Source organism: Plectropomus leopardus, chromosome 3 (assembly GCF_008729295.1).
Source record: "Plectropomus leopardus isolate mb chromosome 3, YSFRI_Pleo_2.0, whole genome shotgun sequence".
NCBI lineage: Eukaryota > Metazoa > Chordata > Actinopteri > Perciformes > Serranidae > Plectropomus > Plectropomus leopardus.
Window position 1 is genome coordinate 124,910 of NC_056465.1, and position 144,179 is coordinate 269,088.

The 144,179-nt window shown below is 40.8% G+C and overlaps 4 protein-coding genes across 4 annotated transcripts in view; 2 read left to right on the forward strand and 2 right to left on the reverse strand.

Annotated features, from left to right (window-relative positions):
- szt2 (SZT2 subunit of KICSTOR complex) overlaps window positions 1-22,276 on the reverse strand; it is a 118,001-nt gene extending 95,725 nt beyond the window's left edge. Inside the window, 9 exon segments of the mRNA XM_042512659.1 lie at window positions 550-720; window positions 986-1,196; window positions 1,861-1,967; window positions 11,002-11,164; window positions 11,960-12,082; window positions 13,318-13,488; window positions 19,127-19,300; window positions 20,102-20,227; window positions 22,116-22,276. Of these exon segments, the coding sequence (XP_042368593.1) occupies window positions 550-720; window positions 986-1,196; window positions 1,861-1,967; window positions 11,002-11,164; window positions 11,960-12,082; window positions 13,318-13,488; window positions 19,127-19,300; window positions 20,102-20,227; window positions 22,116-22,139 (1,270 nt within the window). The 5' untranslated portion in view covers window positions 22,140-22,276.
- A 3,765-nt stretch (window positions 22,277-26,041) lies between these two features.
- On the forward strand, window positions 26,042-32,406 carry ddx10 (DEAD (Asp-Glu-Ala-Asp) box polypeptide 10). Its single transcript, XM_042483726.1, has 2 exons — window positions 26,042-27,462; window positions 30,728-32,406. Exons 1-2 carry the CDS (start codon window positions 26,116-26,118, stop codon window positions 31,916-31,918), a joined length of 2,538 nt encoding a protein of 845 aa, XP_042339660.1. The 5' UTR covers window positions 26,042-26,115; the 3' UTR covers window positions 31,919-32,406.
- Window positions 32,407-36,279: 3,873 nt separating this feature from the next.
- taf4b (TAF4B RNA polymerase II, TATA box binding protein (TBP)-associated factor) lies at window positions 36,280-80,179 on the forward strand. Its single transcript, XM_042484211.1, has 17 exons — window positions 36,280-36,332; window positions 38,768-39,247; window positions 39,703-39,824; window positions 39,930-40,043; window positions 40,231-40,359; window positions 41,967-42,089; window positions 43,927-44,016; window positions 51,628-51,777; window positions 52,782-52,784; window positions 53,280-53,412; window positions 56,158-56,242; window positions 56,358-56,518; window positions 57,300-57,430; window positions 66,635-66,760; window positions 67,027-67,083; window positions 75,456-75,563; window positions 80,054-80,179. The coding sequence occupies exons 2-17, from the start codon at window positions 38,776-38,778 to the stop codon at window positions 80,177-80,179; spliced, it is 2,130 nt and encodes a 709-aa protein (XP_042340145.1). The 5' UTR covers window positions 36,280-36,332; window positions 38,768-38,775.
- Window positions 80,180-86,483: 6,304 nt separating this feature from the next.
- LOC121962431 lies at window positions 86,484-106,341 on the reverse strand. The gene is given in 6 exon segments (XM_042512690.1): window positions 86,484-86,590; window positions 86,593-86,641; window positions 95,535-95,840; window positions 97,794-97,938; window positions 102,155-102,321; window positions 104,740-106,341. Coding segments are annotated over 6 exon segments (2,376 nt in total).
- Window positions 106,342-144,179: the final 37,838 nt, after the last annotated feature.

The following is a 144,179-nucleotide window of genomic DNA, read 5'->3' on the forward strand; positions in this document are numbered from 1 at the left end:
TTTTGCCTTTGTTAGGTAAGTGCTGCAACATGAGATGCACTAGCTTAGATGAACGCATGTTTTTTTTATGTTAATTTGTTCTCTTAATAACTTTATTGTGTATCACATGTAATGTAACTGAATAAAGAGGTATCGATAAGACTTAATTTTAAAGAAAAATTGTGAATGTAGCAGTTTAGAGTAATTACACACACACAGACATTGTTGTAAACTTCCTGCCTTCCGATATTAAGTATTCTCACCAACCTCATTCTCTGTCCGGTATTGCTCCAGAGTTGGCCCACCTAAACCAGTGTCCCCCTGAGGTACCAATCCTCACAAAGGTTTTTAGCCCTTAACATCACCTGCTCTGTCTGTTAGAAACCTCCTCAACAAGAAATTCTAACCAGGAGAAGTTTTAGCGGATTGCAAACTGCAATTCACTGCTTGATGGCTCCAAATCCTATAAATCTGACACACTTCACCTTTGAGAAACCAAGACTAAAGTCTTAAACTGCACTATCTTGCTGAGCTATTTGCACTTACACTTTTGTGGAGACAGATGTGTACCTTTGGTGAGGCTGATCTCTCTGATGGTGTAGCCCTCTCTCAGTCGCACAGACACCACGCTGATTAAATGAGCATGGACTTCCTTCTCTGCATGCTTCTTCCTCCTCATGACCAGGGCAGGGTTACCACTGGACGACACCAGGTGCTCGTTGAACAGTTTGTGCTGGGAAACTACAAAACGGTGAGGTAGTTAATATGTGGGCCTGTTTTATTTTCATCATCAAAACAATCAGAATCATCATCATCATCATCATCGATACAATAGCCCTCTGTTGCATGGCATTTTAGCTGGAAATCATGTCAACAGAGCTCACCAGAAATTGAATGAAAATGCCAAAAAATGTAAATCCAAGAGGAACAGAATGGGAAACTTTGATTTTACATAACACTTTTCTTTAATGTATACAGGACCTAGTAGCATGCATAGTTGTCTCACCGCAAAAGTACTCAGAGTTGAGAGACTCGGGGATGTTCAGGAAGGAGTAGGTTAAGAAGGCCTTTTGGTAGGTATTCATCTCCTGGCTGTTGAGGTCCACGTCCGGACAGCTTGGCAGGTATGATCCAAAGGTGGCTAATGAGATGAACTTCATCAGCTCCACATTGGGGATGTAACCAAAGCTGCAGTCATAGGAGTACGCACCGCCAACCTGGAGGAAGACCAAAACAATTCAAAGAGGAGCAGTAAGACACAGTAGCATGTCTCCTCCATTCTGGAGCAGAGTCCCTCTCGTGTAGCAATTCTCTGAGTCACAGTTATTGGGTCTCATCCATAAAAGGTGAACGGAACGAATTTGTGTATTAAGTACAGAAGGAAATTTACCCATGTTCTGGCATTCATCAATATGTGAGTAGCTCCGATCTGTTCGTAGGTGCTAACAAAATCTACAACACAAGGGAAAAAAGAGCACACTCCCAAGTGCTACTGAAAAACTCCTCCAGGTGCATGACACAAAAAGCAATATACGACAAATCTGACCATCAGCGCACAATATTGTCCTTTTTAGATGCTTTTAATTCTGGGCCTGCGGCAGCCACACGACAAATGCATTTCAACCATCGTCGTGACAACACTGATGAAGATTGTTGGTTGAAACACGTTCGTCGTGTTGCTGCCACAGACACAGAATTAAAAGGTGATGGTCAGATTTGACTGACAAAATCTACACCTGCCTCTGACCGTTAGCACGACACATTCATCATATACTGTATACCCTGCTAAAATTCCAGGAAGGTATGAAGGTATGAAAAAAAATGTATGTCACCCCAGACTAGCTGCAAACATAGAGATGTTGTGCTTGTTGTTGTGTTTACCTGCACAAAAGAGCAGGCGATGGTTCCACTCCTGAGCTGGTTCAGGAGGGTCTCACACACAGCCACATCAGGAACACTTGTCACTCCATCTGTGATTATAATGATACCTGGAATACACAAGTCAAATGACTTAATCACAATCTTCTTATTGTGAAGTGAGTGATAAAGTCACATGATGTAACTTGTTTGTTTACTTCGCCATGCTGACAGGAAAGGTGTGAATGAAAATTACTGGCGCCAGTGTCAACTTCAAGCCAAACAATTTCAGCGAAATGAAATCTATTAGTAACACCATAACACCCATTTCTTTCTGACACCTGATGGATGTGTTCCCTGCAGCTGCTGTGGTTCAGCTGTCACAGAAACAAAGGGTCAATTTTGTAATTGAGGCAGCAAACTCTGTTGCAGACTTTTGATAAGGATGAGCCAGGAAACACCAGACTGAAGCAGGCTCATGCATACTGCTACACAGTACAAATGGCCCTTGGCTTGTTTTTGCTATATCATACGGTATGGGGATCTGCTAAATCTATGCAAAAATTGTGCAAATGTATGCTTTTATGTCTATTTCACAATTATTCGCTGCATGTTGCCGTTTTTTTTTCTGTTAATCATCATGCTAGCCAACATACAGGAAATTGATAATAAACTGGAGGATCTCCGTGCCCACCTCAGTTTCCAGAGGGATATCATATTAATTTTACCAACACATGGTTTAATCCTGTGAAACTGGACAGCGCCTCTTTTGTAGATACTGGTCTGACAGAACCAAGGACTTACATAAACTAGAATTACCACCATGCAGTTGTATGCCTCTACACCCCAGTCAAGCTGCACTAAGAGTTTACACCCATGATCCATGTCTGTGAAAACATGGATGTCTCTCACTCACTCACTCACTCACTCACTCACTCACACACTCACACACTCACACACACACTACTTGATAGTAAATACTGACACTGAGACTGACAGACTGTTTAAGATCGGTGTCACCAATTCACTGTCTGACCAAATGTCTCCCTTTCTGTTCCTGAGACATGGGGTCCTTTCCAATACGTTAATTTATGCGTACTCCCTTCCTACCTCCTCCGGTGACCCAGAAATCGTTTCCCCTCTGCCATGTTGAAGGGTCCTACAACTGCACAAATGCACCTGGAGGAGAGAGGAGGCTTCTGGAGGAGCCCAGAGGGAGGATACACCTGTGTATCCTACACTGAAGTTTTTATCGAGTGGCAAGACAACGGAGCTCCCCGAGGGTCACTGAGATTCTTCATTTGTGTTGTGTCATATATTTGCCACACCTTCTCATGCTTCTTATTTATTCACACAGTTTATTCTCACAGTGCTCATTCTGCAGAGTCACTAAAGAGATCTATAATATCATAGAACATCCTCACATGATGAAATGTAGGCCTGATTTAATGCGCAGTCTAATTGTGTGTGATAAAACTAACTAACACATATAATTTAAATTATAAGTGTTGGCATCACACAAATCAGCAGCTTATTTCACTGAGGCCTTTTTTGTTTTTGTTTTTTTAAATTGACATTTCAATCAATGATGCGCAGGTCAGGCCGTCCTTTTTTAGAAGTAATCCACCGGCTGACCCATTAATGTGCATTAATCAATGACCTGAACCCGAACCGCACACATTGAAACTGTGTGTTTCTGCATAGTACATTGGTACAAAGACAACAAGTTCTCACTCATCTTTTATGTGATTACATCTCCAGTATGATCTCGTGCACACTGCTAATATCCTACAGAGGTTTATTTATGTGATGATAGTGTATATTAAATATAACCTATTCAGTGCTGACACAGAGACGCTTCTTTGATATTAAAACACACTGTTAGACCTTTGTATGTGCAGAGGGAAATATTTTTACTGCACATTACGACCGGAGAAATTAATCTAAATATGTAGGACTTGACCAGATGTTTCTGCTCAGATGCAGAATAATGCAGTGATCACCAACACACACTCTTACACAGACAGGCTGTGGGGTGTATAACTGTGCAAATGAATAACACAAGGAAATGAATGGCCTAAATAATTATAACTCCGATCTCTATATGAATTAGATTTTAAAGGATTCTTCTCTCCCTGTCAGTCTGACAGCTGATCAGCTGTGCAGCACCTCATCTGTTACCGACGTCGCTTCGCACTGATGGTGTGGGACCGAGGATTTCCCAATTCACAGCTTCCCCTGCTCTCTCCTTGACTCCTCCGCCCGCATCCTCTGTGGGAAGGGAATACGACGCGAGGAAAGGAGGCGAGTGGAGGATGCCTGGAGTTGGGTTAACGTATTGGAAAGGACCCATGATTTTGAGTAATGGCCAGAAAAGTTTCACATTATGATGTCATAGTTGACCTTTCACCTCTTGGAAATAAAATGTCAGCATTTCATTATTATATCCTATTAGACATTTGTGTGAAATGATACTGTATAAATTCTTGAGTTATGAACAAAAACATGAGGTCATGAGGTTTCATGAGGTCACCGTGACCTCTGACCATCAACCAAATTTGGATCAGTTCATTCTTCAGTACAAGTGACTGTTTGTGTCAGATTTGAAGAAATCCCATCAGGATGTTCTTGAGATATCACATTCAGGAGAATGAGAACAGCATAAAAAGCTGGTTCTTGCTGCAGAGTCAGAGAGTGAGCAGAGCATGGAGCCACTGATATAGGCCCCACCTACAGCCTCACACAGCTGCTCTCAATCAACTGTCAATCACTTTGCTCTGTTGTAGGTGTAGCTCACAGAGACACACATACACACATAAGTGAAGCATGACAGGACAAAGAATGACACACATAATGACATGAATGACATGACACACCCCCTCCCTTAAGATGACAGCCATCCTGTCATTCTAAGGAGCAGGTGAGGGCATCAGCCACAGCATTGTCACACCCTTGCTGTGATTTCATGTGAGCAGTCCGCCTCTGTGCTGTGTGCTCTGTGTAACTGTTGTTTGCTGTGGGTTGTGTTGGTCAACTCGATTGTTGTACATGTTGACTGATAGGAAGCACTCGAGTTGTAAAGGAGCTGGGCTATGGAGTAGGTTTTTTTGTTTCTTTCTTTTGTTAACAGTAGCCTACATACTTCGCTGTTGCACCACACGGTAGACAAACCTCTATCTAGCACGCTAGGTCTTGTGGGTGGCTGCATCTCTGTGTTTTGTGATAGAGTTAAAGAACAGAGTAGACAGGTAAGCTATTTCCATTTTAGATCAAAAACTGTAGGTTGGATCTGGTAGATACAGCTGTCTTTTGGTTGTTTTATTGTTTGCTGTCACCCTTCGCCCTCTCCTTTTGTTCACCGGCTTTCTAGCCTGTTTACCACCCCAGCACTTTGTTACCTCCCTTTGTCCCTAGGCATAACATCTGAGGGTCGTAACACAATGGGGGCTTGTCCAGATCATAACAGCAGCAAAAAAGCTGCTCTGCAGTAGGAGCTTCACCAAACCCCAGCACATCAAACTCCATAATCGGTTAGTCAAAGTAGCTACGAACCAGCGCAAAGTACCACAACCACAGAAACCAAGCAAAACACTGTTCACACGCTACAAACAGCCCAGCATAATACAACACAACAAAAGACAACACTTCCACACAGAACAAGTGTTTTCAAGCAAAGATGCAGGCAGCACCACCACAAGCCGACCAGAAGCCAAAAGTAAGCTAACACAACTTACTAAAACACTAGGCTGATAACCCATCATTTCACAACTATTTCAGGGCACGGTATAGAAATAGTATTGGAAATACTGCCACCCCCACATAAAACAGTGCAACTCAAGCACTACCACCACTTATCTTACCCCAGTGAGACGACAATAGTTTAGAATCATGGTTACAAATGTTCCAGAAGGACACAGCTACAGCCTAGTATTGAATAAACACAGGGCACAACAAAACAAAATTGCCCCAACTCCCTTAAATCGGGAAACACAGCGTGTGTGAAGAAAGTTCAGCAAATGCTACCAGATGCTATCATTGGGTCAGATGCTGCTGACATTTCCAACTAACCTACTCTAGAACCAACCTGTGGGTTCCTCTCTATCTAAAACTAGAGAGCTATCTTATTAAACCTCAACTAGTCATGGTCGGCATTCTCAGGCACGCTAAGGGCCATCCCAAGGGGCCATCCGAGAGTTAGCACTCAAAATAAAAAAGTGGTGGTCACACCAACAGCCACAGGCCAACTTAACCAGGTGAGCCCCAAAAAAGGATCTATCCCATGTGGCAACATCAGCATTAACCTACCAACTCACAGAAACAAAATAGAAAACCAAGTGCTATGGACATAAACATGCAAACTCACCAACTCCAAACTGAGTTTTGGACGAGCCCCCAGTATGTCATGGCTGACTCTAAAGGTACAAGGTAACTTGTCATTTTTCTTAAACGTAATATAAGAAGAAATTAAATTTTAAGCTGCTACACCTTTTGGCGTCGAAGGAGGAGTTGAGGAGTATCACAGCCTAAGGAAAGAAGCTGCTCTGTAGTCTGGTGGTTCTGTAGCGGATACTTCTGTATCTTTTCCCAGTTGGCAGCAGGGTGAACAGACTGTGGCTGGGGTGGCTGCTGTCTTTCAGTATTCTTTGAGCTCTGTGCAGACACCTCACTTCACTGAGGTCACTGATGTTCTGTAGATGGGAACCAGTGATGATCTGGGCAATTTTAATCACCCACTGTAGAGCCGTCCTGTCCTGGGCCGTGCATGAACCATGCCAGTTGGTGAATTTTCCAGTCAGTATGCTTTCTATTGCTCCTCTGTAGAAGTTAACCAGGATCTTGCTCTGGAATTTAGCCTTCCTAAGCTTCTGTAGGAAGCAGAGCCTTTTCTGTGCTTTTTTAACCTGGGAGGTGATGTGTGATGACCAAGATACATTCTCAGTGATAGTGATTCCAAGTAACCTATAACCATTCACTTGCTCAACCTCAGCTCCTCAGACAGGAGTGTGTATCTTTGCCTCCTTCTTTCTAAAATCAACAATCAGCATCATCAATCAGGATCATCATCCTTGGTTTTACTGATGTTGAGCAGTAGGTTGTTCTCTGTGCACCACTCAGCAAGATTGTCGATTTTCTCCCGGTATGAACTCTCATCGTTGTTTGTAATATGGCCAATGATGGTGGTGTCGTCCACATACCTCACAATAGAGTTCTCCTGATGTCTGGGAGTGCAGTCATGGGTGTACAGTGTGAACAGGAGGGGGCTGAGCACACAGCCCTGGGGGGCTCCGGAGGTGCGCACTAATGTAGAGGAGGTGAGACTGCCAATCCTAACTCTCTGGGATCTGCATGTAAGGAAGTCCAGTATCCAATTGCAGAGTGTTGTACTAAAGCCCAGAGTGTTACGTTTTCCAACCAGCTTCATGGGAGAGATTTTGTTGAATGCTGAGCCAAAGTCAACAAACAGCATCCTGATGTAGCTGTTGTTATTCTCCAAGTGAGTGAAGACTGAGTGAAGAGCAGTAGATATGGCATCCTCTGTGGATCTGTTGGTTCTGAAAGCATACTGGTGAGGATCAAGGCTGGCAGGGATGTTGTCTTTGATGTGCTGGAGAACCAATTTCTCAAGCACTTCATCAGGATGGGGGTAGGAGCCAAGGGCGGTAGTCATTAAGACTAGACACAGCAGCCTTTTTGGGTACAGAAACGATGATGACTGTCTTATGGCAGGAGGGAACTGTCTCTTGTGTGAGTGAGATGTTAAAAAAGTCAGTTATAACATTAACAACCTAATCAGCAAGTTTTTAGTACACGTGCAGGAATGCTGCCAGGGCTGGCAGACTTGTTTATATTCACTCTCAGCAGGTGTTTTCTCACATCTGTTGTGGTCACTGAGAGTGGCCAGTCCTCTGGAGGCAGAGTAGACTTCACAGCTGAGTCCTTATTGAGGAGGTCAAAGCGAGTGTAAAATGTGTTCAGCTCGTCCAGCAGTGTGGCCTCACATATGATGGGGGCACTCCTGCTTTTGTAACCTGTGACACTTATTAATCGCCTGCCACATATCTTTAGTGCTGCTGCTGAGGTCTCTCTCCAGTCTCATAGCCTCCTTGATGCCAGCTCACAATTGTGCTCTGGCAATGATGTATGCCTCCTTGTCCCTTCACTGAAAGGCAGCTTTTTTAGCTCTTTTAGCATCCAGGCTTTCTGGTTAGGGATTGATCCCACCGTCTTTGTGATCACCACCTCATCAGCACATTTGCTGATATATGATGTCACAGAAGATGCATATTCTTCAAGATCGATCTTGTTACCTTGAGTGGCAGCACCTTTGAATATTTGCCAATCTGTGCGCTCAAAACATTCCTGTAGAGCTGCTGTAGCTTCATCTGTCCACACTTTAACAGTTTTAACTGTTGGTTTGGCTCTTTTTTCAGCTGACAAGTTGAAGTTGATGTTGGCAGAAGGAGCAGAGACAAATGATCTAACAGGCCAAAGTGAGGGCATGGAAGGGCTTTGTAGCTGTCAGGAATATTTGTATACACATGGGCTGTGTTCGAAATCACCCCCTATCACGGATGTAGTGCACTATATAGTGTGTTCGCCATTTTGTAGTGTTGTTCGAATTCTCCGCGATTAATTTCATCCACTATGTAGTGGACGAGAAAACACCCACAATGCACCGCAAAATTGAGTGAACAAGCAATGTACACTACTTTGTGCTCCGTATCCCACAATGCAATGCGGTCGTGTTTTGGAAGATGAGAAGAAGGAGACGATGGCCGCCGCACCAACCGCCGCTTTTGTATATAAATTTAAGTAACATTACAATATACACATTTGATGCGTGTAATACTTCAGTGGCGTGGTTTTATGCCTTTTAAGGGTTGTGAATTGTCATAACGAGCAGATTTGTTGGTGGAGAAGCATCTGCTGAGCTAACGCTAACGCTAAGGCTAAGGCTAATGCTAGGGCTTGCCGGTAGTTGCAGCTCTAGCTAGGAGCAGACACCCGCACACCCGCTCACATCTGATCATAGCGTTTTGTTCTCTTTTCCCAATTGGCGGTGTGTTAGAAAAATAAATGCTTTTCTGTTTCTTGTTCCAAGGGACTGATGAAGATGTTGAGAAGCTTATTAAGCTTCGTGTTAAGCACAACCAGCTGTTCTCCGGCCGCAGAAATGCGGCTCTGCATGGATGGGATATATTCTAGTGGTGCATATTCATCAATAAAAGAAATTTCAGAATTCATATTTGTCATTCCTGATTGGACATTACATTTGTATTTTTTAGTATGATGGTATTTATAGTTGAATAACCATGGCGCATCTACTGACGCAACCACGTTCAGGAAATTACCGTGTAGTGTCCGAATTCTCCTCCCATCGTCGTTCCCTACATCGTGTATATGATGTAGTTCACTACATCATATACACGATGTAGTGGATAGGGAGTGAGTGAATGAGTGGATGATTTCGAACACAGCCATAGTCCAGGATATTTCTTCCTTAGGTGGGGATATGGACATGCTGGTGGAATTTAGGTAAGACAGGTTTGAGGTCTGTTTGATTAAAATCACCAGCCTCTATGAAGATTCCATCCGGTTGCTTGGTGATGTTGCTGCTGATGGCATCATACAATTCCTGCAGCGCATTTTTTGAATTTGCATCTGGGGGAATGTATACAGCAAAAATATAAACACTGGTGAATTCTCTGGTCAGATAATATGGATGACATCATAGCACCAAGAACTCAACATCTGGTGAGCACTGTCCATCCACTTTAACTGCGTTTGAGCACCAAGCATCATTTATATAAACACTATATACTTAAACTCCTCCACTTGGGGCAGGATCTCATCCCCGATCTGGAGAGGGCACTCCACCCTTTTCCGGCTGAGAACAATGGCCTCGGATTTAGAGGTGCTGATTCTCATTCCGGCCGCTTCACATTCGGCTGCGAACCAATCCAGTGAGAGCTGGAGGTCACGGCCTGATGAAGCCAACAGGACCACATCATCTGCAAAAAATAGGGACCCAATCCTGAGGTCACCAAACCAGACCCCCTCAACATCCTGGTTGTGCCTAGAAATTCTGTCCATAAAAGTTATGAACAGAATCGATGACAAAGGGCAGCCCTGGCGGAGTCCAACCCTCACCAGAAATGAGTTCGACTTACTGCCGGCAATGCGGACCAAGCTCTGGGTCATACAGGGAACGGACAGCCCGTATCAGGGGGTCCAATACCCCATATTCCCAGAGAACCCCCCACAATACTCCCTGAGGAACACGGTCGAATGACATGACACATAAAATACTGACTTCACCACAAGAAAAATTAACCCCCTGGATCACTGCTCTACACTGCTCAGAGGCAGCCACAGAGCATAACTGCTCCTCCTTTTCAGGATGAGAAACCTTGCAGCCATCTTGTTGAGGTCAAGTACTGTATGTAAACAAATTACATCACATGCCCCAAGTGAAACCAGAGGTCAGGAAATGGTCAGGCCACGTGTTGATGCATCTATGGCAAGTGAGCTCAATAACTTTCATGCTTGCTTTGAGGCCATCAGTAGTCAACAAGTTAAAGCACTTGAAGCAGAGGTTAATGGGTGGGTGAGCATGATGTCAGGAGGGTTTTCCAATGTGTAAACACCAAGAAAAGAGCAGGTCCACACACTACCAATGGGCAGGTTCCCAAACTATTTGCAACTAAACAGCGTTAGTGTTCACAGTGATGTGCAATTGGTCACTGGCTCACTCACAAAAAGCTGCATCAATCATATCTTGCAGACAGTCTAAACATTGTATATCATGTTCTAGTATGCTGTATAAGATTTATTTAAATACAGAGGAGCTGTGTGATGGAATTCAAACTTACATATTTTCTATCATTCACTGTCTTTATTTTTTAAAAACATTTGTATGAGTGTCTTTGTGTACCTATATATTTTAGAATAATTTTATATTTTTATGTGCCCACAAATTTAAAAAGATAAATAAAGATGCAGTAGCTACGCAGTCAAAGTCCTGATTGTTAGAGAGGCTTGGACTCCTTCAAAGTGGTTCTAGGAAACAAATCCATACCTCAGCAAGGGAGGATCTCCGAACCCTGGAGACAAACCTGTGACTGAGAAACTAAAGACCACTTTCAGTAAGTAAGACAAACCTACCAGCACTGGAGTTGGGAGGCAGCAGCTGAAGGGCCAGGATGCCCTGGCGGACCATGCTGACCAGACACATATCAGCTGACACCATGGAGACGCCTTGCTTCCTGTGGGACTGCTCATCCAGGATGCTGCTATGGAGGCCTGAGCTTTGGACAGAATCCACAGACTAAAGGCACAGGAAAAAAGAGAAAAACATTGCAGGCAGAGTGGCATGATTTGACCTGCTGGATTTTGCTATCTCAGTTTTTTATTTTAATTTGGGTAGGATAACTGGTAGTTATGGGATTAGATTTGACTGGTTAGTTTCATTTTGGGTGTCTAGGGGAATGAGTTGGTTGAGACAGCCCACTGGGTGGCTGGCCCGGTGATTTCTCCATCTTTTGTTCCTTTCAGCTGGGATCTTCAGCCCCTTTTGTTTCCCTGAAGCCTCCACTAGATGAGCCGTTTCCTTGCTGTTCTTTCTCTAGCAGGATCCAGGTCAGGGCAGAGAGGATCGTCATTATGCTCCTGACATTAAAGGGCATCAACCTGAAATAGACTCACTACCCTCGCTTTTGGTCGGTGTATGGACATTTTCATACACCTATACATGCATACCATACATGACTGATAACTGACGTACATGTTTATTCAGTTCTTCATGGTCATTTTTATACATGTATACGCTTTAAACTTTTGTAAACTTGTCTGGTTTCCTAGCTTTGTTGCAGCCTCTGAATCAGGTTGTAACACACACACACAACTACTACTACTACTACTACTACTACTACTACTACTACTACTTGATAGTAAATACTGACACTAAGGGCTGACACTCCCAATATTGTTATTGAAAAAAAGTTAGGATTTATGTTAAACTGTTTTATTTAACTGAGATCTGTTCTCATCTTCACATAATATTTTGTGACACTGTAAATATTGATAAGCATTGATAACTATTGAGCTATTGATAAGCACTTGCCTGTTCATGCTGCTGATGTAGCACTTCTGCGATGTTACTCTCCACTGCTCGGAGCTGCTGATAGATGTGATGTAGGAACTCTACAAGGTCTGTTCTATCAAGCTGACAGCCCTGGACCAAAACCTGCAGGGACAATTGATCAGAGGGCTGCAACAACATCTGCAGCAGCTTTATACATCACAAACACACAAATCAGAGCTCTAAAAAAGAAATGCTGCATGGGAGATGTTGTTAATTCTGTTGAGTCAAGGAGAGATCACTCCCAGAAACTAAGAAGAAGTGGTTTGATATTAAGCTCAGGGCAAAAAACACTTGTCACAGCGTACACCCACAGAGCTGTTCTGCACAGTTAAAGGGTCTGTCGTTCCTCCAGGCCACTAGGCAACAACCTTCAAAAGCGACAAATCTGCATCACAAATGATCTGAACGTTGATTGAATGAAACCCCTTTCTGTTGACATAATAGAATTCATTGTTTGATGGTGTTTTTATTGTAGGGTGGGTACAGTCTACGGCTTTAATTATGTTTGAAAATCCGGTAATGGGCGTTGAATCCCTTTTTGATTTTGACTTGTTGTGGATTTCTATAAGGGATGTAGGTCAGGGCCAGGGAAGTTATAGCATCATACTCTGATCCTGCTTAATGACGGCTGTGAAATCCCTGTAATGTCTCCAACCTCGTGCTGGAGGAAAACATCCCTAGGTGGACAGGAGTTGGATGTGCACAGAGATGGCTTTCATGTGTTCTGTTCCTCACTGCAACATAGGTCCTTAATCACAACATAAATCCAGAAGTATGTGTTTTGGGAAACAACACTTTTGTTTTGGGAAACTGGAGCATCTGTTGATAAGATTGCTTAATGTATGCAGTGACACACGAAATGCTTTCTACTTGTAGTTTCACTGTTCAATCTACTAGATTCTGTGCATAAGCATGGTCAGAGCTGTGCTTCTATTTACGCACAAGTACAAGTACAAGTTGATAAATCTCACACTTCACATGGGAATGCTCTTAAACACTGATTTCAAATGAATTCCAATAAGAGCGTTCTCACAGGGGTCGCATGGCCTGTGATCGGATACTAATAAGATTTAGGTCTACATATGAAAGTGGCTCAGATCTGATTGGAAAAAAAATAGATATCTGTGTCCACACTTCTCTGAAAATATCAGATCTGTGTCACATGAGAGCAAAAAATGGGTTTGGGCCACAATAGCCTGTAATGTGAATGTAGTCGCAGACAGTCATTTTAGGTTTTTAATTCCAAGGCCTTTGAACCTTTTTAGGAAATCTGGATACATAAATATGGACATAAAACACCATTAAACAAAAACAGGACATGTGAGCTATGTACTGACCTGATGGGAAGTGAGGCCAATAATTGATGAATACGCCAGGATGGTGATGAAGATCTTAGGCTTCAAAAGTTGATCAGTTCCGGGAACTTTGAATGGTTGAGCGAGACCGGCCAGACACCTCGACAGAGCATGAAACACCTCATCAAAGATCATCTCTCCTGTGCTGTCATCCTGCACAACAGAAAATACACAATTTGTTTCTGTACTCAGCAACTTCTTAAGCATCTCATGTCAGAGTTTAGTCAGACAGAGGACATTACTCTCTTGAGTTAAGGTCCATGCTGATCCACAGAGCAGCTGTGAAACAGGAGTATCAGCAGAGAATTCCACACTGCTGGAGTGTTGTCACTTATGATTGCAGGATGTACATGTTAAGACAGAGCTAATGATAGGCTGATACACAGTTGACGGCCCACCCACCAGTGACACATTACACTCTGATCAGTACTACATTATCCAGGCACATACCAATATCAGAAAGGTAGAAATATATCTGATACCATGATATGGGCATACAGAGGTTTTCACAAAAACACCCAACAAACATTTTTTGCCAGCTGAGAGCAGAAATCCACAATAAGCTGAACATCACACCCATGTTTGAAATATTATGGCTTGAAAACTAGACTTGTCTGTTTATAGAACTGTCTGGTGGACAAACTACAGAACTGCAACATCATCTCAATTACCACCTCTTATACAAAAAATAAATTAAATAAAATCAGTTTAATGCACAATAAAAAACAGTGAGAGAGACACTTCTCTATCTTTCAATCATGGAGCAGATGATGTTAAAAACCCTCACACAACCACAGCACTAACCTGAACAAAATTCTCTCAGTATTTTTATCCATACCAGCAGCAGAGTAGGGATGCACAATAATATCTGCACATCATTAACATCCGCCAATATTGGCTTTAAAATGAAATGTACCTATCAGCCGACATGCTGATTTCTGTTGATGTGGCAATCCAATATTTTTAGTTATCTATTTAATTATTTGTTTGACAAAATGAACACTTTAAACATCAATCCTACATTAAGGTGTTTCTCTTCTTTTGCAAAATGAATGAATATTAAAACAATAAAAAGCATTGTATTTGATATCTCCATCTGCTGGTCGGCCATCACAATATAGTGTAGAGTATGCAGAATATTTTGTCAATATCGATATCGATATCAGTATCAGTTATCTGCAAAATGAGTTGTTATATTGTTAAACAATATACCGACTTGGTATCCTGAGCATTTGACAAGTTGAAGTTATGTCCTGATGATGGAGCTAGATGAGATTTCAGGGGATCGCTAAGGCATAACATGTCACCCTGTTGAGATGATGAGTGTCTGAGGAAATCCATGAATGAATGAGGAAATCCATCCAATTGCTGTCCAGACACTTCTGTATGGATCAAAATGGTGGACCAACCAACTGATAAAACTGTCATCCCTTGAGCCATGCTGCTAGCTTGGTGAAAAACCAATCAAGGATGAACTGTGGGTTGAAGACCGAGCCCTAAATTAGCTTTACCAATGCAGTGTGCAATCTCAGAACACAAACTAGAGCGAGGCAATTAGTGATTAGCATCTGCTGTCCATTGATGTTTTACTACATTTTGAATACGCAGGTACTAAGACTGACTAAGATCACTGGGTCTCATTTGTGAAATTTTATTAAAGGTGTGAGCAGATTTGCACACAAAACCCTACACCGGACTCATGAACGCCACGAGAAACCCAGATTTGATCGCAGGCACATGACTAAGTTCATAAATACTTTTCAATCGTAAATTGACGGCGTGCCTCCACTAGTAAGCAATTAGTATACATTCCCATCCCATGAAGAGCCAGTGAGCACCATATAAGGAGTTGATCATTAGTACGGTTAGGTGCATCCTGTCCACCTGCCAACACGTAGCAAACAAAGAAAGAGAGAGAAAGAGAGAGAAAGAGAGAGAGAGAGAGAGAGAGAGAAAAACTTTCTGACACAGAGATTTAAGTTATTTTGGGTAATGTGGAGCTGAGAAAAAATATTTTATTTTCTTCTTTTAGTGGTGGTTTGACAGGGACAGTTGAATCAACGACCTAGGGGGAAGTAACAGATGCCATTAATTGTGTGTCTTCTGTTGTAGGAACCATCCCAGAAGTTAACCAAAAATGGTTCAATATAATACTTGATGCAAAAAGTACACGGAAAAAAAACCCTCAACAGCTTCAGGAGGAGGCTCTTCCCAGTCACAGCTGTCTGCTACAGACAAGCACATTGCTTGGATCGTCAGAGAGACCTCCCAGTCAGGAATTATTCCTGACAGAGACAGCGACGTGACTGTTATTATAATCATTCAACATGTTGAACAAATATGTTTTAAGTCGATTTAAATAACCCAGTCAAATTTTTTTTTAAACCTAATTTGAATCTTAAATCTGCTGTCAACCAATTTATCTAAATGTATTATTTTTAAAATCTTTTGCTGTGTTTCAAGTCAATTCAAGTCAAGTCAATTTTATTTATAATGCCCATTATCACAAAATACAGTTTGCCTCAGAGTGCTTTACAGCATACGACATCCCTCTGCCCTTAGACCGTCACATCGCCTAAGGAAAAACTCCCATAAAAGAACCCCTGAAACAGAGGGAAAAAAATAGAAGAAACCTCAGGAAGAGTGGCAGAGGATGATGAGGGATCCCTCTTCCAAGATGGACAGACGTGCAATAGATGTCGTAAATAACAATTGAATTACAATAATGACCAAAAGGAGGACTTCCAGTGGTACGAGGGTGAAGATGGCCGCATGAAAATTTAGCACTCGACCAAAACTCAATTGGCTTCCCGATACCTGCGAGACCCGGGGGAACACCGAGAGAAACAGCGCGGCCGCGCTCCTGTTGGGAAAAGGTAAAGGGCACCAGGCGCAGAGACAGAGGAGAATACCAGCAAAGGGTCTGGGAATTTCAACTATCAACCAAAATGTAGGCAGAGGATTGGTAATTTATCTCATCTCAACAAAATATTAGTATTCCCCTGCGCATTATCATGTCTGCATCTTTATCATTTGAACCAAGACAGTGATGGTAGGCTGCCTCTCTCAAAACTGAATCTTCTTTATTCTATTCTTTCTCCCCACTCATATTACGAGGCAGGCTTAAAGCCTCTAAGTTATTAGCCTGGAGGCTGTGAAAACGACAGTCTACAGTTTATAAAATTAGGGAGCCTATTTTCAAAAAGATTACATATGACCTAGGAGGAATACAAAAAGCATTTGGGAAATTCTATCAGGCCCTGTGCACTCAGTTTGCACCATTTGATGCCTCCAAGGTTGAAGAATTTTTGAACCGGTTGGACATGCCATCCTTAAGGAAACTGCATAATGACAAACTAACGAAAGAAATTTCGGTTGAAGAAACTGATAGAGCGATCTCCTCCTTGAGATCCTGTAAGTCTCCAGGAACAGATGGATTTCCTGGAGAATGGTATATATCAATGAGGGAACAATTAATACCAATATTACATAAAAGCATCAATTACACTTTGAGGGAGGGAGTCCTTCCCCCATCTTGGAGGGACGCCACCATTTCAGTAATTCCGAAGGAAGGTTAAAAACTTAAAAGAATGTTAGGCATATAGACCCATTAGCGTCCTGAATCAGGACTATAAAATATATGCAGCTATACTAACCAAAAGAATGGAGGAAGTGATGCCTTTCCTGATTAATGAAGATCAGTCTGGTTTTATTCAATGTAGGCAGACTCAGGACAACATAAGGAGGACCCTCCATACCATTGAATATATAAAAAGGGAAAAACTCAGGGCTATCCTACTAAGTATGGATGCAGAAAAAGCTTTCCATTCGGTGGAGTGGGGGTTTCTCTATAAAGTTATGGAAAAATTTGGTTTTCAAGAGAGGTTCATTAAGAGTATTAAGACATTATACACATCCCCTATGCTAGAATCAAGGTCAACAGAGGTTTATCTAGAACCATTCACCTGCAACATGACTGTTGTCAGGGCTGCCCCGCCAGTCCAGGACTATTTAATTTATTTATCAAACTGCTTGCTCAAACAATTAGACAAGATTCAGGTCTAGAGGGCATTATAATATTTTACCCAGACTACTCTACTTGTTTCAGTCTTTACCCATTTATATCTCTGATAATCAATACAGAAAATGGCATAAGGTGATATCCTGTTTCATTTGGAATGGCCAAGCCCCTAGGGTGAGATACAAAACTCTACAGCTGCCAAAGCATAGCAGAGGGAGGGGCCTATCAAACATTAAAGACTATTATCTAACAGGACAGATAAGACCACTGATGCTCTGTTGTAATCAAGATTATTTTGCAAAATGGAAACCGATGGAGCTGTCGTTGATAGACAGGCCTTTACAGAGTTTGTTAGGATGCCCACTGACTGCCAAACAATATGACATCCAGAGTCAGTATGTTGGGTTTTTTATAGATATTTGGTCTGGCTTAGTGAAACAACTCAACTTTCAGAAAGAAATTCAGATTTTAACATGGCCAATCCATGACTGACATTTTAAACCAGGTGTGAATGACAGTCTTCGGTCCTTGGAAGAGACGAGGACTTACAGCACTGTGTTTGTTGGTTGATAATTAGAAATTTATAGATTTTAAAACCAAGTCAGAAAGATATGGCCTTACTCATATCATGGATATCTCCAACTGCGACACTATTTTGATAAGAACACTTAAGGATTTATACCAAAAAATTTATCAGGTATCACGCAAATGTTTATTAGGGCCTATAATTTAAAAAAAAATGTCCAGAAAGATAACTGGTGAATTATACAGAGTTACACACAGTTATACACAGTTGAACTAAGAAGCCACTCAACAAATTACATAAAGGTAAAATTAAAATAAAATAAAAAGTAAAATAAAAAAAGAATTGGGAATTGTTATTACCCCTGAGGAATGGACAAATATAATCAGCACAAAAAAATCACTACCACAGCCTCACAACTGTGGAGGGATTTTTCTTGGAAAAACTGTGTTAGATATAAACATTTTGCTGTGTATATTCGGTTTCCATAAAATCTTGAAAAATAAAGTTTAAAAAAAATAAAATAAAATAATGACAAAAAGAAAAGAGAAAGAGAGAGGGGAAGAGAGGGGGAGAGATGCATAGCAATAATGGTAACAAACGCATTTCATATTACAATAATGATAGGTGTAAAATTACTAAATGCACTCTATGATAGCATGTTATGTTATGTGCAAATATTGTGGGTGTTGATATAAGTCTCATGCGTATATTGATAGTGGAGGCATGACTCATAATAATAAAGTAGAAGGTTGCATCAAGCACGATCACGGCATCGGAGCAACCAGGACCCGCAACACAGGCATAGCTTTCAAAGGCATCTGCTTAATGTGGGCCATTACAGAGCACAATATGAATTAAAATTGTCATTTCTAATAATAAAAAGCAGCATTGATGTGCAATTCTTATTTTCACTTCAGGTGTCGATTTCGTTAGTACTTACAAAAAGACTGAAGCTACTAATATACTGATGAATGCCGAAATACTCATAAAGTTCCTTCTGCCAACAGTCTATACACTAATTCATTCTGCTCACCTTTCATGAATGAAACCCAATGTTTTGTGCCTAGATTAATCAAATCTATATGCTGACATGCCAGCACATCTTGTTAACATTGGTAAAATACCACAACTGAATCAAAATTGATGAAGATACTTGTTGCTGGTGAAACTACACTCCAACCACCTTTTTATCTCATTGTGCCAAGAAACAACTTAGCAACCATGAAACTATGCTGAAGTCTTACCACGATCCCTGTGGAGGGGCTAAGGTCCAGCTCGATGATGAAGCGGTACCTCCTGGCCAGGAAGGTGGCTCGAGTGGACGGCATCAACTTGTATGGGTGCATGGTGGGGGAGAAATCTGCCTGCCATCCTTTAGGTAAGATACTCAGCAAGTCCAATTCATTCTCTGAGTTCAGCTGTAAACGAAGTGAGCCAAACATGACACCAGTGACTCATTATTCACAACATGCATGTGGTCCAGGAATGTCTCACCTAATTGTTCCTCAGTTGTTAGAATGACTGTGGAGGTCAGAGGCCACCGGAGATTGAAAAGTGGCTAACGGTTAACTTATGTAGCGTCACTCATGTTCCACTGCAGGTACCACTCCTCAGCAGAATATATCATGTATGCCACTTTTGTTTAAGGGTCATATGCAAGTTCTTTGTCGTATGACACTATGTAAGCCATATTGTGTATGGCATTGTTCATTTACTGTGTTGTTTTACTGTGTCACAACCGCTAACGTATGTGCCAGTGCATATGCCGATTCTTACTGTCATATGCCATAATGCTTAACAAGAGCACAAAATACTGTCACACATGTTGATGTCATGGCTTTATACTGGAAGATAACTTGAGTAGCACGGTCAGAATTTGCACGGTATCATCCAGTGGAGGTTTAAGTTTAGTTTATTTGAGAAGGGACAGTGCAAATTAATAAAAACACAAGGTAAACAAATGCCAGAATTAGCCAGGATGCTGTTTTTCATTTGTAGTCCCTTGAACAATGTGTTAAAAAAGGCCTCCTATACAATAAAGTAAAAGAACAAAGAAACAGGGCATGCAGTTTAAAATACTTCTTTAAACAAAAGTAGCAGGGTCGTAATTGTCAACAGCGACCAACCAATCAGAACCAACCTCCTCAAACAAGAAAGGCACACCATTAGCCACTTTCCAATCATGGTGTTGTCAGGCTCAATGAGGACAGGACACTCACCAGTTCAGGCTTTGATGCTGGCCAGATGATTTGGTTAAGTTTACCAAGGAACCATGCCAGACGCACATTCCTAGAGATCCGATACTCCTCCTTCATCAGCAGGTAGATTTGGTCAGCCTCCTCCACCTTCCCATCAGAGACATGTTACGTTCATACATGTTCAGAGTTTTAGGCAGTATTGTACTTTTGACTTGAAGATCAGAATTTGTCTTTCTTTATGATAGCTACAATACACAGCACTTGATTTAGCATCTACATGTTTTAAACTTCCTTTTGCAGTTTTAAGTCCACATTTCCCCAGGCCATTCTATTTCTGAAGTCCTTAAATACCACCGCTTTTGCAGTGCTTTCAGCTTTAGATCCTGATGCCATAAGCCACCTTTTGCATCCACATGATACGCCGTTGGATGGCGTAAGGTGAGAACACGGCTGGACAGACCTGGTCACAGAGTTATTACACCAACAGACAGCCGGGTGGCACCTGCTGTCGCTGTACAGCAACAGGTTGAAACACTGCTGGCAATGACATAATATAATGAGCAAGAGGGTCCTAATGGGGCAGGCGGGAGGGGCCTTAGATGAATCCAAGAGACTGTGGATTTTCATATGGGATTGTTTGCTTTCTGACTACATGTGATGGGTTTTTTTCTGCAACTTACTATTGGCCTCCTTCCCCTTATCATAACCATCTGTGGCAGCATGTGCCTGTTCTGGTGTCCTGGCATTGGTTTCAATGTGCTTTTGATGTCTAACCATAACCACGTGCAGCGTCATCCCACCATGTGTAATATTGACATAACAGTAGCAACATCCCAGAACGTCAACAGCAGACGCAGGATACCTACAGCATCTTATGAAGATGCAGAAGTCCACTACAAAGTGGAAATATGACAACTTGGAATGAGAAGGTATTGAGGTTTCACCTCTGTTAAAGTTAAAATTCTGCAAAGTTATGATTTTGGATATTGTGAAAAGTCAGAAATCCAAGTCTTATTTAATATTAAACAGGTGTAGGTGCTATCTAAATCCTGTTTTAAGTGGCAAAACACTTAATCCACAGAGAAATGCACACAGCCTGAATTCAGAATTTGTCAGGATTTCAGTGAAGTTCTGAAGTCACTACAATCGGCAAGTACACAACAAGTAGTTTGTAACTTACACATAAACCGTTTAAATGGGTCTCCTCTTATTACCTGTTGGAATGTTTGCAAGTGTATGTGAAAACTGAGTGTTTCAGAATGAATGTGAATACAGGTATATTCAGACACACCGTATGAGAAAAATACTGTGTTTTTTCAAGATTGAAGCATGTAGACGTCCGACTAACAATCTGCAATCATGTTCCCTCTTTTCCTGACAGTCTTTCATTAGCTAACGTTACTCCCTGAAAGCGCCATGTCAGCTCTGACATGAAGTGTGGACCATTTAAAGTTAAGATTTGACTCTAACACAATGCACTTCTATGTGTTACTTGTATGCCGAATTCAGCAAAAGATCTAATTAATTTACAAAACTTCAAATGTAATAAAATAATTAAAGTGCAAGTTTACAAATGAAAAAAGCAGCACTAAATTTCTATATTGATTCATCCAATTTGGTGCTGGATGAAAACTTTATGTACCAGAGCACCGCAGGCTCAAGATAACATTACACAGCCAATGGCCTGTCGTTCATCTGCATTCAGTTAAGCATTGTTCTGATGGAGCAGAGACAAAGGAGAGTCTCTAAACTTTAGTGCAGCTTTGGACCAAACATGGCTCGTGTTGATTTGCAGCTTGGCTGTTAATGCTAACAGTTGAGCTAACAGACGGCTAACCGCTAAGTTTCTATCCCTCCGGAAATATTAGCGAAGTTCTATCTGCTGCCCGGAAACTGTTTTTAGTTGTGCTCCACTTCACAACCGACTCTGTTGAGTTTTGACTTATAGGACAAACAACCGAATGGAAAATGTGCGTTTATTTTAATGACCAATGCAGCCCGTTTGCTTTTAAATGCAGTGTAAAGGTAGTATTACCTCATTGTCCTGTCTCTCTGCCATGCCGGGTGTCTCATAGGGACAGCAGGGACGTTAGCGAGCCTCCGCTGACAAATATTCACTTTGCTTGCAGAAAAACAAGCTGTCCCAATACTTGTATGTCATTAGTCTTGTCTATTTATCAGGCGTTCGTAGAGCAGTGTCACTTCAGACAGGATGACGGCGCATTGAATTTCCGGTTGTATATTTCAAAAATAAAACCCGTTAGATAAATATGAATGCATTGAGTATTTCAGATGCGAGACTGTCAGACGGTGATACTCAGCTTACTCACAATAAAAAATAAAGTGATTCACCCTTCGAATTGTTTTTGTACTTTTAGTATTCAAAAGGTGCAAAGGTGCATGAACCAGCATCAAAATAGAGCTCCTTTTTCAAAAAAAGTGCCAGAGGAGGATCCTCACAGAGGTCCTAGCCAAGACACTTGTCCTAAAATCCTGGAAACGTCCTTACATCCTAGAAATGAGCTAAAATCTTAGAAACAGCATGAAGTCCTAAAAATGTCCTAAAGTCCTACAAATACCCTTAACTCAAAAAATGTTCATAAATCCTACAAACATCTTAAAATTCCAAAATTTTCCCCAAATCCTACAATCCTAGAATACCTAAAATCATAGAAACATGTATGGAGCTGCTGCAATTGGTCCCTGACCTCCTGTTATCTTACAAAAGTGGCCTCCAAGCAAAGCAAGTTTAGTTTCACTGCTAATAGCTATGCCCTACAAAATGTTATTTATATAGCATATACCTACATGGTGAACTGACAAGACATTTCATTACTAACAGTCACCAATATATTCTTAAGTGTTATACTTTTAAAGACAATATCCATTTGACATTATCTCATATCTTTAAAATTGATTTGATTAGACATTTCCTTCTCACAGAAGATATGTCACCAGGGATAAAGAACAGGTGTGAACAATAAAATGACCAAAGTCGGAATTCCATTTAGCTGCTTCATTTTCACGGTCCTGGTATTGTGAACGCTGGATCACTATCACACTGTCACTGTCATGATAACTGGAACATTTGAATAGATTCACTGTTAATGTTACACCTGTGCTTACTGTACCAGGTGGAAATGTCTGCTGGGAAAAACACCTAGGCTTATGATTCATAAAATGCGGGAAGCTTGTCTTGAATTTCTGTGGAATTTAGCCAGTTCTACTCTGCTGAAGGAACATGACAGAGAGGAGAGGTCTTCATAAAACCTACTGTGGAATGTGAACTTATTACTGAGTCATTTGTTTTATGGATAAACATTCTTTTCAGCTAGCCTATCAAAATGGCACAGTGAAGCTACCCACAGAAATGCTATCATAAAATGGGTAGCCTAGTAGTTTGGATATTGTTATAGTAGTTATATAACTCTATAACGTCTAAAGCTATTTTTAGTATATTTTACTACAAGCCATGTTATTTCTTTATTCCCGCGTTCCGTCTCGAAGATCTATTTGAATCTAAACATTAATAAGAACATGGTTTGTGGACTTTGACACCAGTTTATTAGCTTTTGTTTTGAAAGAACTTCCGTGGATGTTGTTGTAGGGCGGCACGTGATCAGCGCTTCTCTTTTTTTCTCCTTTTCGGTTTCTACCTACTCTCATGGGCAAAGGGATTTCAATGCCCCGAGTTTAGCCTGCCAGGTAGCGTCAAATCCTCTCTCCAAGTGTTTATTACTTGTAAAAGGTAGATATAAAGTAGATATTTGGACATCCTCGCTCCCTGTTTCATCTCTGTGGACTAATTTAATATACTTATAGGCATTGTATAAATTACGTACAAAATAATGAACAGATAGCAAATAGATCTGGGTTAAATACATACTGTGAGCCTCCAAATGACATTATTTACTTCATCAGCTGTGGCATATCAAAATGTTGATTAAGCAACATGATAACTACAGAAACCAGTCAATGGCACACCTGTGTAGTAATGATGCTGATAAATCAGCATGTTGATATGCCACACCTGTCAGGTTACTGGAAAAGCAGAAATACTCACTAACATAGATTTTAATCCAATAAAAATAAGTATTTTGATAATAATAATAATGATGATGATGATGACTTTATGAAGGACACAGAAAAAGGTCCACAGCATAATACAGAAACACACACAGAAAACAATACATACAATAAATATTATTAAACAAAAAGAAATCACACACACTACATTATACGAGTTCATAAAAAAACAAGCAAAAAAAAACCCATTTGGTCTAAATTCAAGGGACTGCACCCACAAAAACTGGAACACGAGTGGCGCTGCAGTCTCGGATGAAAACCTGAATGAAAAAACTTTCCTTTTTGTCATTATTGTATTTTAATTAATTTTTACAACATCAGTTGCACGTCTGTCTGTCCTGGAAGAGGGAACTCCTCAGTTTTTTTGGGGAGGGGGTTTTCCTTGAACAATGTAAGGGTCTGAGGACACAGGGATGTCGTATGCTGGAAAGCCCTCTGATGCAAACTGTGTTTTGTGATAATGTGCTTTATAAATAAAATTGACTTGACTTCTCGTTCAAATAGGGCATATTTGCTTTCTGTGGTGCCTAGGCACAAATGCAATAGGGTGTTCCTCACTGCTAGGCATGATGTGCGAAACAACTGCCCCCACCCCATAAGGAGAAGCATCACAGGCACCCTGAGTCCATATTTTTCCAGGCGGTGCAGTGTGGCATCCAGATTCTTCAGATGCTCCTCTTCCGTCTTTCCTGTGACAAGGATGTCATCCAGAAAACACTGAACTCCAGACAGTCCACTCAGTATCTAGTCCATTGCACGCTGGAAGAGAGCAGGAGCAGATGCTGGATGGTTTTAACCGCATCAGACACTAGGGAGACTGCTGAACCTGTGTTGATTTCCATGCACACCGGTTTTCCATCCAGCAGTGGCGAGACCCACTATCCCTCTACCCCTCCAGTCACTGACAGCACATACACTGTTGTCTCATCTGATGACCTGCTGCCTGTACATTATGCACAGAATGTCTTTTTGAACTTTTGCTTTGGCTTTGTGTTGTATTGTTTTGTGTTCTTGTCAGTTCCTTTACTTTTGCATGTTCGTTCAATGTGCCCCTTTTTTCCATTTTTTTTTGCAATTCAGGTCCTTACTCCAACACGCCGCTGCAAAATGTCCTGCTTTGTCACATGGATAACATTTGTGCTGAGCTCCCTGTCCTTCATTGGAGACCTTGTGCAGTTGTCTGTTCATGCTGAGCTGATGAGCCTCCTTGGTGGCTAACTCCATGGACACACTAATTTTAATAACTTTGTCCAGCGTATGTGCACTTTCAGTTAGCAGGCGTTTCTGAGCTGCTTCGCTCAGTATAGGGCCATAAATCACAATATATGACACTTTGCCCTTATTGTATTGTATTGTATTGTATTGTTTCAAACACAAATAGTGCAGTATTTCTACACTTCCTATTTTGATTCTAAAAGTCTAACTAAGGATAGGGGCTGCAAATTAACCTTTTCTATAAAGTTGTGTGCATCTCATCTGTTTGGTATTTTATATATGAAGTGATGTTTAATGCATTTTTCCTTGTGGAATTAATAAGTTAATTGTTTTTTTTAATTGTGTGATGTAAACTCAAAGTATTTAAATACCAGAAGCAAGAAGCAGACTTTTTGCATAAAAAAGCCTTCAAAAATATTAAACAGCTATCAAAATAGGTCCCAATTCATTATAAATAATAATCATAATCACAATCATCATCATCATCATCATCAAAGAAAAAAACATAGTCGATAGCAGAACAATCCAAGTGCTCTGTTTTGTGGTAGTTTTGATTCAGGTGATCTAAACAGTCGCCTAACAGATCAATCTCAGGGCTAAAACATTAAATGGATCGCATAATGATAACGTCATACTACACGCGACGTTGTCTTCTCCACGCTGTTTAGCAGACGGTGTAGTGTGTGTTTGTGTGTGTGTTAATCTGGCCTGTCTCGCTCTGTTTCTGTCAAATTATGGAGAAAAAAGGCACAAACTCATTTGGCAAAAAGCGTAAAACGGTTAAGAAGAAAGATGGCGCCGATCCCGTTAAAAACTTCGAGAAATGGAAGAAAAAGTACAACAAGACGAAAGCCGCGGTGAAGCGGGACAGGGCGCCGAAGAAGCCGGAGTGGCAGGTGGAGCGGGAGGACATCCAGCGGCTGGTCAGCAGGTATAGCGACATCAACTCCATGGAGGTGGTTAAGTTCTCCGACTTCCCGATTTCAAAGAAGACCCTGCTGGGTTTGCAGGAGGCCCAGTGCCGACAGCCCACGGAGATCCAGAGACAGACCATCGGCCTCGCACTGCTCGGTAAGGATGTCCTCGGCGCAGCGAAGACCGGCTCTGGGAAGACTTTGGCCTTCCTCATTCCGGTGTTGGAGTGCCTTTACCGGCAGCAGTGGAGCTCCATGGATGGCCTCGGTGCCCTCATCATATCCCCCACCAGAGAGCTGGCCTACCAAACCTTCGAGGTCCTCCGCAAGGTGGGCAAGAACCACGAGTTCTCCGCGGGGCTCGTCATCGGCGGCAAGGAGCTGAAGGGCGAGTCAGAGAGGATCCACCGGACCAACATCGTCATCTGCACCCCGGGCCGACTGCTCCAGCACATGGACGAGACCGCCACCTTCCACGCCTCCAACCTGCACATGCTGGTCCTGGACGAGGCGGACCGCATCCTAGACATGGGCTTTGCGGATACACTCAACGCCATTGTGGAGAACCTCCCCAAGTCCCGGCAGACGCTGCTGTTCTCCGCAACGCAGACCAAGTCAGTCAAAGACCTGGCCCGGCTCAGCCTCAAAGACCCAGAGTACGTGTGGGTCCATGAGAAAGCCAAGTTCAGCACACCGGCCACGCTGGAGCAGAGCTACGTGGTGTGTGAGCTCCAGCACAAAGTCAACATGCTCTACTCCTTCATCAGGAGCCACCTCAACAAGAAGATCATCGTCTTCTTCGCTTGCTGCAAGGAGGTGCAGTACCTATTCCGGGTCTTCTGCCGCCTCAGACCCGGCATGCCGGTCCTGGCTCTGCACGGCAAGCAGCAGCAGATGAAGAGGGTGGAGGTCTACAACGACTTCCTCAGAAAGAACAGCGCTGTGCTCTTTGCCACAGACATTGCTGCCAGAGGCCTGGACTTCCCAGCTGTCCACTGGGTCTTGCAGTTTGACTGTCCGGAGGACGCAGACACCTACATCCACAGGGTGGGCCGCACCGCCAGATACAAGGAGGGGGGGGAGGCCCTGCTGCTGCTGCTCCCCTCAGAAGAGAAGGGCATGGTCAGCCAGCTGCAGGAGAAGAAGGTTCCCATCAATAAGATCCAGGTGAGATGGCATGCATCCATGGCAGCGCTGTTCACAGAGAGCAGCGTACAATGTATTCAAGCACAGGACAGGAGAGGACAGAACAGGAGGACAGGAGAGGACAGAACATGAGGACAGGAGAGGACAGAACAGGAGGACAGGACAGGACACATTGCAACACTCAGACATCCCGGGCTCCAGTTATAAGGTGCATACGGAGATAAATACTGTAAGATTACACAGCATGCATTAGGAAATAGGAAAAAAGAAGATTTGCTTTTTAAATGTAAATTTTTAGTGCTTGCAGTACAAACAAATTGACAAAAAAACAGACAGAGGTCAGTGAGATATAATTTTATTTAGGAATGTGTCAGGGATTTCCCAGTCAAGTTTTTTTCCCCTTGATCCTGATCCGAGTCATTTGATATTGAGTATCTGCTGATACCATGTCCTGATCTGATACCTGTGTCAACCTGGATAATCACACTGCACAATGCACACTTCAGCTATTTTAAAGTTATTAAATTCAATCCAGTGAATATGCTTGACAATTTAATAGCTCTGCAATGGGATACAAGAAGAAATGTCTGCATGCTTAAGGGTTCTTTTTTTCTTATTTTTACAAAATGTCAAAGTAAACAAACAAAAATGTGTCTTCAGAATTTCCTCTCAAATCCACTTAGTGCGGCATCATTGAAGCATAGAACTCAATAAATGAGTAAGATAATCACAATTCCACTTCAAAGTCGTGTTATAGCTACACTATAACATTACCAGTTATGACAAATAAAAAATATTCACAATTCAGCATATTACAGCATTATAGTATAACTAGTTCACTAAAAATGAACAACAGAAATTTCAGTTCCAAAAAAGCAGTTTCTGTTTATTGGAGTAGCAGCATTCCAATAATAATTCTATATTTGATTTTTGGCACGCTTTTCAAGAAACTCGTAGATCCTTAATAAAGCCTGAATATCTGCCATAAACCATGCCCTCAGTTCACCACCCCTGTGTGATGGTGGAAGCACATAAAGGGCCGGACGGTGTGTGCTCAAAATAACCGATCCCAATGAATGAATGAATGTATTGATTGGGTCTGATACTGATCCTTCAGACCCAACTGGAGCATCTCTGACATTTTCTATAAACTTTTCATTTGTGTTGAATTGTGGAGAATTGTGGATAATTATATAGCACTTATCAAAACCAAAGTTACAAAGGGCTTTACACTTAAAATCACTAAAATACAAATGCAGGAACATTTTTTAAAACACAAACAAAAGAAAAATATAAGAACAGCACACAAGAAAAAATCTAAATGTAAAAAATAAATAAAAAATACAACACAAAAGAAAAAAAAGGTTAAAAACAACAAAAAACAAAAACATTCACAATTCAATTGATTTCTGATCAGTCGACCTGTATGGAGTAAAGCAGACTTACAAAGGGTTGTTCGTGAGAGTTAGAGTCAGAGCAACTGCTTTATTATCTCTGCATGTAAATGGACATGCACTCAAGGCGTGTTTACCCTACGAGTCACAACCACCCATTCTCATGCACATTCACCCAGTACATGGTTCAGTTTTTAACCATTCACACATACTGATGGAACAGCAGTTTGGGGTTCAGTTAAATATGTTGACTGGAGGAGCCGGGGATCGAACCACTGATGTTTCGACTAGAGGACAACCCACTCTTCCTCTGAGAAACAGCTGCTCCAGTGTAGAAACAGAGTAGATAAAAGAAGAGCTAATGTTATTCTTCCAGGATGTTTCGCCTCTGTAATGGATGGTCTGGTCTTGGTGTAGAAGTGGCACTCATGTAGAGGCGTGCGCGTGTTGCTGCTGTTTCCATCCTTAGTTGAAACTCATTTTACAGCCATTTCAGCAGCACTGTTGTCATGTTTCTTTGTAAACAAAGCCACACTTTGGACTGTTTGTTTCACTCCTTGTTGTTGATTTCATAGTTTTGCAATGAGCAACTGTCAGAGAAACATGCGTGCACTGATTAAAGGAGGCGTACATTTCTAATGAACTGGTCAGTTTGTAACCAGGTCTCCATTCCCATCCCTACATGCGACCGCTGTGAGAACGGTCATATAGGAATTCACATTTGTTTTTCCCCATCCATCCATGGGTCATACTCTCACAGTGCTGGCTCAGATCATTCACTCTTTAGTGTTAGAGCACCTGTAGAGGGCCGCAACCACAGCGCTGCTGACGGCGACTGCGTGTGCACATGTCATGACACAGACAGAGATGTTGGTGTGTAGTTCTGGGCATTGGAGGGTTCACAGAAACTGTTCCTCTGTGAAATACTCCACATCACCACTCCACCACTCCTGACTCCTCTCCTGCTCCCACACCTCTCTCTCCTCACAACCAGCAGCAGCAGCTGCTAGCACAGCTGGTGGACCAAAAGACTGTGTGTACACCGTGTATACCCTATATATTTACTCAAGTACTCTACTTAAGTACAAATTGCAGGTACTTGTACTTTACTTGAGTATTTTCTTTTCATGTCATTTTATACTTTTACACCACTTCAATGCAGAGGGAAATATTGTACTTTTTACCTCACTACATGTATCTAAAAGCTTTAGTTACTTTACAAATTAAGATTTTTGCATCAAAAAAAGAATTATAAAATGTAATGTTTTATAATGAATTAAATTACCAAACAATTTATACAAGTACACTTGCAACAAAATCTCAGTTGACAGAAAAACATAAAAGTTTTTTTTTTTCAATTAAAAAAAACAACCCTTGTATCATTTTGATCTTTTGTTGTTGTTTTTCTCCCTCCCTTTTTTAAAACAAATAATTCAGAGTTTTATGGGTGTTTCTTTCTTTTTCATATAATTTTGAGGGGCTTGGGTGTGTTTCTCTTTTGAAAAAATACTTTAGAGCTCTTTACGTGGTTTTTTTATATGTGTAATTTTAGGGGTTTGGATGGTTTTTCTTTTTTTTGTTAAATAATTTTTGGTGTTTTATTTTCTATTTTCTTTATAAATTAAAGATTAAAAGTTTTTTTTCTGCATTAGGTATTTGTACTTTACTACTCCAAGTATATTTTCCTGATTGTACCTACCTACTTTTACATAAGTAACATTTTCAGTGCAGGACTTAATTTTGTATCAGAGTATTTTCACAGGGTGGTATTAGTACTAAATAACTAGTGCTAAATTTAATGGTCTGCATCTTTCTTTCACTTCTGCTTACAAAAACAGAAGAGCTGTAGACAGCATTTGTATTCATTCATTTTGTTTGGGGATTCCTTCCAGGTGAACCCAGACAAAGTGCAGCATGTGGAGCAGAAGCTGGAGGCCTTCCTGGCCCAGGAGAAGGAGCAGAAGGAGCGAGCTCAGAGGTGTTTTGTTTCCTATCTGCGCTCCATCTACCTGATGAAGAACAAAGAGGTGTTTGATGTTTTTAAACTGCAGATTCAGGAGTACGCTGTCTCTCTGGGCCTGGCAGTTGCTCCCAGAGTGCGCTTCTTAAGCAAAGCTCAGGCCCAGAGAGCGGAGAGAAGAGCGCAGAGAGAGGAGGAGCACTCTGAAGAAGAGAAGGAGCAGAGGAGCTTTAAGGCCCAGCTAAAAGGAAACATTCATCATGAGGAAAGTCAGAGGTCAGACTCAGAAGATTCAGGCGATGATGAGGACGGTGGTGATGAAGGAGAGATGGGACAGGCCAAGACCCGACTGCTGGCTGCAGAAGACGAGGATGATGATGATGATGATGATCTCAGAGACTTGGAGCTGCTGACAGTCAAAAGAAAGGATGTCTTCAATCTGACGGGGGATGATGAGGGCCCCGAGGTCCCTGCCAAAAAGAAACTGGAAAAACAGAGTTCAAAGTTCAAAGAAGCCAAAAAGGCCCTCAAAAGAAACTTCCAGGTCAACACCAAAGTGGTTTTCAGTGAGGAGGGAGAGACTGTGCAGCTGTGGCCTCCAGTCCAGCGGGCAGTGACCACTGGACTGGAGGAAGAGGAGGAGGTCTCAGGTATCAATGTGGAGAAGGCCAGGGAGAGGCTGAAACGTGAGGACCAGGAGTTTGACAAACAGGAGTACAGCCGCAAAGTGAAAGCCAAACACCGAGAGAAGAGGCTGAAGGCCAAGGCAGCCCGCAGGGAGGCCAGCAAGACTGTGGGATACAAATCTGACCAGGACGAGGAGGACGAGGTGGTGGCCTACCTGGCCAATCACAGTGACGACGAGTTTGACCCCAGCACCTTGCCAGATCCTGACAAAGTGCGCTCTGAGGAGGAGGGGGAGGGGGAGGGGGAGGAGGATCAGATAATGTCAGCCAAACGGCAGCACAGCAGTGAAAGCAGTAGTGAGGAAGAGGAAGAGCTCCCCACAGGGAGTAGGAAGAGAGCGAGGCATCAGGATGAGGAGCACACAGCCCTGGACACGGGGCTGTCTCTGGCTGAGGACGAGGAGCTGGTCCTCCATCTGCTGGGAGGGCGGAGCTAGAGCAAACACGGAGAAAGGAACACTTAAGTAACAGCAAAGTCAGTCATTAAATGAGAACATGTACAAGTCCACTAGACTTTGGCTCTGAATGTGCTCTCATAAGAGCGTTAAAGGGGCACTCCAATGTTTTAGTTTTTCACATCCATAAAGTTGGAGCACTGCCAAGGGACAGATAGATAAAAGAATGATGGACACTGAAGCATCAGAGGCGGAGAAATCCTGACTCTCAGTATGAGTCATTACCCTTCAACTCATCTATTGCAGCCTGCACCATCTCCTCATCAAAGCCTCTAAAAACTTGACTTTAAAGGGATAATGCTGATTTTTTGAAGGGGTCACATGAGGCAGTTATGGATAGTGTATGACGGCCAGTAGATGGCAGTTGGCAAACTCCCTGTTTGGAGGCTGGAGTCAGACATGGAAGCTAAGCAATCTACTGCTGTGGAGTCAGCAGCAAAATGTTTTTTAGCCACCAAATAAAGTCCCACCTAAAATAATCAATATCAATTTGAGTGTGCACTTTATTTAGAGTATTTTTATCACTTTACTTTTCTGTCAGACAGTCCATTTCGACAGGGCAGCTGCTTATGGCTTCAGGTCCACATCTTGCTCCTGTGAAAGCCACCAGACTCCATTGGCAAAGTCATTTTAGCTCTCTGAACATGGGAGCTGCTGATCTATTGCTGGTCTGCTGCTGCTTCGATCAGTTACTGGTTTGTGTTATTGTGTGACATTGGTGAACCTGAATGAACCCTTTCAAATGCCAGAGTTACATAATAACACAACTTGACTAATGGACTGAGGCAGGGGTTAACCAGCAGCCCCTGTGTTCAGTCATGTGAAATGTTTCACTGTTTTTCTCAGTGCAGTCTGGCTTTGAAGAGAGCGCTATAACAACTCCATTTACTTGTTGGAAATCACTGTCTGACATCAAGGTAAAGTGGTGAAAATATTCTAAATGTAGTGAGCACTTAAAACAATATAGATTTGTTTAAGGTGTGATTTTTTTTTAGGTGGCTGAAATAGGTTTTGTTGCTGACCCATCCACAGCCTTAGATTTCTTAGCAGCCATGTCTGACTCCAGCCTCCTTCTCCACACTGGGGCTGTGCAGACAGTCATAAACTGTGTGTGAAAAAATGTCAACTATCTCTTTAAATTCTATTTGTCTATTACATAAATATATGTTTCTACACAAATATCAATCAATAAGCAACAATCAGAGTTTGGTAACATCTTTAAGTTGTGCTGCTGCATCAGGACTGCACAGTGACTGAATAGCCAAAGATGCCACTAGCTTCAAATTCTGTTGTCACTCAGTTTGCAGTGCAGGCTCTCTGATATCAGTGATATGGAAACATGTGTAGCTGAAATAATCTTGCTGATGTCATCAGAGTTCTTTACTCATACTGGACAGAGCTCCTCGAGAGGCACAGAGGACATTATCCCTCTGTTTTTACAGGTTGATTGAGTGAAGTGCCTCTTTCATTTCTACATGTGATGCTGAAACATCATTAAGTCAAGTCAGGAGTAATGTTTTGTAATTACAGTGTGAATTTGACAAAAGCATTGCACTGTCTTTACTGAATCTTACCCAGTGCATGTTGGTAAATGTGTAAACCATAATGAGCAGCATTATGGCCAGCTGTACATCAGTGGGTTAGTGTGGTACCACTGACCAGAGTGTGTGTGTTCATCCTTTTACACACGACAAATAAAAAACATGACCAAGCGCACATAGGTTGCCTTTTTTTAAGAAAACTGCCCTGATCCCAGTTTCCACTTTCATATTAGGCTTCAATAAATAGGTAAGTTAACGCTCTGAAACCTGAGCAATTTGGCTAATGTCTTCCAAAAACATGGAAAGGGGGCACAGAGCAACTTAAGAAGAAATGGACAAAAAATTAGAAAGAGTTTTTTTTAATTAAAAGAAAATTACTTATTTTTAAATTTTAAATTACCTTACTGATTTCTTGGGGTTTCCGTGACATTTCTTGCCAAGTTGCAGATTGTTTTTTCCAATGTTTTTAAAAGATATCAAACCAATTAATTAGGTTTTAGAGGTTTAGATGATAATGAAAAGCAACTGAAAACAGCACAGGAAAACTGATGTTGACCCAGATATTAATGGGTTAGACAGTACCAACAGTTCATGTTTTTTTGGCACACAAGTTGAGCTTTCATGTAGCTGAGTGTTTTCTGCTGTTTGGATGTGTAGTCCTCCTCTTTTTCTCTCTCCTCTCCTTTCACAATTCCTGTGTCTCTCATGCTAACCTGCTTCATGAGAGGGACTTGTACTGAAAACTGAACATTATCTAAATGTCTTTTTGTTTGTTTAGCATCAGAGAACACTCACCATTTTGGGATCAACTTTGATATTGAGTTCTTCTACTAAAGAATTATTTCTCATGTCAGTGCTCAGTTGAATGGTTTGAAATTGAGTTTGACCCTGAATGTTCCAGTCAATAAAAAACATAAGTCCATCCTCAGTGCTTAAAAAAATTACTTGGCATGCCTCCTCCTTTTTGCACCACCTCCTGAGCTCAGGAAATGATTATTTGAATCTCCAAGCTTTCTTTTTCTGACATACTAAGTAGTGTGTTAGTGTGGGTATGTGAACACACAGACAGTATGTGAACTCACCAGTCAGATCATTGTTCAGATTGTGTGATAAATGTAGAAAATATCCATGGTTTATACACAGTAGTGTGAACACCTGTACTTTTTCTATAAAGTACATTAAATGTGATTTAGGAGGAGCAGCATGTGATTTTCAGTTCACATAGCAAAGGTCCTCGTACTTGTCAATTCAACTTTGTTAACTAAATATAACTGTGAAGTGTACATAAACTGAGCAATGTGGCTGCAGGGGCCCATGTCAGCAATTTACAAAAATGAGTCCAATATATGAGCAAGAGCAGATGTAGACACAAACTGGTACAACTAATGACAAAAAATAAGTAAAAATCAATAATGGGCAGATTATTACATCCTTACCACGTGACTCAAGGTCAGTGGTTCCCAAATTGGTCCATCCACAGGGTCCACATTTCTCTTTTGTCATTAGTTCAAGGTCCACACATTAGATAAATGACAACATATTCAATGTCTTTCTTCACCACATGTAAACACTACACACAAAGAAATAGAACATATTAAGAATAAACAGAAATGGCACTACACAATAAAAGCTCTGTGCCAGAAATTCACTGTTACTTCAAAATATGTGTTCAAAATCAAAATGTAGGTGGCCCCTTTTCCCTCACCTTTATTGTAAATCATTCTTGGCTTTATGAAATCTGCATGTTTAGATAAAATGGAAGTAAAAGGAAAGAAGGAAGAAAAGAAAATCCAATATGCTTGTTCCTTATAACCATTTATTTTCTTCATCATAAACTTTCTTGAAGTTTTACCTGCTGTTCAAGGAGTGGCATCAAATGATTTTATGATCTATTCTTCCCAGCCTTTATCCACTGTGTGCAGTTTTGACTGAGTTTATAAACATGCAACAGCCCTGACTGATTCCTTATGATGGCAAGTCAATTGCCAGAGGGGTTTTCAAACTAAAAATCGCTCACTGTGTGAAGAGGTTTGGTGCTTTGTCCTCTGACTTGCAGGCAGAAATGGAATATGGCAGAAATGGAATATAATGTAATAATTAATGTTTTCTTTAGTGTGTAATCAGCTTAAAGTAAGAACATTTGTGCTTTTGTTACCTTGGAATGAGCTGTTTATATTTCCATAGGGAGTGGGTCCACCATGCTGCTCATGGTGTTTCTAAAGTAACTCAGAAAGGGCAATCACAGGCTCTAAATTGGCACATTTGTGTTTTTGCATCAGCCACTATAGTTAACAACCCCTCTGCTATGAGAGCTACAGAAAAATACTTATACTGTAACGTGAAACTGCTTTTTTTCAGGGCTTTTTTTTTGTTGTTGCCAGTTTTAATCAGCGGGTGGGTTTGTTTTGGAGAGGAAGGGGAAAACTTGCAGCAGCTTTTGGAGATGGTCACTGCAGAAATGAGTACATTAAAAATGTGGTTAGAAACAAACAAATTGTCATTACATTTGACCAAAACCACAGTTGTGACCGACAATGTTATTATAGAAAGAGTAAGTGAAAATATATTACTGTGTGTGATACTAGTCCACAGAATCTGCCAGAAACTGCGTATAAAATATTTGCGAGCAAAGTTGGCTATGCACCTTTTAAAAAAAGGTGACGTCAGCGTTATCCTTTTTCAGTTCACATCCATCGTGCCACGTCTTACGGATATTATAATTTAATTTTTTAAAAAGTTTTTCAGAGTTTTTCAGCCCTGTCTGATTAGCCTACGGTGCGCCATCTTTCCGGTGGCCCCAAACGCAGCACCAGCCCCGGATGAGTTTAGGCTGCTCGCTGCCTCTGAAACCACAGGTGAGCTCCGAACTTTGCACTTTCACTTAAAGATTACTCGCCTAAAGTGTGTTAGCCTGCCTTAGATGAAATGACGCCAAACTTCAGTCAGAATGTAGCATCGAAATGAATCACGCAATGTTAGCTAAAGTTAGGTAATGTTTATTTTGGGTGCGTTGGTTAATCCAACGCGCTGTTGCCAGAAGAAATAGAGCGTTCTTTTTGTAATTAAATGAACTATTAAATCACTCATTCACTCCCAGAGTTTGGTGTTCAGAGTAACCGAACGGTCCATTCCAACAGCGCGGTTCAGTGTGTGTCAGAGTGCGGACCGGTGTTGTGTCAAAGACTGTTTCCCGTCAATATCATAGATTGTAGCCAAAGATCTATGGTCAATATGTGGCCCCCATTTAAAACCGACCCAAACCATCTGTATTTTTACGGTTTGATACTTAAAGCACTTATCACTTTATGGTTTTATTATGAACCAAAGTGTGTTTTAGTGTGTTTTAATAACTTTAGCACTTATTTTCACTTGAGGACATCATTCTATTTTAAGTTATTTATATATTTTATTTATCTTATGTATGTATATATATATATATATATATATATATATATATATAATATATATATATACATATATATATATATATATATATATATATATATTTATATATATATTTTTGATCTCATATATTTTTATTATTCCCTTTTCTACCCCTCTCTTTTTTGCAAAATGTACATTTTGCACATTAGGTTTAAACTTTGATCAATGCACCCAAACATTTGTAAACCATTTAATTCAATTTTATTTTATTCAAAAACAACCATATATGGATTTTGTAAGGAAAATTTCAATTATTTGTTACTCACCTAGTCCTCGTGCACCAGCAATGGTAATGCTAGTGAGTTGCTAAATTGGCAAACATAACTTATATATAACCACTGAAACACACATGGAAATATAATAGTACAAATAACAAATCTTTTTTTTTTTTTTTAAACTTAGTTAGCCAAATTCATATTTTACCCGTAGCCTTAAAGGTATAGTTTGGATTTGTTGATGTGAGGTTGTATGAGTTACTTATCCACAATTCAGTATATTACATACAGTAGATGGCGGTTGGCATACCCACAGTAGCAAACACAGAAGCTAAACAATGTACAGCTGTAAAAGGGGGTCAGCAACAAAATGTGGTTTAATAAAAATCCCACCTCCCAAAAAATCAATATCACTTTGTTAATGCAATAATGAGAATATTGTCACTATTTTACCTTTATACCAGACAACCCGTACTGACGGGAAAGCCGTTAACGGCTTGAGTTCCCAACAGGAGCTCTCCATCTATGCTTTCGTCAAAGCTACCAGAATCTTTTATCAAAAACAGTCATTTTAGCTCACCGGAAATGGGAGCTGCAGGTCTACTGCTGCTTCAATCAATTCTTTAGTTTGTGTTATTGTGTGACTTTGCTGAATCCAGACTAACACGTTTAGACACTAAAGTCACACATTAACACAAACAGACTAACTGATGGCGGCAGTTGTGGGACAGCAGCTCCTGTGTTCAGTGATATTTAGTCACTGATTTTTTTCAGTGGAGTCTGGCTTTGAAGAGAGCACTTGTTACAACGGCTCCATTTTCTCGTTGGAAATCACTGTGTGACATAGATTTAAAGCAGTGAAACTACACTTAATATAGTGTACACTTAAAGTGATATTGATTCATTTAGGTTAGTCTTTTTTTAGGTGGCTAAAATATGTTTTGTTGCTGACCCCTCCACAGCAGTACACATTGCTCCAAGGGAGTGTGCCGATTTACATCTACTGTATGCGATACACTATCAAATACCCCATGCAACCTCACTTCCAAATAACTGAACTATCCCTTAAACATTAGTAAGTCTTTTTGCAACAAGGAACTATATACATTGTAATTTGGAAGTTTAAAGTACACAATAGAAGTGGTAAACTACTCAATAAGGTCAGTTCTTCATGACTGCTGAACTGGCTGTTAGCACCTACAACAGCAAATGTATTTTTGTGGATGCTGTTAAGAGGTTCATGAGAAACAAGGGAACACCTGCCTACTTCATACCATGCAAGTTTATTTAAGATGTTTTCATCCTGCTTGGATCTTTGTCAGATCAAATATCCGCACCTGTCTTTAATAAACTTGTGTGGCATGGAGTAAGTGTGCAGGCATTAGCTTCTTCCTCATGTATGCTGTTTTTTGATAGCCTTGCACCTGCATGGTGTGTATATAACTACCCTCTTTCATTCTGTTAAGAAGTTTTAAATACAGAAATGCTAACATTAGCTCTTTTTTCAGTGAGTTAACATTACAGCTTGAGTCAGTGTAGCATAAAATAACATACATCTTTGAAAAAAAACACCCTTGCTTTTGTATTTAATGTTTAAATAATTTATATTATCACATTGTTTTTCCATTCAGAAACAATCATGACCACAAATAAAGTGGTTATTGAAGCCCAAAAGCTGGGGTCCTGTGGTGAGGCAGGGGATGGAGACACCAATATTCAAGTGAAAATATTTCAGGTCCCAGTCATCACACCTGTGCAACCTTCCACCAAGGGGGGCTCCATCTCTGCCCCACCTAAAATCATCTTCACTGATCATGGCCACCAACCTAGCTCCTCTACAGTGACAGTCCCAGGGTGTCACACTTCCTCTTCTTCCCTCATGGTGGTAGCAAAGCTGGCCACTGCAGGAGGTGTGAGTGCTAACAGCCAACCACAGATGACAAAACCAGCTTTGAGCCATGTGACCTCCATTAACCAGGCAGCGACCCCAGGAAGGACAGTGGTGATAACTGTACCGAGGGCCGCAGGGCCACAGCCAGTTCCTGTGGCTCCTCGGCTGCCACAGCCGGCTGCCTCCCCACAGCTTCCAGCAAATATCCACATCCCAGCAGGTGAGCTGCAATATGCCACTGTTTGTGGATTCCGTTCCAGTCTTGTTTGGATATGTTCTCATTTGTTTTCATCTAACTCACGAAAACACGTTATTTGATGAATATCATTATCGTGAAAGAAGGGAGAGTGAGGGGATGACTTGCAAAGGGCCACAGGTTGGAATTTAACTCGTGGCTGCTGTGGTGAGGATATAGGCTTTGTGTACATGAGGCGCCTGCTTTACCACTGAGCTACTGTTTACAGATTTGGCAGCTGTTACATCTGGAATCCATTTTTTATATGCAGTAGAATGTATGTTTAGTTTGTGCTACTGTTAAAATGGCTGCCATAAGCTGTGTCTGTGCTGTGTTTGGTCCATGAGGTACACATGCATATACTCTATCCAGAACTTTCTCTTCTCAGGACATACCATAAAATAATTCCAGCAAGTGATTTTGGACTCTAATTCTGGCAGGTATGATGTTGATCCGCAGTGACAGCGGTCAGCTGATGCTGGTATCCCAGCATGCATTGGCACAGGCTCAGCGGGGACCAAGAGGCGTCAGTGGTCAAGCACCTAGAACAGTTGTTCCACAGGTATTTGTGTGCTGCTGCTTTGATTTAATTTCATACTCAAGTGGACAAATGTAGTGACAGTCCTGTGACCTAACTAGCTTTTACATCTATCTATCTATAATGCAGGTATCTGCAGCAGCTGCCAATAAAAGTCATGACAAGGTGACAGTGATCAGGATGGCACCCCCTCCTAGTTTCCAACCAGCACCAGTCCAGAACCAGAAGACAGCTGTGGTAAAGGTACAAAAGCTGGTTTACTCTACAGTAACTGACAGCAGTCTCCAGTAGCCTCACAGTCTCAGCAAGTCTTCTTTGCATAACTCAGCAGAGGCTGTCACCAGTACATACATGCCTGTTACATTAGTTAGTCAGTTTGATCTTCTGCTGATTTTAGTTTTGTAGTGACAGATTGCGTTGTGCTGTGCAGGTGATTGGGGTGGCTCCCAAACCAGCTGTAATCCAGACCGCCAGCGCTGTGTCTGAACGGGGGAGCCAGCCTCGCGTTCAGCCGGTTGGCACAGAAAACAAAAAGGAACCACCTTCCACATTCACTCAGGTGAGTCTAACCAGTCCCAGCTCTGTACTGCATCCTCGCTTTACATTTCACCTGGCTAAGGCCAGATTCACACTGGACGCAAAAGCAGTGCATGATGGCAGCCTCGCTTGAACTGCAGTGTGTTTCTCACTTGTGGCTTCCACACTGGCAGCATTGTGGCTGTGATGTGTCTGCTTCTGCTGACAACCGCACGCTGAAAAAATTGGCGAGCCACCATTTCTTTCGATGTGCCAAAGCTGAGACGTGTCTGACAAGCGCTGCCCACACAGACAAAGTGGATGCTCTAACTGGTTAACATGGGCGCCGAAAAAAAACCCCTACAGGTTCAGCAACGCTCATGCACTGGTTCTGTGTACAGTGTGAATCCAGTGTAAGAAAACACAAGGGACGCACAATAACATCAGCACGTCATCAGTATCGGCAAATATTGGCTTTAAAATGAAATATAGGAATCTGCCAACAAACTGATTTCTGCTGATATGACAAACTAATTTCTTTTTTTATTCACAGTGTACAAGTACAAAACATCAACCCTAAGTTGTATTTGTAATATTTTTCTTATTTTGCACAATTAATTAATATTACATACACTGAAAGCAATGTATTTTTGTCTCCATCTGTATGCATATAACATGATGTTGATTCCACAACAGAGGAGACTTTATTTTATCTGTGTGTCTGTCCCTCTCACTGTCTGTCTATCTGTCTATCTGTCTGTGTATATATATATATATTGTTGTTATCATTATTGCTGTACATCTCTCCCCCTCTCTCTTCCTCTGTCTTCCCCCCTCTCTTTCTCTTCTGTCTTTCCTATATATCATTTTGTCATCTACTGTAATTTAATTGTTCTTATGACATCTATTAAACATTTTTCCATCCTGGAAGAGGGATCCTCTGTTGCTACCATTATTTTCCCATTGTAGGTTTTTTTTTTTGTTTTTTTGGTTGCTCTTGACAACTTTTAAAATTTTGTCTTAGCTTAGAGAAAATAAGAAAACATTGATGAATTAAATAACCAGTGGTTACTAACAAAATTGTGAATTTGTTGTGAACAAATTGTGGACATGAACAAAATGGAAGATAAATGTTGTATATTGTCTCTTGCATGAGGCCCAGGGTGTAAATATTTTTCTGTGGATTTATTTTTGATCTGAGCTCTCTACTGCGGAGAAAAGTTTCCTCTGGGACATTTTCTGTTTGACATGATGTCAGGACCTTATAGCATTACATTATTTTTCTGCTGATGCATCAGCAGTTTACTGTGGCCAGTGACTACTGTTTAATCAAGAAGTCAGTCATTGGAACATGTACCAATTTTTAAAAATTGTATGCCTAAATAGAATTTTGGTAATCATTGATCCTTTTTTATTTTTTTTAAGTTGACATAAAACAGTTTACAGTGATGCAAAAAAATCAGATCTCTTCCTAAGCCCTGATGTATCAGTTAAGAACCAGCACAACAAGCAGGACAGGAACAGTGTGTCACAAACTGACCATACTGATCAGAATGGTTGGTGACTTTCATTTAATTGTATGCACAGTGAAAATAATAAAAACAGTTGATCACAGACGAGAATGGATGATGCCTTACATTTCATCCATAGGCGACCCTGGGAAGTGTCAAAAAGTGCAAGAACTTCCTGGTGACTCTGATCAAGCTGGCCTCCAGTGACTCCAGGTCTGCCAACATGGCCAACAACGTCAGAGAACTAGTCAGGAGTCTGCTGGTATGTCTCTGCTTGTCATCATCACAGGAGCTGGCTTACTTAGAGTAGTAGAAAAATGAATTCTTCTCATGTCTAAAAAGGGGCTGCATGATACATCCTTTCTGCATGGACATTGTGATGTGCACATACACACTAGTCAGACTGCAGGATGTGCAAAGGCAAGTTCAATCAAACACATGATACTACAGGACTAATATTACCGGCCAAGCCTTCTCCTGTAAGACAGGTTATGTGTGTATGTGATGTATTCTTGGAGAATTTGTGTGTGTGTGTTTGGTTAGCGCATGCTTTTCCAAAGCTACACAGCTCTATAAGTTAAGGTTAAGGTAAAATGTCTGTAAAAAGGTCTGTGTGTTAAACTACCTAATTTCCTCATCCCTGTCATCTTTTCACCTTATAATATTTAAACTATTATTTTTATGCAGATACAAACTCATACCGATAATTCTAGAATGACTATTTCCAAATAGTGCTATTCAAGTCATTTGCTGAAAATTCCTCTATTTTTTTCTGTCACTATATATCGCAAAACAATCATGCAACGTTTTTTCCCAATATTATGCAGTCCTAGTCTAAAATCTATTAAACATTGTCAGTTCACAGATTGAAAAGTATTACAGTGTAGGTTTGGGCATTATCTATTGTTGTCTATTGCAGTGGGATATATGGTTTATGATGGTATTAGTGTGCAACGCTAACAACCCCTGCTCTGCACCATGGACCAGTGAGTTCACAGAGAAAGACAACCATCCACCTTGTATAATGTTTCTCTTTCGCAGAAACTAAGACTTCTACTTCATGGAACTTGTTTTTTTTTTTTTTAGCACCTATGGTAACAGGTAAGAGTGGCCACACTGACGGCATGAGCAGAGCTGTTGTTGCGGCTATGCGGCTGCTGCTCAGCTGCGGCACATGTAGAGAAATGGACTCTCACCATTTTTTCCACAGGACATGCAGGATTTTCAGCAAAAATAGACAATGAACATGGAGCTTCAATGGTCATACTGACTTTATAGCTCTGTTCATCACAGTTTCAATGTCTTTATCTGTCACACCCATGAGGAAATACAAGTGCATCTGATTTACCTAACCTTTCCTGTTTTTGTTTCAAAATAAAATCCCTCTGACAATGTTTCTGTCAACAGAATCCCTTTAGTTGTTGAAACATTTGCAGCACTGTGCTGTACTGACAATTCAGTAGCTGCACGGCCTCACAAATGAATGGAATATATGCTTTTAATTGTGGAAATTCAGTAGTTATAACAGCAGGCAGCTGTGCTGCAGAGCTACAACAACAAACACTGTCAGTGTGAACATACACTTTTCACACATGCAGTGAGGCCCGTGCGTAACACCCAGGGCCTGTGATGCACACTACATGCAAAACATCCTCATTACAGCCTCTCCAGGGGAAAGTTAATAGAAATATGAGGGTCTGTATACCGTTATACCATGATACCGCCCCTGCCTATTACAGTGTCTTAAATCTTAAAATCATCTTATTGTTTTGAACCTGTATTGATAAATCAGTCCTCTGCTTGTGTGCTGGGTTAGAGGAGAAGTGCTAGTGCTGTTGTCAACTGAATTTGTTAAGACTGAAAATCTAATTAATTAGAAATAAAAGAAGCAGCTTACTAAAAAACTAATAAGTAGACCATGAGTAAATTATATTTGGACTGATCCCAGCTCTTCTCATACGGCCTGTTTGTAGTTGCATAATGATCAATGGGTATTTTCAGTGTTAACTTACCATCTTTTTTAAAAAATATTAGAACATAGTGTTCCAAATGACAGTTAATGCATTCAGAACCCAGTCTTTGTCCTTTTTGTTCTCCAGGAAGGGAAGCTAGAAGCAGAGGAGTTCACAGAGCAGCTCTATCAGGAGTTGAAGTCAACTCCACAGCCCTGCTTGGTGCCTTTTCTCAAGGTGACAACACACTTAATCCACACACATTATCCTTACCTTCTCTGGTGACTGCACTTCCTGGAAAGTCTGACAATGTCAGTTCTGTAAGTTGAACCGCAAATTTGTAGACTTTTAAGTAAAGATGTCTCTGGGACTGATTTGGATAATTTTTAAATGGATCATTATTGGCTAAAATTAAGCAGATTAAATCCTGATCCTTTTTGCTGAATTGTTGTGTGTTTAGTCCAGCTCAGCCTGCTGGTGTTGCAGTCAGCTGCCCTCTTTAATGACTGCCAGGCTGGAAGCATTTCACTGCACAAGAGTGAAAATTAGTTTCTGCATGTGAAAAATTATTTTGTTGATTGACTGCTCTGACACCCTGGTTAGAAAATACAGTGTTTCCTCTGTATATATTTACCTGCGGCGCTGGTGATTAATCACAATAATATTGAAATTCTGCAATCAGTTGCTATTTATTATCATTTTACAGCCCAAGTTATCACTCTAAAACCTCTTGAACTTATTGGATACAATTGTTATGTAGATAACATGTTTCTTTGTTCTACTTGTTAACAGTCATCTTTTTTTTTTCACAATACTGATTGATGCACTGGATGTGAAATATTACATCTCCCCCACATCAAGGCGTGATGGTGACAGCATTTAGGGGATGGGAAGTATTTCATTTACCATTATTTGTCATCTACAACTGTACAAATCCGTGTCTTAAGCCATTTTCATTTTAGCAGATCCTCTATGTATCTTTTAGTGACGCAAAATAAAACTCCCTCTCCCTTAGTCACTACTTAAGCAAAGAGCTATGTACAAAACATTCACTTAGCAGCTTGACATTTTTAGCTGGCTCTGATACTCACTTTCACCTTTTAAAATGACTGATATAGTTGGCGGCAGTTCATATCAATTCAATTCAATTTGATTTTATTTATAAAGCCCACTATCACAAAACACAGTGTTCCTCAGAGCGCTTTACAGCATACAACATCCCTCTGTCCTTAGACTCAAACATCACCTAAGGAAAAACTTACCCCAAAAACCCCTGTAACGGGGGAAACAAACGGAAGAAACCTCAGGAAGAGCGGCTGAGGAGGGATCCCTCTTCCAGGACGGACAGACGTGCAATAGATGTCGTAAATAACAATTAAATTGCAAATGATGAAAAAGAAAGATAAAAGAGAGAGGGGGAGAGATGCACAGCAATAATGTTAACAATAGCATGTGATATTACAATAGTGATAGGTGTAAAATTACTAAACCATCAGCTGTCACTTATTGATATTAAAGAAGTATTTCACTGCTGGCAAGATTGTCTTTTCATAAAACTGCTCTTTCTGGACACTCTGGAGCCAACTTCAAACATTTCAAGAGGGGATGATAAAAAGTCACAATAGAATTTATTCACCATGAGATACTGAGGGACATCTGTCTCCAGGAAGAAGCTAAAGCTGATATGAACGAGCTCTCGAGTGATTTCTCACAAAAAAAAATGGGCGGCAATGATGGCAAACAAACAGAGAAAGATGGAAAAGTCACTCTGCGATGTTTCTGATAATACTGCAGCGTTACACAAGAAACACAGAAATGCACAGATCTCGAAAACAGAGGCCGCAGACACAACCTACATATTTTTTGAGCCGCAGAGGGCATTGAAGCAGGGAGCCCGAGTTTCATTGCAGATGAGATTTCTTTCGGAAGTGCTCGGTGATGAAAACTTCACTCACTGGTCATGATAGACCAGCTACGCAGGAGTCTGGCCCAAAGTCACAGAGAGGGGAGCCATGATGGGGGGAGCTCTCAAGCCATGATGTCGGAACAAGGGCGGCTTGCTCTAACAAAGGCTGTACACATCTTTCCGGACATGAGCCCAGAGGTCAACTGCAAGCTTCATTTAACCAGGTGAAGGCCAAGCTGCGGAGTGCTGGAATCCCCTACTGGACGTTTAATCCTGCGAGGGTGACGATAACTGTGGACTGACGGCTCCAGGCACTTATTCAACAAGCAACAAGATACTGAGAGATTCATAAAACCACCATCCTGGCCACACCTGATGACAAGTAACAAGTTAACATGTAACCGTAAGTCACTTCCTAAACAGTTTTCCATGAAATCACTCTTTACTGTAGGAATGAGTGTAGACCACCTCAGAGAACTGTATCCCCTGGCTGGGATGTGACCTACAGATGAAACTGATTGACAGGACTGATGTGAGTCAGGTTGGTTCACTTTATTCACGTTTATTTGTTTTGTCCTTATGTAAAATATAACTGAAGAACTAACCTGTGTTTCTGACAGCATATGTAAAAACATTAGTTTACACACCTTTTTAATTATTTCTGCACATATGCAAAAATGATAATGGCGGGTTTTTAAATTTTGAACTTCAGGATACTTTAAGGACTTTTTCTTTTAACATTTTCTCTTCTTGTAATAAGCCATGTATCTTTCTCATTATTACAAGGTCAGACAAAAATGAGGACTGCTATGTTTAATGGGGCTGGTCTAGAAACATCAGATAAAGTCATAAACATTGGAATTTAGTGGTAAGTCAAGCGTCTATTTGCCTCTCAGAGTTATGGTGGATAACAAAGATTTTTGTGAAGTGTTTTTTCTTTTCTTTCTACAGATGTGTATATTGTTTGGGGAAAGGTAGAGAGGGGTTGGTTTTAGTTCTGAGGGGGTAGTTCTTTTTTTAATTCTTTGTTTAGTATACATATATATATGAGAATCACTGCACTTTTGACTTGACTATCTCAACAGTGTTACAATGGCTAATTAGGATAACTCCTAGGACAATGCAACAAAATCTGATTCAGTTTATGTCATGGAATTGTAAAGGACTGAATGGAGCCGTAAAGTGAGGCAATGTCTTATCTCGAAAGAAAGAACAGATATTGCATTCTTACAAGAAACGAATTTGAGAGCCCAGTATCACAATAGACTGTTTTGGAAATGGATGGGGCACATATTTCATGAAAGCAGAAGCACAGCAATATTAACTAAAAAACAATACCTTGCATAGTTTCTAAAGTTATTTCAGACCTGAGGGTAGGATACATTGTAATGACAGGGAAACTTCAGAATAAGCTATTACATTAGCTAATTATCTATGCTCCCATTGTTGATGATGAGCAATTTCTATCATCTTTTCTCACTGCATTACCGAATATGGACTCCCATCAACTAATAATAGGTGGAGACTTTAACTTGGTGCTTGATCCAAACCTTTATAGGTCATCTAATAGACATGCAGCTCTATCCAAATCAGCAAAAAATATTTAATTTCTTGAAACATATAGAATAGTAGATCCATGGAGAACCTTGTTTCCCAGCACACGACAGTATTCTCATTTCTCACTAGTTCATCACTCTTATCTAATCAACTTTTCTTAGTAAATTTCTTTCCATCAATAAAACATTTGAATATGGAACAATAGTATTGTCTGACCACAGCCCACTAACTCTTCAATTGGCCCTTGGACAAAGGTATACTTTAAGGACATTGCGATTTGATAACTTAACTAAGGGACAAAAAAGTTGAAGAGTTAAAAAGCCACAGAAATCTGTATTTATCAGCGATACTGCAGATATGACAAGATCTTCACTATGGGAGGCACTTAAGGCCCATGCCCCGAGGGCAGATACTTTCCTCATAGTAACTTAGTTAATAAGCAATAGAAAGAGAAACTCAACTTATGGATGACTAGCGTGCTAGACCAACAGTACTTGGCATCCCCTTCACCAGACTTACATAAAAGAAAACTGTCTCTTGAAACCGAACTTAGTCTATTATATACAGCTCTAACTTAAGCAAAATATATATATATATATATATTTTTTATTTTTTTTTGGAAGATTTTTTGTTGTTGCGTTTTTGCCTTTACTGAGACAGGACAGCTTAAGTGTGAAAGGAGGAGAGAGAGAGGGGATAACGCAGCAAAGGGCCGAGGCCAGAACCGAACCCACTGTAGTAAGGGCATAGCTTCTATACATGGGGTGTCCGCTCTACCAACTGAGCCACTGGGTGCCCCAAAACATAAATATTTTTAACAAGGTGAAAAAGTTGGCAAGGTCTTAGCACACCATGAGAAATCCATCATTGCTAGATTTTTTTTTTTTTTTTAAGAACTGGATATTTCAGCGATCAGGAATGAGAATAAAGAACTGTTAGGAAATACCCATAACCAAAGCAGAAATAGAACAAGCATACAAAATATGCAGAATTCCAAAGCCCCAGGCCCAGACAGCTACACTTCTGAGTTCTATAAGGCTTTCAGTTGTCAGATATCACTACTTCTACTAGATATGTTTAATGAAGCACAAGGCTAAAAGCTGTCTCCCACAAACCTTTTATAAAGCAAGCATCTCCCTCATCTATAAGACAGATAGTATCCATGTTCATACAGACCAGTGAGCTTACTTCATGTTGATAATAGAATATTAGCTAAAATTCCAATGTGCTTGGGGAACATTCTTCCAGCAGTAATATTTCAAAGCCAGACAGGATTCATCAAAGATAGGCTTCTGTTTTCTAACAGTCAGAGATTGCTGAGTAATTGTCACATGCAGCATGTTAACACTCAGCACCCTGAGATACTTATCTTTTAAATTTATTTCCTTTATCAAATTATTATATGCCCAACCTCTGGCCTCAGTACATGCTAGTTATCACCACTGCTGTTTGCACTTGCATCTCCAGCCATTTCTATGCATAAAGCAAAAGACTACATAGGAATTAAAAAGAGAGGGACTATATGTAGAAGATTTATTATTATATATCTCAAACCCCTTGAAATCAGTGCCAGTTATAATGTCAGTTTTGAAGAGATTCGGAGTAGTATAAGGATATAAGTGTAACCTCTCTAAAAGTACAATATTTCCAATCAGTCTGAAAGTGCAACAGTGCAGTGATACTTTTAACTTCTTATCATTTGCAGTTTCAAAACATTTTAAATACTTTGGGATGAATATCACTCAAAAGTTGTCTTATTTTAACAACACTTTTCAAAGTTATACAGTAGAACAGTACAGAATTTTGATGGGCAAACCTACCTATTTCATTAGCAGGACGAATTAATATTCTAAAAATGAATATTTTGCAGAAATTTCTATTTCTATTTTGTTGCATTCCTATTCCCATTATGAGGCTTTTTATAAGAAAATGCAGTCTGCAATATCTCAGTTTATTTGGAAAAAGAATTAAGAACACCTTCTTATAAAGACCCGGGACACTGGAAGGCATGGGATTGCTTTGCTTTCGGCTTTATTACTGGTCTTGCAGTATTTGTTCCATGTCATTTTAGTTTCATACCCAATGGTGGAGTGGTCAAGTATGTAAAATCAAAGTTGCTTCCCTTCTTCACTACCAGCAATGATCTACTCGGCTCTATGCACTCCTAAACTAAAGGTTAACTAATCCAGTTGTCTCACATTCAATTAAAATGTAGTCCCTGATAAAGACACACTTTGGCTGGCGGAAATGTTCAGTATTAGCTATGCTGATTGAAAGACAATCATATTTTACTCCATCACTCTGACGGCATTTCATCAGTGCTACCTCAAAGGTGTACATTCCTTACAAGACTTATTATGTTCTCCACATTCCAGTAACAACAATAAAAAAATTATATGCCTAGCACTTTTTTTTTTTTTTTTTAGATTTTTGCAAGTTCTGAGCTTTGTTAAAAGAACATTTCCATCCTTTCCCAATGAGCCACCTGACTCCACAATGGATACACTATTTTTATCCGACCCTTAAAGGAGCTATATCTAAAATCCATAACAAACTTAGGCAAATAAAACATCACAGTCACTCTGGACCATCTAAGAGAGGGCTGGCAGGAGGACCTAGGAGTGGAAATCAGGGAAGAACAGGATTTCCAAGATGTTTCCCACAGTAAACCTATCTTGTAATCAGTGTTGACAGGCACCAGCTTCAGTAGGACATGAGCTGCAAAAGGATTGCTTGTTATTAGTTATTATTAGTTCTACAGATGAGATTTGAACTAGACCGCATTCTAGCATTGTTTGTAGTCAGAGCAGCTACGATGGAGCTAACAAGTAGTCAATACAACATGATAGGCTTTATGACATTGTTGGCACTAAGACTGATTTTATTGAACAGAAAAATCCATAAGCCCACATAATTTTATTGAAAAATGTGATGAAATGCCTAGATTTAGAAAAAAAAATCAATTGAGAGGAAATGTAAATGTGTTGTACCTGACTTCATAACCAATTTTAAGAAGATAAACCCATGACTCATTATTGATAACACTGTGGTACCTACAGTGACGTCTCCTTTTATTTTATTTTTATTTTTCCTTTTGTTTTTATTCTAAATTCATTTCACTTTTTTATTCATTTATTTACTTTTGCTTTTACTATGTGTGTATATATGTATGTGCACTTGCTCTTTGCACTTAATGTACAGGTGAATTTGCTCAGAAAGAGATTCTGTATATGTATTTTGAATCTCCCCTAATAAACAGAAGTAGTAGTAAGTGTCGGTGACGTAGAAAGATGCAAATACTTTTTTAATCCGCGCTACATGGTCAGAAGAAACAGAAAAATTTGGCTTTTGCTCAAGAGATTGAAATCCTACAACAACCAGGGTGTACAGCGTCTCACCAGAGCAATACATGCTCCTGCTGGTAGGTGACTTAATGCAAACTCGTGCTATTGACACAAAGGTGGCCGGCTAGTAACAAATAATCTTGTTTTCCAGTTAAAGCAAAAGACATGTTTCAGAAAAATTTGAGGTGAGAAATAGACAACTCAGTTTCAGAATCTTTGTTCATATTTGATCAGTGCTGCTTTGTTTCACTATTTGATTTCCATTTTTTCAGCCTCTTGTCACTGCAGGAAGCAGTATGACACCCATTTTTTATTTACAAACTCTCGCTATTACAGCTAAACAGGGCAATGACATGTTTCTGAAGAAATCGGCAGTGCTGTACATTATCTTAATTTATTTTTGATCAGCGCTTTTACCATTTGATCTGAGTTTGAGAGAGAGGGGCGAGTTTGTCCCTTGATGCACTTCTCTACTCTTTTTGTCTGCGGTGGCGACATAGGTGAGTAGCAATAAAATGCAGAACTACAGCCTGTAGTTTGGTTAACAGCCTGAGAGCCAGAAAAAGGTCATCCAGCTAAGACTGCTAGGAAGAGAGCAGGGAGATCTGGGTGCTGGTTAGATGGAGGAAAGTTTACCATATTTCATCTAGACACACTATCCACACTGTTATGATACAAAACTGTTTGAAATCGGTGAAGTATCCCTTTGATTTCAAGACTAGGTTTATAATAGGCCAAGCTGAAATCAGGCTGTAGTCAGGTTTATCTGCTCTCGGCAGAGCGTCTCTGCTAAAGATTGTTTCTGAGGTAAAAGAAGTTGGTGTTGAATCAGGACCTTGAGTATTTGGATCAAGTCGCTTATGGAAAATAAGGTGGGCAGAAATCAGAAGGCTCCTCCTGTTATTTTACTGTGCCAGATCCATATTCAATCAGCATCAGAGGCCTTGGATTGGATATTTAGTCAGTGCATCTCTGTGTTGTATTCTTTGACCAAAGCAAATTAATCATACGTCGTCATCGTCTTTTTGTCATGGCTACCAGAAAAGTCTCCCTGCAGTGCGTCGGCTGACTGCAGACTCCCAGTTATTCATCCAACAGGCCTCAGCTTCTACCTGCAATTCCAACACTCTTGTTTCCTCTGTGAAGCAGTCCAGCACAGACACAGGACAAAATCTCAACACCGGCCAGCAGGTAAACAAATGTTGTCTTCTTATCTAATGTGGTGTGTAAGTGTTATTTTGGGGTTGGTTGTTTGAATTGGAGAAACCTGTTTTCTACAGGTTGACTTTTCCTGAAGAATGCAGATTTTGTGCCATGCATATGAAGGACAACATCTTTAGACAGAGAAAGTAACAGTGGAGCAACTGGATGAAAGGAGAAATCGCAGCGTATCTCAAGGCAGTGTGTATTGCATCATAAGAGAAAAAAAAGGGAGTAGGGTTTGGTATTTGTTTTTTTCCAGCACAAATTGACAGCCAACATTTTTGTTATTGCAAAGGCAAATTCTAACTTAAAATTGAACATTAAGTACATCTTAACAATTTTTTTAACAGAATACAAAACACTTAACAAAGAAACGCTATTAAAAAGTTAAAGATGTTGACCGTTGGTATGGAATACCAAAGGTCAAGGTCACACTGACCTTGCATTCATCTCATTCATGTGAAAGCAATAATTTCTTCAAAGCTGGCAAAGTTTCAAGTGGACTCAAGGTTGAACTGATTAGATTTCAGTGGTCAAAGGTCAAGTTCACAGTGACCTTGCACTTGTCTCATTCTCGTGAATGCAGTATCTCAAGTTGGCCTTGAGGGAGTTTGCTCAAATCTGGCACAAACGTCCACTTGGTCTCAAGAATGCACTAATGGGTCAAGGTCACACTGACCTTGCATTCATCTCATTCATGTGAAAGCAATAATTTCTTCAAAGCTGGCAAAGTTTCAAGTGGACTCAAGGTTGAACTGATTAGATTTCAGTGGTCAAAGGTCAAGTTCACAGTGACCTTGCACTTGTCTCATTCTCGTGAATGCAGTATCTCAAGTTGGCCTTGAGGGAGTTTGCTCAAATCTGGCACAAACGTCCACTTGGTCTCAAGAATGCACTAATGATGTAGGGCGCCAGGTAGCTCACTGGGTAAAGCGGGCGCCCCATGTACAAAGGCAGTGTTCTTGCTGCAGCGGTCATGGGTTTGTTTCCAGGTCGTAGCCCTTTGCTGCATGTTATCTCCTCTCTCGCACCCTTTCCCACTTAAATTCTGTCTTGTCAAAGAAAGGCATTAACGCCAAAGAATAAATTAATATCAGAATCTGGTGGTCAAAGGTCAAGGTCACAGTGACTGCTCACTAGCTTTGGGCTAACCTTCTTCTCTTTAATCAGCAGATGGTAAGCAAGAGGCCTGCAAAGCTAGAACTCTTTGCAAATGACTGATCACCCATTCTTTCAACACTTGACATTACTGCTGCACAGTTGCAGATACAGGACTTTAAAAATGAGGAGCTCAGTCCAGCAGGAGTTCTGTCTCTTTTACAACAGCAGCTCTGAACACTCTGCCCTGTTAACACTTCTGTGAGAATGGATGAATGCATGCATGTAGGGTTTTGTGTACTGTCTCTATCTGTATGTTTCTGTGTTGTACTTTTTGTCACAAAAGTCTTCCTCTGGGACAATAAATCTTAATGATTGCCCTTAAAATGCAGGTTATCCAGCAACCTCGAGGAGTGACTCTGAGACCCGGGTCGACGACATTCACCCGGTCCAGAAATTACAGCTCTAGGAGCAGCAGACCTACCCCGAAACACACAGTGGTCCAGTCAGGAAAACACCTCACAGGTAAGAGTTAACCCCTTGAAAATGGCTTGATTTCTTTAAAAAAAAATTACTAAAAGAAATTAGTAAAAGGTTACAAGAAAATTTCTGGAAAGTAAGTTTTTTTAAAAAAGAAAGAAGTAGGACTCCGCCAGGGCTGCCCTTTGTCACCGATTCTGTTCATAATTTTTATTGACAGAATTTCTATGCGCAGCCAGGGTGTTGAGGGGGTCTGGTTTGGTGACCTCAGGATTGAGTCCCTGCTTTTTGCAGATGATGTGGTCATCAAAATTGAAATCCTGTGAACGTGCCTGAAGCATGCTACAGTCTGCTGTTTGTTAACGTAACAGCTTAATGTTGTTTTTTTTCTGAGTTTTCCATACTCCATGCTTAGTGGACTTTTGATGGGGTTCTAGTTATTAAACTGACCAGAGTTGGAAGAAGTTTAGTAAAGTATTGTGTGCTGGTGAGCCAGTCTTGTTTGTAAGTGCTTGAATTTAGTGCTCTGTGATGCTCACGTTCATCACTGAGTGTTGGCATACTCAGTATTCACAACATTCTTCACGTTTGTCATGCAAAGCTAATTATTTTATTAAGTTACTCAATCCAAAATGCATCCAAAAACTTCCCCTTTATAAAGAATTCAACTGCAAAACAAAATCAACTTCTGTGTGCACAGTACACCATCTGGCTGCTGCAATGTGCCCTCACTGTTGATTTCTTCACAATATGGCAAGCAGGAACCCAGGACCTCTCTTCAGGACCATAACCCTCCCAGTCCACAAGGTACTGGAGACCTCTACCCCGTCAATGAGAGAGAATCAGGTGATGCACAGCATACACTGGACCGCCATGGACCATTTCTGGAGGGGGAGGTGGTGGTGCCTCAGGGACCAAGGGACTGTGGTGGACTGGCTTAATCTTGGACACATGGAAGGTTGGGTGAACTGGACCACCATTGGATTGGTGACTTTCTGGATAGTGAAAGGCCTGATGAACTTAAGTGCCATCTTTTTGGATTCCACTCGGAGAGGTAAGTCTCAGATGGAGAGTTGGTGAGGAAGGGGCCACAAGTCTCTCAATCACCATCGTAACACTCTGGGGTTCCCACCCGTGGCTCAGGAGCATCTCTGGGCAGACACGAGGCTGGTACAGGTGCAGGAGCAGGAGCCAATGCTTCAAAAGAGGGGGCAAATCCAGCGAATGGAGAGAGCTGGGAAAGTTGGGCTGCTAGCTGTTGCATCTGTCCGGCTAACGCCGTTAGTGCTCGTCCCTGAGCCTCAGCAGCCTGTCTGGCTTCAGCAGCAGACTGTCTGGCTTCATCAGCATACGCAGTCATCATGGCCTCATGTTGCTGCAGGACGCCCTCAATTGACTCGAGGCGACTAAGTGGTGTGCAATTGTGTACTGGGTCCATAGCTGGCCAGATTGTGCTGTAACAGGTGTGGAGTGAACCCAATTGCAGCACAACTGAACCAGGCTTGTTGAATTAACAGTCTTTATTCAGCAGGTTAATGCAGGAAAACAGCTAACCACAAGATGCATCAGAGTAGAGCAGGCGGGTATGGCAGGATTCCGTACGCAGGCCCCCGTGTGGCAGGTTACCACGAGACCAACGGGGCAGGCAGGGAATGTGTGGGACTCATGAGCAGCTAATTGTCTAAAAGTTCACAAAAGACTCAACGAGTGTGGTGCAGGGGAAATAGCACAAACTCACTGCAGATTGAAGTTTTCCTGGAAAGTGGTTCAGATGAGGGCTGGGAGTGGATCTGGACCTTGAGATGGAGTTGGCGAGGCTGACGGCACCAGAGGAGAGGAGCTGGCAAGGTGAAGCTGACACAATGGGTCTTTGGGCTGAGCAGGAACGGACTGAGTCCCAACCAGCCACAGACAGACAAGGAACAGAAAGAAGGCAGGCAAAACTCGTAGTTGGGGACAGAAGGCTGGTGGATTAACCGGGGCTGTGACGTGAAGCAAAGGTCAGAGGTGAGTCGGGTCGATACCAGGTAAGCAGTCCGGGAACAAATGCTGGAGAGTCAGGCATGAGAGCGAAGACAATCTGGCAAAGAGTGTTCTGCAAAGAGTTCCTCGACATCTGACATCTCCCCCATAGAACGGACCTCAACATCCTGGACAGGTGGGGGCAAGATGCGGGTCCCTTGACAAGCAGACTCATTGGCTGGCTGGTTGGGGTGTTGCCGATGAAAGTTGGCCACGAGATTGGGGTCCACAATATGGCGAGCAGGAACCCAGGACCTCTCTTCAGGACCGTAACCCTCCCAGTCCACAAGGTACTGGAGACCTCTACCCCGCCAACGAGAGAGAATCAAATGTATGAAAATCAATTTTTGGTAATTTTGAATGAAATCAACATTATAGAAGATAAAAATTGCAATTCTCATGGGATTTACTCTCCTTTTTCCCATTCTTCGTGAAAATCACTTTGAGATGTAGTTTTCACCTGCTATTAACATGCAATCTGTATCCAGATATCTGACTCAAGAAGAACACGTCAGTGTACTGTAGGTATGAATGCACAAAGAATACATTGCAATTGCAGCACTATAAGATCAGTCTGTCTCCATGAAATCAACCTGCTAAGTTGAAGAGAACTGCAATTCAATGCCAATGTAGGCAGAATAGCAATATCAAGACTGCTTATTAACACAGTTTGTTCTACAGACTGAACTCCATCCACAGTGTCAAACACACACTCTGCTAAACGAAATGCCACTCTCCCAGTAACTTAATATGTTTTTCTTTGTGAAGGTACTTTTTCAATAAAGCAGCCTTTTAGTCAGGATCCACCTCATTCCACCAAATGTACATTCAAGGACAGTTCAGGATCGTACAGGTAATACATACAGCAGATATCTTTAGACTCTTATTTAAGTTCAAAGTTGGCTGACCTGCGCAAATCAGAGGTTTGTGTGTGTGTGTGTGTTTGTGTGTGTGTGTGTGTTTCCCAGAGAAGATGATGACATTAATGATGTCGCCTCTATGGCTGGAGTCAACCTAAGGGAGGAGAATGCACAGATCTTGACCACCGTGGTTGGCTCTGTGGTGCAGTCCTGCCATGATCAGCTGTTCCTCTCACCTAACCCAGTGCTCAGCCGAATCCTAAACACAGGTACAAGAGCCAGACTGAGGCACAGCTCGGCCAACATGACTACACTCAACATTTCATTTTACATTTTGACCATGAAGCACTCATTACATCAGTTAGACTGCAGGGGATTCTTTCATACCAGTATTGTAACGTTACACACCCAGGTGCACTCTATCTGTCTGTCTGCCTGCCTGTCTTGTTATCTATCTATTGCTCTATCACTCTATTGCTCTATTGCTCTGCCTATCTACTATAGGGATTACTTTTGTAAAAAGATGTGCAAATGCTACATTTAAAAGATGCCCCTGCATTTAATGGATTCATTAGCCACAACAAGACAATTAATTATTATTAGAATCTTTTGAAAACGAACCCTTTGAAATCTGAAACAACAGGGCAAAACGGCAATGAGCAACTTGGTCATAAATGAAACACAGATTATTATGTTACAAAATTATTATCCTTTTAAGCACTTTCCCTAGGTTTTTTAACTTTCAAATCAGAGTTATGAGTGAGTGTGTGTATTTTTAATTAATATTTAGGTAATTTTTATGTACTAATTTCTTGCTACTTTTGGGTCATTTCCTCTTTCATCACTCACTGCCTTCTTAATGTGTTTTGGAAAGACATCAAGCCAGTTTGCTCAGGTTTCAAAGGGTTAAATGTGGTTGTATGATTTTTGTCATGTTTCTACCACCATTTACCATTTACCATTTACCACCATTCCAGCTCAACAAGCTTTACTGTGTCTTTGACTCTTGTTGTGATACTGCTGCCAGGAGTTTTGTGTCCCCTGTGTTAGGACAGGCATTTGGAGTGACGGATGTTGGTCCAGAGGTGGTAGCTCTGGTTTCTCATGCCACAGAGGTGTGTCTCCGTGGGCTGCTGGAGAAGCTGACTGTGATGTCGGAACAGCGCAAAGCAGCCCCGAAGGTACTGTAGTCTGACCCTGACCCAAAGCAGCCATACTGATCAACTTCCATATTGCATGTGGAGTGATTTATATTTAATAACCAAGAAACACCAAGAAATATGTCAGAACAATCATACGCAGGCAGTGCATTGCTGCAACAATGAAAAAAATCACTCACTCGCTCACTTTGTTGTTAGGAGAAACTGAATAACAAGCTGTTTTTCATATTACTATGACATATTTCCTTGCTATTACTAGATATTCATGTACTCGGTTCAGATTTGCTTATAACATATCACCATCTTGTTAAATCACAAAACATTCTCACTATTTCACAAAATCAATGTATCTTGTTCAATCCAACATTTCTTGTTATACCATCATAAGGTAGTAGGTTGTTCTAATGCAAATGTTATGAATAGTTTGTGGTCATGGTTGCAGTAATGTATTGCTGCAATGTCATACTCCCAGTATGTCTGTTCCATAGTTAAAGTCCTCGGTGGCAGCTGGCAGACTGTAGTCATCATCATATTAACATTGTCACTGTGAGCATATTACTAGGTAGACATTGACAATTAGCTAAAGGCCATTGTCTAAAGATGTAACTCATAGGAAATCCTTGTTATCAATGCAAAAATCTAGAGACAAGTGAAAATATGTGCAATATATCAAATAAAAATGAAAGAGCAGTGCAGTTTTTAGAAGCGTAAGATTGTGCAGAATTGTGCAAAAATTATTCAAGGAATGAGCAGTGTTTGGAACGACAGCTCTATTATACTAACTAGTTTTCTGTAAATGACTATCAGCTAATGTTACAAATCAACCAGCGGCATCAGCAATACATCATCCAGAGTAGGCTGTCATCACCACGCCCCTGCGTTCTGCATAGACGGCAACACTGTACACTGAGGAGATTGTAACATGTCTCCCAAATTGTACTGAATTCTGCTGAAGACTTGCTGTGTTGTGAGTTGCACCAACAATAAATCCAAAGACGCTGGCCTTCGATTTGTTTTCCTGCATGTCATCAAAAAAATGGAAGATAGCAACTTGGGTTTTGAGTCCAAGCCATGGACCAGCATTGCGTCATTGAAAACTACTCGTCCTCTTCAGGACAATGAAACACGTTGTCACAAAAGGACGGAAAATGCAGAGAAGCTGTTTTTTAGCAGGTTAACTAAGGCAGTCACACTGATGTTTGAGGCACATAATAAACCTGAATACTTCAGTGTGTGACTGCCAAATGATGTTGGTGACAGTTGCTACTGATGTTATCTGACATTAGCTAGAATAGAATAGAATATAGAATATTCCTTTATTGATCCCCCATTGGGGGAAATTCCAAATGTTACAGCAGCATGAAAAAAGAAAAGTGAAATGTAACAAAGAAAATAACAATAACAAATAACAATAAATAAGTAATAAAATAAGTATGTACATAGAGGAAATAAGGTATGTACACATAATAATAATTAAGTAATAGAATAGTATGTACAGTAATAGAATAGTATGTATGTAGCTAGAATGGGAGACTGCTGCAGTAACGTGACAGTCATACACAGTGTCACCTTCAACTAAATCTCATCTTAGATCAAACAACCATCCATCTATCCATCCCTTGTCTGCTTATCCGAGCCAGGTTGTGGGGCAAGACATCCCTCTCCCCAGCAACACCTTGCACCTTGTTTTAGGGAACTCTGAGGCGTTCCCAGACCAGATGAGATTAATAATCCCTCCAGCCTGTTCTGGCTTTGCCCCAGGGCCTCCTACCAGTTTACGTACCCAGAACACCTCGAACAGAAGGCATCCTGATCAGATGCCTGAAGAATCTCAGCTGGCCCCCTTTTAATGCAAAGTAACAGCAGCTTTTCTCCAAGCTCCTCCTGGATGTCTGAGCTCCTCACCCTATCTCTAAGGCTGAGCTGACACCCACCAGAAGAAACTCACTTTGGCTGTTTGTATCCATGATCTCATTCTTTTGGTCACTACCCAAAGCTCATGACCATAGTGAGGGTTGGAACAGTAAATCAAAAGCCAGGGACACGGGAAGTCAGTCAGACTTGGGGATGCGGATAGATCATATAATGGCAACATATTAAATGCTTGTGCTCCTATTTTCCACTAATTTGAAAGGTCAACATTTTACGCCAGTTTTTTTTTTAACTCATTTTTTATTTTTTCAACAACAACAATACAATATGCAGATGTTCCATTTTTCTGCTTTACAGTGGTCCCTTGTTTATCGCGGGAGTTACGTTCTAAAAATAACCCGCAATAGGCGAAATCCGCAAAGTAGTCAGCTTTATTTTTTACAATAATGCAATAATACAATTTACAATTTTTTGTTTTTTTTGTTTTTTTTATAGGTGTTTTAAGGCTGTAAATTTGGCAAGGTGAACGCATTCTGTATTGTACAGGAGACACGGCACGGAGGAGATTGATTGACAATGGTCTACAGTCCCTTAGCCAATCAGGACGCAGAACACAATGCACTGTAAAAAAAAAAAAAAAAAAAGCATGCAAAATTGCACTAAAAAAAATCTGCGAAACTGCGAGGCCGCGAAAGGTGAACCGTGTTATAGTGAGGGACCACTGTATAGGCATTTATAACATTCAGCTGTTAAGCCAATAAAAGAGAGAGGAAAGAAAAGAAAATGAAATAATAACTAGATAAATAAAATTATAAGGTAAGTTAAATTAAAAAAAATAAAATAAAATAATACAGAAATAAAGATAGACACCACCTCCAAGACATATCCATATAAATACATATATACACATATGTAAATATATGTAATCATACAAAAAGACATGGGCAAATGAAAATCATAAAGTGATAAAAATCAATAAAAATAAATGAAAATAAATATTGATTATAGCTCTTCTTCACTTAGAGGTATCACCTGCCAAAATTTAGCTGCAAAATCAAGTCCCAGGAGAAAAGGTACATGGCACAGACAGTGGTTCTTTGCACAGTTGAAATGTCTCTCACTATTGCAACAATAAAGTCATTACAGGTCTCCATCTAGTTGTAAAAGTGTCTTTTTGGAGCCTTAATAGGTATTTAATTCGCTCCATGCTATAGATGTCCCAGACTTTTTGGATCCAGATATTGATTGTAGGTGGGAGGGTCTGGTTTCAACCATCTTATAGTAAAACACTTCAGGGCTGCTGTAAGTAATATATTTAACAGATATTTCTTGGCTCTTCCATTCAGGCCATTGGGTGTTACACCTAGAAGCGCCACTGTGGGGTCTTGTGAAATGCCCTTTTGGAAAACCACTTTCAGTGCATCAAATAATTCTCTCCAGAACACACTGAGCTTAGGACATGACCAGAATATATGAGTGTGGTTAGCAACATGCGCTCCACATTTCCTCCAGCAGGAGCTGGGATGTGTTTGTCCTATTTTGGATGTTGCTGTGAAGTTCTAAAAAAATCTAATAATCATTTTCCATTTGAACTCTCTTTGAACCTGTAACCAAATGCAGTTCAGTACAAACTTCTTTCCAGGTGTCCTTCGATATGACCATATTTGTTTCTGCCTCCCATCTCTGCCTCACCCTCAGTAAGTTATTTTATGCCAGTTTTAGAACATTTTACACTACAACGGACTGCAAATATGAACACCAAAATGCGGACACTTCACACATGAAATGCAAGCAGGTTTTTTCCTAATCAGAAGGCAAGTCATGGTAGATTGACACGCAGCTGGGTGACAAAGCACTTGAAGTAGCGTGCACTGCACACAGCATCATGTAACAGATGCAGAGTTAGCAGAGATTAAACAAATTAAAACTGAATACAAGAATAATCGTATGCTTCTAACAGTCAGCGCTAGTGACAATTTACAATTTTGTGACAGAATGAGGTGAATACACAGCAACCATCCATCCGAAAATATTAACGAGTAGACCTATAGATCTGAACTTTTCTCTCTCTCTCTTTCTCACACACACACTCTCTCTCACACGCGCGCGCACACACACACACACACACACACACACACACACTAACAAAATGGGAAGAACAGCTGCACAGTTTGGCCTACTTCAAATACGAAAACTGAATATACAAAAGCCTATTCATACTAACAAGCCATTTACCAGACAGCAAGCGTCCGAAAACACAAACTGAATTAATTAAATGAACACAAAAGCCCAAAACACAACTTTCAGCATTACAGAGATGATAGATCCTCTTCTTGCTCTCATTTGAGGCAAAGCATCGCACAACCAAATCTGACAGGAACAAAAATGAATGTAACTTACTAAATGATAGGCTATAATCATCATAAAAATAAAATTTATTGATTTAATCATGCAATTGCCTCAGAAAGGCTGCATCATGGCTTGTGTTTCAACAACCCTACACATAACAAAAACATCTGTCAGTGGTGCTGAAATGTTTCAGCAAAAGACATTGAAGCACTAAGACAGTGAAGTCAGGCCTGCCAGCCGGCAGCAGCATATATTATTTGTGACCGACCGACCAAGACCAAACAAGTTATCTATTTGTCTATTTCAAAAGCTCTGCATTTCCTCTCAGCTCCATCTTTACCATGACAGTCTGGTGTAGTGCCGTACGTATCACTCTGGACGGCGCACCAAATCACCTGTCCATCTTGTGCTCCATTTTACCGTCACTGGTGAACACAACAGCTTACTATTAACAGGTTGTTTCAGACACACTTAGCCTAACGATGCAGTGATTCAGTGAAACGTAAAAATGTCTGGATAAGCAGTATCCAGCCACTGCAATGGGTGTAGCTGTGGATGTCTAGCTGTATGTAAGCTACGCTGCATGGATCTGGTGTAGGCTACTTTGTCACACTGGCTGATGAAGTAATTTGCAAACAGCAAGCCGACCAATTTACCAGCCAGCAGCCCCTAGAGTCTGAATGACATATTTGATATCGTCTACTCAAAGGTTTTCCCTATATTAGGTAGCTAGCAATTCTTCCTCGTTAGCCAGCAAGCTATTGTTAAAACCACAATATCAAGATATTTTTCACTTTTCACAGTATCCTCAGTCTTTCGTGTGATACTGTTTGGTCCAGAAAATGTTTAAGCAATATTAAATGATTTTATCCCAATTCAAGTTAACAGAGTGCCAAACTGGAATTAGTGTGCTCAGCCAGCAGTTGTCTCCAGTGTGCTTGCTCTATGGGCTTAATGATGCCTAACCAGTGTCGATCATTTGGCTAATTTTATACACAGCAGTTGAACATTTTTGTATTCATGTACCACTGAGCAACTTATAGGAATGAACAGGGTCCCACCTCAAATGCTGTATTAGGGTCTCCTAATAAATCCATGCTTTTTCCCCTTAGATTTTTTTTTCTGCAAGCGGCATTGAATATGATCTTTTTTTTTTTTTCAATTAGACCAAAATTGAGACAAAAATTAGCTAGCTAGCACAGCCGGTGGCCCCTGTGCCCCTCTCCCAACTGCTAGGACACAACTTGAGCAGGGAGAGAGCAGACAGCAGCTTTAGAGACCTCAGCTACAGTAACATCTCTAATCAAGCCAGTGCTAGAGGTCACTGCTGTCATTTTGGTTCGTGCATGTTCAGCATTGCAAAGTGCATAAGGGCTGAGTGAAGTAGAAAATTAATTTAGAGGGTGTAGTGATTAATAAAGTTCTGTCAAGTAATCACATCACATCACTGGTCTCAGAGTTCTGCAACTGCTACGCCAATCACAGTGAAGCATGACAACAACAGTTGAACATGTTGAAAGATGCTTTTCTAGAAGGTTATAATACAAAGCATGATAAGTAGGTTAGCAAGCAGAGGCATTCAGATCCTTTACTTAACTAAAAGTACTAATACCATACTGTGAAAAATTGAAACTTTTATATAAGTAAAAGTAAGCAAGCAAAAAACAAGCAATCAAAGCACCCCAAAAACTAAAATTTGAGAAAAAAGAGATAAATAACTCCTAAAAACCTCAAAACTATTAAGTACTACTAAACTATTTACAAACTATAAAAAATAAACAAAAATGTATATTTTTTTTAAAAAAAGGAGAAGAAAAAAGGCCCACAAAACTCAGATTTACTAAAAATGATTAAATAATAAAGGCTTAAATGCTTTTCAAAGTAGTTGTTAATTAATTTTCTGTTAGTTTCTTGATTGACTAATAAACTTATCATTGTAACTGTATTTATGCGAATGTATTTAATTTCTAAATTAATTTTCTAAATGTATTTAAATTCTAAAAGGAAAGAGAGAGAGGGGAGGAGAGGGGGAGAGAGAGGGAGAGAGACACAGCAATAATAGAAACAGATGCATGTCATTTTACAATAACGATAGGTGTGAAATTATTAATTGCACTCTATGATGATGTTGAGGGTGATGATAAGAATCTCATGCATATGTTGATAGGGAGGTGTCCAAAGGCAAGATCACAGCATCGGCGCAACCAGGACCAGACCACGATCAGAGTGAGCGGGGGGCACAGTATCAGTACAGCCACAGCACGAGCACAACCAAAGGCAGGGTCACAGCATCAGCACAGCTATCACCACGGTCAGGCACAATCAAAGTTACGGCCAGGATCCGGGAAAACTAGGAAACAAGGGAGCAGGAATGCTCCTGAGTGGCAATGGGATTAGCGTAGTGCAGTTCAACAGACCCAGGCTCCGAAATCGCGAGCCCCAGGTAGTGAGAGTACCACATGGCTATCACAGATGTAAGGCTAAGCTAAACTACTGAGGCTAAGCTAAGCTTGCAAACAGCAATGCAGTAAACAGACATGCATGATTTTCTGATGGCGGCGTTGAGAGAAAGAAAAGGAGCTCAGCATATCATAGGAGGTCCCCCAGCAGGTTAAACCTATGTCAGCCTGACTATGGGCTGGTCCAGTCAACCCAAGCCAGCCCTAATTATAAGCTTTATCAAAGAGGAAGGTCTTAAGTCTACCCTTAAAAGTTGAAACGGTGTCTGCCTCACTGACCGAAACTGGAAGATGGTTCCATAGGAGAGGAGCGTGGTAGCTGAAGGCTCTGGTTCCTATCCTACTTTTGGAAACTTTGGGAACCACAAGTAACCCTGCATTTTCAGAGCGCAGTGATCTTGAGGGTTGGTAAGGAACTATGAGCTGCGACAGATAGGATGGAGCCTGACCATTTAGAGCTTTGTAAGTAAGGAGGAGGATTTTAAATTCAGTCCTGGATTTCACAGGGAGCCAGTGCAAAGAAGCTAAAACAGGAGAAATATGATCCCTTTTCTTGCTTCCTGTTAAAACACCAGCAGCAGCGTTCTGCACCAGTTGGAGAGACCTAAGAGATTTGTTGGGGCAACCAAATAATAGGGAGTTACAGTAATCCAGCCTAGAGGTGACAAATGCATGTACTAATTTTTCAGCATCTGTTTGGGAGAGGATATGTCTAATTTTTGCGATGTTACACAAGTGAAAGAAAGCCGTCCTTGAAGTTTGTTTTATGTGGGAGGCAAAAGATAAATCTTGATCAAATAAAACTCCGAGGTTCCTTACAGTAGTGCTAGAGGCCAAGGTAACGCCACCTGGAGAAATTACATTGTTGGAAAAGGAGCTTCTGAGGTGTTTTGGGCCAAGAACAATAACTTCAGTTTTGTCTGAATTCAACATCAGGAAATTACGGCTCATCCAGGCTTTTACATCCTTAAGACATGTTTGAAGTCTAGATAGGTGATCAGTTTCATCTGGTTTCATAGATAGATATAATTGCGTATCGTCAGCATAACAATGGAAATTTATAGAGTGTTTTCTAATTATGTTGCCTGGAGGAAGCATATATAAAGTAAAAAGGATTGGTCCAAGCACAGAACCCTGTGGCACTCTGAAGCAGACCTTAGTACGTGTGGAGGGTTGATCGTTGATGTGAACAAATTGGGAACGATCTGATAAGTGTGACTTTAACCAGGCTAGTGCCATTCATTTAAGGCCAGTTAAGTTTTCCAGTCTGTGCAGTAAGATTTGATGGACTTTCAGTCAGACACAGGTCTGAAGTGACTTATTTATCACTTCAGACCTGTGTCAGAAGTGATAAATAAGTCATTAATTTTTGCAAGTGCCGTCTCTGTACTATGATGAACTCTGAAGCCTGACTGAAAGTCCTCAAATAAACTATTATCTTGGAGAAAGTCACAGAGTTGATGAGCAACCACTCTCTCAAGGATTTTAGAAATAAAGGGGAGATTAGATATCAGTCTATAGTTAGCTAAAATCTCAGGATCAAGGCTGAGCTTCTTTAAAAGAGGTTTAATGACAGCCACTTTAAAGGACTGTGGTACATAGCCTGTTAGTAAAGATGCATTAATTATATCTAATAAAGAGTTGTCTAATAAGGGCAAAACTTCCTTAAGGAGCTTAGTTGGGATGGGGTCTAGCAGGCATGTTGATGGCTTAGACGCAGAAATCAAAGTGTAGAGTCGATGAAGGTCAATGGGGGAGAAATGGTCCAAATAAATTTCAGGCCTTGCTGCCATATCCAGGCTATCTGTGTCCGGGGTCAGGTCAGGTAAGGGCAAGAGGCGATGGATTTTATCTTGAATAGTTCGAATTTTATCGTTAAAGAAAGTCATAAAGTCGTCACTGCTTAGGGCCGAAGGAATACAAGGCTCTATGGAGCTGTGAAAAGAAAATCCTCATGTTAAGTACAAGTACCCCAGCTATGTACTTAAGTTTTGTTGTTGAATAAATGCACTTAGTTACATTCCACTGCTGTTAGCATGTCATTGAGCTCTTGACCACTCGTAAAATGTTCTTCTACTTAAGAGAAGAGCAAAACTAAGAAAACATGGGTTAAAACAAAAAGAACAAATCTTTGTTATGAGTTTGAACACATCTTCTGGCTCTGAAAGTGTGTCCCTATTTTCATTAGTATTTTGCTATTGTGTCATTAGTATTTTGTTACTGCTGTGCATTTGAAGTATATTATATCAGTTTACTCTTCTTGATAAAATCAGAAAAATAGAAGCAGGGGGATGTTTGATCAGAAACAGAAGTGGTTCTGAGATGTATTTTCCCACCAAAAAGTCTAACATCCATTTTTCACCACACCAACAACTCTTCTTTGTGCTGCCTTAGAATGAAGCTCTCTCCTTTGCAGCATGCGATCTGTTCTGAGCACCAAAATATAGAGAGTTTTAAGATTTAGAATATACGAAATGTTGACAAATTAGGGCTTTTATCTTGTGTGTGTGTGTGTGTGTGTGTGTGTGTGTTTGTATGGCAACAGGAGGATCTGTGGCATGTCAAAGTAAGTGATGTACGCTCCCAGCTTCACATTATGGAGGAAGTGGAGAGTTTAAAGAAGAAGAGAAAAGAAGAAGAGGAGAGAGAGAGACTGCTGCGTCTGGCCAGAGTAAGCTGTTCTAGGCCAGAAAGTAAAACGGCCCTTGTTTGACTTAAACCACCATTTTTCTCTATTAGGAAAAAAGACATTTAATGCACTCAGATTAAAACCAAATAGAGTATATTTTGTGATATGACGTTTACCTTTAAAAGGGTTATAGTTTTTTGTATAAATTTCAGTGCCAGTTTAGGTCACACCAGCATTTTAGCTGAAACCACTGTGACTCCTCCTTCCTATCTTAATGTAAATTCTGCTCTGTCTGTCTGTGATCACAGAGTCGCTCACATACTGAGGATCCACAGCATCAGCAGCTCAAGCAAAGAGCCAAACAGGTGTGTGTGTGTGTACGTGCGCGCGCGTGCATATGTGTGTCTGTCTGTTTTATCCCAGAGAAAGCTTTGAGACTCAACCAGGCTGTCTGTGTGCAAGCTGAATAACCAAAAAACAAAGCTAAAACAGGCTAAGAACTGGGTAGAGATATTTATGTTTGGCAAATCCAGCAAATGAAATATCTGATAAATAATTATACTTCATCATATTGGTGTAAAGATCAATTAAAAATCCAATATTACCATAAAGCACCCCTGCTCATAAATTTCCAACACTGCCTACAATCTTGTAACACGACAGAATATTAAAAAGAGAGCTGCCACAGTGTGAGTGGGTAGGCAAGATCTCTAACAACAGCCACAGTTGTGTAACCTGATGGTTTATGTTGTCTCACTCCTGTTACGTTTTTCGGGTTATCCGTCTCCGTCCGTCCCCAGGTCCGTTCCATTCTCGTGAATGTGATATCTCCCTTGAGGAATTTGTTTTTGGACAAGCGCTCACTTGGACTCAAGGATGAACTGACTATACTGTGGTTGTCATAGTTCAAAGGCCAGGGTCACTGTGACCTTGCATTGGTCTCATTCATGTAAGTGTGCTGTCTTAAGCACACCTTGAGGGAATTTCTTTAAATCTGACCTAAACATTCACTTGGACTCAAGGATGAATTGATTAGAATTTGGTGTTCAAAGGTCAAAGTCACTGTGACCTTGCGTCTCATTCACGTAAACCTAATATCCTGAAGGAGTTTCCTCAAATTTGGCACAAACATTCACTTCGACTGAAGAGTAAACTGGTAAAAATCTGGTGGTCAAAGGTCAAGGTCAAGATGACCTCATAAAACACATTTTTGGCCATAACTCAAGAATTCACAGTATTAAATTTCACATAAATTCTAACATTTTATATCCATTACCAAACGTCATACCTCTGGAACAGAAGGGGAGAGATTTGGTCAGACACTGAATTGGTGTCACTGATCTTGAAACTGTGCTGACTGTAGAGATCTTCTGTGCTGCCGGGGGAAGGATGTGTGTAAAGCTTCCATGTTTTCACAGACATGGATGTAACCTGTAAGTGCAACTTGGAGAGGCATACAACTGTGTGGCAGTAATTCTAGTTCCTAATTTTTTATTTGATTCCCTTGGTTTTGATTTTGTCAAAACCTGTTTTATTTCAATCTTTTACTCATCTGTGCACTGTTATAAGTCTGTATGTGCATACATATATGTCTGTTGTTGTTTTGCACTGTGGCGACATGGATAGCAGCTGAGGAGAGGGAAGTCTCTGGACAGCAAGCTGAAGTTTACTGTTACTGCAGACCCTACACTTCCTGTTGCTGCTTTGGAGTCTCTGAAAATAATTAACCATGCTTGCCAACCTTGAGACCACAAAAATAGGGAGTATTTTGAAACCAAAATCAGGGGTGGGGGGGATTCTTCACATGCAATGTTTCAGAGACTTTGCTTCCTGCATGCTGGATATGTTTAAAGAATTAAAATAACTAAATAATAAGAGCACTGCAACAGCTTTTTATGTTAAATACTTCTGATTTTACTTTTCATTCTCCTGAAAGAATACAGAATAAGTTGCCCCTCTGCTGGGAACTTGCACTGGCACTGAGTAATATTCACCAGTGTTCATTTATTTATTTAATCTAACTGTGCGACCCCCATGCTCAGTGTAAAAATCGTCGGCAGTTCTTACAGAATGCATGCACCCTTCCTTTTGAACTTTCCATTAGAAGCGGGATGTCTGAAATTTGAGAATTTCTTTTGCTTTGTACTCTCTGTTTCTTTGGAACAGCTTTCTTCTGCATCACGTGCATGTCAAGTGTAGCTGTATTGTTGTTCGGGTGGATATTGCAGATTTTTAGGCTATGCTCACATTACAAGCTATTGTCACCCAAAGCTATTTTGGCACAAATCATTCACCTTCCAGTGTGAGGGCTTGCTGCTTAAACCACAGAAGGCTGCTGAAGCTGACTCCACTTCTGTCTGCACCAACACCTCTCTCTCCCCATAACTACCTGCAGTAGCAGCTAACAGCTCATAATCCCAAAGCCTCAATAGTCTGAAAATTTTCCCATTTAACAAAAGCCCAGTATCTGGAAAACAAATGGAAGTCCAATGATGTAATTCTGCATAATAATAAATCAATCAAACAAATGGAGGTCCAATGATGTCAATCTGCATAATAATGAATCATGTGCTTCTGTTTGGGAGGGTGCATCAGAGAAACAGCCCCCTCCTCAACATTTGATGAATTGTAATCCGACCTCCGCAGCACATCCTTAAGGAGCTGAAGCGTGCACCAATACATCATTACTTTTTTCCCCAAATGCCTGTCTCACAAAAGTGATGTTTTTATTGTTGTTTCATCGCACATGTTTGACATTATTGGTTGGATGTAAGGCGTTTCAAAACAGAGATCCATTCACTGATATCAGATATGGGTCACCTCAAACATGAATGTTAATAGTTGGCAAAAAGATCAGATCTGTGGAAATAATGGGGATTGTGCATTAAGCACATGAGTCTTGGACGCTGCACAGTGCCACAAACAGGTTGTAATAATGAGAAGAAAAAAGGTGTGAAAAGTTAGGAGAGTGGGCAATGAAAAGCAGGAGCCTCCTGCAAAACTAGGGAGGATTGGCAAGTATGGAATAAACTACAAGACTTATTGGTTGCATTATTATTATTATTAAAACAGAAATCAGTAGGTGGGTTTCCATTAACCCTGAAATTGCGCCAGATAATACGCCAAATGGAAACATTTTGAAAAATGTATCGCAACATTTTTTTACGCTCATACAAGGTGGTATTTAAGGCAATTCAAAAAAAGCCATATTTGGCAAAACTGCAATGGAAATTCCCTTTTGGCTTTTCTACATTACATGATGCTATGGCTATGTGCTTATCAGAAGGAACTGGTTCCCTTGGGCATGATGCAGCAGGTGCTACAAGAGGTGTTTTTAAATCACATAACTTCAGAAATGTGGCCTTTGATTCGAAATTTAACAGCTAGTGCAGTGGCTGCAATAGAAATAAACCTGCCTATGTTTTGAACATCCATCGGCATGCTTCTTGGAATGTTATTGGCAGAGGAGAAGTTGCATAACATCACTCAATGGAATCACAGTCATCTTGCAATTGCGTTTTATTAATGTAACGACTATACAAACAAAGGAAAGCTGCCAAGAGGCTAAAGTGGGCTCTTAACTGTAGGATGCATTAATGACAAATCCATGCTGAATCCAGGTGTCGATTTTAGCTGGTTTATTGCATAATGACGAAACAACTAAAAAAAAGGAACTGGCGAGATGTTACACGGATTGTGATCTAGGTCAACAGAAAATATCAGACCCCACTAACCCATAGTCTGTATGATTCCCCTCACGTGAACAGGTGCTTAAAATTGTCCAATCTCCAATGCATATCCACCTTCACAGAACAAGCAGCTATTCTGTTTTTTTTTTCATTTTCTTCCGCTTATCCAGAGTCGGGTCGCCAGGGCAGCAGCCTAAGCAGGGAAGCCCAGATTTCCCTCTCTCCGGCCACTTCGTCCAGCTCTTTTGGGGGATCCCCAGGCGTTCCCAGGCCAGCTGTGAGACATAGTCTCTCCAGCGTGTCCTGGGTCCTCCCCAGGGCCTCCTACCGGTGGGACGTGCCCTGAACACCTCACCAGGGAGGCGTCCTGGAGGCATCCTAATTAGATGCCCAAGCCACCTCATCTGGCTCTTCTAAACGCAGAGGAGCAGCGGCTCTACTCCAAGCCCCTCCTGGATGACCGAGCTTCTCACCCTATCTCTAAGGGAGAGCCCAGCCACCCTATGGAGGAAGCTCATTTCGGCCGCTTGTACCCGCGATCTTGTTCTTTCGGTCACTACCCAAAGCTTGTGACCATAGGTGAGGGTAAGAACGAAGATCGACCAGAAAATGGAGAGCTTTGCCTTTCGGCTCAGCTCCCTCTTCACCACGACAGATCAGTGCAGCATCCGCATTACTGCAGACGCTGCACCGATCCACCTGTCGATCTCCCACTCCATCCTTCCCTCACTCGTGAACAAGACCCCGAGGTACTTAAACTCCTCCACTTTGGGCAGGATCTCGTCCCCGATCTGGAGGGGGCACGCCACCCTTTTCCGGCTGAGAACCATGGTCTCGGATTTGGAGGTGCTGATTCTCATCCCGGCCGCTTCACTCTCGGCTGCAAACTGATCCAGTGAGAGCTGGAGGTCACGGCCCGATGAAGCCAACAGGACCACATCATCTGCAAAGAGCAGAGACCCAATCCTGAGGTCACCAAACCAGACCCCCTCAACACCTTGGCTGCACCTAGAAATTCTGTCCATAATATTATGAACAGAATCGGTGACAAAGGGCAGCCCTGGCGGAGTCCAACCCTCACCGGAAACAAGTTTGACTTACTGCCGGCAATGCGGACCAAGCTCTGGCACTGGTCATACAGGGAACAGACAGCCCGTATCAGGGGGTCCGAATCCCCAAATTCCTGGAGAACCCCCCACAGGACTCCCTGAGGGACACGGTTGAATGCCTTCTCCAAGTCCACAAAGCACATGTGGACTGGTTTGGCAAACTCCCAATGCACCCTCAAGGATCCTGCCAAGGGGATTGAGGAGGTCTTCGAAGTATTCCTTCTACCGATCCACAACGTCGCGAGTCGAGGTCAGCAGCGCCCTGTCCCCACCATACACAATGTTGACAGAGCACTGCCCCCCTCCTGAGACGCCGGATGGTGGTCCAGAACCTCTTTGAAGCCATCAGGAAGTCGTTCTTCATGGCCTCACCAAACTCCTGCCACGCCATCTTCTCGCCTCGGCGACCGATGTAGCTGCAGTTTGCTTGGCCTGTCGGTACCTGTCTGCTGCCTCCAGAGTCCCACAGGCCAAGAAGGCCTGATAGGACTCCTTCTTCAGCTTGACGGCATCCCTTACCGCTGGTGTACATCAGCGGGTTCGGGTGTTGCTGCCCCAACAGGCACCAACCCCCTTTACGGCCACAGCACTGGTCGGCCTCCTTAGCAATGCAGGCACGGAACATGGCTCACTCTGACTCAATTTCCCATGCCTCCCCCGGGACATGGTCTATGCTCTCCTGGAGGTGGGAGTTGAAGCTCCTTCTGACGGGAGACTCTGCCAGACATTCCCAGCAGACCCTCACAATGCATTTGGGTCTGCCAGGTCTGACCAACATATGGACACCCTTATGCTTGAACATGGTGTTCATTATGAACAGTCTGTGGCGAGCACAGAAGTAGCAAAACACCACTCGGGTTCAGATCGGGGGGGCCATTCCTCCCAATCACGCCCCTCCAGGTCTCACTGTTGTCGCCAACATGAGCATTGAAGTCCCCCAGCAAAACGAGGGAGTCCCCAGAAGGAGCACTCTCCAGCACCCCCTCTAAGGACTCCAAAAAGGGTGGATATTCTGAACTACTGTTTGGACCATAAGGACACAAACAACAAGTCAGGATCCATCCCCCCACCCAAAGGCAGAGGGAGGCTACCCTCTCATTCACCGGGGTAAACTCCAACGTACAGGCACTAAGTGGCAATAAGTATTGCCACCCCTGCCCGGCGCCTCTCACCAGTGGCAACTCCAGAGTGGAAGAGAGTCCAACCCCTCTCGAGAAGACTGGTTCCGGAGCCCACGCTGTGTGTCGAGGTGAGGCCGAACTCGGAACTTCTCAACCTCGCACACCAGCTCAGGCTCCTTCCCCACCAGAGAGGTGATATTCCACATTATTCACAGCAAGCAAACTCTCCTTTTCCTTTTTTCCTATATCATCATTTTTCTTATCAGTGACTGCCACGTTGGTGGCAAAGATGCTCCCTTTTATTCTTGGATGAGGCTGTGGCTTGGGCCTCCTTGCATCTTTGCTCACGGTTGGAGTGTCTGTAATGTCTCCAAATACTGGATCTGTTGCAATTTTCACTTGCCTCTCAGGGAAATCCACCATATTCTTAAAGGTTGCTCTTTCATTGTTCCTTTCCTGGATATCACAGGGCACAGTCCTCCATTTATCGCTCAGCTGATAGGGCAACTTCCTTATGATAGCACGCATATTAGCTGGTATATCAAGCTTATGCATGTAAATGACATTTTCCATGGCATTGCAACATCCTCTCAGAAAGAGGGTGTATGCTTACAGAGTTTTTGTGTCTTCCGGTTTTATTGCAGACCACAAAAGAGCTTTCTCTATATATGCTGAAGCAATTTTATGCTCATTGCCAAAATGCTTCTGAAGTAAAGACTTGGCTTTTCTGAATCCTCTGTCTGTGGCCATGTTGACAACTTCTTACGAGCTCCCTTGGCTGTCCTGTTGTACACTGTTCAAGATAATAGAGACAGTCTCTGGGGTTCATGGTTTTACTTTCAATAGAGTGTTTAAAAGATTTAATAAATGTCTGATATTGAAGTGCGTCACCAAACTTGAATCTCCCTTTTGGGCATGGAAGAGAGACACTGTCGCTGGATCAACAATCTAGGTGTCGATTTTAGCTGGTTTTGCATAATGATGAAACAACCAAAAAAAAAAAAAAAAGGAACCGGTGAGATGTTACACGGATTGTGATCACGGTCAACAGAAAATATCAGATCCCACTAACCCTCTAGTCTGTGTGATTCCCCTCACGTGAACAGGTGCTTAAAATGCTAATGGATGCAAAACCACGTCCTCCTCGTGCCGATAACCGGAAGTAATTGTCATTCACATTTTGGCTCCTACAATCGACCTTTCCAAAACTCACTCAAGTTTTGCACAAATCTGTAATGGAAACTTGCCCATTAAGTTACACTCACAGTAGGGTGTTCAAGCATGTTAGGTCACTTTTAACCAAGAATAGAGGTCAATATGAATCTACATTTGAATGTTTTTGGCACTTTTTGTCTTAATCAGTGTTGCACAGTGAATTGGTTGGACACAGACACAGACTCCCTCATAATCTTAATTTTCTCTGGTAGTGATTTATCTTTCCTGTAGGCCAGTGTAAACTATTTGGGAACTCTTTAAATCTTTTCTATTTTTCATGTTAATTGCTCATTTAGTCTGTGTAATGTGTGTTGCTGGCAGGGCAGGGAGAGGTGTGAGGGATGAAAGGCACTGCTAACTGTGTGGTTATTTACGTAGACAGTGGCTTGTTTTCCTTCTCGGGCTGCTCTGTGGCTCGCAGCCGTCACACTCTCAGAGGTTCCTCCTCAGCAAAGAATCTGTTCATTTACATGCTCTGCTGCTGCCACCCCCACACACACTACCACCACACCACGCAATGCTTTTTGCAAAGTCTTTAAACACACGCTAGAATGCGCTAGCACGCATGAGCACGCATGTGCACGCATGCACACGCACGGCATTAGCACACTTAAACAGGTGTGCTAATGCACCTGGTCATGGTTTGAGAAATTGACTTCCGTATTTCCAATAATATACTATCTGTAGTGAAGGAGAAAGAAAGGATTATTAACAGCCCTCTCATATCTGTAAAGTGGATTTGAAGCTACCACAAGCATCTCAAGCGTAAAATGATCATATGTGGTTTCAGGATAGTCACATGCCAAAATCTGTCTGAGTTGTGAGCACCAGACGACCACCAGAGAGTGAAGGAAGTCACTGGTCTCAGAAATGGTTAAGAAATAGTCTGGCACATAATCCCCTGTAAAACAGCAAACTGTTGTTTTTCCATGTGTTGGTTTTTGATAAAACAAATGAGATATATTTAATATTGATTAGTGGTTTTTGGAGGCACAGGTCAAGTTGACTTCTTATTCACCACGTTTTCACTAGGATTGGTACCACTTAGGTTTTTTCCGATACCAGTGCTAAAACGATACTTTTAAAACAGTACTGGTGCCAAAAAAGGTGCCTGAACTGATACTTAAAAAAATAACGCACAAAACAAGAGTTACAATACTACTAACAGTAAAATGAATGTTGATTTGGGATTTGTGATTGCCTCATGAGTTAGTGAGACTCAGCAGACAGACATTTCTCTCTTATCTGTTTAGGGGAGGCTGACACTGTCATGAAAATAGGAACAACCTTAACAGTCCACCTTAAGGAAGCCTGGGAGGTTAATTTAGTGTACTTATTCCGTGCTAACCTCCTTTACTGTTATCAACATATGACAAGTAAGACTGGAACTTATCTTGGGTCTTGAGGAGTTGAAGCATCCGTTCACTGACAAAGAGCCTCAAAACTCTGCTCCACTCACTGCAGCCTCACTGTCACTGTCACCAGCACACACCCACACACACACACCCACACACACACACACACACACACACACACACACGCACACACACACTTACCGGTCACCCCAGTTTTCACTAATCCTTTGTCTTTCCGCTGTTGTCAGTTTCAACAAATGGAAGAAGCTGAGCTGCAGCACAGAGTGGCCAACCAGACTGCACTGGCTGCCATCGGGCCTCGCAGGAAGAGACCTCTGGAGCAGACTGAAGGCCAGGTTGGTCTATGTGCTGTTTTGTCTCTGTGTTGAAAACAAAACCAGAGAAGCACCTGTCAATTAAAATCAGGCTCCCAGCAGACAATTCACATTAAAAGCCTAAAAGGAGATGATAGAATTATGTAATTAGAACTGCTGAATGACTTTTAAGGTGAAACACCGAGCAGGAAGTGTTACATTGACATAATCATTCCGCAAAGGAATGGCAGTGTTTGGATTAAGTGAATAAAAGTAATATTTCTGTTAAAGTGAGTCAGAGCAGAACAGTAAGGATCCTGGTGGAGTTAGTGTAGTAGAAATGTGCATTATACTGAAGTGATCAAGACTGCAGATTAACATGGAGCAACACCATCAGCACATTAAAAAGGGGGCAGATCAGACAACAGGGAGACGTATAACTAAAATATAAGATGTACCTCTACAACGTGGACATGTGAATAAAGGCCTGTCTCTAATATAAGCGTATTATAAATCAGTGCAGTTGAGGTAACTGTTAAGAGCATGTGCACTATTTCTGTTTATTAAGTCTAGTAAGTGTTAAGTAAATGTTAGAGCTTTAACAAAGTTTCAATGCTACGTCATACATTAATTGTGCTGCACTACAACATCCCTGTCACATTACTCTGATATTTATTGCATTGTGACATCCACTGAGATTCATGCAGCTTGATAGTTTAGATGTTAGTTCTTCATGAATGAAGAGCATCAGAAGATTGACCATATATGTTGTCAGGTGGCTGTCTAAAAAAAAAAAACAAAAATCAAACCAGCTGTAAGTTTTTTTGTATAAAGAATTAAGACAAACAGGGCCCTGATTGACTGAGAGGGTTCAGTGAGAACTTAGTGGCCATTTACACGGCAATGGTTCTTGCATGACACGTTATACTCTTGTTGCGGTTTGGCCTTTCGTTCACACCACAACAGCGTTTTGGGGGCTTGAAAATGTTAACTTTTGAAACCAGGTTCCAGAGCATAATCTTTTGAAAGTGCCACCCCTTCTGTCGCTGTGTAAACTGGCAATGCGTAGATCCAGCGAGATTGGTGATGTCACAGCCACTTCATGCAGGTGCATGGTCTTCTTCTATGGCGTGTCATTTCAAAGTTACACCGCCAACTTCTGGCCTGGCATGCATACTACAGCATTTTCGGTTGTTTTTGTAGATTCGTGTAAACGAAGATCGTTCTTCCAATGTTATCATATGAACGCCTTTTTTATTTTCGATGCAAAGGAAAGACTTGCGTTTTTAGTAAGGCTGTTCTCCTCTGAACATGGCCTAAGTTAACCCTGAAATTTTCAATTTTCACCAGATCAGTTACCATGGGAACTGACTCTGTTTTCACAGGTTTTATGCTCTGTCAGTCATTTCTTTGATCAGCAGAATATCACCCTCACATTCAGATATCACACAGCGTCTTTTTTCTGACACTGCAGACAGCTATCAGTTTGTTAGCACAGCTCCACTAAAATGTTTAATGCACATCATGTGTCATCTCAATTTAGATTGTAAAAATTGATATCAAGTTTTCTACACAAGTTGAATCAGTGAGTAATTAACCCCATCATCATCCATGAAATGATTGTTCACACTGATGGAAGATAATTCATGTAATATTTTAGATGATTTTGATATATTTAAATGAGCAGGATGGTGGTGCAGCTGTATAAGATGAGTTTTTGAAACAGACTGTGTAGGCCTGTAGTCTGAACATGTTTTAACAGCATGTCAGTTACAATGTGCAGATTCAGTACGTTTGCTGTAGTAGCTGAAATAAATCTACTAAATGCTCTGCTGTAACCTGTTACTGTGCTTAAGAACAAATCACCAACCACATTATTACTGGATCAGACTGTGAGCTTATCATGTTTATGTCACTGATTTAGACACGTTTTAAATCTTCAGTGTATTGTTGATGCTTAGTTACTGGCCCTGTTCTTTTGTCAAGTTAAAGCTGAACAAATAGGCTATATTTAGAACACCATGTAGGCTAGTGCCTAAATGAATTAATGAATAAATGGACAACGCCGAATAAAACTTAACTGTCTTAAATTATCGATACCTTTTCACTGCTCTGACTGTGCACAGTCTGCATATAGGCCTACAAATACATGACAGATGTGTCAGTCCTGCAGAGCTCCGATAGTGGAGCTCACATTCCCAATTATAAATATCTCTACATCCCTGGATTAAAATAGAGGCTCTGCTTTTCATTGTTGCCATAGTGAATTGAATCAGAGTTGATGTTGTTTTTTTATTCAGCGCACACAAGCTAACTCAGAGTGAATGTAAGTTAGCTCTGAGTAGAGCTGACTGAACTGACTCTGATCAGCTGCTCTGGAACTGAAAACTCAGAGTTTTCCATCTTAGGGTTCATCAGCTAGAGTTCAGAGTTTGTTAAAGCTGCATTCTGAAACACGCTCCAGATCCTTAGCACCAAGCAGAGAATCCAAAACACCTCTCACATGTTATTTCCATCAAAGATGGAAGGAATGCTCATGTGGCACCAATGATGCATAGCAAATCAAAGAAAGCAGCATGTCCCATATTAGCACAGGTGATAGAATGACTTACTGTAAAAGCCAGCCCCCCTGCTTGGCTAACAACGACACACAGAAAACCTATAGCTTACCACAGTTAGCATATACCAGACTGTTAGTTTAGCTCATTGAGTCTTTAATTCAGTGTGTGTTTAAGTCGCAGCCCTGCAGGCTGTAGGTTTAAAGATAAGGACGCTCTGTTAACTGCACATACTTCCCACTGCCTTTGAACTCCGTTACCCAGTGGAGCTGACTGCCTGCTGCCTCTCTTGCTCTTTCCTCTCACAGCCCCAGGGCTTCCTTTACCTCTTCACAGGCTTTACCTCAGCTGGCACAGCACACACTGATGACAGCACCTACAGAGGACTGATAGCAAATGTGTTTGGAGTCAAAGCTCTTTTGAACAGCGATTCTCTTTCACTCTTCAGAGTATGTTACTGAACAGTACAAGTGAAACAGGTTGAACAGAAGCTCCTTTGTTTGGGCAAAATCTGTAAAATGATAGTAACTGTTTTTTTCTGTTCCATTATAGCATTTTGTTGTTTCACTTCATGATTATTCTATGACTTGAATGACTTTGGTTTTTGGCAGTGTGTGAAATAAGAGATTATAGTAAATAAGAGAGACCAGAGCTGCAATACTTATCAAGAACAACACCATGTCTCGAAAACTGGCCAGCCACAGTGGCACGTGCAGTTTACTCAAAAAACTACACACAGACACAACCACACACACACAAATTGAAACAGGCGCTCAGCAGCGACCTGACTCCCAAATTATAACAACCTTTAAATAGGGCCACGGCAGCCCATCAGATACCACAAATGCCCTTGAAAAAGAACTTGTACACCCCTGTTTAAATGGTTCTGACTCCGTCTCTGACTGGTTAGGTCTGCAACTCCTAAATATGTAAATATAACAGTTATCTAATGCTATGGATAGCTAACATATACTAGCTTACTTCATGTTTCATAGGCTGGCTATACTCCCAGTAGAGATAGCTATTAACTTACCAGCAGCCCACAACTTGGCCTACAATTATGACCATGTATTAACATGTATGGCTTGTCTCAAAATTTACATCCAACGCAATGGCCTAATGTTACAATTATTTAGACCAGCATTGTCTTGCTTGCTGCTAAGGTTAGCCAGCTGCATGTTTGTTGACACACACCAACCTTCTCCTCCTGTTCTATTCTCTCCTGTTTTCTTGCCACTGCTTTTGTGTTTGAATGGCCTGACTGCTCGCTGGGCTTGCGTCGTTGTGCTCAGCTTGTCAGTCTGTCAGATTTTGCGCTTCACTTAGCCAGAATCTTGTCATCTTATCACATGAACACACATTACTCACCAATCATCATTGCTTCTGTATGTGACATAAACATAAAAAAAAAAAGTTAGTATAGTAGTAGTTAGTAGTAGTTAGTATAATAGTTTTTATAGTATATGTAGAATAATCCTATGTCTTTTGTTATAGTCTGCTTGGTACTGCCTTATTCTTCTTTGGCACCATGACAGAGATGGATTTTGCACGTTTATATATACCAATGGAATCACACAGATCATAATGTGAACTGTTCTTGAACACATTACCTTTTTGAAACATTAATGTCACATTTAAGCCACAGGCCCACTCTTGGTCAGATGGGGCCTGCTTGTGACATGGGCCCCATACAGTGCGGGCCCCTGTGCAGCTAAATTGTCTGTGCTGTCTATGCATACGCCTCCAGTGTTTGTGTCACACACTGACCATCAAGAGCAACACATTCATGTCACGGTCTTTACTCACCCGTTAGGCTGTGTTTGTGATCATGACCAGCTCACTGAAGATGATTACTTTTTACCTAAAAATATATCTGAAAACAATCTATTTACACAAAATAGTTGGTTTACTTAGTGTGAATATCTGTGTGTGTGTGTGTGTGTGTGTGTGTCTGTGTGTCTGTGTCTGTGTCAGGTGACTCTGCTGCCCAGACAGGGTGTTCAGACAGTGACTCGGGTAATGCTGAAGGACCTGCTGGTGTGTATGGAGCAGGACCACTTCCTTTGCCACTCTCTCACTCTGTACAAAGCCATGCTCTGACTGCATGAACAGACTCCTGCTGCTGTTAGTGATTGCATGGTTCTGATAATAATCTGCTGTAGATCTTTTTGTTTTAGTTCTATAAAATGTCTTTCTGTTCATGAGTTGTTATTAATTTTGTTTTTGTTGTTGAAGTGCAGGATCAGTGATGGTAATCAGCTGTCTCCAAAGCACAGTTTTGTTTTTCATGTTGAAAATGTGAGTAGAATGAAAAGATAAAGGCGGAAGATATACGCTTCTGGAAAACTGCTGTTTACTGCAAAGTGTTCTGTGAACAAAGAGCAGTCAGTGTCATTAAGGTGTCAGTTGCATGTTAACTTTTCCACTTTACTGCTTGTTTATTTTTTGACCATTAAAGAAGTAGAATTAGTCACATCTTGACACTTACTGTGTCTTTGGCAGTTTTTGACCACAAAAGCAACGCGGCTGTGGGGATGAGTGATGATGATGAGTTTTTCCACAGAATCCCTGGCTATGAAACACAGTCTGAATAATTTTGCACAGCAGGATTCTCTTCCTGTCAGTATGGTTTTAACTACAACTTTCAGGTGGGTTATTTCAATAGAGGCTGTCTGTTACTTCCTACCTCTTGCATCTCTGTCATGCTGTAAATCATACATTTACAAGGTGTAGAGTTGGGGTTTAAAGTTTTTCCACACTTGAAAAGAACACGTACATCATGGCAATCTTGAGTCTAATTATTTCTACAAATTTCATTTTTCTGCTATGGAGTAACTGGAGGACGTTCTACTTTGTCACAAAAAACATTCAGGAAATTTGGTTCTTTCATGAATTTATTATGGATCCCTTGAAAACGTGACCAAATCTGCTGGGTCATAATATACCTACATCAATACTAATATTGGTTAAATATCCTTTGGCCAGTTTCAACTCAGTTAGGCACTTATGGTAGCTATCCACAAGCTTCTGCCGAACTTGAAAACTCTTCTTGGCTTTCTGGTACTGGTTTGTTTCTTCAGCACAGTCCACATGTGCTAGGTGGAATTAAATCTGGACTTTGGGGAGGCAATTTCAAAACTTTAACTCTGGTCTGATTTAGTCAGTCTTTTACCTTTTGCCTTTTCAGACATCCAACTGCGTCCAAGACTCAACCTTCTAGCTGATGATTTTAGGTTTTCCTAAAGAATTTGGAGGTAATTCTTCTTCATTTTTCCATTTACTTTCTGTAAAGCACCAGTTTCACAGGCAGCAAAATAGGCCCAGAGCATGATACCACCACCGTGTTTGACTGTAGGAGCAGTGTTGTTGGTGAAAGGCTTCAACTTATCACCTCCAGACATATTTCTGGTCACCCTTCAAAAGACTTTTCTTCGTCCATATAATCATCAGCAAACTGTAGCAGAGCCTTGAGGTGCTGCTACTGCAGCAAGGGCCTCTCTCGTGTAGCTGCCTCTCAGCCTAAGGTGATGTAAGACATGCTTGACAGTGGACACTGACACCTGTGTTCCAGTAGCTTCTAACTTGTTGCAGACCTGCTTTTTGTTGGCTCTTGTTTGACTCTTGACCATCCTGACCAGTTTTCTCTCAGCTGCAAGTGGTAGCTTGTGTTTTCTTCTTGATTGTAATTGTTACACAGTTGTGCAGTGCACTTTATACTCACAATTGTTTGCATGGTTGATCTTAGGACCTGCAGCTTTGAAATGGCTAAAAAGTGACTTTCCTGACTTGTTCAAGTCAATGATCTGCTTTTTCAGATCCATGCTGTACATCGCAGACTTCCCATTGGAGTGATTGTTGCTGAATCTGATGGGTGCATCAAACAAGCCATATTTAAATTAGCTCAGAGGTTATAAGCAGCAGTTGATCATAATTACTCACATAAGATCAAAGGCCATGCCACAAAACAAAACTGATAAACAACTTTCTAGATCATTAAAACTGATAATTCAGGTTGCTGTATGTATATTTCTGACAGCAGATTTGGTCACATTTTCAGAAGATCAATAATAAAGTTATAGGAGAACCAAGTTTCCTGAATGTTTTTCATGACAAAGCAATATGTCCTCCAATCATTCCATCATAAAAATGAAAATAGAGTAGGCTAATAGAGCAGATGAGGGAGTCTCAATAATATGAACTCTGGAACAATTAGCCCAGGTATCTGTCCAGAGTTTAAAAAAATCCACCCAGGCTACCCCAGTTTCTTTATTGTTTTTTTTTACCATATTCCAATATTTATTAGTAAATACCTTTTTGTCACCCCGAATTAACTGATAAATTAATTTCTTGGGTGTAACAAATGTTTGCACATTAAGAGGTCAGTTTTGCAGATCCAAAGGAGGTCTGGCTTTGCCAAACCTCTACCAATACTGCTCGGCTTGTAACATCAGCAAGCTCCTCTCCTTGAACATAAATGAGGCATCAGGTCAACAACTCCAGTGGGCCCTGATGGAAATCTCCTCCTCATGCTTTTCACCTTGGTATACTCCCAGTTAGCTCTCTCAATTAAACATGTTGCTATAAATCTAATCAAAACAAATAATCTGAAGATCTGGAACCACTTTAGGTTCCAGATTGGCCTGCATACACAGTGTTTTTGTAACCACATTTTCTGCCATCGTGCTTGGATCCAGTTTTCCAAACCTAGCCACAGAGAGGGTTGTGGACTGCTAGTGACCTTTATGTTGAAAATTCAGTCTCCCTAGTACACACCTGTTCTGTTTCTTCTAAATTGGACTCTTTGTGGAAACTCAGTTTACGGGATGTGTTAACCATCCTCCAGATTCTGCTACTGATTCCTTTTTATCACCTAATACAAGACAAAAGGGATGCAGCGACCATATAATCACATTTTGAGGTGAACCCAAATTGTTTAGATGCCCTGAGGGCCACTTGGTACCAGGACCGTGGGACCACTGAGTTGGATATGCAAAGGGAACATAGACAAGACTGTGTTCATACTGATGGCGGACGGCAGTGGGTTCTAGGAGGACGAAGGGGATTGGAATGGGGGTTATTAAAAGTATCATGTATCATAGTAAGTATCATATAAGAACCGTGTTTCCTTCACTGTTTTTATGACTGCTGATAATACCTGTGTAAAAACTCATAAAGAGTGTTGGAAAAAAAAATCCACCTAGCAGCTCCACTAGACATATTTCTGTTGTTTGTTGAATCTGTACTGAAAGCTTCATATATAGTGTACAGACAAGATTGACATTGTCTCTCAACTCTTGGCCAGAAAGCAGCTGAGCATATTTCCCCAAAGGTTGAACTATTGAATATGTGAGCTGTCCAGACTGCAGTGCCACCACAGCAGCAGGAATCACTGCAGAGTCACCTTGTCTTTGAAAATCCTTACTCATGAGTTTCTTGTTACTTTATTAAGAAATTATCTCACAACAGTTATGAAAACAGGAAAAATATGATAGAAAAATAAACCATGCTGTCTTGGGTTGGTGGTCCATGTTTCTTTGCTGGCTATCTAACTTGTCCTAGCGAACATTTTTTGGGAAAATATCACTTCACATATAAAAACATTTAATTCCTTTCTGCATAGATTATTTTTCTGCCTCTTTTTTCTAAAGCAGCATGAAAACAGAAACTGGTTAATTCAGATACTGCACGCTACAAATGTAACAAAGCCTGAAATAAATTTTACTTTTATGCCTCTGTGCCTTGTGAACGCAATATCTCAAGAACACCTTGAGGGAATTTCTTCCATTTTAACACAAACATTTACTTGGACTTAAGAATGGACTTATTGGATTTGGGTGGTCAAAGGTGAAGGTCACAGTGACCTTGATGTAGGTACAAAGTACCAGCCTGTAAAACCAAGCAATACAAAAACAGCATTGTCCCAGCAGCCATCGGTGTGATCAACAAATCATAGCAACACAGCTCTGATGTTGAAGGAACTAATTCAGTATTATTTATTGACTTTTTATTGTTCTTTGCAAATTTAAACGTTATTTTACTGATGACATATTTCTATTTCTATTTTGTTTTTACCTACCATGGTTTTTATTGATTGGTTTTATATTCTTATCTTTAATCTTTTACTATGTTTTTACTGACTCATGTTATACTCTTATTTTTATCTTGCTTTTACTGGTCTTGTTTTAATTACTCTTTTTATTTTTTTATAGTATTGAGCACTGATGTCACTTTATCACGTTAATTCCTGTCCTGTGCTGTCGATTGTATGTGTAAAAAAGGAGAATGACTCAGTGACTGTAAACTTAATCTACTTATGGGTATAAATAAAGTTACCTTACCTTGCATTCGTCTTATTCTTGTGGAGGTGATATCTCAGGAACTTCAAATTTGACAAAAATATTCACTTCAATCAAGTATGAGCTCATTGAAATTTAAGTTTAAAAGGTCAAGGTCACTGTGACCTTGCATCCATCTGATTCTTGTGAACACAATATCTGAAGATAGCCTCGAGGGAGTTTTCTCAAATGTGGCACAAATGCTCACTTGGACTCAAGAATGAATCAGTTAGAATCTGGTGGTTGAAGGTCAGAGGTCAAGGTCACAGTGACCTCATGAAACATGTTCTTGGCCTTACAATAATTCATTCGCTTCAGTTTCAAACTAATGTCTGATAGGATATAATGACAAAATTCTGACATTTTATTTCCAAGAGGTCAAAGGTCAACTGTGACATAATGTTCTGCAAAAACACTTTTCTGGCTGTTAGTCAGCCTCATAAGTCAGGATTGTTTAGTGAGATACAAATACAACATGTTTGTACCAAATATAAACATGTTGGATCTTCTCCATGTTAAAGTAATGGATGTTCTCTGCAAATATTACAAAACAATGCAACAGCACATGCAAAGAATGCTCATGCCTCATGGTTTATACATTGCAAGTTGTAAACAGTGGCTTTGAACATATACAGTATATATTCAACAAATACAGTACATAACAAGTAGTAGTCTTAGCTGAAAAAAAGATTGTTTTCAATACATTATTTGGAGCCCTCTAATTCAAGGCTGAACAGCAGATAGTAGCCTGCATGTTAAAAGAGATGCTGAGCAGTCTGAGCAAAGTGATTTGCTCTCTGGGAACACGGTGGAACCATCTTACCTAAAATATACATTTGCTGTTAAAAAGTCAACAGGTCCTCTGAACTGTCACTTCTCACTGTCTTCCAAAATTAAAAGAGTCCCAGTAATGTCATGCTACTCCCTTCTTTGCTTTTGACAGTTGAATCATGATTTAAATGGCCACGGGTGGTCTTTGTCCATTAAATGTAGAGACATTTATTGGCATCTGAGAAAATTACTGATGTGATCCTTTACATAGGTGGTCTGATTCAGAACAACCCAATATCAGTATTAACCCTACAGGGCTTTTAAAATCACAAAATACCAAAATGGTATCTCAGGAGGACATTATTATTCATACATAACAAAATATACGTATATATACGTATATATACGTATATATATATATATATATATATATATATATAATATATATAAGTGATCCAGTCATCATTTTAAAATATCCTACCTCTAAAACTGAAAGCCTTGTGAAAACCATACAGTCATCTTATGAGCTCTAGCCTTTCCTGAAGCTATTTTGCGCCATTCAGTAAATATCAGCATGATGTCAGATTTCATGCACTTCATATTTTCACCTGGCACATTTCCATGCCTCAGTCTCAGAGCACTCAGACTGTGGTGGAGATGAATACTGGTAGGGGTGGGCAATATGACTGTGTCACACAGTTCATACTGTGGTAGCTCTCCATTTAATATCTCTGGAGGTATTACAGACCATGGGGGAAATGTTGGAAATCACTGAGCAGGACTGGTCTGTGATAATATCAATTTACAGAAGTTTTTGCATCAATGTGATGCATTACCTTGATTTTTCAGGTATTCCATTCAATGGATTAGCCAAAATAAGTCATTACCATCTGGGGTTATGTTAGCTATCAAATATTTCTCAATATAATTTCCAGGAACTAGGATAATTTTTAAAAAAAATTGTTTGCACATCATTACTAGTCTTCTTTTCATATCAACAAGTGCTAATGCTCATGTACCTCAAATTGACTGAATTGAAGATCACATTTTCAGTGACTGTCTGCCAATCCCCTGTACTGTAATGATAACACTGTCTAAAACTTATGTGGCAACAGTTCGTGAAGTATCAAAGAAGACTAATATCTCAGTCACTATGTAGCATATTTTTTATTGAGTCGGAAGAAATTCTGTGGATTCATTTCTGCTCAGTTTGATGACTTCTTTCTTACTGACGGGAATCTGCCCTCAGTTTCACAAAGCGTTGCTTACTTTTAGCAAAAGGGGCAACGTCCGTTAGTTCAGTCCATGAGTTCCTGTTTTATTTGGATGAGTGTGGGGGGATGTTGGCTTCCTCTGCCCTCCCGCCGTAAAATGTATTCACTAAACTGGGAAGAGTCCACTCCCCTCCACATGAAGCAGTGATCCAGAATCCTCTCTGCTGTAACCGCTCCAACACCTGCAGTCATGCACAAACCAAACAACAGCAACACAACAATGAGATCTGACATCAAAACATTTTCTCCACTGGAGCGTCGAAGTCGGGATTGCTACTTGGAAAAAAAAAGGTGAAAGTTGTTCAAATTTTTATGTACTCCTATTTCCACAACCTGGCTACCATTCATAAACAATATAAGTTCACTACATCAAATAAAGAAAACATATGTAGTTTACAACACTCTTCAGGCTTGGTAAGATATAAATAGGTTTTGTGGGAATTTTGGCAAAATCTCCAGGTTTTTCCCCTTATCCTCAAACCCAGATCTACCACCATCAATTGGTAGTTCCTTGTTCGCAAAGTGAGAGAGAGAAGGGTATATGTCAGCTCCAACATTTGTTTGTAAAGGAAACACTCAAATCTTTTACAGACTTAATGTCAGAATACGGAATTCTGAAACAGGACTTTTACAAATATTTACAAATTCGCCATTTAGTAAATACCCTGAAAAGAGAAAATCGTCTGTCCTTGGAGCTGACAAATTTCGAAAAGATTTTGGTGAAATCTACAACATTAAAAGGAAAAATCTCTGTAATTTATAATGCTTTATTAGACCATCACAGCTCTTCACTGATCCCACTTAGGAACATATGGCAGAGGGATATGGGATGTGCTCTTGATGAAGATCAGTGGGATGCTATTTGCCAGAATGTTTTTTGTTATAAATTCAATAATAAAAATAAATAAATAAATTTGTTATAAATTCATGCACAGGATATACCTTACTCCACTCCGTTTATGTAAAATGTTTCCTAACTCATCTTCCAGATGTCATCGTTGTAATGCATGCATGTTTTTTGGGATTGCAGGAAATTAAAATATTTCTGGAAGGCAATACATGATTTAACTGTTAAGGTTGTGGAAACCCCGTTGGACATTACACCAACACGGTACCTCTTTGGTACGGAACTGGACAAGACACTGGACGCCACACGCAGGAAGAGGATTACCATAATATCTTATATAGCAAAGAAATGCATCTTGCTCAAATGGAATCAACAAAGACCCCCATCATTCGACTTGTTTAAAGAAATCTTAAATGAAACTTGTGAAAATGAAAATGAAACTGGAGCAATGCACATATACACTAAAAAACAAGGGGGATGCCTTCCAGAAGATATGGGAACCACTTATGGACCTCTGACACACATCATCAGGGTTTGGCATGCTCAAATACTACTTTCAGAGGATGAACTGTGACCATGGACTGATTTAATTTACTCTGCTGTACTTCTTGTTGTTGTCTGTCATGTATTAGTTTCTTATGTTTTATATATTTTATTTTATTTTATTTTATTTTATTTTATTTTATTTTATTTGTTTTATTTTTCTCTTCATTTCCCTCTTCCCTGATTGTATGTTCTGGAATTTAAAAACTAAATAAAAAGATAATTGAAAAAAAAAAATAAAAATTTTATGGATCAATTTAAAATGGTGTGCTGCATATACAGAAACAAGTTACATATACAGAAACGCGCTGCATAGGCCTTTACAAACCAAAGGGAGACCTGTAGTGGTTGTAGTGAATTTCATGACTGTAAACTGAATAACATAAGTTGAGTATTATTTCCAATAAAAATTTCCCAAAATTACACAAAAGCATTTTTTCCCAAAGTAAGACCTATAGTATGACTGAAAGGACACCTCTGTATAATATGCTCAGTATTATTTCAAATAATGATTTTCCCAAATCACACAAAAGCACATTTTTCTAAACTAAGTGCTGTAGCACGACCACAGAGCACAATTTATTTTAAGTAAAAGTAATGACACTGCAACAGTGACATTATTGAATGTAATTACCTATAAAAAAAAATAGGTATGTTTTATGGGGGCACATTTTTCCGTAACTAAGTGTGTAATCACCAGTAGACCATTGGTTTGTGAGGTAAATTTGGTGCTAATACAGTGTATAAAAATTGAGTTATTGCATATTTTCGCTCTATGGTGTTGCACTTTGTGGACGGCCCTAAGCACTCGTCTGGCAGCCTGCTGCGCATTAAGAGCAGTGTAAATTATTCAGCTTGGAGGACAGATATTTTGGATGAAAATGAGTGTGTAACTCATTTTCAGTCCAACTGCGATTAAAACGAGGCATCGTTTGTGTTTTGACAGCATTTTGTTCATGAGTTATTGGTCCCCGAAGATCTGATCTGTCAATAACTTTCCAACTTTACCTGAGCTCAGTGCCTCTGTTGTGTGAGTGGATATGCAGCTTTTTCTTTTTGCATTTATTTTCGTATATGCAGCGCAGTTCTGTATTTGCAGTACGGTTCTGTATTTGCGGCATTTTTCTTTTGCATTTGTTTTTGTATATGCACGTTTCTCTCTATATGCAGCGCGTTTGCCCTCGTTCACTCACGGTAATTTGAAGTCACTGTGTCGGTTTGGGAAAAATTCCCACTTTGGTGCCCTCCAATGGAACACACTGAACATTACATGAGTCACATCTTGTACTGAATGGGCTAAAAGCAGTACATTGGCTGCACCAATTTTCACCAGGATTGTCTCATATTTCTATACAGTCTGAGGGAAGAAGCTCCTCCTGAGCCTCTCAGTGCTTTCTGCTGCCTTCTGTCCAACCTCAGCAAGGTTGGACAGTGATCTGTGGCTGAGATCTTTAGTGTCTTGTATAAACATCCTTTATGCAGGTAGAGCAACACCTATTGTGTGGCGAGGCTTAGCGATCTGGAAGCGCGGCTCCGCACCGTGGATAATCCCTCTGTAGCTGCGATAGCTAGCGAGCCCCCTGTAGCCGGTGCGGACCGACATAGCATAGCCTCTGCTAGCCGTCCCCCGGCAGCCCCCGTGCAGCCGGGAGGCTGGGTGACTGTCCGAGCGAAGCATAGTAAGCCGAAGCCCGTGGCACACCACCCACCCCCCCTTCACGTTTCAAATAAGTATGCCCCTCTCAGCCACACACCGACCGAGGACACAACCCTGGTCATTGGTAGCTCTATTTTGCGAAACGTGAAGTTAGTGACACCAGCGGCCATAGTCAAATGTATCCCTGGGGCCAGAGCGGGCGACGTCGAGTCAAATTTGAAGCTGCTGGCTAAGGCTAAACGTAAATACAGTAAGATTGTTATTCACGTTGGCGGCAATGACACCCGGTTACGTCAATCGGAGGTCACTAAAATTAACATAGAGTCGGGTGTGTGAGTATGCCAAGACGATGTCGGACACCGTAATCTTCTCTGGACCCCTCCCAATGTGACCAGTGATGACATGTTTAGCCGCATGTCAGCACTCAACCGCTGGTTGTCGCGGTGGTGTCCAGCAAATGATGTGGGCTTCGTTAATAATTGGTGCTCCTTTTGGGGTAAACCTGGTCTTATCCGAAGGGACGGCATCCATCCCACTTTGGATGGAGCCGCTCTCCTCTCTAAGAATCTGGCCGATTTTATTAGAGGCCCAAAGCCATGACAAACCAGAGTTGGGACCAGGTTTCAGAGTCGCAGTCTTACACGCTTCTCTGAGCTTCCTCTAGCACAGTCACACACACCCATAATGTAAATGTTATAAAAACAGTGTCTGTCCCCCGACCACTTCATTTGTTTAATACTAAAATAAACAAAAGGGGAGTTGTACATGAAAATCTCATAAAAATTAACTCATCTCCTGTCATACAGCATCATAACAGGAGAATTAAATGCGGACTCTTGAACGTTAGATCCTTATCAACCAAGGCTCATTTAGTCACTGATTTAATATTGGATAACCATATTGATTTATTATGCCTCACTGAGACCTGGCTTTGTCCTGATGAGTACGTTATCCTGAATGAATCCACTCCTCCTGGTCAAATAGTCACGTTGCGCGGGACACTGGCCGAGGAGGGGGAGTCGCTGCTATTTTTGATTCAAGCTTAGCAATTCACACTAAGGCCAAGCTAAACTATAATTCATTTGAAAGCCTTTTTCTTAGTCTTTCTCACCCATCCTGGAAAACTTTACAGCCAATTCTGTTTGTCATAGTGTACCGCGCCCCCGGCCCATACTCTGAATTTCTATCTGAGTTCTCTGAGCTTATATCAAGTTTAGTGCTCAAATCAGACAAAATTATTATCGTAGGGGATTTTAACATTCACATGGATGTTAATAGTGACAGCCTTAGTTCTGCTTTCTCCACACTTTTGGATTCAATAGGCTTCAGTCAGTGTGTACATAAACCCACCCACCGCTACAATCACACCCTCGATCTAGTCCTTGCGTACGGCATTGATATTGCAGATTTATCAGTCTTTCCTGAGATTCCTGCTCTGTCTGACCATTATTTGATAACTTTTAATTTTTTATTACTTGACTACAAGCCTCTCAGTAAGAGCTACTCTTCTAGATGTCTATCTGACTCAGCAGTGGCTAAATTTAAAACTAATTCCCTCTGCTTTGACATCATTACCATGTCTTACAACTCCTGAGCACACTACTACTAACTTAAGTCATTCCCAAATTGACTGTCTCATCGATAATGCTACTGGCTCACTGCGATCAGCTCTCGACACTGTTGCACCCTTCAAGAAGAAAATAATGAAACAAAAAAAATTAGCCCCATGGTTTAACCTCCAGATTCGCAAATTGAAACAAACATCGCGAAAATTTGAAAGACATTGGCGTTCGACCAAACTGGAAGAGTCCCGTTTAGTCTGGCTGGACAGTCTTAAAGTCTATAAGAAGGCCCTCCGCCATGCCAGGGCAAACTATTATTCATCACTAATTGAGGAAAACAAAAACAATCCCAGGTTTCTTTTCAACACTGTAGCCAGGTTGACTCAGAGTCACAGCTCCATAGAGCCCTGTATTCCTTCAGCCCTAAGCAGTGACGACTTTATGAATTTCTTTAATAATAAAATCATAATTATTCGAGATAAAATCCATCACCTCTTACCCTCAACTGACCTGACCCCGAACTCAGATAGCCTGATTATGGCAGCAAGACCCGAAATTTATCTAGACCATTTCTCCCCCATTGACCTTCATCAACTCTATACTTTGGTTTCTGCATCTAAGCCATCAACATGCCTGCTAGACCCCATCCCAACTAAGCTCCTTAAGGAAGTTTTACCTTTATTAGACAACTTTTTATTAGATATAATCAACGCGTCTTTATTGACAGGTTATGTACCCCAGTCTTTTAAAGTAGCTGTCATTAAACCTCTTCTAAAGAAGCCCACTCTCGATCCTGAGATTTTAGCTAACTATAGACCGATATCTAATCTCCCCTTTATTTCTAAAATCCTTGAGAGAGTGGTTGCTCATCAGCTCTGTGACTTTCTCCGAGACAACAGTTTATTCGAGGACTTTCAGTCAGGCTTTAGAGTTCATCATAGCACAGAGACGGCACTAGTAAAAATTAATAACAACTTATTTATCGCTTCTGACACAGGTCTGGTCTCTGTTTTAATCCTATTAGATCTCAGTGCTGCATTTGACACCATTGACCATCAAATCTTACTGCACAGACTTGAATCCTCAATTGGCCTTAAAGGAACGTCACTAGCCTGGTTTAGGTCATACTTATCAGATCGTTCCCAATTTGTTCACATCAATGATCAACCCTCCGCACATACAAAGGTCGCTTTGGAGTGCCACAAGGTTCGGTGCTCGGACCAATCCTTTTCACTTTATATATGCTTCCTCTAGGCAACATAATTAGAAAACATTCCTTAAATTTCCATTGTTATGCTGATGATACGCAATTATATCTATCTATGAAACCAGATGAAACTGATCAGCTATCTAGACTTCAAACATGTCTTAAGGATGTAAAAGCCTGGATGAGCCGTAATTTCCTGATGTTGAATTCAGACAAAACTGAAGTTATTGTTCTTGGCCCAAAACACCTCAGAAGCTCCTTTTCCAACAATTTAATTTCTCTAGATGGCATTACCCTGGCCTCTAGCACTTTTATTTTATTTTATTTTATTTGTGTATTTTTCTCTTCATTTCCCTGATTGTATGTTCTGGAATTTAAAAACTAAATAAAAAGATAATTGAAAAAAAAAAAAAAAATTTTATGGATCAATTTAAAATGGTGCGCTGCATATACAGAAACAAGTTACATATACAAAAACGCGCTGCATAGGCCTTTACAAACCAAAGGGAGACCTGTAGTGGTTGTAGTGAATTTCATGACTGTAAACTGAATAACATAAGTTGAGTATTATTTCCAATAAAAATTTCCCAAAATTACACAAAAGCATTTTTTCCCAAAGTAAGACCTATAGTATGACTGAAAGGACACCTCTGTATAATATGCTCAGTATTATTTCAAATAATGATTTTCCCAAATCACACAAAAGCACATTTTTCTAAACTAAGTGCTGTAGCACGACCACAGAGCACAATTTATTTTAAGTAAAAGTAATGACACTGCAACAGTGACATTATTGAATGTAATTACCTATAAAAAAAAATAGGTATGTTTTATGAGGGCACATTTTCCGTAACTAAGTGTGTAATCACCAGTAGACCATTGGTTTGTGAGGTAAATTTGGTGCTAATACAGTGTATAAAAATTGAGTTATTGCATATTTTCGCTCTATGGTGTTGCACTTTGTGGACGGCCCTAAGCACTCGTCTGGCAGCCTGCTGCGCATTAAGAGCAGTGTAAATTATTCAGCTTGGAGGACAGATATTTTGGATGAAAATGAGTGTGTAACTCATTTTCAGTCCAACTGCGATTAAAACGAGGCATCGTTTGTGTTTTGACAGCATTTTGTTCATGAGTTATTGGTCCCCGAAGATCTGATCTGTCAATAACTTTCCAACTTTACCTGAGCTCAGTGCCTCTGTTGTGTGAGTGGATATGCAGCTTTTTCTTTTTGCATTTATTTTCGTATATGCAGCGCAGTTCTGTATTTGCAGTACGGTTCTGTATTTGCGGCATTTTTCTTTTGCATTTGTTTTTGTATATGCACGTTTCTCTATATGCAGTGCGTTTGCCCTCGTCACTCACGGTAATTTGAAGTCACTGTGTCGGTTTGGGAAAAATTCCCACTTTGGTGCCCTCCAATGGAACACACTGAACATTACATGAGTCACATCTTGTACTGAATGGGCTAAAAGCAGTACATTGGCTGCACCAATTTTCACCAGGATTGTCTCATATTTCTATACAGTCTGAGGGAAGAAGCTCCTCCTGAGCCTCTCAGTGCTTTCTGCTGCCTTCTGTCCAACCTCAGCAAGGTTGGACAGTGATCTGTGGCTGAGATCTTTAGTGTCTTGTATAAACATCCTTTATGCAGGTAGAGCAACACCTATTGTGTGTTCAGCTGAGCGAACCACTCTTTGCAGGGCCCTGAGGTCCTGTTCAGTGCTTTTTCAATTCAAGTCAAGCCAAGTAAATTTTATTTATAAAGCCCATCATCACAAATAACAATTTGCCTCAAAGGGCTTCACAGCGTATGACATCCCATCCACCCTTAGACCCTCACATCAACTAAGGAAAAACTCCCCAAAAAACCCTAAAAGGGGGACAAAAATTGTAGAAACCTAAGAAAAGGTGATTGAGGAGGGATTCCTCTTCCAGGATGGACAGACATGCCACAGATGTGGTAAAAAACTAAATTACAGATGACAAAATGATACATAGAAAAAGAGAGAGAGGGAGAAGAGAAAGAGAGAGGGAGAGAGGGGGAGAGATGCACAGCAACAATAATGGTAACATGTTTCTGTACCAGGCAGACGTGTTCCCTGTCAGGACGCTGTGGATGGTGCAGGAATAGATATCCCTCAGTATTTGAGGTAATACCCAAAATACCCTCAGGCGTCTCAGGTAAAACAGTCTCTGCCTTTCTTTTCTCACCTCTGAGTCAGTAAGCAACACCCAGGTCAGGCTTTCAGTGATTGGCACCAAGGTACCTGGAGCTGTCCACCCTCTCCACCAAGGATCAATTGATCTTTGACCAATGTACCCAAGTTCACAAATATATAAGATTACTAGAGATAGAATGAAATGAATCTGACCAACTCCAACCCTTTAGTGGAAGCTAACAAATATACACCCCTGAATATTGCAGCTTTGGTATAGATTAGAAGAGTAGTAGACAACAAGTAGACGGACAAAGCTAAAATTTAATGTCTAAAATTTAAGAAGGTGAAGAGCTAGTCCCTCGATTGGACCATCATCTGCTGTTTGATTAAATAATAATAGTAAAAAACACAATATTTCCCTCTAAAGTGCATTGGAGTAGAAGTGGAAAGTGGCATGAGATTAAAAAACTCAAGTAATGTAAAACTTCCTGAGATTTCTACTTTAGTACATGAGTAAATTACATTCCAGCACTGGCCAGCAGAGGGACGAATGGTAACCTAAATTGCTATATAGTTACTAATGTAATTAACAGACAAAGTTTCTTTGGCCCTGAAATGTAATAATCCAATCATAATTATTTAAAAACATGAAAATCAAAATTTGATCAAGAAGAAATGTTTAGAAATGTTGTTCAGTTGTAAAACTTATTTTTTCCATGCACTGGGCAACAATCTGTGGACTGTGAAAACAAGATTTTTTTTCTGTTATCTAAGTAAGAATACTCTTTCAACCTGAGAGAAGTGCTAAAATAAGAAAATATTGGTAAATCCCAAAAATCAGTGGGTACTAAGAAAATAAGAACAAATTCTGGCAATGAGAAAAAAGAAGAGAAAATCTGTGAGTATATCTTTTCTTGAATGAAACCCATTGTGTCAAAGTTCACCAGAGTTGAGCTGTATGTGAACTCTATGCATTGACTGACCACTTGGTCCCACTGGAAATAATCTCTTTCGGTCTGAAATTGCACTTTTATAAATGTTGGTATGATCCACACCAAGTCCCCTGTGCAGCCTGTGGAGTGTCAGAGTGTGTTCTATACCTGGACAGAGTTGAGGTGGCAGTAGCCGTTGAGTGGGAAACGAATGATGTGTGTCGAGTCTTCATTCCAGCTGGTGTTCAGGGTATTGGACATGACGTCTCTGACCTCAGGAAAAATCTCCTTGATCACCGCCCGGTGGGCGCTCACGCTGATCCTCTCACCGAGCTCCGGAGCCACATGAATCACGACACACTCACACTCCAGGCACGCAGCCCCACATTCCTGCTCAGTCCTCCAGCGCTCCAGCTCAGCCTGCAGAGTAGCAAGCTGGAAGAAAGTGGCCTCTTCATACAGAAGGGAGTATTCCTGCAAACACACACACACACACACACACACACACACACACACACACACAGAAAACACACACAGTGTACATGAAGACAAGCGGAGACACTCACACACACAGCAAAAGAAACAAAGACAGAAAAGCCTGACAATACACATAAATGCACAAAATACACGCATGCAAGCAAAGACACTGAGCATTATTCAACATACATAGCAATTCTACAATCATGACTAACCCCTCTGAGTAAATCTGAGAGGTCCACATCTGTCATATTTTACCCAAAATAATCAACAAAGTTTGACCATTTGTCACACAGAGATACAGTACATGTGCCACCCTTATGCAGAGCACATCTGTTCAATCAGTCTTAACATACTTGTGATTTAGGAGTTTTAAAAAATAAACTAAGCGTAAAAGTAAGTAAGTAAGTAATCTAAATGAAGATTGCATGAATTGTCAGCACAGCTTGTCTTGGTCTTGACTTTGTCATGTGCTGTCTGAGATGCTCCAAGAATGCTCCAACCTGTTTGATTTTAGTGCATCCACAAACAGGACGCGCTTGTAGTAGTTGTAGTTGCTGCACCTTGATGATAGGATATGAGCTGTATCCACTGAGACTGCAATAGAAGGAGCAAGAAGGGGATGACCACACACACACACACACACACACACACACACACACACACACACACACACACACACACACACACACACACACACACACACACACACACACACACACACACTGACTTCTTGCATGTTTTGTGATCAGTCTGCAGTTGCAGATCCCTCTGACTAAAGTAATAAGTACACATCACCCGAAATCACTGGTAATTCATGTAGACACAAATAACGTCATTATGTACACTATGTTGAGATCTTGAAAGTCTTGTACTCTGCACATTATTAATTGCACAATGAATACACTGATGGCTGTGGCTCAGAAGCAGACTGGGTTGTCCTCTAATCAGAAGGTCAGCGGTTCAAGCCCAGGCTCCTTTAGTCAACATGTTGAAGTATCCTTGGGCAAGATACTGAACCCCAAAATGCTAGTGATGCTGCATCATCGCCGTGTGAGTGTGTGTGAATGGTTACTGAGTAACAGGTGGCACCATGTACGGTAGCCTCGGCCATCAGTGTGTGAATTGGTGAATAAGACATGTAGTGTGAAAGTGTTTTGTTTGCAGCACGTTGTCAGGTGGACAGGATGAAGTAAGGATCATCTCCTTATATGGTGCTCACTGGCTCTTCATGGGCGGGGGATGTCTGCTAATTGCTGACATACACACATGCCATGATTAAATCCAAGTGTCCTGCGGCGCTCATGAATCTGGTGTAGATTTTATATACTACGTCGATTTATGTGCATATGGACTCACAGATTTACTAACATTTCATGAATGAGACCCAATGGCTTTATTTGTTTTTCTGTGTGGGGGGTCACATAATTCTGAAAATGAATTAATAAATAAGAAAGTTGGAGAATTAAACTTTCTTTAACTGTGGCTAATTCAGCCCAGAGAGAGCTGCCAGCACTGAGGTCAGTGCCTCAGTATGTGAGGAACACTTGTTCTAGGTGTCCCTTCTGTTTATGCTGACAGGAGGCAGTGATGGCCACATGACCGAGAGCAGCCAGGCTGTTTGATTAAATCAAAATACCATAATGCAACAACTACACATGATATCATCAAGCTGCAGAGTGTTTAGTAACATTTTACATAATGTAACAAATTAAAAGAGATGTTTATAAACCAAGCAGAGTTTTTAAAATAGTCAATCATATAGAACGCAGTAAAGAAAACATGTCTTCAGTAGTTTATGTGCAAGGGCTCCATGTGACAGGAGTTCACATCCTTGCTCAGACAGTGTGGACGGCTCCTTTGTTTTTGGTGTCCCAGTGATTTGGGAGTGTTGAGACTCGCGGCAGCGACAAAATGTGCTAATACCTGATCAAAGCTGTACACACTCACTTTGAAGTCTGCAGGGATGAGGAGCTTGGAAGTCCGCAGGAAGTTCAGTATGTAGCGGAACATCGGGCCATCACGATCAATGAAGTAGTGCTGCTTTAGACTGTCCAACACTATGGGCTCCGTTCCATCAAACAGACGACCGATCCTGTCGGAAACAGTAGAGACCAATTAAAGAGAGTCCTCTTTATCAAAAACCAAACAAATGCTGGGGAGGCTGTCATGTCTGCTGGCCACAGACATCCTCAGTTGTACTGCAGCAGCTCAATGTTTACAACTTCATAACAGATTTGACACTTTGCCAGTTTTCAATCGTATTTTAATTGTATCTTCTCTCTACTTGGGGCGTGTCACTCTGACCGTGACTGCTATCAGAGAGGAAAACTGGCTTCAAAAACAGCTTTACAGTTTACTTTACAGGGATTTTAAAATGCATTGTTACGCAAAACTGTGGACTGGGGGCTATGAATTTTGTTCCATCTCTAACATCATGCTTGGAGGGCTGTGTGTCATAGTCAGTACAGAGAGGAGGGATGAATACTCCTTAAATGTACAGTACAATAGGCCTCATTGACGCTGACCCTCCTGAGCTTCTTCGTAAATTTGTTCCTATGAAAAGTCTACATATGATTCACTATGTGTTCTTAAACCCCAGGATCGTTTCGTTCACACCTCTGCTCTTACAATAAAGAATCCCACTGTGCTCCTACATTGAAAGCATGTGCCACTTCATCCTTATTAGAATAAACGCACGCTGGACATGAGACTGCAGGGCCATGTGCACAGAGTCTGAAGAAGAGGAAAAGCTGAGAAAGATGAAAGTCTGAAGACTGAAAAATAAATAAAAAAAATCTGTTGAGGTATTTCTGCAGAAAGTGAATGCCAGATGAGTTATCACATTTATTAGTCTCAGGAGTGGATATAAAATCACACAAGAAGATGCATAAGATGCAAGAAAAATACATGTTAACCTGCAAACCGTAAACTTTACGCATATACAGCAACTGTCAGGACAGAGAGGAGTGCTGCAGTGCTTTGCAAGGAGTACGTGTGTGCCTAGAGAGAGAGAGAGACAGAGAGGGGAAGATGGTGAAGGCGGACAATTTCACGAAATGTTTCTGTAAGATATCATTAATTTTGAACTTAAGAAAAGTAAGACTTTTTTTTCAACATTTCTGAGATGTTCTCAAAGTGCTATAATGGTAAATGTGCCTGGAGATAATATAAGTAGTGGTAATATCGCTAATGTCACGGTCTCAAATTGATATATGTTATTATACTAATATATTTCAAGCATTATAGTAGTACATAATTTGTAATTTTAATTTTTCTTTTTGTTTAACCATTACAATGAATGGTCATCTCAAGCATTTGCTAGAGGATGATATTTAAAAAACTATGGGGTCTGGTAAAATAATAAACATTGATTTTTGTTATTATAGCCCCAAGGACATAAAGAGGGCAAATAATTTTTTTTGTTCATCGCTTTTTTCTTGGTGAAGATTTTATGAAGATAGACTTGTAAATGTGAAGATTTTGGAAGGAGGTGAAACATAATGACACTGGCCTTTACATATGTAGAAAGCTTGGCTGTGATAATGCTATAGTGCTACACTACATTAGTGCTACACAGGATGCAGGAAAGAGTGTTGTCACCACCAGATTGTATCTCAAGCAAGATAAGCACAATACTGGGTCCTTATACAATTAAACTATGAAACTTTTGCTTAACAGTGGCCACTGTTTCCACAAGATAATGGAACATTCAGTTTCTCTTCATTTTCAAAGATCTCTTGAGTCTCTATAGGCCTCATCATCATTTAGCAGGCTGACAGAGTGAGTTGAATGAGGCCATAAACAGGAAACAAAGCAGAAACACTGTCATGTGGTTTTCAAAAATCAGCAACTAGATGACACATATAAAGATGCAGCATGGTATATTCAGTATAGGGGCAGGAATGCATATAGAAGTGGTGTAGCAGTATATATCCAAAATCAAATACCAGCCAGAGTGAGATATGACTTCTTGCCGGGTGATATTGAAGTACTTTGGCTGCAAATGAATTCAGCACATTTAGAACCACTGGTGGTAGAATGTTGTTGCAGGCCTCAAAATGCAAAGTTAATATATCAAGTGTGATTTTGACAGTAAGATTCAGATTTTTAGACTTAAACATTGAGTGGGATATGCTGCACTGTGCACTTACAGATAAGCTACAGGCGACAACTACTGGATGTAACGTTATGCAAATGGTGGATGAACAGTCAAGAGTGTGCATAAAGAGAGATGGGTTGCAAGTACAACTTGCATCATGTCTTCAGTGTTGTACGAGTATCTCACCATGAATCCCTTTATCCCTTTATTTTCTATCATAAAATTTCATAAATGTAGCTAATAATGATGTAATGAATGTTTTTAATTGGATTTTAAAATGGTTATTAGTGGATACATATATGTATGTAATATATGAAGGCATTTAAATAAAGAACTTTCAGGGCTCACCAATGACAAAATGACATGAAAAGAATTATAACTAACCTACATGTATACATACTGAAATGTTTGATTAGAGATGGAAAATAAAGGATAGCTTTCAATCTTTCTGGAAAATGTACAGGGGATTTTCCCCTAAAAACACATAATTTACATCTTAACTAAAACATTTATTTACTTTTATTTACTTTATTTACTTGCTGACTGAAAACAACCAATCAGAGATGAGCAGTCTCTTCATGAACTGCGGTCAAACTGCCAAACCAGGCGGCACTGATCAAATATGAATCCAAATTCTGTTACTGCATTACTTATCTCTCACCTCAGATGTGATAAAAAGCATATTTTTGTTCATTGTTTAACTGTAAAATGAGAACATTTGTGACCTTACTGCCATGTTGGAAACAGTTGAACCAAAACCAAGAACCACCTAACGGCTGGAACACACCTTCTCATTTTTCAGCTAAACAGTACACCAGTACACTAATATGATTCTGAAAGTCACTGCAGTAATAGAATCTCGATTCATATTTGATCAGCGCTGCCTAGTTTGACTGCAGTTGATGAGCTGTGATTTGACATGACTGACAGCTGTGTTCACACCAACACACAGAAAATGTTCGCATAGCGTTACTCACGTAGGCTATATATGGCCTCTGGGGTATTTCTGAAGCATTTTGCAACTTGCAGAAATTTGTCCTCAACAGCAGTGGTTGTGCAAATGTTAACAAGGAGAGACAGCTAACAGCTAACTTTGTTTGCAGTGAAGCACAACAGAAAGCTGGATGTATACACTGAGTCTCTGTGCCCTGAAGCAGTGTGAACCAACACGGTTACCCTTTTCTATTATCATTGTGTCACGGCAGCAGATTACATGCCCCCTACTTAAATTACTCAGTATTTTGCTAAGAAAGCAACTCAAGAAAAATAGGTTACACAAGACATACATTTTGTATTGCTGTAACTTTGCTCACTAATCTCTGAGCGCTTCGAGTCCTTATTTGTTCTCTCTGTACAGAGTGAAGCTCCATGTGTCTACAGACAGCGACATGGTTTATTCTTCATTCCTGACTCTCGGTAAGATCAAGAGAATCTCAGCTAGATCTCAGTACTGATAGGCTAATGCAACACAGTAAAAAATTTCAACTTGTGCAATTGCATAGTGTCCAATGTGCCCATCAAGCTGCCCGGTGTGAATTTGTGTATTTGTATTGACTATGTATGTAAACTTGCTGCGCAAAATGCTTGCATCATGTTTGGTGTGAACACACCATAAGAGACTCCTCAGCTCTGATTGGTTGTTTGGTTTTTTTCTCATTTCGCACTGTGTGAATGTAGTATAAAATGACAGTTTCAGTAAACATGACAGCAAGTTGTTCTCACAAAAGATATCAACTACAGCTTTAACCCATGCAGAGAACCCACTGAAAGCCCCTCACATATTCAAATATTAGTTTAACTAGAAGGTTTTCCATTCATTTACCCCAAAACTTGGATATTTTTTTTATAAAGTTGAAGCCTGAATAAGAGTTCCTTAAAATGTCATTAATTTACACCTGAGATTATTTCAGATCAACCTCATATAACTTTATTTTGGTAATGAATAGATTTGTCAAATATTTCAAATGAATATGCAAATCATAGGGAAAGTCATTTACCCCTTTAAAATCTGCTTGAGTTTTAAGGGATTTTGAAATGATGGCCTTTAGTTTTAAGATTTTATGTGTTTAGTTTTTGCTGTTTCAAATTAATGGTCAAATTGACAAATGACTAACATGAAAACTTTGATTTGAAGTAAGGTGTTGGATGAGCTGTCAGGAGTTAAAGGTACCTTAAGGGATTGTTTTTTCATAATGGATGTGTGTCTCACCGTGACTCGGGGTACTTTGTGAGGGTGGCCAGGCTGCTGGTGTACATGTGTCCTCCTACATCGATGTGGACAGGTGCATTGGTTTTAGTGAGCTGGGCTGGCGTGGGGATTCCAGCAGAGCTCACAGGAGACACAGAGACCAGCTGCTGACTCAGCATACTGCTGTCCTGTGACCCAAAACACACAAACACACATAGTAGTGGTATCAAAGTAATAGTTTTAGAGATATGGGGCAAATGTATGGAGCAGAGTCAAATGATGATGATGATTGATGCTCCTGATGATTGAATCAGTTAGAATGTCATTGTGGGGGCTGCATAAGAGCACAGGTTAAATATAGACAACACCACTGTGGTGAAAACAGTTATTTGAAGAGAGCATCAGACACCGCCTTGTCTTTACTGACTGTCTGCAAACACCCCTCACCACTGATCCAACTCATCTGTGACTCCACTGGGTTGAAGATGAACTAATCAATATTTTCAAATACACTGTATATTGTAAAAGATATCACTAAACCAAACCCACAGAGCATTATCACCAGCGCTACAGTTTACCTCTGCTTTATGCAGCTGTATAGTCTTTCAGCTTTTTGGGATTCCACACATTTCAAGGCCCTATGTGTAAGATTTGAGGATCCTTCAGTTTGGAGGCTTCTGGTGGCACCAATTGTGACAGGGATTTTTTTTTCAACTGGTACCATCAGGGTCATTTAAAAGATGCTGCATTTTACAGAAGCACAGTAACTTTATAGCTGCACTATGAGGCACTTTATATTAACAGTGAATCAACTGTTAGAGGTGTCACTTGTTTAAGGCTTCAGTGTTTTTGGTTCAGTCTCACAGCTCTTGACAACCTGGTATCCAAGCATGCGCGCACACGCACCCCCCACAACTGTAGCCCGGGACATCCAGTGAGCTGGCTGCTGGGCCTGACCCAACACTAAGCTTTAGACAAGTGCTGATGATTTACAATCAGAGTTCCAATGCAGCTTCAGGACTGCCAGATAATGCCAGGAGCCTGACAGCAGAAAAATCAACAAAAGGACAATCTCTCGGGCACAAGGATATGACTTTGCTCTGTAAGAGCACCAACTTTTCCAGATAACGTTGTAGGCTACTTGACATTGCCAGGTGCCTGAAAAGAAGCACAGCGTCGAGCTAAAAAAAAAAAACAGCACAACAATGGAGATTGTTGTGCTGTTTTCTTGAATTATGTGCCAAACTGCCCTCTTCAAACCTGTTCAGTCACATGTCATTGTCTTCTGTTTTGTTGTAGATCTTCAGTCTTGCAAGGTCAGACTTGAAGTCCTTGACTTGATGAAAGAACTCACCAACTAATCTGCAGTGGTACAGGCTGTGCAAACACAGGACAGTCCTCACTCACCAGACCTCAAGTCAAGGACTTCAAGTCTGGTTGAGGACTACAGTATTATATGCTGCATTTATGAGACACTGGGTCTTATGCAAGAAACACTATACAAACAAAATTTCTCTTACTTTTGTTTGTGTCCACAATTTGTTCTTATTTTGGTAGTACCCATTGATTTTGGGGATTCATCAATGTTTTCTTATTTTTTATCTTCTCTCAGTACAAAATTCTATGAGTGGGATATCAGAAAAACATCTCATTTTCACAGTTCACAAAATGTCCCCAAGCACAAGTACAAATAAGTTTTATATTTTTTCATATTTTAAAATATGCATGAATATCATTTAATCAAATTTAGATGATGTTTTAAAGTAATTATAATGACTCCATTATAAAATTTCAGGACTAAAGAAATATACTATGCTTGGTTCTTTGATCCAAGTTACTGTAATTTCAGTTACTTTGTGTGTCCCTCTGCTGGCCAGTGCAGGAATGTAACTAAGTACCTTTACTCAAGTACTGTATTAAAGTACAAATCTGAGGAACTTTTACATTATTTTAGTCTTTTAATTTCGTACCACTTTACACTTCTATTAGATAACTACTTTACAAATTAAGACATTTGCACACAAACCATATGAAAATATACAAGGGCAGCGAAACAATATGTCAGTTAATTATAAAATGAATTGGCAACTATTTTTATAATCGTGTAAGTCATGTATAAAATATTTTATTGTTCCACCTTCTCATATATGTATGTATGAAGACTTCCTTTTAATTATTTTGATTCCCTGAATTCATTCAAACTTTTCTGCAGTAGTAATTTTATTTTTAACGTATAAATACATTTCCCTGATACTTTTACTTAAGTAAGCTTTTACTAGTACAGTTCTAAAGTAGTACTACAGAGTAGAAAGGAATTTTAGTACTCAAAGGATCTGAATACCTCCTCCACCAATGCTGCACCCTGACCTAGGTGCACTTTATTTATAAAGAAAACTTCCTCCTTAAAGGGTGCTGATGCCTGGCTGCTCCATGACATCTGTAAGAACTGGATTTGTAAAAATGAACTTCATCTGCACGACTTTGTTACACATACAGGACGCATACGCGGTGCTGATGCACGAGGGGCTACATTTTGCTATATTTTATGCACGAGCTGTTAACACACAGGCGACTGAGGATGACAAAGGATCACATACTTCTGTTACCTGTGTGGGCAGAGCTGCCGGGGAGCGCACGGCGGGCTGTGTGGAAATCTGAAGCTCCGGGGCTCTCGCAGGCACCGGCTCGCTCTCGTTTCGTTCCAAAGGCAACTCCGCGCGTGTCCCGGGGCGCACGCACAGCCTCTTGGCGTATGGAGCCTCCGGGTCCTCCTCGGCGCTGACTGTACTCGTTGTTGTCATTGATGATGTGTTTACTGTTGCTGCTGCCGTTGTCCGCTGCTTCAGATCCGCAGCGTCGGATACCCGGTGAAGGCATGGGATCACGAGCTGGAGGTGGGACTGCGCGTGACCGTTGACCGTTTCCGAGGCAACGTAAAGCGTCGTCGGCGGCCTGGAGCCCGCGGCGCCCACGATGCTGTTGAGCGTTGCTATGGAGACGGCGCCGATGCAGTGGTTGGTGTAGGTCTTGGAGAGCTTGGCAGCGCGCGACAACATCTGCATCCTCGTGCCCAACAGGTTCTTACCGATAGCTTTGTTCTCGTACCACGTCATATCGCTCGCGCAGCAGTGGTCCCGGGGTCGCTGGAAGAACGCCCTGCACAGCGGGTTCCGTTTCGAAACGTACCGGACGAAGCTGGCGTACGGACACTGCTCCGAGCCCGTCTCGTACATCCGCGGCAGGGTGTCCTCCTCTGCGTCCGGACGCTTCTTGGTCCAGGCGGCGGAGCGGGACTTGTGGTACGGTCCGAGAGCTTTGAAATACACAAACTTTCTGCCTTCCTCATCCACAGCCAGACCGAACGAGTCCTCCTCAAGCTCCCGCTGGTTCTCTCGGCCCCTGGTGCAGAAATACATGCAGGTCTCGAACCAGACTTTATTGAGCAACCCAAACGGCGTGTCGGTGTTGAACACGGATGACTCGTACAATTTTCTAAGGTCCGACCGCGTGATGGCTTGTTTCTGCACCACGGGACCGGCGCCCTGCTCCTCCAGCCTCCGGATGACCGCAGCCAGGGTCAGGTTGGCGCTTCGCAGCTCCGGGTCCTTGGTCAGGTCCAACGTGCGACAGTAGGGTGGCTCATTCAGGTACCGGTTCAATGAGCTCCGGATACTGATGAGGGACGACTTGCTGTACAACTGTCCACTTTTGGAGCGCGCCTCCGCGTAAAAGGAGCGCAGCACCGCGCACAGCGCCTCCTTGTCCAGAGTTTCAAAGTCTGGACTTTGAGCTTTCTCGCTAAGGTACTCCCTGAAGATCCGCACCGCGTACCGGGTGGCCAGGCGTGTGTTCTCGCTCAGCCTGTTCCGCTCTGACCGCTGCAGCTCTCCCTCCAGGTGACACTCCAGCCCGGCGGGGATGCTGCCGCCGAAGGGGTCCGCCTCCCCCTCCTCCTTTCCGAGGTCCATACTCCGGAGAACGACCCCCTGTATCTGCGCGGCGGAACCGCTGGAGTCCAGCACTGTCCCCCCTGGCTCCCAGTCCAGCTCCACACCATCTCTATCGAACTCCTCGTCTTCTTCCTCCCCGGTGATCTGGACCTCCTGGATCTCATCTTCATACTCCTCCTCATTCTCCTCCTCCCTGCTTCTTTTGGGGCAGCTCAGCTGCTCCTGCTCTGTGTCTCCGCTGGCAGGCATTCTCGCCATATTGCGGTCTGTGAAGCAGTCCTCCGGCAGCGCGCATGCGCTATATTGGACCGCAGCGCTGAAAGCCTTTTGTGTTTAAGTGACCTTCAGCCGTGCACGCGCATTTTTAAGGCACGGGGAGCGAGCTCAGCGGGAGGGTAAATTTGGAAGCGCGCTCCCTGTGAAAAGGCTGCAGTATTGGACTGCATATTGGACCGGCAGCATCAACACTGATGTGGAGAAAAGCAGCACTGCAGGAGTGTGACCTCCACTGTCAGCAGTAGCCACACACTTTGGAATCTGTCTGATTCATAATGTGATGAGGATATGAATGCATCATTAAGACTGAAAGCCAGAAGTGATGAGAACAACATCCATTCCACAAACAGGGAAGACTGGGGATGATTGTAACACTTTTTGTCTTAGCACATATATTTAACTGAATTTTTGTGAAGGAGATCTCAAATTTTGGCTCAGTTTACGATTATTTAACTACAAATATCATTTCTTCAACTGTTCCAACTACATTACAGACTTCATTATTTAATGTCAAATGAAAGGAGTTCCATTGTTACAACCTGCCCTACTTCTAGGGTAAGTTGTAACACAACCTGGGGGAATTGTAGCAATAAGAATAAAGAATTAAAGTTACACAATAATGAAAATACACAGAAAAAACTAATAAACAATAATAAACAATTCCTACTCAGGTTTAACACCCTAACCTGGACCAATCAGATGCTGAGTACCTCAAATGGAGTGAGTTCAAAATACTAGTCTGCTACCTAGGTTAAGTAACCAGCCAAGGCATCCACTTGCTGCGCATTCTGACTTTCAAGACATTATGAATGCCAATAAACTCTTTATATATCTGTTTTATTCCTTCTGTTTTTTACAGTATCCTTTCAATGTCACATGACAGATAGAGTATTCTTTGGAGACAGACCTTACTGTCTTTCCCTCAAGCACACCCCTTATCCCTTCTTAGTGAAAGTGGCGCTGTTGCAACCATGCCATGGTTACAACTAGGGATGTGCAAGTACACCACTATCTGTATCTGTTCATCTAAATTATCTGTATCTGTATATGTACTCGGAGTGGGCGGGGCCCAAACAGGAAGTGGTTGTTACTTAACCGGAATGGTTGGGACTTAATCCGGAAGACGCTATTTTAAGCTTGAAATTGATACAGGTTGATCAGAAATTGTTATATTTATTGTTTACTAAAAAACTTTTTTAAACACAGAACATGAATAACCTTAAGTGCATCAATGAATACAACACATGCAGTGAGACCAAGATAAGAGTGAGCAGATAGTAAAAAAAAGCCCAACCGGTGTAGAGGCAGTGAGCGACACAAGCCGCATTCAGCCCGGTTTTCTCAAAAGCATTGCATCTGTTACAAATCGAGTTTTTTTCACCAAGTAACTCTACTGAGAATGAGTTCCGAGGTAGATGCGTGCTGTAGAAAACCTAAAAGGTACTGAAGAGAGACGGGAAGTGAGCTGTTCCTAAGTACAGAGAGGTTGTCTCTGTCTCTGTGTTGTTTGTGTGAGTGGAGCAGTGCAGGAGGAGTGGAGAAGTGCAGCGTGTAGGGGAGGGGCGCTGTGTGTGACTGGCCTATCACAGAATATGGACACAGTCAGCTACCCAAGGAGGATTTTCCTTCATCACAAGCACAGATATTGATTCATATAACTAGTATGATACCCGTGCTTGTCAAAAATGCTTTATCCGTACCAACCCTAGTTGCAACCATCCCCAGTATCTACTAAACAAGTAATCTAAGTTCAGGTAGATTTGTCATCTTGTACTCAGCTCCTGCTATACTTTATATTTTAAAAAGACACAGGGATTGAAAGGAGAGTGCAAGTATGCAGTCATTAATGTACTGAGAATATTAAATCAAAGATTATCACACTTGCACAAACTATTTTGCTATCATGATGACAAACCAGTTAGAATGTTTATGTATGTGGCATGTATGTAACATTGTCTGTTTAGTTATCTGTCTGTTTTGCATAAGTTAAATATGCACAGTGTTTGTGGGAGTGCACATATTGCATGTGTATTCAGCTAAGAACTTGTGGAGCAATCTAGTGGCAATAATAATTACATAAATTGTGTAACTAGATCACAACAAACCATTTAATGCATGTGGAACCACTTGCAAGACTGTTGTGGAGTGCTTCTCTGTGCAGAATTACACTTCTTGAAAAGTAGAGGGCTTTAGCGCTTTCATTGGAAGACATGATGGCAAAAATTTCCACATGCATACCTTTTGTAACCATCAAAATAGTCAAATAAGATGAAAAAAACATAGGGGTGGCTATCGCTCAGAGGTAGAGCGGTTGTCCTCTGATCGGAAGGGCAGCGGTTCGATCCCTGGCTCCTCATGTCGAAGTATCCTTGGGCAAAATACCGAACCCCAATTCCAACTCCCAACTCCCGATGCCGTGTGCTGAGAGAGAAGGAGATTCGGCACTCTCTGCAGTTCCCGGCCAGGCTCTTCATACATCACCAAGGGCAAGTAAAAACATTCAGTGACCCGGTGGAAGCCAGTAAGTTTGTTGACCAAAAACTGTGAAAGACTATGATGCAGAAGTTAAAGGAAGAGTCTAACTCTGTACTGATCAAACTTTTATTGTGGCAGTTTTTTTCCTCTCTGAAGCCTATTTTGCCCTTTGTGTGCCAATCAGGGGCTGTGTGAGTGAGGTGCTTTTTGTTTTGTTTTTTCCTAAGTGTCCCAGAAGTGGATGAGGGTAGCTCTGCTTCATTTGGGGAAGCACAGGGTTGGGGTTTTGTTCTTGTATTTGTTGCATTCTGCCTGTTGTTTTTTGTTGGCTGCCAGTTTGAACTTCTGTTTGTACTAAATGTTAATGGTACTGTGTTCAGTGGCTCTGTACCCACATGGCTTATTTAGGTACTTATAAATGAATAATATACTTGATTCATTGAGACCAGTGACAATGGTGAGGTGACTGCCTCAATATTGTGGGAAAAACTCAAAGTGTACATCAGGGGACAAATGATTTCTTATGAAGCAACACGGAAAAGGGCTAAGAGAAGCAGACTGGATATGATTGAGAAAGAACTATCAGCTGCAGAACTGACCTATAGAAACTCTGCTCCAGTCAGATCACAACAATATTATATATTAAAATATAAATACAACTCTATTTTGGGAGAACAGGTCAGCAATATTTTACTTAAACTTAGGCAGAGACACTTTGAGTTTGGTGACAAACCATATACTACATTATTGGCTAGGCAGTTGAAAGGAGAACAGGCCAAACGAGCCATTACAAAATAAAGTCTAGCTCTGGTCAGATGCTTACAGATCTAAAGGAAACCAATAAATGCTTCAAAGAATTTCATTCAGATATTTTCATTCATGCATTCATTTTCCATAACCACTTGTCCTTGCAGGGGTTGTGGGGGGGCAGGAGGCAATCCCAGCTGTCTTCGGGCGGAAGGCAGGGTACACCCTGGGCAGGGCGCCAGACTATTGCAGGGCCGGCACATATAGACAGACAACCTTTCATGCTCACAGTCACACCTAAGGGCAATTTTAGAGTCACCAATCAACCTGACTTGCATGTCTTTGGAATGTGAATGTGAATGAGACCTCAAAGAGAACCCACGCAGACACGGGGAAAACATGCCAACTACGCACAGAAGGGCCCCCGCCCACGGACCGAACCCCGTTCCAACCTGGGTTCAAACCAGTGACCCTCTTGCTATGAGGCAAAAGTGCTAACCACGATGCCACCATGGTGCCCTCATTTGGATATTTACTCCACAAAATCAATACCTGCACAAGAAGATATTAATCAATTTTTTCTTACTATCTTCACCTCCCACAACTGGGAACAGCTTTTCAGGAGAATTTGGATTTAGACATTTCGCTGTCTGAGCTACAGGAAGCAATCAGATCAATCCCTTCTGGAAAGGCGACACAACCTGACAGGTTTGGGCCAGAGTTTTATAAAGCCTTTCGAGACATCCTCACACCAGTATTGTTAAAAATGATTTATGACACATAAAAACAAGAATCTTCTATCTTCCCTTAGTGAACCAAATATCTGTGTTTTATTAAAAAAAAAAGATAAGGATGAAACAGACCCTGGTAGTTACAGGCCTATTTCTTTACTCACTTTTGATCTCAAAATAATAAAAGTATTTGGCAAATCAGCTGAGAAGCACATAGCATCTATTGGTCATGCGGACCAAACTGGATTCATCCCAGGAAGGTATTCCTTTTGTAATGTCCGCAAAATTCTCAACATCCTTTTTGCCAAATACAGTGAAAAAGATAGAGCCGCTATATTGTCTTTAGATGCTCACAAGGCGTTTGATATGATTGAATGGACTTATCTATTTGAAACACTTAAGAAGTTTGGCTTTACTGATAAATTTATAGAATGGGTCAAAATATTGTATACTTATCCAAAATCCTTCATATTACAAATGGGGGAAAATCCAGCCCACTCTCTCTGCAATGCGGTGTTAGCCAAGGGGATCCACTGTTTCTGTTGCTTTTTAACATTGCATTACAGCCTCTGGCAATTGGCATCAGGGAACACCCAGACATCAAAGGTATCAAGCTGAGTGGTACAGAGACCCGCATGGCCTTGTATGTTGATGACCTTTTGGTCTGTTTAGCTGATCCAGCAGTTTCTGTTCCCATCCTACTGAATTACATGAATTCCTTTGGAAACATTTCTGGCTATCCATGATTGGACAAGTTAATGCAGTCAAAATGGTGAGCCTACCCAGGTTTCTGTATCTTTTCCAAAACCTGTCTCTATATTTAAATGCATCCTTCTTTAAGAACCTTGATTCTGTCATCTTTCCCTTTATATGGGGTTATAAATCACATAGGATAGCTAAGGCTCACATCCACAAACTCCTCAAAAAAGGAGGTTTTGGTCTTCCTATTTTAAAACACTACTACTGGGCAGCTAACTCCAGGGCTTCTGTCTACTGGAATAATATAGAGGCAGAAACAGAAAACAATCCTCCATGGTTACAATTAGAAGCCTTTGCTGCCAAAGCTCTTAGCTACCTGCCCTTCTGTTTTCAAGTCCTGCCTCGGTAGATGAGTCAATTCAGAAAAGCTTTATTATAAACAATTCCAAATGAATATTAAATCAGACAAAAACTGCTTGCCAGACTGTCAGTATTTCTGTTTATGCTCCCGTTTGCCAAAACCATTTATTTAAGCGGTTATTAATAACTATGTTAGAATTTGGATTTTGCACTCGTTAAAGTAAAAGGGGCACCATTCTCTATTTAGGAGAAAATTAAATTTTAAATTATAACAGATTCAAAACATGTCATAACTTTAATCAATCACACAATCGGTACCGTTTATCCTGTATACATTGATTTTGTTTCTCTCATGAAATAATATCCACAGACAACGACTTGGCGATAAATTAAATATTTTATTTAGGCTAATAAAATGATGAGTAAATAGAGGAAGTAGTATGACATATAAAGGACAGTGAACAAATGAAAGGAAACCTAAGTGATGTATGTTCAGGTGATGTAAATGATTAATTATGGATGATAGTAGGTAGAAATATGTGACCGTCTAAAGTGTGGATGCGCGCTGAATGGTAAATTAGAATTTAGAAATTTGGCATGAAAGCTTGGCTATTACGATATCAACTGATCACTAGAAAATGTTATTCTGCCTACTTTTGCCGACTTGATTAGACTTCTCCGGGGAGGTCCAGGTTGTCACTTCACTCCAGAGGAGAGCTGCTGTGCGTCTTCCAGATGAGGTGACCCGCTGAAAGGTGGTGGCGGCACGGCAGGTGGAGTCAGTGCATGGTGGTCTTTCACTGACCTTGGTGTCCACCTCGGTGAACCAGTAAAAGTCTTTAAACAAAGTCTTTAAGGGCAGGCAACAGATGCTGATAGTTTGTGCAGCAGGTGTTGCTTCTAGATCTGTGGCAGAGTTGACGGCGGATCGCGGAGTGTCCTTCTCGATTAAAACTCGCAGAAACATACTTAAACTTAAGGTAACTATGGATGTAACACACAGCTTTGAAGATCCTTGGTTTGACCTTATTAAGTAATCACACATTAAATAACGTTATCCAATGGACTATAAAGAACTTAGTAATTATTTAGATATGGGACTAATGTTTAACATTATACAATAAATGCAAAGCACGATAGAACTATAAAGTTGATTCCGAAATTATGCATAACTAAGGCCACTAGATGGCAGTATGGCTCCATCAAAGAAAAGGAATGAACTATGATTTTAGCTAACTCCCTCAAATTAAATAATAAAGACATGGGAGTTGGTTCTACTTACTCATTAAAACACAGAGATGAACTCTGAGCTACTAGGAGAAAGATTAGGGAACTAGGTTTAACATAATTCACAATTTTGTCCAAGTGGTCATGTTAAATGCTGGTCTTAACAAAAGAATGTAGAATGAGTTTACAACATGTCCTGCCTCTGTCATCTCAGCAAGGGGGAAAAGGACATGACAGGGGAGAACATGTGTTTGTTTTTCGGTGTATGTGTGGACTGAGAAAACAAAGAAACAAAGAGACAAAGAGAGAGAGAGAGAGAGAGAGAGAGAGAGAGAGAGAGGTAGACAGGATTATATTTCAGAATGAGGATCATCATTTAATCTTATGGGCCCTTCTCAAATTCTTAGTAGGAATGTGTCTCCAGTCCTCTACACCAACGTTCAGTCCTTGTATCAAAGACAGGTGACAAATGATTATTCTTGTAGGTCCGAATGACCTCAGGAGTTCATTTGGATGTCTTAACACCCTGGTGTGAACTGGAAGAGGCCCCACTGTTATCGCTCATGGCATCTTGAGCAGGAAAGTGTCAAAGGCTGACACTTTTTGTGGCTTAAAAGCAGAACCTGTTAGCAGATGTTGACTGGAAAGTCTCAACAAAGTTAATTGAGAACCCTCTGTTAACTCCTCTGGGTTCATAAAACAGTTTCTCTTGACGTGTCCCCCATTTGTACAGGGAAAGTTGAGCTCTGGAGTTCCCCAGAGGGAAAATGTAAAAACCACGCCAAGGCAGTCCACTACACTGTATAGATAGTGGTATTAAAACCTTCTTAGATGTGTACATTAATGGCCAGTTTGCATCATTTAAGTAATTAAGCACCAAGTTTAAACTCCCGAACTCACACCTTTTCTGCTATCTCCAGGTTAGGCACTATGTTAAAAAAATTCCCACACTTTGAGTCCTCTCCTGCTATTCACCCTTTTATTGAGAATCTCCTGCTAGTATCAAAATTTGTTAACTGCTTTTTGACTCTGGTGTCCTCAGAGCATATTAGGGAAGCATGGGCCAATGATCTGAATTCGGAGAGAACAGCAGAGTTCTAGGACGAGGCTATGTCCCGGATCCATTGCTGCTCTATTAACTCACAGTACAGGCTAATCCAGTATAAGGTGTTGCATAGACTGCATTATTTAAAAACAAAACTGAGCCGCATTTTCCCATCAGTGTCTCCTCAAAGTGGCAAATGCTTCTTAGCTGAAGGATCATTAGCACATTTTTTCTGGTTCTGCACTACTCTACACAATTTCTGGACTGAGATATTCAAGTGGCTTACAAAAGCCTATTCTAAAGACATTCTGCCCCACCACAAGTTTGCTATCTTTTTTTTTTTAAAGATTATTTTTTGGCACTTTAGCCTTTATTAGATAGGACACATCAACAGTGTAAAAGGGGGAGAGAGAGTGGGGATGACATGCAGCAAAGGGCCTTGAGTGAGAATTGAACCCAAGGCCACTATGGCAAGGACACTGCCTTTATTCATGGGATGGCTGCTTTATCCACTCAGCCACTGATGCCCCAAGCTTGCTGGCTTTGGTTGCTCCACACACACTATTGAGTTGTCTTATGACTTACAGGCTGCTCTGCATCTAGCAATGCTGGCTGCTAAGAAGCTCATTCTTCTGTTTTGGAAGTCTACCCATCTACCCTGTTTTAAGCAGTGGCTTAAGGAAATGTTGTCTATCATACAGATGGAAAGACTGCGCCTGTATAAGGCTAATATGAAGAGCAAACTCTTGGAGAATTTGGGGCCATTTTTTAACTCAGTGCAATATTACTCCACCTCCATAGAGACTTAGACCTGTCTGAATGTGCGAATAAGTCTAATGTCTATGTATTCATTTTACCTCACTGTTTTATATTGCCACATAATGTCTGAGAGACTAGTGTTATTTTGAAACTGGCAGCCATGAAATATTGCACTGAATGGTGACTTGTTCTTTCCTGTTTTTGTCCTGTTATTGTTTTAAAATTGAAAAATGAAAATAAAATATTGAAAAAAAGGAGGAAGAGTTAAGGAGTCTCACAGCCTGGGGAAAGAAGCTGCTCTGTAGTCTGGTGGTTCTGCAGTGGATACTTCTGTATCTTTTCCCAGTTGGCAGCAGGGTAAACAGACTGTGGCTGGGGTGGCTGCTGTCTTTCAGTATTCTTTGGGCTCTGTGCAGACACCTCACTTCACCAAGGTCACTGATGCTCTGTAGATAGGAACTAGTGATGATCTGGGCAGTTTTAATCACCCACTGTAGAGCCTTCCTGTCCTGGGCCGTGCATGAACCATGCCAGTTTGTGATGTTTCCAGTCAGTATGCCTTCTATTGCTCCTCTGTAGAAGTTAACCAGGATCTTGCTCTGGAATTTAGCCTTCCTTTGTTTCCATAGGAAGTAGAGCCTTTTCTGTGCTTTTTTTTATGACTTGCAATTTTTATTTTCTGATACACAAATGACATTGTGACTACAATGTAAACTCTTACAAAAGACAAGAAAGCAAACCCTTCCCCCAACCCTCCCCAGCCCCTTTAACAGGAAAGGCCATTCTACATATGGAGTGGTCTACCTCTAATGGTTGAAAAGACAATGTAAAACCTAACTCACCACCACATTAGCAAACACAGGAATGACTGGAGAAGCCATATGAATAAATACCATTCTGTAGGAAAAGGAAAACATCTCCTGGGAGAGTAAAAGAAGCCAAAGACAAAAACAAATACATAAATAAGAATAGGGGCTAAAACAACAGCCCATATGTTGTCCCTGTTGAACATAAACAATATGCATCAACTTGTTCTTTATACTTTCACATAGATTGAGTCGATGTACATGTTCCACTTTAGACAATATTTTCCCATTCTGTCCTGCATCCTATATGACATCCTTTCATATGCAGCTACCCTGTCCAACTCCGTCACCCACTCCTGGGCCGGAGGTTCTCCAGGTTTCTTCCAGTTCCTTAAGATAATTTGTCGTCCAATGATGAATGCAGTCTGTATCCAGTGTTTCAGTGGTTGTGGAAAAACGGACAACAGGTTAGAATCTCCTAATATGTATAACTTAGGGCAGAACTCAGATTGCCTTTTTACAACATTGACAATGTAACAATGGATCTTCATCCAATATTGATATTGATGTCTTAGGACATGCCCATAGTGAATGCAGCAGTGTACCGTCATCCATATCACAGTTCCAGCAATTGTCTGTGTCTTTTAAGCTTAGCCTGAAAAGCCTGCTTGGGGTCCAATAAAATTGGTGAAGAATTTTAAATTGAATAAGTCCCCCCCTCAGGTCCTTTGACATTATTTGGAAGTTACCACAGATCTTAGCCCATTCCTGTTCATTATCACCCCCAGATCCTTTTCCCAGGAAAAACCTCCATCTCCTCCACATTCCATCAGCATCGTATAGTATTTAGCTGCTTCATGACTTCCACCCAGTATCTGAAGTATTATCCAGCTTATCTGCTGATCATGGGTATTGCAAACTTGACCCACAATTCTTTTGCAAAGCATGGTGTAGTTGAAGGTATCTTCAGAATTGGGTTTTAGATAAGCCATAGTGTTCTTTTAGGTTATTCAATGATTTAAATGTGTTGTTGTATTGCAGATTTTCTAACCTCAAGATACCCCTTTCTACCCATTCCTTCCAAATAAATGTTTTTTAATTTTTTTTTTTTTATCAATAATCAATTTAGGATTTAGCCAAATGCTAGAGGCCTCATTTAAATAGGAATCAAACTCTATTAACCTAGTGACTCTCCGCCATACCTTCTGGAGGTGAGATACAATTGGGTGAGCCTTCATATGTTTGGATGGAGCAGTGGACAAGCAGTGACCCAAAGGAAGTGGAGCAGACATAGACTGCTCTATGCTGTACCATGGTACTCCGGAGGCAGTGCCCAGTGTGCCAAATGCCTCAGACTAAATTCATAGTCGTAGCAGACCAAATTTGGGAACCCTAAACCACCCCTAGTAACTGGCTTTTGTAAATTCCTCATGTTCATACCTGGTCTCTTTCCATTCCAGAGAAATTCCTTGAGCTCTTAACATAGCTGTCTGGAGTGTTTAAAGGAAGTGTGTGAAGCAAATAATTAATCCTGGGAACACAATTCATTTTGATTATGTTAGCTTTCCCCCATAAAGACAAATACAATGCAGACCACCATTGAACATTAACATCCAGTCTTTGTATCAAGGGGTCAAAGTTCACTCTAATAATATCATCTTTTCTGTACTTTTTTTACCTGGGTGGTAATGTGTGATGACCAAGAAAGGTTCTCAGTGATAGTGTGCGTCTTTGCCTCCTTCTTTCTAAAATCAGCAATCAGCTCCTTGGTTTTACTGATGTTGAGCAGTAGGTTGTTCTCTGTGCACCACTCTGCTAGATTGTTGATTTCCTCCCGGTATGAACTCTCGTTTGTAATATGGCCCATGATGGTGGTGTCGTCTGCATACTTCACAATAGAGCTCACCTGATGTTCTTATTCTCCAAGTGAGTGAAGACTTATCACAGATGTCAGTTAGGAGATGTCAATGCAACTTGGTATGTACATTTCAAAATCCCTTTAAAATAAATGAGTCTTTGTTTTTTGTTTTGTTTTTCACGATAGTCCTTTTGGTCTGTCTGCTTTGTGATCACTTTTAGTGTTAGTCAACCCAATGTAAGTGGCCCTCCTTTAAAAATTATCCTGCAACAGTTTTGGAAGAGTATGCACTCTTGTATGAAGGTGTGTAGTTGTCCAGGCGACTGGTACCATCCTACCACCAGGTGAAGTATGAGATGGGTCGGTTCTACATCCTGTCAGGATCACACTTGGAGGCTCACCATCAATGGAAAGGGATCTTTTGAGTGGCTCTCACTCTGTCCATAAGACCTGACCTGTTTTTGCAAACAGGACTCAAAGATTTTGTTCCATATGACTATATGTTGTACAATGATCATACTAAAGCATAATAACCATGGAATACTAAGCACCACATGCTGTATAATACTCAATGATAACATGTTCAGGCCTATTTATCACACTCTAGTTCAAAACTTTACATCTCAGTTCAATTTCTAAATCACCATACCGTAGAACCTGTTACGTGAGAGCCAACAGACGCCAGGACCCAGTTGCAGAGTTTCAAACAAAGATCTACTTTTATTATTAAACAGAGAAAAACTGATCGGAAACAGCAAAGTAAATGGCGACGAGGCACCCAAAACTCACAACCGCTCACAAGGACAGGAGCAAAACTCGAGGCGAAGACAGGAGATCACAGGGAGCACGAGGGAGAGATGCTGAGACACCAGGAAAATCATCCCGCACAGGAGACAAAGGGAGCGTGGCTTATAAAGCCAGCCAATTTAGGCAGAACCAGCTGCAGCTGTGCCGGGCGCCCAGTGCTCCCGGAGATCGCCCCGCCCCTCGGCGCTCATGCTGTGGAGACAGGGAGAGAAAAGTCAGGCAACTGCAGAACAAACAACACAGCCGAAATCTCGGATCACAACAGAACCAGCATATACCATCACACACTGTAGTACTAATTCAATAACAGTCTATACTAACCATCTGCAATAGCATCAGGCTATACTCTATCCTATATTAGGAAAAATGGTAGGCAATACATTATTCAAAATTGCTCTGCTTACGTTTGCAACACTCATACGCTAATGAAAGTAGACATACCAGAAACAAAATATATCTACCCACAGCAGAATTCAAACACATTTTTACACTCAAAATCATTCTCTTTACTAACAGTGCTGTAAAATTCACTCAGCTAATCTTCAAAACAAGGAAACACACATAATGCAGCTGTACTCAGCTAACTTGAGCATCAGGTTACTACTTTCAGTTGTATTAGGGCTGCTCATTAACAACTTTATGCTTTGAACACTATCAACAATCAATAACCACAGCGCTGGAGCAACAAACGTGTGTAAGTCTGTTGCTCCAGCACTGTGGTTAACAACACTCAAAAACGTGCAGGCAATATAGCACTGCACCCGCAATATTAGCGTCATGCAGTTTCCCATGACAAATAGGTGGAAAACCGGACTTTTCCCAAGCTCCCAGTTGCTTCTCCTTAGTTTGCCTTATGTGTTGGTTCGTTAACTTGTTGATACATTCACTTGTATCTACTCTATTAACTTTAATTCTGTCCGTTTACTCCCTTCTCTCTTGTCACCATTATGCATGCTCGTTTACTCTTTTCCTCCATGGATGTATCACAGTGAAATTGTTTCCCTCACATACTCACATGCAGGATCATGCAATGACGTCAGGGACATTACACTGTTTTAATACATTTTTGATTTCATTTAGCCCTGTATTGTCACTGGGTTACAAACCCACTGTCATGTAAAGCTGGACCACTGCCTGTAACAGGTGAGTCCTGTAAGGAAGCACGTACGGACCCTGCTGATTGGCCAGATGAAGTGAGAACAGACTTTGTAAGCAGAGGTCCCTATGAGTTAAGAGAATATTACTTTCCTGAAGATGGAAAAAGTTGACAGCAATATAATTTCCATATGTTAGTAATACATGGGGGAAATGAAAGAGAATCTGGTTGATACATTTTGAGAAGAACCACAGTACAATATATCAATCTTTATAATTTGTTTTGAAAGGTTGGCACTGCTGGCACTCAGCAAAAGGTTTCTGGGTTCAAATCCACAGCGGATAAGCTTGCATGTTTTCCCCATGTCCCTCATTTCTCCCACAGTCCAAAGACATGCAGGTTAACTCTAAACTGACTGTAGGTGTAAATGTGGGTGACTATGTGTCAGTCCTGAGCAGAGCTGCGAGCTCTCATGCAATGAGAGTGAAACAACACGCTCCAACATAACGTTTGGACCAAGCCCCCAGGAAGTGCGCCAGCCTCATAAGCAAAATTTACATAGTGGCCAAAAGTGGAACTACAGCGTCACGTGATGCACACTGGCCCAGAAAGACTTTTCCCCATTTGTTAACATTGGGAAAGATACCTCCTTAAATCACTGGATAATTTTTTTTGAGACATGTTTACTTTTCAGAACACATTTTTTAAAGCCATTATTAAAAATATTAAGTCTTAAAGATGTAAAATGCGCTATTTCCCGAATCAAGATTTGGAATTTGGTATTTCTCCTATAATGCGCACAGGACCTGTAGGACTCTACCGCGTGCATGCGTGTGTAACTCTCGGAGTCCCTGACACAGCACAGGCTTCGTGCCGGCTGTAGTAATGGATATTTTTGAATCCTAATTAATCATTTTGACCATTTTACAATACATACATACGCTGTTGGCTGTAAAGCCTGTAATATGGACGCCTTACCGTGTCTGTCTACCGGTTATCAGTGAGCAGCGCAGAGCACTAGTGACAATTACTAAATGTATTAATACATGGGGCAATATTACAAGGAACCACCTTTTATTATATTTTTGTGGGCACAACACTTTTTGATTCTGTTATTGATTATGTTATTCTGCTATTTAATTTCTCTGCTCGTGATTATGATATGATTCCCTGATAAGTTGTATGTATATTTGTTTGTGTGTGTGTGTGTGTGTGTGTGTAGAGAATGAGATAAATATACCATTATCTGATTATCACGTAAATATTAAAACCAACAGCACTGCTGTCGTTATACCGCCGATTAGCTGCTGTTGCTAATAAGCTAAGCTACTACGAGAGGAATGCTTGAAACTGAGTACTTAACACCAAGTACCGGGTACCCGTGAAAAAAAACAATTGGTTCTGCTTATCGGTTCCTAAAGGTGACATAAAAACGAATTAATGCAAACAAAGGATATATATATATATATATATATATGTATATATATATATATATATCTGTGAGGCCGTGGCTCGTTTCCTGGACCTTTTCTCATCTGTTAGCAGGACCTCTTACTTCACATGTCAACACCACAACGAGCTGGAGAGCCAGCGTGCATAACCATACCACAAACCCTCCCGCATTCAAGGGAGATTCCCGTTTCATGGTGCTCTCTCTCTGTGTCTTTCCGGCGTCACATGTCTCCTGATTTAGAGGCCTTGACCATGCGTGGAATCTCCACGGTGAACTGAGGGTCACGTCTGCCCCAATATACGAAAGAGGGAAATTTGAATGTCACTTTCTGTCCTGTATTTTACTGAACATCCGACATGCAGCAGCTGGTTTGAGAGTTAATACTGAAATTGTTTTGTTTTTATGAAACGTGCCTGAATACAGACTGTGGGCCAGGTGTATGCGCATTTGGATACTCGAGTGTGACTCAGGCCGCACATTCCTGTCCGAACCGAAACTGAGCCCAAGAGAGATTTATTTTACTTTGTTCAACCACTGACAAAAAACAGAAAGCACTAATGAAAACAATATGCCTTACACATTTTGTTGATCACGCAGCTGATCAATAGATTGCAGCAGACTGACAGCCCTGCGCAGTAACAGAGACAGAGACAGACAGCAGAGTTTGTCCTCACAGCGTCTGAACAGCTAGGTGTTCTAGGAGGGAAAGTGACATCTTCAGATTTCTATGGAAGACTTTGTTTTAGTATCGTTTTCAGTCAGACTTTAGATGGATTTCTTTTTAAATACAACAAAGCATCGCTCCATCTCTCATTCAGCTTTTTTGCTTCCGTTTTATTAGGAGCAGATTTAGTGATTTGGGGGCCTGGTGCCACAGTCTATCTGCCTTGCTTTGATTTTACCCGTTCTCTAACTGGGAATGATGGTGGGCTGTAGAATAAGTTATGCTGTTTTGACACACAACATACCTGGCTGTCCCAGTGTAACATAAAGTAGGCCTACAGTTATTGCGCTTCAGTGAAGGCATAAATCATTTTTAGTTCAATAAGTGCAGTTTGACATGCACTCTAATGTTTTTTAATGCACATCTGTGTGTGAATCATACATTTTTGTTGTAACACTTGAAAGAATAGTGTTTTTTTTCATCAAAACTTCTTTTACATATAATGAGCCATTGTAACAGCCACCACAGGTGAGTATATTAATGATAGTTTATGGAAAAATATTGGGTCAATATCAGTAGAATCTAGGAACAGCTGCAGAGCCTGAAAGCATGTATTAGCAGAGAACTAAGACACATACACAATTGAGCAGTTTGAATTTGAATGTATTGTACACAACAATATAAGCATAAAATCACAGACCCTGCCTACCTAAGCCGGCTTCCTAATGTGCACAACCGCACAATAAATGGGCCCAAGAAAATAAAATGAATAAAATTTAAATAATAGTGTCCCCTTTGGAGGTTTCCTCGCAGAAAATTAAGAGCAAAGTTCAATGTCCAGTGTGTATTGCTCCTTTATGGAAAAGAGCTGAGGTTTCTTGTGTAAATGTGTGTGCGTTCTTGAAGTGTGTGTTCTTGTGATGTCTGTGTTCGGACTACCCGGGTAGATTTTTGAGTGTCAATCTTATCTGCGTTGCTGGTTCCTCTACAGTCAAACCTCCACTCTATGCTGGCTCGCCACTGAACAACACGTTCAGTTCTTGACTAACCCGGTCTGGGCAAAAAACCAATCTACAAGTGTAGAATGCATAAGTCAGTCTTTTTTTCTTTTAATCAATCTCCTTAACTCATTAATATCATTCAAACTTCCTTTTCAAATGTAATCAACTATCAAGGATATACAACACTCTAATCATTATGAAATGAACAGGTACACATCACATCACGCAAGATATATCTGTGCCAATGAGCAATCGATCATGTACTCTTATTTCACAACATCTATTTAAACACACAAATGAAATCATAGTATGCATCTGTAACACTATTTGTATTTTTAACATCTTAAATCTATTTATGCTTTTCAAACACACCTTAAATATAACATATTTTAATCCAACATATAGCCTTTATTGTATTCACTTTTTTTTACATGTTAAGATGAACTGCATTAGCTCTTATAAATTCATATCCATTTTAAACATATACATTTTAATTATTAAATGACATAAACCAACCCCATCTGACATATAATCAGTAAAAGAGCAGGTACTCCCTCAATGAAATAACATTAACTCAAATAAAACTCACTTTTAATGGTGTGAAACACTAACTGCTCTGCTTACAGAGCTATAACAGTAGCTAGCTTAACCAAACTAGCAGCAGTGTTAAAGTCAATGAAGGGTAGCATCACAGTGCTAGTGATTAGCTTGACGCTAATGTAATTAGCGATCTTCTCCAGTTATTCATAGCAACTTAAAATGATCTGTATTTGTATCTTTGTAATACTAAACACTTAACAGTACCACAGCTCCGATTGTTTTGTTTTTTTTTTTTTTGAAAAAGAACAGTATGATCACTTCAAGCAGTCAGAAGAATCAAAATGGTGCTCGCGTTAGCATTAGCATTTCTTACCGGAGCTAAAGCCCACTAGCAGCAGCATCTCATTTCACTTCAGGCTTTACACAGTGTTTCACCCTGATAACAAACAACACATTAACAGATGGCACAAGATGATTTTTTAAATGAATTTCTGGCTCTAAGAGTGTATTTCCGTACTGGGAGTTCTCAGAGGCTGATTGTGTGCTCTTGGGGCAACGTCTTCACCCGGAAAGAGTGAATACAGGCTATGAATCTCCCTATAGCGTACGTGCCACCCTCTGGCAGGGAAGGGAATTGCACTTCTCCACAAAAGCAAGCTTAGTAACCTCATGTGGGTTACACTCTCCCCTCCAAACTCATGCACGTCCCTGTGCATGACAATGTTCAGATGGTTATTACTTGAGGGGACAGGCCAGGGGAATGAGCTGGCGCTTCACTCTCACTTATGATGTCGTTCCAAACAGTATTCAGCCCTTGGAAGAATGACTTCACCACTGTGACTAAGGGGTTTCCCGGTTTGGTATAGTTAAGCCGCCTAGGTGGCTGACGATTCCTCTCAGACCTCCTTAAGGGGTCATCAATGTCTGATTGTTTTTCAGTCTTCTTAATCTCCTCTTCTCCTTCATTTCCAGAGACATTTGTCTCATCACATTCTGGCATGCTGGAGAGGATTGGAAGTTGTTCAGAATAGTCCTCATTTTGGAAGTCCTTCACAAGGCTGTCATTGTCAGGTAAGTTTGTCTCTCTTTCCACAGGTTCGTTCTCAGGTAAATTCAGGTTCAGTGTCACTTGGTTGACTGGAGTAACATCAGGTTGGCTATTTGCACTAGCTGGAACATCATCAGTCACCTTGTTGAGGTTTGTCATCAGATTCTCTTTAGAATAGCTCGGACTATGGTGTCTTGGAACATCTCACGAGACAATGCATCTGGTTACCTCCGGGACTGATTCCTTTTGGGACCAGGTAACAGGAATGATGTCATCCTCATCTGAAGATTGACCAACTTCCCTTGTGTCACTGCAAGTGCTCTGGCGTGTCTTGCGGCGCTCGATTGGTTTGGGTTGTGCACACCCCTCTGTTGTTACAGGGAGGAACCCACATAGGAGCAAGAGGTCCCGATGCAGCGTGCGCCAGGGGCCTTCTCCGGTCTCTGGTTTGACTGTGTAGACGGGGAGGTCCCCAGCTTTCCTCACTACCACATGGACGGTGGCTCCCATTTATCAGCGAGCTTGTGCTTTCCATGAATACATACGTTCGTGACAAGTACTCTGTCTCCAATGTCCAGAGCAGAAGGAGTCACACGCTTGTCGAACCTTGTTTTGTTCTTTTCGGCTACCTTCGCAGCACTCCTTGTAGAAATTTTGTAGCTCTCCTCAAGGTGGGATTTGAGGTGCTTTACATACTGGGAGTGTGATTTCTGTTGCTCTCCTCTGACAGGTAAGCCAAATGCAAAGTCAACCGGGAGCCGTGGCTGGCGTCCGAACATTAGCTCATATGGTGTGAACCCAGTCACTTCACTTCTGGTACAATTGTATGCGTGGACCAAAGGCTTCACGAAGTCCATCCAGTGCAACTTATTTTGGTTTTCCAGAGTACCAAGCATGTCTAACAGGGTGCTGTTAAAATGTTCCACTGGGTTGCCCCTTGGGTGGTAAGGAGTTGTTCGAACTTTTTGTATGCCTGCAACCTCACAGAGTTCTCTGATTAGCCGCGACACAAAATCAGGACCTTGGTCGCTGTGCAGTTTCTCTGGAATACCATAATGGAAGATAAAATTGTCCCATAAGCACCTTGCAACTGTTTGAGCCTTTTGGTTTGGTGTTGGAAAAGCCACTGCGTATTTTGTGAAGTGGTCTGTGATCATGAGAATGTCCTTTGTGTTGCTTCTGTCCGGTTCAATAGACAAGAAGTCCATGCAAACCAGTTCAAGGGGTCGTGTTGTCATGATGTTCACTAAAGGTGCGGCCCTCTCGGGTAAGGTTTTTCTGCACACACACCTGTTACACGTCTTGACTTTCTTCTCAATGTCGGAGGCCATCCTCGGCCAGTAGAATCTGGCTCTGACCAAGTCCAGCGTGCGGTCTTTTCCCATATGACCCATGCTGTCATGCAGGCTTGTTAAGACAGTCTCACGAAGTTCTTCAGGCAAGACTAGCTGGTACTGTGTGCTTCCTTCTTCTTGGCGTGTTCTACAGAGGATGCCATTTCACAGTTCAAGCCTGTTCAATTCTCTCAACAACAGAGGTAGGTCTGGGAGCTCGGTTCTCACAGTCGGCGGTGGTTTCTCACCACGCTCAATGAGGGAAATGATGTGTTTAATGCACTGGTCAGATCTCTGTTTGTCTCTGCGATCTGCCTCTGATAGATGCGAGACAATGGGAAGTCCTCCAAACTCATCTTCCTGCTCAAAGCTGTCAGATACAGCATCTCCAGAGAGGGCAAGGCTTTCAATGAGAGAGATACTTCTGTCACTGCCCATTCCATTACTGGCAGCATAGACAAGTTGCCTCTCACAGATGGCACAAATAACTTCATGATCCACAGCCTCACTGCTATCTGAATCCGACAGATGGTGCTGTGTGAACTGGCAGATCCTGTCCCACTCTTTTTGGGAGGGGGTGTCATCACGCAGGTTGCCATAGGGACGTCACGATAATGCGTCAGCATCTCCATTCTGCTTCCCGGGGCGGTACTGGAGCTTAAAGGAGAAGGTAGAGAGAGCTGCTAACCACCTGTAGCTGGTCGCGTCAAGTTTGGCTGAGGTAAGTATGTAAGTAAGAGGGTTGCTGTCAGTGACTACCATGAACTGGTTGCCTTAGAGGTAGTCACTGAACTTCTCTGTTACAGACCATTTCAGCGCTAAAAACTCGAGCTTGTGAGCTCGGTAGAGGGACTCACTACGTGATAACCTTCTGCTTGCGTAGGCAATGACACGCAGCTGTCCCTCCTGCTCCTGATATAAGGCCGCTCTGAGGCTGGTGGAACGTGCATCCGTGTGAAGGATGTAGGGCAGGGCAGGGTTTGCAAAGGCTAGAACCGGGGATGTCGTCAACTTGTCTATGATCATTTCAAATACTTGCTGGCAGGCAGGGGTCCAGCGGTTTAAAAACGGTTCTTTGGGGTGGTAGTAGTGGTCACTCCTCTCCTTTGACTTGGATTTAGGTCGCTTCCCTGGAGGCGGGTATCCAGATGTTAAGTCGTTCAGAGTTTTCACTATGTTTGAATAGCCTTTCATGAACTTCCTGTAATATCCACAGAATCCAAGGAAGGCTTTCAACTGTTTTAGATGCTGAGGAACTGGCCAGGTCTTTAACGCTGCAGTCTTTTCCGGATCGGTTTCCACTCCCCGCTCTGAGACCACATGCCCCAAGTACCGGACTGAGGACTGGAAGAACCTACATTTTTCTGGGGACAACTTTAGCCCATACTCTCTTAGGCGGTTGAGAACCTTGGCGAGTCTGGCTTCATGTTCTTCCAAAGTTTTTGAGAAGACTATCAAGTCATCCAGAAAAACAACAACTTCTTTCAAGTTTATTTTCCCCATGCACTTCTCCATCAGTCTCTGGAAGGTGCTTGGGGCGTTTGTCACTCCTTGTGGCATCCGATTAAACTCCCAGAAACCAAGTGGGCATATGAAGGCAGTCTTGGGCTTGTCTGCCTCGTCGACTTCAATCTGATAGTAGCCAGACTTCAGATCGAGAACACTAAACCACTTAGAACCGGTGCTGTGAATGTGTCATCCATCCTCGGGAGTGCATAAGCGTCTTTCACTGTCTGTAGGTTCAATTTCCTGTAGTCAATACAGAGGCGTACCTGGCCATTCTTCTTCCTGACTACAACGATCAGGGAGGAGAATGGAGACTCGCTTTCACGAATCACCCCAGCGTCGAGAAGCTCTTGAAGATGTTTATGAACAGCTTCTACGTCGCGTGGGTGTATCGGTTAAGCTCTGAGTTTGAATGGTGTTTCATCGGACAGTTTTATGTGGTGCTTGACTTTGTCTGTCCTTCTTTGTAGTACTAAACACTTAACAGTACCACAGCTCCGATTGTTTTTTTTTTCTTGTGCTCTCGGGGCAACGTCTTCACCCAGAAAGAATGAATACAGGCTGAGAATCTCCCTATAGCGTATGCGCCACCCTCTGGCAGGGAAGGGAATTGCACTTCTCCACAAAACCTCCAACAGTAACCTCATGTGGGTTACACTATGCTTTGTGTAAGGAAAAAAATGCTGCACGGCACATTTGTGTGCGCAGCACCACCAACAAAAAAAAAAAAATTTTCACCTCCTCCCAAATCTCACTCCAAACTTTTCTGAAAAGTTGGCAGCCCTGCCTGAGGTAGTCAGGCAAGTTGTGAGTGAATTAGCATATTAGCTAAATATTTAAAATCATGATATAAAGACTTAACATTTAGATTTAACAATTAGATTTAACATTTAACATTTAAATTTAATGTTTAACATTTAGATTTAACATATAACATTTAGATACAACTTATAACATTTAGAGTTAATATTTAACATTTAGATTTAAATATGACTTTCAGATTTAAGATTTAGATTTCACAAATAACATTTAGATCTAACATACACCTTTAGATTTAAGATTTAGATTTCACAAATAACATTTAGATTTCGCAAATAACATTTAGATTTAACATTTAATATTTAGATTTAATTTTTAACATTTTTATTTTACAGTGACATTATATTGAACATATTTTTTCCTGAAAGAATAAGTCTGACAAAGTTAAGACAGATATTGCTCTATATGTGATTAAAAATTCACTCTGAAAAACTCACACCTTTTTTTATTCATGTTTTAGAGATTAATGTGGAAAAATGTTGCTGTTTCTTTTAGAGTAGACTAACTTTACAATCGGCGCCCGATTGTTGCTTCATCTGCAAAGAGGATGTGACACAAATGCTGCCAGATGCCTCTCTGTCAGCTCATGATCCTGATGAATATTCAATTAATTGTGCTATATAATAATACCATAGATGTGAGTAGAAAAACATCCAACATGCTAGCACACATTCGATGGCATCACCCAGGGTGCTGATCACTGGGACTAGCAAAAAGCAAACTGGAGGCCGTCCACTTATAGCCACTGCTTTCAGGCTGCCTTCAAATGCAAGAGTAGATGGGAGATACTGTAGACATCATTGGTATATGAACAGAAACATATTGAAAATTTGAATGTTAGGACCAGGGGGCAGAGGCGCAGTCGTACACGCTTCTCTGAGCTTGTCTGTCCCCCAACCACTTCGGCTTTTGGATTCAATTGGCTTCAGTCACTGAATAACCCACCCACTGCCACACCCACACCCTTGATCATGTCCTTGCATACTGCATCGATATTGAAGGTTTATTAGTCTTTCCTGAGATTCCCACACTGTCAGACCATTATTTAATAACTTACAATTTCTTATTACTCGACTACAAGCCTCTCAGTAAGAGTTACTATTCTAGATGTCTATCTGATTCAGCAGTGGCTAAATTAAAGAAATTGATTCCTTCTGCATTGACCTCATTACCATGTCTCACGGTGACTGAGAATACTCTTACTAACTTAAGTCATTCTCAAATTGACTGTCTCGTTGACAATGCTACTGGCTCAGTGCGATTAGCTCTTGACTTTGTTGCACCCTTCAAGAAGAAAATAATGAAACAAAGAAAATTAGCTCCATGGTTTAACCTCCTGGTCCGCAAATTAAAACAAACATCGCGAAAATTTGAAAGAAATTGGCGTTCAACCAACCTGGAAGAGTCCTGTTTAGTCTGGCTGGACAGTCTTAAAATGTATAACAAGGCCCTCCGCCATGCCAGGGCAAACTATTACTCATCATTAATTGAGGAAAACAAAAACACACCCAGGTTTCTTTTCAACACTGTAGCCAAGCTGACTCAGAGTCACAGCTCTATAGAGCCTTGTATTCCTTTGGCCCTAAGCAGTGACGACTTTATGAGTTTCTTTAATGATCAAATTATAACTATTCAAGATAAAATCCATCAGCTCTTGCCCCTAACTGACCTGACCCCGGACACAGATAGCCTGGATATGGCAGGAGGGCTGAAATTTATTTGGACCGTTTTTCCCCCATTGACCTTTGCCAACTCTACACTTTGATTTCTGCGTCTAAGCCATCAACATGCCTGCTAGACCCCATCCCAACTAGACTACTTAAGGAAGTTTTGCCCTTATTAGACAACTCTTTATTAGATAACAGGCTATGTACCACAGTCCTTGAAAGTAGCTGTCATTAAACCTCTTCTAAAGAAGCCCACTTTCGATCCTGAGATTTTAGCTAACTATAGACCGATATTTAATCTCCCCTTTATTTCTAAAATCCTTGAGAGAGTGGTTTGCTCATCAACTCTGACTTTTCTCCAAGATAATAGTTTATTCGAGGACTTTCAGTCAGGCTTCAGAGTTCATCATAGTACAGAGATGGCACTAGCAAAAATTAATAACGATTGCTTCTGATACAGGTGTGGTCTCTGTTTTAATCCTATTAGATCTCAGTGCTGGATTTGACACCATTGACCATCAAATCTTACTGCACAGACTGGAACAGTTAATTGGCCTTAAAGGAACGGCACTAGCTTTGTTTAAATCTTACTTATCAGATCGTTCCCCATTTGTTCACATCAATGATCAACCCTCCACACATACTAAGGTCTGCTTTGGAGTGCCACAGGGTTCTGTGCTTGGACCAATCCTTTTTACTTTATATATGCTTCCTCCAGGCAACATAATTAGAAAACACTCTATAAATTTCCATTGTTATGCTGATGATACGCAATTGTATCTATCTATGAAACCAGATGAAATTGATCAGTTATCTAGACATAGAAAGGCTGGAAGAGGGATCCCTCATCATCCTCTGCCGCTCTTTCTGAGGTTTCTTCCTTTTTTCTCCCCCCATTACAGGGGTTCTTTTTCGGGAGTTTTTCCTTGGGTGATGTGAGGTTCTAAGGGCAGAGGGATGTTGTACACTGTAAAGCCCTTTGAGGCAAACCATGTTTTGTGATAATGGGATCTATAAATAAAATTGACTTGACTTGACTTAGCTTGAATGTGAAATGTGCTAGTAACTGGCACCTTTCTACAATGTAGCCTATAATGACACAACAACACAGCAGGGAATTTTTATCTAGGGCCATGGGCAACATGTTCTCTCAACTCCTCATATGGTGCAGCTCTGTCAGTGGACTTCCATGTCAACACAGTCCATTTTATTTATCCTTCTGCGTATGCTGTTCAATGCTGCGGGATGCTGCTACCGTGATGTCAATGGTGAGGTGAAACTGCACATGCAACAACAGTACAGTTAGGTTTAGGTGACAAGTGCGGGTTTGTGATGGGTTGAATGCAGAGAGCTGTTTCCCTATACAATGCACATGTGACAATAGGAATTCTTCTTCTTCCTAAAAATGAACTGCTATAGACTTAAGGAGGAAGACAAACATAAAAAGGCCTTGGTTTATATGTCTTTGAACAACCCATAACTCTGACAGACTCCTCTAAGTTCTCCTCCAACATCAGTAACACTTTAAAACGGAACATACCAACCTCATCTTAAAAAAGGTCTAGGTCTTTACTTCCTTAGGCAACTAAAGAAATATCATGACAAAAAACATCATTTGGTCTACTGCACAGCTATCAGAAAGCATCCTGACATCATCTCTCATTGTGTGGCATGGGAACCGAGACATTTGCACAGTGAGGAAACCAGAGCAGAATGTCATTAAAGCCTCTGGCTGCCACCACGCCCTTATCAGTGTGCTATACAAAAAGTGCTCTTTGAAGTTGGCAGCTTAAATAACCAGTGACCCCTCTCACCCAGCCAACCTCCTCCTTCACCTCCAGAAGTGGTGCTTGTAGGTCCATATTACCCAATAGCACTGGATTCAAAAATAGCGTCTTTCCGACAGCAGTCAGAAAACTTAACTTTCCTTATCCTTTCTATCCTTTTTACTATCACCTGACTTCCTCCTTTGCTCAAAATCAGGGTTGGGCTGTTGCTTTCAAAATGTTATACATTACATACTACTAGTTAGCTTCATCTGAAAGTAATGGGTTGTGTTGTATTAAAATCACCCTCTTATAATAACAACTGTGTGACAGCATGGACACAGGGACACAGAGACACAGGGACACAGGGATGGGCAGGCAGACAAAGGACCAAAGTCTGATAAATTTTGAGACAGGGGTCAACATTTATAAGCTGATCATATAAAATACAACTAGAAAATGCATTTCCTGCGGAACATGCGTGTGGATACTAATAGCTAAAAATCAGTTTGAGAGCATGTTTGAAACTGCAGAAATACATAGCTGAAAATCCAGACATATTACAAGATGAGGGAAAATGCTTTAAGTGAAGAAGCTACAAGTTGAACTGCAAGAGTGTGTCATAGGAAGAAGCTGATTTCATCTGCAAAGGTTAGAATAATAAATGTTTAATATTTTACGCATTAAATGTCCTTGAAGACAGAAAGAGAAAGTATCAGAAAGAGAGAAAGAGACAGGAATACAGAGACAGTCAGAGTGGAAAAAAAGAGAGAAAGGGACAGATATAGAGGGAGAGACACTGACAGACAGAGAGACACCCAGTGGGAGACAGGGAGATAGACGAATGGAGACAGATAAGAGAGAGAAAGAGACACTGACAGACAGAGACACACAATGAGAGACTGTGAGATAGATGAAAAGAGAGAGAAAGAGAGACAGACAGAGCGAGAGAGAAAGAGACAGTGCGAGAGACAGATAGAGAGAGAAAGAGATAGAGAAAGAGACAAAGAGAGAAAGACAGATAGAGAGACAGACAGACAAACACAAAGACAGTGACAGTAAACGGGAGCTGATGAAGGTCTGACCTGCTGATCAGAAGCACCTGTGTGTCTGAAAGTGACACAAAGAAGTAATTTCAAACTTAAATGTCTGGAAATTTAAATCTTTTGACTATAGCAAGCATCTGTGTACTGAAGAGCACACACACACACACCAGCATGGCACTGTGTTTGTGTGTCATTATCGTTGCTCTGGTAATTAATGGCCCACTGGTGTCAGTGGAGAGAGGAGCAGCAGACAGACAGCAGCTCAGAGTCATGGTCAGAACTGAAAAAAGACAGATGAAGAGTGCTTAAAAAAGACTCCCTGCAGCCCTCATTTTATGCAATGTGGTCAAAATATGTAGACTGGGGGCAAAGTGAGTTCTTACTGAAGAGATTGGTGTGTCAAATGTGTCGGAAAAAAGTGACCATGACTGAGATACAACAGTTTTAAAATGCCCCTCCATCTGGGTTTTGCTCCAACTTGATGAGAGAAATCAACATTGCTGCAAATGGGAGATGGAACCGATATCTTGTTGCTCTGAGGCAGAAAAGGCATACAAATACTAAGCCTATTGCTTTAATGGGCACGAGGTGAAAGAAAACAAAAATGCCTATGTTGTGATGTACAAATTGCATATGAAGACCTCAAACTGTTGGCAGCAGAAGACTTTGTTTGAGAAATTTTTGTGAATGAGCAGAGACAGAGATATCCAGAGTGCGGGAGCTCGTTAGTGATGTCACATGCTCTGACCTCCAACATTCCGTCTCTATTTGACTCCATTATAAATGCAGAAATAGTCTGAAAAGAGCATAAAACTTAAATCGCCAAAACTGTTAAACGGTTAAATGGAGTCTCTAGCTGAAAGTATGCAGAAGCAGTAGACTTTGAAAGTGGAGTGGGATAAAGAGAATTTGAAAAATGTCTCCATTCATTTAAATGGGAAAAAAAGTTCAAAAAAGCTTAATATTTTAAAAAGTATAAAGATTAGAAATGAGAAAAGTCATTGCAATAATGTCCTGAACGAGCTAAACGTTCTAGTGGTTGAATGGTTTAAATAGCACAAAATATGCAGAAGGAGTAGCGGTCCAAAAAACGTATGGAAGGTGAAATAATAAGAATTAGAAAATGCGTGTGGATGCTAATAGCTGAAATCAGTTTGAGAGCATGTTTGAAAATGCATAAATATAAATGTATTGCTGAAAATGCAGAGCTGAACTGCTTTAAAGTGAAGAAGCTACAAGTTGAACTGAAAGAGAAGATGTAAATAGGAAGAAGTTGATGTCAACTGAAAAGTTTAAAATAATCAATGTTTTATATTTTAGGCATAAAATGTAGAAAATAATATGAAAGGCATAAATGTCCTTGAAGAGCATTACATTTTGACATTAAAATGGTTTCTATAGCTTAAAGCAGGCAGAGGTAGCAGTTGACCAGAAAGTACAGGAGAAATAGTACTTGTAGTATTAGTAGCATGAGCGTTAACCATAGTGGTAGTAGTTGTAGTTCTGAAAGTAGAGAGGCTAGCTGTACTTTTATCACTACAAGGAGCAGTACTTGAGGCAGACAGATTACTGTTATTGTTACTCACCAGGAAAGACTTCACAGAATGACGCAGCTGAAACCTAAGACACCTAAGAGGCCACAAGGGCCACTAAGGGCCCCGTCCATCTGAGGGGCCACAATGGCTAATCAATGGCTTATTTGTGGCCCCTCCTCCGGAGGTCCCCCAAGTCGACACAAGTGGAAACATTAATTACTAACTGGCAATTTTAATTGGCCACAAGGGCCAAATCAGGGCCCACTCCACCTGAGGGGCTACAAGGGCCAATGCTGGTAATATAAAGGGTCAGTTAACCATTAATTACTAGTGGACAAGTGGACCAAGCACCACTAACTGGCATCTTTGTATTGGAAAAGTCACGCACACACCAGGATGGCACACGTGTGTGTGTAAGTGGCTGTTGCCATTGTAATTAATGGCCCAGGTGCACCCCTCTCCTCTCAGGTCAGCTCAAAGGAGGCAGCTGAATTTGATGGAAATGTCCCAGTCAAACTCCTCAATTTAACAGCTATACCTGTCACCAAATAGTCAAAATATTACGAGAAGACAGAAAGACAGAGACAGGCAGAAGACAGACAGAGACAGACACAGAGAGCAAGAGAGACAGACAGACAGAGAGACACAGAGAGACAGACAAGGATATGAAGAGAGAGAGAAAGATAGAAAGACAGATAGAGACAAACAGACAGTGAGAAAGACAGAGACAGGCAGACAGACAGAAAGAGAGACAGATTAAGAGAGTAAGAGAGACAGAAAGACACAGAAAGACAGACAAAGAGATGAAGAAAGAGAAAGGTAGGTAGAAAGACAGACAGATAGAAAGACACAGAGAGACAAACAGAGATAGGCAGAAAGACAGAGACAGACACAGAGTAAGAAAGACAGAGAGACACAGAAAGACAGATAAAGACATGAAGAGATAGAGAAAGGTAGATAGACAGACAGATAGAAAGACAGAGACAGACAAAAAGACAGAGACAGACAGAGAGACAGAGACAGACAGAGAGAAAGACAGAGAGACACAGAAAGACGGACAAAGAGATGAATAGAGAGAGAAAGGTTGATAGACAGACAGATAGAAAAACAGAGACAGACCAAAAGACATACAGAGAGAAAAAAAGACAAAGACAGAAAGAAAGGCAGAGATACAGACACAGCTGATAGAAGGATATTATATAATATCTTATATATTATATAATTTCTCGCCCGCCACTAGTTTTCCTACGTTTACATTGTGTATAAAGACCTTAAACTGTGGGCAGCAGATGACTTTGTTTGAGACATTTTTGTGAAAGATCAGAGACTTTGTGCGAGTTCGTTCATGATGTCACATGCTCTGACCTCCAACATTCTGTCTCCATTTGACTCCATTATAAATGCAGAAATCGTTTGAAAAGAGCATAAAACTTAAATCGCCAAAACTCAAAAACCATAAAAGATACAAAAGAGCTGAATCATACCAAAGGAGATGAAGACCTTGTGACCCGTTAAACGGTTAAATGGAGTCTCTAGCTGAACGTATGCGGAAGCAGTAGACTTTTAAAGTGGAGTGGGTTGAAGAGAATTTGAAAAATTTACCCATTCATTAAATGGGAAAAAAAGTTTTAAAAAAAAGCTTAATATTTTAAAAAGTATAAAGCGTAGAAATGACAAAAGTAATTCCAATAATGTCCTGAACGAGCTGAACGTTCTGATAGTTGAATGGTTTAATTAGCACAAAGTATGCAGAAGGAGTAGCGGTCCAAAAAATGGACGGAAATAAAAATGTAATAAGAATAAGAACTAGAAAGTGCATTTCCTGTGGAACATGCATGTAGATGCTAATAGCTGAAATCAGTTTGAGAGCATGTTTGAAAATGCAGAAATACATAGCTGAAAATGCAGAGATGTATTGCAAATTGAAGGAAATATCTGGCAGAAATGAAAGATGAACTGCTCTAAAGTGAAGAACCTACATGTTAAACTGCAAGAGTGTCATAGGAAGAAGTTGATGTCAACTTAAAAGATTAAAGTAATCAATGCTTCATATTTTCAGCATAAATGTCCGTGAAGAGCATAGCATTTTGACATTTGCAAGGTTTCTGAAGCTGAAAGATACAGCTGAAGACAGAAAGAGAAAGTATCAGAAAGAGAGAAAGAGGCAGGAATACAGAGACAGTCAGGGGAGGAAAAAAAGAAATACAGTGACAGACAGAGAGGGAGAGACACTGACAGACAGAGAGACACACAGTGAGAGACAGGGACATAGAGAGACTAAGACAGAGACAGTCAGAGAGAAAGTTTTGAGCCAGGAAGGACGAGTCCAGAGAGAGCGGAAGAAGGGTGAGGGAGAGAGAGAGAGACATTGTTTTAGTTTCCTTTCACAAAACCACAACTCATTTCAATTCTTAATACTTTTTGGAGTGGAAAATTTACTTATTTTAAGAACATAAAAATGTACATTACAGTGTGACCTCAGGTTAGTTGTGTATTCAATGCCATTAATAGGATGTGCATAACACTAAAGGGAAGGCCCTGGTTTTGTAGATCCTGGCTTTCTTGTATAGCTTACTGGGACACCATTTATTGCAAGATACTAAAAATTAAATTACCTGCCATGAGGATGACATAAAAATGAAAATAAATCCAGCTTGTTTAATGTCTTCATGCTTGTGATTACGGTTATGTTAAAAAAAGTGTGTTTCCACCACCTATGTCACATCACTTTTATTCAAATCCATTCACAATGAAGCTACTTTTCATTAGAGAGAGAGTATGTGTGTCTGTAACCACTTATTTATAGACACATGGATCATCCAACAAACTAGCCAGAATGTCAGTTATAACCCATACTTAATATTTAACTAGCCAGTGACTTTTATGAGAAGACTGTTCATCATATTAAAAACTAAACTTGTCTTACCCACCTGGAGGCTGGAAAGAACTAAAACCTCTGATAAAACTTCAGCCAGAGACAAGCATTAGCAGTGTTAGCTTATAAATTAATGTTAACTTGTTCCAACTGAAGCTAAGGATTTTCAGCTGCTGTCTGGCTAACGGTGTACTACAGCAAACAAGAACTTTAACATTGATAGTTTTTTCTTTACTTCATATGCGTGTCAAAATAGTTCAGTTTGGTCAAAAAGACAGTTGTTTTAAAAATTGGATGCAAACCAAAAGCTAGTTGTCTTTTTTCGATTAAGTATCAGTTAACAATAGTTTATGTTAGCGGCTATGCTAGCGCTAGCTTCGTCATTAGCATAAGCTAACTAACAATAAAGGCTTTGCTATGTTGTCAGGGAAAATACCCCGCCTCTCAAATAATGTCTGAATTTTGTATGAGTTGGAAACCAATAAAAAATACAAAAGAGCTGAATCATACCAGAAGAGTTAAAGGCCTTGTGACCCGTTAAACGGTTAAATGGAGTCTCTAGCTGAAAGTATGCGGAAGCAGTGGACTTTGAAAGTGGAGTGGGTTGAAGAGAATTTGAAAAATTTCCCCATTCATTTAAATGGGGAAAAAAAAGTTAAAAAAGCTTAATATTTTGAAAAGTATAAAGAGTAGAAATGAGAAAAGTCATTCCAATTATGTCCTGAACGAGCTGAACGTTCTGATAGTTGAATGGTTTAAATAGCTCACTAATAAAGATTTGGATAACAATAGTGTGGCTGCATAAGCATCCACACTAATAAGAACTGGAAAATGCAATTCCTGCGGAACATGCTTGTGGATGCTAATAGCTGAAATTAGTTTGAGAGCATGTTTGAAAATGTATAAATCTATTGCTGAAAATGCATAAATTTATTGCTTAAAATGCAAAGATGCATTACAAATTGATGGAAATATCTGGAAAACTGGCAGAAATGAAAGCTGAACTTCTTTAAAGTGAAGAAGCTACAAGTTGAACTGCAAGAGTGTCATAGGAAGAAGTTGATGTCATCTGAAAAGTTTAAAATAATCAGTGTTTAATATTTTAGGCATAAAATGTAGAAAATAAAATGAGAGGCATAAATGTCCTTGAAGAGCATAACATTTTGGTTTGGTTTCTGTAGCTTAAAGTAGGCAGAGGTAGCAGTTGACCAGAAAGTACAGGAGAGTATTAGTAGCATGAGCATTAGCCGTAGTAGTAGTAATTGTAGTTCTGGAAGTAGAGAAGGTAGCAGTACTTCTATCACTACAAGGAGCAGTACTTGAGATAAACAGAGAAACAGACAAAGACAAAGACCCCTAAGAGGCCTTAAGGACCAATTAAGGGCATACCGCTACCTGCTGATATGAGTGTTGTATTTTCATATTTGTAAGCACATATTTCACTCATTTATGAAGTTATGCAAGCTCCTGCACAGCTGACAACATCGTCCTGCACAAGCATCCACACTAATAAAGATTTGGATAACAATAGTGAAGATGCACAAGCATCCACACTAATGAAGAAAAGAACAATAGTGTGGCTGCTGCTGCATCCACGCTAATAAAGATATGGATAATGATAGTGTGGGTGCATAAGCATCCACACTATCATTATCCAAATCTTTCCAGTGCTCTTTCCAGCACTGGAAAGAGAGCTGTAAAAAGAAGTGGATGGTTGTAGAAGATGTGAATGTCAACAAATTTAACAAGCTTAGAGATGTCTGAGGACATCACGCATGTGTGCTGCTAACAGATATGAGCGAAAAAAACCTAAACCGGAGCCCGCCTCCTTATCCCACTGCTTTCAAACAGACTTTTAGACACTGAAACAAAACGGGACACATTATTCTCTGATGGGTGTAACAAAAATTATCCCTAAACCCTATAAAGCCCTATAAAGACCCCTATAAAGTTTACCTTGACGTTGTCCTTCTTGTCGGTTACCACTGTCTGTACCTCTTTATGCCTAATGTTGTCCTTTTATGTATCTTTGTATGTGTCTGCAATTTTATGTTTTTATGCCCATTGTTTTTGTTTTTAAGTATTTCATTAGTTTAATTAGTCAATTTTGTTTTTTGTATCTTGGCACTTTAGGTCTAGAAAAGCACTTTACAAATAAACTTTATCATTGCTTATGAGTACCATGTTTTGGAGGCTGACTCACACTCCCCTAAGTTAATGGAAGTAATGCTAAATTGCTGGAGTAGCCTTCTTATTGATTAATGTTGTAATTTATATTTACCCAAATTGATTTTAATCAATCAACCCCCCCTCCAAATGACAATCATAACCATAATTGGGTATTGATCATACAATACAGTCAAATCAACACACTGTTATAGAAACATGAAAGACACATTGGTAAAAGCACTCATAACTGAACACAATTATACAGTCTACAGCGCTAAAGGGAAGTGACATTAATCATTTGTCTCTAAAACATCTTTTTCTGGTGTGCAGTTATTTTAGCAGTTTCTTAATATAGTATCCCATCATGCTCTATGCCTGCTCACAGCTAAGAGCGCCGGTTCTTCCCCTGGGCAAACATGACCTTGATATACAGTCTGCACCCCATGCACTACTCTCATTGCTGTTTGGACTACATAATTATCTCATATCAAATATTATGTCTGCCTCTACTGATAGTCATGATGGTAAAATCTTACTCACATTGTGGTTCTTAAAAAGGCAAAACATGTGAGATTGTAAACATTTTTAGATGAGGCAGAACTCATTCAATACACTTTGCTCTTCACACACCAACATCAAATACTCTGATGATACTGCCATACTTTGTGCCACAATTCTAGTACTGTGATGATACGCGACAAACGGGTTGCCGTAGTCGCGCCGTTGACGTCATCAGTGTGTTTACACAGGAATAACGCAGGTGTACCGTTAGCTGTTACCCGCCAATAAATGGCCAGATAAACGCCGAAGTGAGTCGACGTAGTCCTCATCTTTCCAATAACAGCGACTGTTCATGACAAGTACTGAGACTACTCATATCTGGTACAGCTTTAAACTGACTTCATTCTTATTTGAGATATTATAAAATATTTCAAAGCTCTACAGTGGGTGAATAAAACTGCCCAGAACATCACCGGTTCCCATCTGCAGAGCATCAGTGATCTCGGTGAAGTGAATTGTGGAAATTCAAGGTATCTACTCAAATACAGAGGAATTCCTACTTCTGCACCATCGAGAGCATCCTGACTGGGAAACTCACTGCCACTGACTGGAAAAATCACATGTAAACAGTACTGAAGAGGACCACAAGGTCCTGCACAGATTGGTTCGTTCAGCTGGACATTCTATTGGCGCTCTGCATAAGGGTGGAGGAGGTGAGGGCATTTTTACATAACTGTGCTCAGGTGGCTATTGTCTCATAATCTGTGCATGTGTAAAAGCAATTACGCAAAATGCAGTTTTTCAGCTGACAAATGTAAATATGGAAATGCTATGTAGGAATAGATGCCTGTGTGTTGGGAAAATTCAGTCTGTTACCAACTTGTAAAATGGCACTGATTTCTCAGAACTTTTGGTGTAGGAGCATGATGCAAAAACAAACCTTTCGCGTTTGCATCAAACACCGCTGGACAAGACAAGCATCAGGTGAGAACATGGCTGGACAGTACCTGCCACGTCTGCCCAAACGACGCCTGGCAGCATTACTTGAGAAAGTGACCAGATGGAACCTGTCATGTGCCTCTGAAATATGACAGGATGGCGTCAGGTTCAAATGCTATGGGTAATGACATAATATAACAAGCACAACGGCACTTGCGTGGGTGGGAGGGGCAAAGAAAGGGGTGTACAAACCCACACTTTGATGTGGGAGTCTGGTGTTTCCTTTGTGTTTGAATGTGATGTTTTTTGCTATGCCATGCTAGTTGTGCATTTGTTCACCAATTTTAAGTTCTCTGCATTGGCTCCCAGTGTGTTTCAGAATGGATTTTAAGATCCTTTTATTAGTTTTTAAAACTCTTAACGGTCTCAGTCCCAGTTATTCATCAGATTTGCTTTCTTCTCTTATGAGATCTTATGAGCCCTCTCATACCCTCAGGTCTTCTAGCAGTGGCCTGTTAATAGTCTCTAAAGTCAAGAACAGACTTACACTGAAGCATCTTTTTATCACTATGCTCCACGTTTGTGGAACAGCCTGCCTGCAAACCTGGGGGCAGCAGAGCGGTTGATATTTTTTAAAAGCAAACTCAAGACCTACCTTTTAGTTTGGCTTTTAATTAGATTTATTAGATTAGATTTATCATTTCCCCAATTACTCAGCTGCTAATTTATTTATTTTTTATTGTTATTATCTTTTTATCTGCTTCCTTATTTATTAACTTTTCATCTTTTATCTATTGGTTTTATCCTGCCTCATAGTGTTTCCTCAGTTCCCAGTTTTAATGAGTCAATTTTTTGTGTTTTTATTTACATGCTTGTATGTGTGTGTGTGTGTGTGTTTTTGGGGGGTGGGAATAGATCTTGGTGTTATAATACAAAACACTTTGTGTAACTGTTAATCTCTTGAAAATTGCAATACAGATAAAGTCTGATTGATAATAATAATAATAATAATAAAAAAAAATAATAATAATAATAATACATTTTATTTATAGAGAGCGCTTTTCAGTATGATGACTGCATGTCATAGTCAGTGAAGAGCAAACACCATATGAAAAGTCTGTGATGTTACGAGGCAGCTGTGTAGGGAGACAGAGCAGAGCAGAGAGCAGCCACTCAAAGTCCTGGTGTGGCAGTGGCGTTTGTCAGTGTGTTTCTGCTCGGAGGCATGTCACCTGGAAGCCGGAGACACTTCACGGGTGTGGACACCCCTGCATTTTAATTCTTGTTAGCTGAGCCTGCTTTAGACCTCGCGACCCAATTAGCAATTAGCCAGCCTTATACATTGAGACCTTTGCTGTGGTGTGTGATCCTGGCTGATTTGTATGCAGTTTGTGCAGATGCTGATAAGAGCTCCTGGAGTACATGTGCAGTTTTTAAATTCAATTTTATGGTGATTTGTATGCCAGGACTGCTGCAGGGTGAGGGAAAAAAAACATAGCCTGTCTTCAAAAGCAGATCTGTACACCAAGCACAGCAAAATGTGTAGGACTGCGCTTTTTTTGTGCAGACAGGTAATTTGCTCCCTGACGAATCTGCAGAGATAGGGAGAAGTTCAGAAAAAGCACTTACACAAAGAACAGGCCTTAGCTTGGAGGCTTGTCAAAAAACTTGAAGAAATTAACACCAAGGTGTAATAGCTGGAACAGACGAGGACGTGCATGAACCTCAGAGGCATGACAGGATGTGTGTGTACACGTTTGCTTGTGAGTTCATTTAGAGAAAGCCATTATGCCACTACAGCATGCCACTGTATATATATATAAATATATATATGTGTGTGTACATGTATGTGCATGCATATGTGAGTAAATTCATTTTCTGTAGTAATATGAGACATATGAGAGTGTGTTACACTGTTGACACACTCTCCTCATAAACACGTACAGTTTATGAGGAGAGTGTGTCAATGCAATAATGGGCATGATCTAGATGCAATCCCAGTAACCCAAAAATACTCCCTCACAATTCAATAGACGTTTAAAACAAAGTAATTGGTCATTTCACTATTTTATAACTGTATTGTATTGTGACGTGAATCAGTAAAAACAGTTCTCATAATATTTTGATGATGGATACTAGAGCAAATGTTGCACAGAGGATTTTTACTTGTTATTGGTCTCCAACAAAATAGGTAAACAGAAACAAATGTACCATTATACTGTACAATCAAATGAAATGCACATACACAGACATACACAGCCTAAAGCACTGGCTACATTATGTATACACTTAGGAAAACTCAGCAGTTTTTGTTGCTCAAAAAATTTCAATACAAAAGGTTTTGAAAAAACTCATTATCAGAATTAGTGGCTTGAGATAACAAAAAATGACGTTTTATTACTGTGTGTACACCACAAATGATTTGTGTACAACCCAAATAAGTATAAGCAAGATCCAGAATGCAACATTAACATCTTTTGATGACGTTTTCACAGAACACATGTTGGTGTGTGTGTAGAAAAAGCAGGTGTGAATTAAAAAAAGGAATGATAGCTGGATTCGGTCTCAGGGTTCTGATATTGTTCATGCTGGCTCATTGGCTGTGTTCGAAATCATCCACTCATTCACTCACTCCCTATCCACTACATCGTGTATATGATGTAGTTAAACTACATCATATACACGATGTAGGGAACGACGACGGGAGGAGAATTCGGACACTACACGGTAATTTCCTGAACGTGGTTGCGTCAGTAGATGCGCCATGGTTATTCAACTATAAATACCATCATACTAAAAAAAAATACAAATGTAATGTTCAATCAGGAATGACAAATATAAATTCTGAAATTTCTTTTATTGATGAATATGCACCACTAGAATATATCCCATCCATGCAGAGCTGCATTTCATTTCTGCGACCGGAGAACAGCTGGTTGTGCTTAACACGAAGCTTAATAAGAGAGAGGACCAAAATCCCTTGGAAAAGAAATTTAAAATCATATTTACAGTTTAAGACCTTCAGCTCTATAGAAAAATTATTCAGACAACAAAACATGTATCCCATATTTGATTTTTGAGTGGCTGATCCGTGCTCTGCTCTGTCTACACAGCTGCCTCGTAACATCAAGACTGGCTAATACTTTTCAAATGGTGTTTGCTCTTCACTGACTATGACATGCAGTCTTCTCATACTGAAATGCTGTTTTACTGTGCATGGATACATGCATCAGATAACACCACGCCACTTTGTATTCCATCGCATCTCCATTTGACAAGGATGCAATTGCACATTGTGGTATGATTTTCAAAAACGCTCTTCTCTTCTGTGTCTGCTCTTACTATCAGGGATGCCACTACCATGATGTCAACACAAGCACATTGTAGGATTACACTACACGTGGTTATGTTTGCACAACAACAGTACATGGCAATCAAAGCTGGGATGTCTTTGAGTTTCCTGAAAAGCGCTCTATAAATAAAATGTATAATAATAATAATAATAATAATAACTAATAATAATAAAATAATAATAATAATAATTATTAATATTATTATTATTATTATTATTAGCTAACATTCAGTCAGACTATATCTGTTTTGCACTTTTAGATTAATAGATTAACTGTTCCACAAAGTGCTTTGTAATAATAACACAAATTTACTCCCACCTCCCAGACTCTAAAAAATAAAACACAAAAAAAGTCATTGTTTGTGCACCAAATATTTGTTCTGACATATTTGATTTTTATGGCTGATCCGGAAACCGGACTGTACATATCTCATTATAATAACTGCTCTTTCCTCTTTTTTCCAAAGTAATTTTAGCCAAGCTAGTGCGATAGCTCAATCATTCACCACTCAGGTTTGAGTGTGTGAGAACACTGACTGTAAATGGACTGTGCAAGATGCCACCTGCTACTCAGTAACTATTCACATGCACTCACACACCGATGTAACAGCCTTCATGCAGGGATTTGGCTCATTTAGAGGGGGGAGGATGCAAAACACATTTACACAGTTTGGGGTCCAGGATCTTGCCCAAGGATACTTCAGGGATGCTGACTGGAGGAGGAATGGAACACAAACCTTCCAATTAGTGGTCAACCTGCTCTACCTGAGCCACAGCTGCTCCAGCACATTTCACTCTGAACTCGTCACATGGTGCTGCTGTCAGTGACCTTTTAGTTTCCTGCAAAGCGCTTATAAATAAAGATGTGTTACTGTAATAATAACATTAATAATAATAATAATCCTCATTATTTTTTATTCATTCTTCCTCAGTCAGACTATCTGACCACGCCCACTTTTGCTTACTCACCTCCAGCTGCATTACACAAAATAACT

Coding starts and splice junctions, on each gene's coding strand:
- ddx10 (XM_042483726.1), top strand. CDS start 26,116: ATGGAGAAAAAAGGCACAAACTCATTTGGCAAAAAGCGTAAAACGGTT. Junction 27,463..30,727: donor TTCCCATCAATAAGATCCAG/GTGAGATGGCAT, acceptor GATTCCTTCCAG/GTGAACCCAGACAAAGTGCA.
- taf4b (XM_042484211.1), top strand. CDS start 38,776: ATGACCACAAATAAAGTGGTTATTGAAGCCCAAAAGCTGGGGTCCTGT. Junction 39,248..39,702: donor AAATATCCACATCCCAGCAG/GTGAGCTGCAAT, acceptor TAATTCTGGCAG/GTATGATGTTGATCCGCAGT. Junction 75,564..80,053: donor TGGAGCAGACTGAAGGCCAG/GTTGGTCTATGT, acceptor TGTCTGTGTCAG/GTGACTCTGCTGCCCAGACA.